Below are 144,079 nucleotides of genomic sequence, written 5' to 3'. Positions count from 1 at the left end.
TTCATATGGGAAGTTGGGGATCAAGCCAGATCAAATGCATGCAAGGCAAACACCTTATCTTCTGTACAATCATTCTAGCTCCTAGCTTTCTCACTAAATGTTATGCTTGCACTATTTGTTAAAAGCACTAAAAATGGATTTGTTTGCATTTGTTTCTTTTACAAAAGTAACTTGCTTGGACCACATTCTGTGGTGTTCAGGGCTAGTATTCTGGGCTCAGTATTCAGGGATCATTCCTGAAGGGGCTCAGGAAACCATATGTGGTACTGAAGATTGAATTTAGGTCAGCTGCATGCAAAGCAAGTACCCTACCTGCCACAGTCCGAGAAATGTCTCTTTTGGGGGAAAGCACATCTGGCTATGCTCAGGACTTACTCCTGGTTCTGTGCTCTGAATCATTCCTGACAGGCTCTGGGGACCTGACAGACTCTGGGGTGCTGAGGAATAAAACTCAGGTTGGTAGAGTGTAAGAAAGGCATCCTATCCAGTATATTAGCGCTCTGACCCCAGATGTGTTTATTTTTAAATATTTTCTGTGGGGCTGGAGTGATAGCACAGTTATAGGGACTTTGCCTTGCACGCAGCCAACCCAGGACGGACCCCAGTTTGATTCCTCGCATCCCATATGGTCCCAAGCCTGCCAGGAGTGATTTCTGAGCACAGAGCCAGAAATAACCCCTGAGCAATGCCAGGTGTGACCCAACAACAACAACAACAACAACAAAAAATCCCAAAAACATTTTCTATATGCTGTTATACACCATCTTGTCAGATCATTTGTTCCTCTCTATAGTGATTTCTATTTTTTATCCTCATTGCTTTTGGGACCAGGTGGTGCCAGAGATTGAACCAGAGATCCTTACCTCAGTCAGACCTCCATTTCTTTTTTTCTGGGGCAGGGAGTTTGGGCCACAGTCTGCAGTGCTCTCAGGTGTGCCTCTATGCTCAGGGATCATGTCTGTGGTTAGTGCTTGGAAGACTCTATGAGGTACCAGGGATAGAACTGAGCTCAGAGCTGAAGCGCTAGTACAGCAGGTAGGGTACATTCCTTGCATGGGCCTGATCCAAGTTCAGATCCCTGGCATTCCATAAGGTCCTCCAAGAACCACCAGAAGTGATTTGTAATGCAGAGCCAGGAATAACCCCTGTGTATCTCTAGGGTGTGACTTCCCCCTCCCAACCCCCCCAAAACTGGACTCAGTCACTTGCAAGGCAAGCACCTTACCCTCTATGCTATATCTTCAGCTCTATGATTTCTTTTAGATAAATTATCAGAGATGAGATAGTTTGATCAAAGGGCATACACTGACCACTGATGTGGCCCCAGTTGATAAAGCACATACCATGGAGGGTGGAGGGAAGGCAACTAGGAACATTGATGGCAGGAAATGTGCAACGGTGAAGGGATGGGTGTTGGAACTTTACATGACTGAAACTCCATCATGAACAACTTTGTATCTGTATTTCTCAGGGTGATTCAATAACAATAATAAAAAAATATGATCGTTCTAACTGCTTTCTTCTGCTTGGAGCACTTCATAACCACCTCCAGAACAATTGCTTTTCCTGCCTTGCCTGCAAACACTGATGCTCCCTGGTTCCCATCTGCAGTCCTGTCTTCCCTCTGAGTCTTTCGGCAATGCCGAACTCACCCACCAGTGAGTTCACCCATCAGTGCCAGGGAAGGTCACCTTTGTCCCCCAGAGCAGTCCCTCTCCTGGAGGCAAGCACCTTATAGCCAATGGCTGATGGATATGGTCCATTGATTCTACCTAATGACACTTCTAAGAGAGGAAGGAGGTCACTTAAGTGGTGCAGGACAGGCCTGGCAATGGTGAGGTACTGAATTTGTTCCCTGCCCTAACCCTACCCTGATAGCCCTGGCAGTTCCTGGTACCCACTCCAGCTGTGATGTCCTCTAGAATAAAAATAAATAAAATGAATACAAACTAAAATAAAATAATCAAAGAAGAAAGCAAGCCAAATCACTTCGTGACTCTTGTCACGAATTCCCAATTTCTCAGCTCAGTGCTTCCTGAAGTTTCTCTCCCCTGATGCTGCCCCCATCCAGACTACGGCTTCCTCCTTGTCCCCTCCTGTTCCACCGTTTCTCTATCTTTCCTTCCCACTTTTTGCTGCGTCTAGAACTTTGAATTAAAAATATGTTCTTGGGGCCAGAGCAATAGGGCATTTGCCTTGCATACAACGACATGGATTTGATCTCCAGCATCCCATCTGGTCCTTTGATCCTGTCAGAAATGATTTCTGAGCACAGAGCCAGCAGTAACCCTTAGCATCATGGGGTATGGCCTTCCCCTTAAAAATCTGCTCTCTCAAGGCTGGAGCCATGGCGCAGCAGTAGGCGTTTGCCTTGCACGCAGCTGACCCAGGACCAACTGTGGTTCAAATCCTGCATCCCATATGATCCCCCAAGCCAGGAGCAATTTGTGAGCGCATATCCAGGAGTAACCCCTGAGCATCACCAGGTGAGGCCCAAAAATAAAAATAAAATAAAATAAATAAATAAAAGCTGCTCTCTCAAACTGTTACAGCCAAATCACTCACACAAGGCTTCTTCCATCAAGGAATTTGGGGAAGACCGCCACCTTGGGGAGCCTAATGCATTTGGCATTAAGAGCTGAGATGCCTGTAGTGAGACACCAGCTTATGTGGTATTCCAGGTGTGTTAGACCAGGATTTGGAGGGTCAATCACTGTGTGTTTGAATGCCAGTGCCTGAGCACCTGGACATCTGGCCTCTCTTTCTGTCTCTCTCTGTCTCTCTGTCTCTCTGTCTCTCTCTCTCTCTCTCTCTCACACACACACACATACACACACACACACACACACACACACACACACACACACGTGAGAATTCCAGGTCACTCCTCCAGCAGCCAATTCTTTTTTTTTTTTTTTTTTTTTTTTTTTGGTTTTTGGGCCACACCCGGCGGTGCTCAGGGGTTACTCCTGGCTGTCTGCTCAGAAATAGCTTCTGGCAGGCACTGGGAACCTTATGGGACACCGGGATTTGAACCAACCACCTTAGGTCCTGGATCGGCTGCTTGCAAGGCAAACACCGCTGTGCTATCTCTCCGGGCCTCAGCTGCCAATTCTTACCTCAATTTACCTTCAGAGCCCAGCACCCAGCTCTTAGTTGGAATTTCATAAGCATTTCCGGAAGGCACTAGTGTTTGAAAATGGAGCAGTTTCTAATCTTGGAGAATCCTGTTCTCAAGAGCCATTACCATCATTCAGATGTGAAGGAACGATACAGAGCTTCCTAGGCAGGCAACAGTATAAGGAATTCATAGCCTTGAAACCAGTTTTGCAAGAAGCATTAAAAGAGCTTCTTTAAAGGACAGGAAAACTTCTCAACATGTGGCATTAGTATGGCACTTACAAATGGTGCATATGGTTGTCCTCTACTAGATTAAGAAAGGTTAAAAACATAGCAGTCAATCATCACAAATTGACTCTTATTGATTTATTTTCTGGTAATTGCATTTGACATTCCTTTCAGTTTTGTTGGAGCAATGAAATAAAGTTGTTATATGCCTTTCCCTTTGGGAGGGAACCAGGGGATTTTAGTGGAGGAAAGAGAACACTAGTGGGGGGGGGATTGGTTTTGGCACATTGTATGAATGAAACAACTCCATTATGAACAACTTTGTAAACCACTTTAATTAAATTAGAATTTAATTAAATTTAATTAAAATTTAAAGAGATGAAGAAAAAGCATTGTCCTTTGAACAGGAGGTGTGAGCAGATGCAGGCCCTGGGTCCTGGAGTGGGGGTGGGAGCCCAGCTTTTTCTCTGGCTTGAAGACCAATTCTCTCCACACCAGACTTTTGTAAACCCATGACCTTGGTCACCACAATGTGAGAGTTGCCAGGGCCAAGAACTACCTTATGGAGGACAAGAAAAATAAAAGGACGACTTAGGGGCCAGACAGGGAGTTCAACTCCCAGCACCACATGGTGCCCCGGGCACTACTAGGATTCAACCCAAACACAGAAGCAGGAGTAGCTCCTGACCACCACTAGCTGTGATCCAAAGGCAGTAGCAACAACAAAAGAGCAATTTAGAAACAAGCTCTCCACAAGATAGATCCCACAGGAGTGGAGACTATCCCAAGCCACCACACCAGCTTTGGCAGTTTGTGAGCTGGGAACTTGCTTCGTGTTCTCACGAGATCCTACCCCAAGCTCCAGCCTCAAGTCAGCGTCAGGGCTGGAGGCCACCGTGGGTCGGGCCCTATAATGCCTCATTAACACACAGCTAAGAGGCCTCCTGGGTGCCTGTCTCATCTTCTGGGCTGGTTACATCCAGGATACTGGGGAAATCCAGTTAATCATGTTCCCAAGATGTGCTTACACAGCAGGAAGAAGCAAATAAACATAACGAGATGGTCCTGTCTTCATGCGGGAGTCTCCAACCCAGGGCTTAGGTTAGTGGACTAAATGCTCCAATTAAGAATCAGAGATTGTCCAATGATGCATTAAGGGAGCAAAGAAAAGCAGGAAGAAGTGATAAGCTCACTCTACAGGATGCACTGTTAATCTTTACCTCAGGTGGAAAGGAAATGAATACTGAAAGAGGGATACAGGGGCCGGAGAAATAGCACAGCAGTAGGGTTTTTGCCGTGCAAGTGCTGACCTGAGACTCACCTGGATTCGATCTCCGGCATCCCATATGGTCCCCTGAGCCTGCCAAGAGCAATTTCTGAGCAGAGTCAAGAGTAACCCCTGAGTGCCACTGGGTGTGGCCCAAACCCCCTTCCCAAATAAAGAAAGAGGGAATGCAGATACAAGAAAGCAAGGTGGCCATTTTGATGGCGAGTAAAGGAGACAATGAGAAGGAGGTGGCAGAGATGAGAAGAGTCTGTATTTTGGTGGAGGGCTTAATCATTCCTGGCTCAGTGCTCGGGGATCTGAGCAAGGATTGGTGCAAGCACCTTACCTCTTGTGCCATCTTTCCAGCCCAAGAGAAGTGTCACATCTGACAGAAACAGGAAGATATCCTGCAACTTAAGACAGCAGGCCAAGCTTCACTCAATAGCATTGAGTATGGTCCATCCAAAGTGACTGCCAAGTTCTCAAACTCCTCTGGGACTCTCTGGAAGGCCTTCTTTGAAAATTTCCACCTCCAAGAGTGTTTCCTGAGTGTGGGCTGGATCTGGCCCCAAACAAAACAAAGTGACCAAGGTAACAGTAAAAGCAAAGACCAAAGAAAAGAATATCAATTGTACTTTACACTTCTTTTTTTGTTTGAGGGCCACACCCAGCAGCACTGAGGGGTTACTCCTGGCTCTATGCTCAAATCGCTCCTGGCAGGCTTGGGGGACCATCTGGGGTGCTGGGGATCGAACCTGGGTCAACCATGTGCAAGGCAAGCACCCTACTGCTTGTGCTATCACTCTGTCTAGCCCCTGTACTTTTCACTTCCCCCACCCGGTGACGCTCAGGAGCTCAGGAATTACTCCTAGTTATGCTCTCAGAAATCGCTCCTGGCTTGGGGAACCATATGGGATTTCGGGGGATCGAACTGAGGTCCGTCCTGGTTCAGCCGTGTGCTAGACAAACGCCTTACCGCTGCACTATCACTATGGCCCATGTACTTTTCACTTTTATAAAACTGTGAAACAAGGACCAAAGCAATAGCACAATGGGTAGGACATTCGCTTCGCACGCTGCTGACCTGAATTCAATCCCCAGCATTTCATATAGTCCCCCAAGACTGCCAGGAGTGATTTCTGAGCTTAAAGCCAGGAGTAACCCCTGAGTACCACTGAGTATGATCCAAAAACAAAACTGTGGGGGGTAGGAGTGATAGCACAGCGGGAGGGCATTTGCCTTGCACATGGCTTGGCCAACCCAGGATGGACATGGGTACTATCCCGGGCATCCCATATGGTCCCCCAAGCCTGCCAGAGGCAATTTCTGAGCGCAGAGCCAGGAGCAACCCCTGAGTGCTGCCAGGTGTGGCCCCCAAACAAATGAACAAAATAAAATGAAGTGAGGGACCAGAGAGATAGTATAGGATCTTGCATGTGGCCAACCCAAATTCAATCTGGCACTGCATATGACCCCTGAACATCTCCAAGGGTCATTCCTGAATACAGAACCAGGAGGAGGCCCTGCGGTTCTTCAAGTTCACCACAAAATCCAAAAGAAAAAAGAAAAACATTCCTACAATTCAATGGTAGTAAAACGGTCAATTTAAAAATGGTAAAAATGGTAAAGGGAGACAAAAGCAGTTCAGGAAAAATACGGAGCCTGTGTCTGAATTACTGGCTCCTCTCTGCCCTCTCGTGGACACTAGCAGCCTAGCACCCGGGAACTGACCCTGAGGAATCCAGGGATTCTAAGGGCTGGCTCCAGGGTCAGCTCTGACAAGCCTCTTCTGAGCTCCCTTCTATTTAATGTGAATGCCAATAATACCAGCCCTTTGGAAATCCGTGAAAAGATACAGAGATAACATATGAGAAGTGCTTGGACAGAGGTGAATACAGCCTGCATCTGACTTGGCAAGCCCTGGTCTGGTAAGACACTTGTGAACTGTTTTGTTTGTTTGTTTGTTTTGTTTTGTTTTTTAACTAAGTTCCAGTGCTTACTTAAACAAAAATAAGTTCCTGGTATCTGACCAAAAAAAAAAAAAAAACCTCACCCATATTGTATACTTTATTAATTCCTCTCAAAGACCTAGGAATGTGACTCATCTGTGCAGCATATGTCTTGCATATATATAGTTCTGGGTTCAATTCCTGGCACCATGAAAATCAATTAAATTTTTTTCCTTGCAAGCAAAAGCTTATCTCTATTGCTTCCTGATTTGTTTGCATTTCTTTGTTTGTTTGTGGGGGAAGGGAGTTTGGCCAAACCCTGTGGTGATCAGGGTGTCCCTGTGCTGAGGATTGAACCTAAATGGGTCATAAATCCGGCAAGCACTTTAACCATTGTTCTATCTCTTCGGCTCCCTAAAAAATTTTATTTTCATACTTTATTGAAGTATGAAATTAAACACCATAAGTTAACCTGTTTTAAGTGAATGATCTTTGGTGTAGTCACAGAGTTGTACAATCATCATCACAGGTAATTTTGGGTATTTCCTTTAGCCTGAAAAGAAGGGCCAGATAGTTGGTCCAAGGGTTGTGTGTTATTGTTAAGCTGTTTAACATTGTCTCCTGCTCACACCCAAATTTGACTAACTGGGAAAAAAAGAAAAAAGAAAAAAAAGAAAAGAAGGGCTGGAACAGTTCTTTGCAGTCAGTCCCACACACATCTCTGCACCACCAACACTTGTCCCTGGAAACCTTTCACCTATTTTCTATCTTCATTGATTTGCCTTTTTGGGACAATTCACCAAAATGGAATCATACGATAATGACCACTGTAAGTGGCTTCTTCACTCAGCAGAATGCTGCCTTTGTCTCCTTCACTCCCTGTTGTTTAGTTGGGGTGAGAAAGTGTTGAACACATACCTACTTGGGGTGCTTACATGTCTTTGACTACAGTGTCATCAGGTGCCACACTTTATTGTGACACTCACACTTTGCTGTGTGCACAGTCTGTGACTGTTTGAGACATCCACTGTTGAAGACCTAGACAGCTAAGCACTTGATGGGTGACATCAGTAGTCAAACTTGTGACCTCAAGCTCACGAGGTGGACATTTATTTTTCCTCCGCTGAGCCATTAACATGAAGGGTTTGAGATTTATCAGTGTAACAGCATGTCAATACTGTGTTCCTGGGCCCGGAGAAATAGCACAGCGGCGTTTGCCTTGCAAGCAGCCGATCCAGGACCTAAGGTGGTTGGTTCGAATCCCGGTGTCCTATATGGTCCCCCATGCCTGCCAGGAGCTATTTCTGAGCAGATAGCCAGGAGTAACCCCTGAGCACTGCCAGGTGTGGCCCAAAAACAAACAAACAAACAAAAAAAACAAAAACAAAAACAAAAAAATACTGTGTAACTCTGTATTGGCGATCCATATCTCATTGTATGGATATACCATATCTGCCGTTTGTTTATCCATTGATCAGTTGATGGACATTTGTAGTGTTTCCTTTTTGGAGTCGCTTAATTTATTTTGATTTTAATTGAGGTGTCATGGCTTATGATAACACTAATGTGGCCATTTTATGCTTCTTCTACTGTACCACACCCACCACCAGAGTCTCTCCACCATTGTCCCAGGGTTCCTTCTTCCACGTGTCCCCTCTGCAGCTTCAGTTTTCAGTTCTCTTGGCAGAATCTCAGGGCTCTTGGGAGTCGTTGTTTGTTCCCTTGCTCATTTGTTTTATACTCTGCATGAATAAGATCACATAGGATTATCTTTCTTCTTTAAATTTATTTAGCATGACACCCTCAATCTAGCCAAATTAAAACAAAATTCAAGGTTTTTTCCCCTAATCGTTGAGTAGTATTTCATTATATATCTACATCATAATTTTTTCTTTACTAGTGAAATCAATTTGTTTTTTGTTTTTTTATATTTTTTTATTATTTTTTTTTTTTTTTGGTTTTTGGGCCACACCCGATAACGCTCAGGGGTTACTCCTGGCTATGTGCTCAGAAGTTGCTCCTGGCTTGGGGGACCATATGGGACACCGGGGGATCGAACCGCGGTCAGTCCAAGGCAAGCGCAGGCAAGGCAGGCACCTTACCTTTAGCGCCACCGCCCGGCCCCTTTTGTTTTTTTATTTGTTTGTTTTTTATGGTTTTGGGGCCTGACCTGGTGACACTCAAGGCTTACTCTGGGCTATGTGCTCAGAAATCCCTCTTGGCTTGGGGAGACCATCTGGGACACCGTGATACATCCTAGGTTAGCTGCTCATGCAAGGCAGACGCCCTACTGCTCTGGCCCAATCAATTTGTTTTATTTAAAGAAATTTAGGCCTATAAGGATAGTACATCAGGTGGGGTATTTGCCTTGCACCCAGCCAGCCTGTTTGGATTTCTTTTTGTTTGTTTGTTTTGTTTTTGTTTTTTTTTTTGGTCACACCCAGCAGTGCTCAGGGGTTACTCCTGGCTCTACGCTCAGAAATCACTCCTGGCAGGCTCAGGGGACCATATGGGATGCCAGGATTTGAACAACCAACCTTCTGCATGCAAGGCAAATGCTTTACCTCCATGCTGTCTCTTTGGCCCCTATTTTGATTTCTGCCCCCCCTCCCATATCATCACTAGAGCACTGACAGGAGTGATTCCTGAGTGTAGAGCCAGGAGTAACCCCTGAGAATAGTCCTAAAAAAAAAGAAAAGAAAAGAAAGAAATTTATTTAGAGAAATGGAAGAGAGAAGACATGAGTCCCACCAGAAGAGAATAAGCCTACACTACAATTTCTTTTATTTTTATTTTATTTTTTGGTTTTTGAGTCACACCTAGCAGTGCTGAGGGGTTACTCCTGGCTCTATGCTCAGAAATTGCTCCTGCAGGCTCAGGGACCATATGGGATGCCAGGATTTGAACCACCGCCTTCTGCATGCAAGGCAAACACCTTACCTACATGCTAGCTCTCTGGCCCACACTACAATTTTTTTTATTCACACATCTATATAGGCACCACTTCAGATCTAGGCTTAGATCTTGGCATAGATAGATAGATAGATAGATAGATAGATAGATAGATAGATAGATAGATAGATAGATAGATAGATAGAGCTGCAGTAAACATAGGTGTGCATATATCCTATGAATTCATGCCAGCTCATCTGGTCAGAGAGAGATAAATACCAGAGCTCTAACTTCCCTGGGGAAAGGACCCTGGGAGATCTTCAGAAATAGTTCTATTGTGGGCACTGACTGAACATTTGGGTGTTAATAAGGAGGAACTGTGGAGGGACTGGAAGGTCCCATCATAATGACTGGAATGAAGTGTCCAGGAGATCAAGGGAAGGGTGTCCCCAGTACTGTTCAGAGTGTCTGAATTTCTGACTGGGTGGCATAGTTAAGAAAAATTTGAATTCATTCCAGTAATAGATGATTGGCTAAAGAAACTGTGGTATATATACTCAGTGGAATACTATTTAACTATAAGAAAAGAGAAAAATCGAGGCCTGAAATAATAGAGATTGTACAGTAGAAAACAAATGAGAAAGGAAAGAAGGAAGGAACGAAGGAAGGAACGAAGGAAGGAAGAGAGGGTGGGAAGAAGGGAGGGAGGAAGGGAGGGAGGAAGGAAAGAAAAGAAAGAATAAAAGGAAAGAAGGATGGAGAAAGGAGGGAAAGAAGGAAGAAAGGAAGAAAGTAAAATGAAAGGAAGGAGGGAAGAAAGGAAGAAAGAATGAAAGAATGAAAAGAAGTTATGCCAATTGCAGCTAAGTGGATGGATCCAGAGAGAATCGTGCTGAATTGAAGTCAGTCAGGGAAGGAACTGTTTCAGAATGAGATATAAAATAACATGGTAAGGGGGCCAGAGAGATAGCACAATGGTAGGGCATTTGCCTTGCAAGCGGCCGACCCAGGTTTAAATCTCAGCATCCCATAAGGTCCCCTGTGCCTGTCAGGAGCGATTTCTGAAGAGAGAGCCAGGAGTAACCTCTGAGTGCTGCTGGGTGTGACCTGGAAACCAAATAATAACAACAACAACAACAACAACAACAACAACAACAACAACAACATGGTAAGGAACACAAATGACCAAATCAACAGAGCCTGAGAATTGATCTACAGAACTGGGCTTTCCATGGTGGGGCTGGGGGATCAGGTATAGGTAGAAGAGCAACACTCTGACGGAAAGGGTGGTGTTGGGACATTGTAATATGAAACCCTATTACTAACAGCATTCTAAATTACATTACTAAAATAAAAATAGAATTCAAATTTATTTAAAAACATGCAAAAGGCTGGGGCTGGAGAGATAGCATGGTGGTAAGGCGTTTGCCTTTCATGCAGAAGGACGGTGGTTCAAATTTCAGCTTTGCACGCATTAACCTAGGACAGTCGGTGGTTCACTCCCCTGGCGTCCCATATGCTCCCCCCAAGCCATGAGCAATTTCTGAGCGTATAGCCAGGAGTAACCCCTGAGTATCACCGGGTGTGGCCCAAAAAGCAAAAATAAATAAATGAATAAATAAATAAAAACATGTAAAAAGCCAAAGAGTGAGTTCAGTGGTCAGAGAAAGATTTGAGCGCATCAAGAACTCTAGTACTGGGGCCGGAGAGATAGCATGGAGGTAAGGCCTTTTCCTTTCATGCAGGAGGTCATTGGTTCGAATCCCGGCAACTCATATGGTCCCCTGTGCCTGCCAGGAGCAATTTCTGAGCCTGGAACCAGGAATAACCCCTGAGCACTGCCGGGTGTGACCCAAAAACCAAAAAAAAAAAAAAAAAGAACTCTAGTACTGGGGTTGGAGAGATAGCACAGCGGCACTTGCCTTGCAAGCAGCCGACCCAGGACCTAAGGTGGTCCATATGGTCCCCCGTGCCTGCCAGGAGCTATTTCTGAGCAGATAACCAGGAGTAACCCCTGAGCACTGCCAGTTGTGGCCCAAAAACCAAAAAATAAAATAAAATAAAATAAAAGAACTCTAGTACCGCCACCACCCCTTCCAGTGCCTTACAATATGACCCGGGAAGCATCCTAAGTACCATGGAAGTGGGGGCCCTTGGCGGTCCCTGTACCACAGGTCTGAGCAATTCTGCATCCTTGGGCCAAAGGATCCAGTTAGCAAAATATCTCTGGAAGACCCTTAGTACTGTTTGGGAAGTCCTCCAAAATACATACATTAAAAATGTTTTTTTGGTTTTGGGGCCACACCTGACGGAACTCAGGGGTTAGTTCTGGCTCAAAAATCATTCCTAGAAGGCTCAGGGGACCACATGGGATACCTGGAATCAAACCCGGCTTCATACCGGGTGGGCCAATTGCAAGGCAAAAGACTTACCACTGTGCTATCTCTATGGACCTCATACATCAAAATTTAAAAATGTAAACAGGTAGGAGGCTGGAGCTATAGGTCAGAAGTAGAATTTTGCTGTGCTTGTGTGAGGTCCTGAGTTTGCTCCCCAGCATCCCACAGGTAACAAGAGGGAATCTGGGAGAGACTCAGTGGTAGTGGCCTGATTTGCAAGCCCAAGGCTTCGAGTACAATCCCTGGTGCTATAGCACATGCTCCCCAAGATCTGACCTGTTTGCTCTCTCCTATCCCAATGACTCAATTTCCATCTGCAACCCATCTATGTGTACCACCCCCAACACACATACATACACACACACACACACACACACACACACACACACACACGCACGCACACATACACACACACACCTCAGTCACAGCAACAAGGAAAGGGACAACAGTGGAGGGCTCAGTGGTACCTCCATGGCACAGTACCTGCCTCAAAAGCACCAGGCCTCAGATTCGATCCCCAGAACCACCCACATGCCACAGGCAACCCAACTAACATGGCTGTTTGTGATCCCAGTGCCACAATAGAAGTGCTCAAAAGGGGGCCGGAAAGATAGCACAGCGCTATGCATTTGCCTTGCATGCAGCTGACCCGGGAGGGACCCAGTTCGACTCCTGGCATCCCATATGGTCCCCCAGCCTGCCAAGGGCAATTTCTGAGTGCAGAGTGATGAGTAACCCCTGAATGCTGCTGTGTGTGGCCCAACAACCAACCAATCAACATATAAAGTTTATTATTATTATTTTTTTTTTGGTTTTTGGGTCACATCCAACAACGCTCAGGGGCCACTCAGAAATCGCCCCCCGTGGGCCGGGCGGTGGCGCTAAAGGTAAGGTGCCTGCCTTGCCTGCGCTAGCCTTGGACGGACCTCGGTTCGATCCCCCGGTGTCCCATATGGTCCCCCAAGCCAGGAGCAACTTCTGAGCGCATAGCCAGGAGTAACCCCTGAGCGTTACCGGGTGTGGCCCAAAAACCAAAAAATAAAAAAAAAAAAAAAAAAAAAAAAAAAAAAGAAATCGCCCCCCGGCAGACTTAGGGGACCATATGTGATGTCAGGATTCGAACCATCATCCTTCTGCTTGCAAGGCAAGTACCTTACCTCCATGCTATCTCTCCGGCCCCAAAGTTGTTGTTGTTGTTGTTGTTTTTAAAAAGAGGGGCCAAAGCTGTAAGGTGTCTGCCTTGTGGGCGATAGCTTAGGACAGATCGCTGTCGATTCCCCAGTGTTCCATAATGTCCTCCAAGCCAGGAGCGATTTCTGAGCACATAGCCAGGAGTAACCCCTGAGTGTCACCGGGTGTGGCTCAAAAAAAAAAAAAAAAAAGAAAGAAAAAGAAATGGTCAAAAGCAGTACCCAGTGTGTGTGACCCCTTGTCATAACAAGAAGAAGGAAAGGGAGGGTAGGAAAGTGATAAGCAACCTTTCAAAAACAAAAATAAAGGATTGAGGCAGTGACTCAAAGGGTTAGAATACTGGATTTGCACGTAGAAGGACCAGGTACAATCCCTGCACTACCTGGCCAGAGAATCACCCTTGAGCATAGATCTGGGAACAGCTCCCAAACACTGCTGGGCATGGCCCTTCGCCCTTAGCTGGTAAAAGCTTACACATGGTGTTCCTGGAAACTGGGGCATGAGTCTGGCCCAGCTGGCTCTGCCTTGGGGTCACGGGGATCCGGCAGGCTACTGGGGACAGGCTCCCACACCTTGTACACCAATCCCAGAGATGTCTGAGAGATGAGAACCCAGAAGCTGCTTCTCCCAGGCTGAGTAATCCAGGAGCTCCAGCAAGAAAAAGATTGCAAGATCCTCAGCCTCCCAGCCAGCCTGCACCAGTTCTGCTTTATTCACTCCATCAGGTTGAAGACAGGGCCCGGCCTACACCAGCCTCTTCATGATAGAAACAATCTGAGTTCCCGGATGTGCTTTCAGCCTGTCACAGGTGAGAATCAGAATGACCGTCGTAGTTTCTATCATTCCTGGCTTTAACACATTATTACCGTACGTTTTAATTGAGGTTTGTTTTGCTTGGGAGTGGTGAGAGCTGGAAAGATATTTGCCTTTGGGTATTTGCCTTTGCTCGCAGCAAATCTGGGTTCAATCCGTGGCATCCTATCTGGACCCCTGCCGGGAGTAATTCTTGAGTACAGAGCCAGGAGCAACCCCTGAGCACTGATGGGTATGACCACCAAAAAAAAGAGGGTTTTTTTTTTTTTAGGGGCCAGAGAGTTAATTCAGTAGGTAATGTGCTTGCCTTGCACATTAAAGTGTGAAGCCTGGATTCCATGCCCAGCATCCCTATGCATTGCCAGGAGAATTTCCTGAGTGGAGAGCCAGAAGTAAGCCCTAAGCACTGTTGGGTGTGCCCCAAACCAAAAATAAACAAACCAAAAAAAAGAAATACATTGCCATTACATTGGTGTACATTGTTATCATTGTTATGTGTTTTGGAAATGGGGTTACTGTGGAATCTACATGATGGCTGCTGCCAGCTCAGGCAGCCAACCACCTGGGGAGACCTATTCTGCACAGTCCTCGGAGCTGCCCCAGACCATGCACATCCACTGCTCCATCCAGAAACACAGATTATTTGTTTTGCTTTGTTCAGACTCTTGCACAAGAATTGTCTTGATTTGGGAATAGTCTCTTGGACAGAGATAGGACAGCAGATAGGGTACTTGCCTTGCATGCAGCCAAACCAGAGCCAGGAGTAATACTGGGTTACTGCTGGGTGTGGCCCCCCAAAAACAAACAAAAAAGTCTTATAAATCTTAAATTTAGAAATATCAAAGGATTACATTCATCCTACTTAACATAAATTAAAATGAACCACTAAAAGCTCTATAAAAACCTCAACAATTTACAAGTGAGTGCAACGGGATAATTAAAGGCTAGTGATAAACTGATTCTCCTGAAATCCAGCATGTCTGACAAGTGCTGGGCACAGCCAGAGGTGGAGACTGAGGCCCAGTAGCCCAAACTGCCCTCTGCAGGGCCTGGCCCAGGCAGCTCTATGAGGCAACATCCTCCACCACAGCCTGACTCCACTTCTTGAAGTCCTTTATTGTTTCAGGCCCCAGGAAAGCATCACACACCTTCTTGGCTCCAGCCAAGAATTCTAGAAAATTCTAGAAAACAACAGAAACACTCTGACCCCCCTACTCTTCCCTCAGCCCAGTCCCTCATAACCCCGCCCAAAGCATTTCCCTACTGTAATAAGTAAGACAATGCTTTTGACTCAGAGTGTCATCGCCAGGCTGTGGTGTACGAAGTGGTTGGCCCTGTTGGTGACAGCAAAGGTCTGCCCAACAATCTGCGAAGAGCCCAAGGTCCAGCAATATAAGGAAGAAGCATAAAGAGCATAAAGCACAGGGCTGGAGCGATAGCACCGTAGTAAGGTGTTTGCCTTGCAAGCGACCAGTACAGGACAGACCCCAGTTCGAATCCCGGCATCCCATGTGGTCCTTCGAGCCAGCCAGCTGGGAGTGACTACTGAGCACAGAGCCAGGAGTAACCCCCTGAGCGCCGCCAGGTGTGACCCAAAAACAACAAAACAAAACAAAGCAAAAGAGCATAAAGCACAACTGAAGGAAATTGTCCTCAAAGAGTAAGTGTGAACTGGTGAAGGTGCCAGACTGATGAATAAGAAATGTTAAGACATGGGGCCGCAGAGATAGCATGGAGGTAAGGCGTTTGCCTTTCATGTAGAAGGTCATTGGTTCGAATCCTGACAAATCATATGGTCCCCTAAGCCTGCCAGGAGTGATTTCTCAGCGTGGAGCCAGGATTAACCCCTGAGTGCTGCCGGTGTGAACCAAAAAAAAAAAAAAAAAAAAGGCATGGCCTTACTTGACTGAAGGGGGTGGGCCGAGCATGGGTGCAGATCCATCCCATCCCGGGTTATTTTGATTTTCACAAGGAGACACCAGCAAGAACAGAGCTGGCGGCCTGTAGGAACCAGACTAGGCATGAAGGAATGCAGGGCCAGCAGGGAGATTCTTAACCTGTGTCCTTCTCCCTTGATAGAACTTCTTAGATGTCATAAAAATATCACTCGAGCAAGACATAAAATAGAATTAAAAGGTTCCCAGGTAATGAATGCTCTCTTTTGTGCTACGGAGCATATTTTTCTCTCTGTGACCTCAGTTTCTTAGTCACTAGAAGACTAGAAGTCTGCCCCCCTTTTGTCCCTCTATTTTCTGTACAAACTCTAGAATTTTGGGTCAGGGAAGGATCCAAGACAGTAGCCAGGACCTTGCTGTGAATTCCTGAGGCAGTAGGGCCAGAGCAAAGCAACGGGGAGGAAGCAGGTGTGGCCAGATTTCAGGGAACAGAAGGGTGCAGGGGTACCAATGGAAGAGGCGTGAGGCGTGTTGGGTCCCAGAAAAGGACTCTAGTCCAGAAGGGGCAGCTCTAGTCCAGAGCGCCTTCAGGCAGATACAGGAGTGATGGGGAAGGGGTTAAAGCTGTGGGAGGAATCAGGAAATGCTGAAATTGGTCTGGGGAATTCAGGAGAGTCCATGGGGCTTGATGACTGATATCTGTGAAGGTGAAAAAGGGGTGATGATTGGCATTTACTGTGCATATTTTGGTTTATACTTGTTATCCTTCTCACATTCTTTCTTTCATGCTTTTATTTCCCACAAGATCCTGAAGACATTGACATTTCATTAGCAGAGGGGTTGGGACTTGGGGATCCAAGAGGTGGGAGCCGTGGCAAAGTCCCAAAGATAGTTTCAGGTCAAGGGAAGACCCCTTGAGCCCTTGTTTCTGTCAGTTCCCGGGTGCTGAGCTGCTAGTGTCCACCAGAGGGCAGAGAGGAGCCAGGAATTCAGGCACAGGCTCCATGTTTTCTTTTTTTTTTTTTTTTTTTTTTTTTTTTTTTTGGTTTTTGGTTTTTGGGCCACACCCAGTGATGCTCAGGGGTTACTCCTGGCTATGCGCTCAGAAGTCGCTCCTGGCTTGGGGGACCATATGGGACACCGGGGGATCGAACTGCGGTCCGTCCAAGGCTAGCGCTGGCAAGGCAGGCACCTTACCTCTAGCGCCACCGCCCGGCCCTCCATGTTTTCTTGAACTGCCTTAGTGCTCTTTGTGATCAGAGCTGGTTGGTGCTCAAGGAATCTGACCCGCTTCTCACTTTACCACAATAAACAGTCCAGATAGGGCCAGCGACCGACCCAGAACCTCAAGTCTGAGTCATAGACCTCCCAGAAGCCTGGATGGGGGTCCTGCCTAAAGGACTCTCAGTGCCTGGGTCTGCACTGAGGTCAGGCCATAGTCAGCTGTGACCCCCACTGCCCAACTCCACCTGCCCTTCACAGGAAGAAGCCGTTTCCAGGGGGCTGCTACCCTTGAGTTGACACTGAGTTCCCTGAGCCTGGGAGCCTCCCTCACTGCTGGGGGGACCCTGCAAAGCATGTAGGGGGTGTTTCAAGGAGGACCAGGAAGGCATTGTTGTTGCCACTCTTGACACCAGGAATGGGCAATTTGATGCCCAGAAGGCAGGTATCCCTTCTGCCCTCTGCAGAGGAGGAAGTGAATCTTGGGGAGTCTGCAGGCACCATGGAGGGACTAGACATGGAGGGGCAGAGAGTAGGGGACAGAGGCATGGGGGCGGGAGATCCAGGGACTCAGTCTCTTCTTGAGAAACTCTTCATTCCTCTCACCAAGTGTGGATGGAAGAGCTCTGAGCAGCTGCAGTGATCATGAGGTGCCATATAGGGAACTGAGATGGAAGGATGGGAAACAAGAAGAGGAACAAGTAAAAAATGAGGTCTACCATGTCTGAAATCCACAGGCAACCTGGTGTGGACAAGGAATGTGGCAGACTCAGGTCTCCTCAGCCTGACAAGGGCCTGTTCTGTCTTTATTTATTTACTTTTGTTTTGGGGTCACACCTGCAGCACTCAGGGGTTATTCCTGGCTCTGCGCTCAGAAATCACTCCTGGCAGGTACGGGGGACCATATGGGATACGGAATTTGAACTACCGTCGGTCCTGGATTGGCTGCATACAAGACAAATGCCACTGTGGTATTTCTCTGGCCCCAGCCTGTTCTGTCTTTTCCACGGTCACTGGATACCCACTAGACTGGGAGCTCCCTCTGGGCTACTCAGGGCCTGGGCTTTTCTCTCTAAGGAAAGTTCCCTCTAATGGTACTGGGGACCACTATGGGGGACCTTACTTTGCCGACTAAAGTCGGTCGGGCCAGGTCCCTGGAAAGAGTTCCTTTGTCCAGCTGAGGAGGATCCAGGTTAGGGGACAGTGGGCCTGGGACATAGGGATCCCGACCACAGCGTGAATAATCTGACAGGGTACAGAAGCTGGTTCAGGCAGGTTGGGAAGTACCGCTGCAGGCCCAGCTCCTATCAACACCAGGGAGGCTTCTGCATAGGGCTGGGGTCACTGAAGGAAACAGCTTCTTTGCCAGAATCATCACTAGCACCAAAAGGGCAGGCAGATGTTGGAGAAGGCTGTGGCTGATCTGAGACTGCAACTCTGTCAAGTGTCCAGGGGTCGAGCCCATGTGGACAAAACAGCATGTGGAAGAAGCCGCTCGCTCAGCGCACAGCCCTGCAGGTTGGCGTCTAAGATGATGGGAAGGAAGAAGGATGAAGTCGAATCCCTGAGCCTTCTCAGGAGGCTCCTCAAGTTCTCAGAGGAGGTGAAAGCCACACTACAGGGGCATCCAGAATCTTCTCCGCTTTGCTGCTCCCAGTGTCCTATCTTGGTGATGTTCCTCCCAATGCCCATTCCCAGCTGCATCCACATTCCCTTTCCAAAGACTGATCACACTCATGCTTCAGCCCTGCCTCACCTCTAACAAGCCCCTGCTAGAGGCAGGATCTTCAACTGTGAAGCCACCAGTCTGGGGTCCCCTGGGGAGTAAGGGTGATTGTGTTAGAGAGACATGATGGGTTCAGGTAACCAGCAGAGCCCAGGGTGGATTTGAGTCTAGATGAGATGAGGGGCCCTGGGACAGTGTTTCCAGCTGGACCTGGAGGCCTCAACGGGGCTCCTTGAGCCGTGAACGGTGGAGGAGGCCCAGCCTGGCCTGGCACGGAGGGTGGATTCCTCAGTGGAGGTGCTGCGGGGCCAGAGGCGGCCAGTCATGGCGGGAGACTCCTTTGTTGCAGGTATTTTCTCAACGGCGGCGGGCCCGGGCTGCCTGCCAGGTGCCAGGGCGCGGCTCTGGCCTCCCGCCGCACAGGCAGCTTTGCCGCCAAGCCCTGTGCCTGGCTAGGCAGCTCCTTCCCGCGCTTCTTCAGCAGGACCCAGTCAAGGCACAGGGCCCACAGCCAACCCCGGGCCCATGTCCCACTGACAGGGCATACTTGGGGCTCCTCACTCAGCAGCATTGACAAAGAGTCTTGCAGAAGAACGGGGTCACACTTGCCAGAGTAGGAAGTTGAGCTCAACAGTCTGAAACGTTGCTGTGTGAGACTTGGGCTCTGTCCCCTTTGGAACCCCAGTTCACCTCACAGCCACAGGCAGTCTCTCGGGGGGCCTCAGTTTCTTCTTCTGAAGCAAGGATAGTTGTGCCTCCCACAGAGGAGCATTCAGAGGAGCCAACAAGTTCTTACGAGTGGCACTCTCAGCACAAACTCTCGGATGTGGTCAGGGCAGTGGAGGTCGCTCGAGTTGAAAGGTGTCTTTGGGGAGGACAGACGCTGTTAGTCCAGGCTCTAGACTGTACTGAACAGGAAGCAGTCAGGCGAGCTTCAGGAAAAAATGAGGGTGAATTTAATACTTATCTTGAGAGGTGTCACTTGAAACCCAAAGGAAGGGGACAACTAGAGCTGAAAAAGAGTAAGAATTGGGATCTTAAAAGCCAGACAACTGTGGCAATCCTTTCTCTGTAAATTCAACCAGATGCTGTAGGTCTGATACAGTGATGCATGTTTTTTTTTTTCTTTCGTGAAATGAATTAAAAAAAAAAAAGGTTGGGGGTGGGGTGGGCGGAGAGATAGCACAGCAGTATTTGCTTTGCAAGCAGCCGATCCAGGACCTAAGGTGACTGGTTCGAATCCCACCGTCTCATATGGTCCCCTGTGCCTGCCAGGGGCTATTTCTGAGCAGATAGCCAGGAGTAACCCCTGAGCACCGCCAAGTGTGGCCCAAAAAACAAAAAACAAAAGAAAGAAAAAAAAGGTTCAGGGCATTGAAAAAAACGTATGCGTGGGTGGCAGGGGGTGGGAGGTGGCTTTGAACAGCTCAGATGTTTTCTCTCCCATCTAGGGTTCAATGTCCCCCAATTCTCTGACCAGGTATGGCCTGCTCGCATTCCTCAACCAGATAGGCTGTGGATTGATCTCAGTGCCACCCTGATGGAGGGATATCTCTGAGCCCCAACAACAAAGTTAGGAAGAATAAGGCCAAGAGAGCCAGCACAGGGGTTAAGGCATTTGCTTGCTTTGCACATGGAAGACCTGGGTTTCATCCTGGCATGGCTGAGGGGAGCTCCAGGAGGGCACAGGGATTTGGGGGTTTTGAGACGGGTAAGTGGGCCAGGCCCTATTTCAGAGAGTGTCATCGCCCACATGCTCTGCAGGAAGTTGACATTGCTTGTGTCCTGAAGTGGCTTCAGAAGTCCCTAATGCTGCTACCGTGTCTGTTTGTTCCCTCAGAGCCTCTACAGCCCTTCATCGCTGCTCCGCTGTCAGCCCCACTGTGGAGATCTGCTCACGCATCTGTCTTCCTCACTAGATTGTGACAGTCCTTTCTTCTTTCATGGAAACAGGAGTCTCCTGTGCACCAGTAACATGTCTGGACACTGAAGGGCCCATCAAAGTGGTGGCTGCCCTCACGGGGGCCTTGATGTTGTTATTGGACATGTGGAAGAGGAGGCTCACTTCTGCCCTGGTGCAGATACTGAGAACTTTCTTTCCCACTGATACTCAGGGCCAAGAGCTTACCTTTTGATTTCTGAATTACTGAATTATCATAAAAAGCAGGTGCCTGGGGCCGGAGAGATAGCACAGCTCCGTTGGCCTTGCAAGCAGCCAAATCAGGACCTAAGGTGGTTGGTTTGAATTGGTGTCCCATATGGTCCCCTGTGCCTGCCAGGAGCTATTTCTGAGCAGATAGCCAGGAGTAACCCCTGAGCAAAGCTGGGTTTGCCCCCCCCCAAAAAAAAAAGCAGGTGCCTGGGGCCAGAGAGATAGTGCAGTGGGTAGGTAGGGTATTTGCCTAGCACACCGGCTGAGGGCTAAGAGTTCAATCGGGAGCATTCTGTGTAGTCCCTTGAGCACGTCCAGGAGCAATTCCTGAGTGCAGAGCCTGGAGTAGTTACCCCAGAACACCTAAAAATAAAAAAAATTTCTCGACCCTCACTGCACCTCTCCCTTTGTGTTCGGTGCTGTGATGACAGGGACTGAACTTGTGAACAGCTGTGGCACCCACATATCTTGACTTGGTGTTCATTGGGGATTACACAGAGGCCATGATGCTCAGAGTGTCACCAAGCTGATTCGTGTGCTCCCTGGAGCTTGCCCTTAGTCAAAGAACACACGTATGGCAGCAGAGCTTGTCAGGGGTCACTGCAGTGCGCACATGTGCGCCAGGGTCAAACCTCCTGGCCATGGTGCTCGCCTGTCTTTTAGAGGTGGTGCTTGCTTGCTGTTGGTTGGATCTTTGCAGTGCTAATATGCACTAGGCTGCCCTGCAGTCGACATCATTTTGCAGCCCTGGGAATGCCAGATGGCAGAGCAGCCAGGCTCAAACAGCAGAGTTGGCAGATTCTCAGTGCATGTGGCAGTGCTGGGGGTCAAACTTATGATCATGTGCTTGCAGGGAAGGCACAATAGTCACTGACTGAATCATTCCCAAAGGCTCCATAAACCCATTTTATTTTTCTGGTCATACTTGGTGGTGTTCAGGGACCACATCAAGATATGCTCAGGGAAACATGCTGGGACTAAAGCAGGGCTCTCATAGCAAAGCATATGTTCTAGCTCTTTGAGTCATCTCAGTAGCCCCATAAATACTAATTTGGAGGTGGGGGTTAAGCTACAACTTAGGGGTGGTTCTCAGTGGCTACACCCAGCTCTGTGCTTAGAGGCTGATCTTAGTGCTTGAGAAACTACGTGGTATTGGGGGTCTAAAAACGGGTTAACCGTGTGTAGTATCTTAAGTGTCTTAACCCTTGTACTAAGAGTTCAAACCCCATAAATACTAATTGTTTAAGGTAATGTGAATGCCTTTATCTGTCAGTGGGAGGGTCACATACAAGGAAGTGTGGAGAAGAAATACACACATATTAATTAGTGTTTCAAAATATTTTCCTTTTGGGGCACTTGTTTTGCACACTGCTGACCTGGGTTTGATCCCTAGCATCCCATTTAGTTCCCTGACATAGGAGTGATCCTTGAGTGCAGAGTCAGGAGTAACCACAGACACTGCTGCTGTGTCCCCTCCCACACAGACAAAATTTTTTTTCTTCTACCACATAAACAAATCATTGGAGAGACAATGTGCCAGAGTCTTGTTTCAGGTCTTTAGTGTCCCCAAACAGCAATATGGTGAGAGAAGATATCAGGAGGCCTGCAAAAAGGAGGTAGCACCGAGCTAGCTTTGGAGGGAGGAACAGGAACCACCATGAATCAGGGTCTAGGGAAGGGTACTCCAGGGAGCATCAACAAGATTGGAAGAATATGACAGAAAAAAAGCTGTGTGTCAGCTGACTGTTTCCGTGCTTTAAAATTATTAACTCGAATCATTGCAACAAGCTTCTGGGTGTCACACTGCTATAAAACTAAAAACAGGTCGGGTAGTTAAATTGCTGGCCCACGAGTTCACACTTGGAAGTAATGGAACTAGGATCTAAGCCAGAGAAGTTTGGCCTCAAAACGCTGTAACTCACCGTTTCTCTGCCTTGAAAAATAGTAGCTTCAGGACGGCTGGGGTTAGAGAGAAGGACTCAGTGGAAGGAGTGAACAGGGGATACAAAAGACTGATCACCATCAGACAGGCAGAGTTCAAGCTTTTAATGGAGAGACACAAAGATGCAATTAAGCTAATGGGATGTGGGGGGGACAGAAGCCCAGCAGAGACCTTCTGAGTAGCGACAGTGGAGCAGGCAGGCTCCAGGAATGCTGTGTGGATAGATGTGATGAATATCCAGCCATCATGGCTGGGCCTTGGGAAAATCACCTTATATGAAAAAAAAAAAAAAAAAAAAAGGAGGGACTTTCCAGATGGAATTAAGGACCTGGCTATGAGGAGTTTATTTTGGGTTATCTGGGTGGGCCTGAATAATTCGGAAGAGCCTTCTAAGAGAAAAACAGGAGATCACTGCCCCAGGAAGGAATTGTGAGACCAAGACTGAGACGTGAAGCAGCTACAAGCCAAGAAATGTAGGCAGCCTTCGCAAAGAGGGAAGAAATGATTTTCTTCTAGACCCTCCAAAAAGAAACCCATCCTGCTAACACCTTGTTTTTTGGTGGGGGTTGGAGAGTCCATACCCATCAGTGCTCAGGACTGACTTCTCTCTCTGGCCCCTGCCTTCCAAATTCTAATAACTGAAACATCCCTAAACTCACCACTAACTGAAATCTATTGCCTCTTGCTTCTACTGTCCCTCTGTGCTGCACCATTTCCCTCACCTCTGTGAAATTGTGCTCCTGGCTTCTTCTCTCCCCCACCACCTACATTTCAATGCAATCTTGTTCTGTAGCTGTCCATGGGCCTTAAGGTTCTGTTCTGCTATGTTTCCTCACTACACCCCTGCTCCAGTGACCTCATCTTCCCCAGCTCCAAATACCATCAATGCTGATGACTTTGAGATCCCTATCTTTGGCCCAGAATCCTCTCTGGGTTCAACTTGAATATCCAGTTCTTTTTCTATAGACAGACTTGCAGCACATTTGGGTCTCATCCTTTCCTTCAGTATCCCTCCAACATGCCCAAAAGAACTATGATCCAATTAGGTAAAACAAAACTTTAATCTTTTTGGGCTACACCTGCTAGTGCCAGGGGGGAGATGGGCACGGGATCCTGAGGAACAGATCAGGGGCTTCAGTATACAGCACATAGATTCTGAGCCTTATTCCTGACCTCTTCCCTCCTGAGAAGAAGTCGCCACCAGTGTGAACTAGCTCCTATAAATTCAACCTGCTACCCATTGACCCCTGCTCTCAGGTCCATCTCCCGCTAATTCAGTTTCCTTCCATGTTGCATCAGAGTGATCTCTCTATTATAAACACATCTGAGGTGGTTGTCTTTGGATTAATGGTTTACAGGGCCCTCTATGACCTTTTTCCTGCAGCTCTCTTCAGGACTCAGCCACTTGTTTTCATTCCTGTTACATTTCTCTGGCATTTTCTTACATGGTTTCTCAGAAAGCCTTCCAAGACTAGGTCAGTACAACAGTACTGGTTCTCTGAACATATCTATTAGAACATTATCACATTTATAAGCATGAAGACCTGAGCTCTTTGAAGACATGAACTGTCTTGTTCACTAATGTGTCTCTAGCATCTAATGTGATGAATAGCAAGCACTTATTAAGTCTGTTGAATAAATTAACAAACAGACGTTCCTAATTATAAAGTTCTTATCTGGCTCCCAAAGTTCTCTACTGGCCTTCATGGTTGTCCAAGTCGTTATGTACTTGAGGCAAAATAGAGCTTCAGCCACAAGATACAGTAGAAAGTTCTAAGCCAAGAGACCAGAGTGCCTGGCACAACCCTGTTCTTTGTGCTGTCCTGGGTAAGTGGCTTGAGGTCTCTGACTCAATTCCTCCACCTTGCTAACCTCGCTGAGTGATTCTCAAAGCATTCTCAAAGGAACCTGCCCAGATCCCAAATCACTCTGCTTCTCCATATATTATAAAGAGCGGAGTTCAGGGGCTGGAGTGATAGTACAGCGGTAGGGTGTTTGCCTTAACCCAGGACCAATGGTGGTTTGAATCCCGGCATCCCATATGGTCCCCACCCCCCACCCCCGCCCTGTGCCTGCCAGGAGCGATTTCTGAGCAGAGAGCCAGGAGTAACCCCTGAACACAGTAATCGGGTGTGACTCAAAACCCAAACCAAATAAAAAAGCGTGGAGTTCAGCTGTAGATTTAAAGGGAGAACAAGAAACCTACAGCTAGAATCTAAGTGTGAAACAAGCAATGCTTGCTAAACTCTCTGTGCCACTGATAGGCTGACACTGAAAGCCGTGCACTATCCATCAGGAAGGGTAGGACAGAAAAGCACCTGAAGATTCTGACTCAAAGCTTGAAGAGCGTGGACTGACACTTCCATCAAAAGCCAAGAACACCATTGATTGTTCTCATATCTGGGCCATCCCAGTGGTGCTCAGAACCCATGTGGTGCCGGGGATGGAGCCAGGTTCAGCTTCATGCAAGGCAAGTACATTACCCACTATACTATCTCTCTGGTCTTTATGCAGCTCTATATTATTATGCAGGTCCAGCGGGACAAACATTTCTGAATCCACAATTAACAATGACAGAGAGGTATTTTATAAATATCATCCCCTTGATAAACAGATGAGTCTTTATTTTTGTCAGACCTTCTAACTATTCAAGCTCAAGGACTAATCACAGCTCTGTGTTTCCTGGGTAGCCAGGATTCAAATTAGTGAGACAAAGGAACACGAGGATTCAAAAGTGTAAAGGGATTTAAAACATGTAAGCTAAGTGCCTTCAGTTGGTTCATCACCCTGCATTTGATGACATAGTGAACCAGTTTCATAGCAAATGCATTGACACAGAGATCTTTCCTGGAATAGAAATGATTTGAGTGGCTGGAGTGATAGTACAGCAGGTAGGGTGTTTGCCTTGCATAAGACCAGGTTAGATCCCCAGTATCCCACGTAGACCCCAAATACTGTCAGGAATAATTCTTGAGTGTAGAGCCAAGAATAATCCCTGAGCATTGCCAGGTGTTGTCTCCAAATCAAAACAAAACAATTTTTCCAGGTTGGAGCAATAGTACAGCAGGTAGGGCACTTGTCTTCCACACAGCTTACCGGGCTAAAGCCTCAACACCCCATATGGTTCTCTGAGTCCTGTCAGGAGCAATCCCTGAGCCAGATGTGGCCAAAAAAACTAAAGTAAAAATTTATTTATTTGCTTTTTGGGCCACACCAGGTGATCCTCAGGGGTTACTCCTGGCTAAGTGCTCAGAAATTGCTCCTGACTTATGGGACACGAGGAGGATTGAACCATGGTCCATCCTAGGCTAGTGCATGCAAAGCAAATGCCCTACCGCTTGTGCCACCTCTCTGGCCCCCCAAAATAAAATTTTGTGTCCCACAAGGAGTATCCCTGTAGAAGCCGTAAGAGTGGTGAGAGCGTGCTCGCTTCGGCAGCACATATACTAAAATTGGAACGATACAGAGAAGATTAGCATGGCCCCTGCGCAAGGATGACACGCAAATTCGTGAAGCGTTCCATATTTAAAAAAAAAAAAAAAAAAAAAAAGAGTGGTGAGAGCATGGGTGTGCAATGAGCTGAATCCAGCTCCAAAATGGAGATGTTCCAGCGATAAAGCAGTTAATACTGGACAAAAATTCCTGCCCTCAATGAGTTTTTCAGTACTCTGCAGTCTCTTCTGTGCTGATTACCATCGAGGCTATATATGCCTGATTCTGAAAGGGGAATTATAAATCACTAGGTCCCTTTGTTCATCTTAAGTTGTGCTTAACACAGAATGCCTGAAGCCTGAAGACACAGCAGGCACTCATTGAGCAGGCTCACCATGCAGTCAGTCTGAGGGAAGGAGCTTCAGATGCTGCCAACTCCCTGGCCTGCATCAGTCTGAAGACCTCAAATCATGGCAGAATTTATTCTCCAGTGGAAGCAAAGGATAGTTAGAGATGATTTGTGCTGTAGCAGTGTAATGAGGAGCGGGACATGGGGGATAAGAACACAGACTCTGGGAAGGGATGTGGCTGAGAGACAGTTTATGTCTCTACGTGTGTGAGGTCCAAGGTTCAATCCTTGGTATAACCAAAAAACCAAACAAAACAGACCGTGGAGCCACCCACTTAGTTTCAAACCCCAGCTTGCCCTCAGGAAAATCACTTCACTGTTTTACTTGGTTCCCTCAACTGTAAACCAGCTAATAATAACAATGACGGTGCTACCTCAGAGGAAGGCTGAGTGTCTCCATACTGAGAGCACAATCAGCTTTAGGCAGCTAGCTAGCACTGTATGGGTACCTGCTGGTATCATAGTAAACTGCTTGTAGGAGCATATACGGGCAAAACAAATACTCCCTTGAACACATAAGATCTGGGCCATGATGGGCCAGCAGCTCCCTGGACAAAGAGGAGGAAAATGGCGTTTTATTTATTTTTGATTGTGGAGTCACAACTGGCTATCCTCAGGCCTTACTCCTGGCTCAGGAATCACTCCTGGCAGGCTCAGGGGGATCATATGGAGTACCAGGGATTGAACCAACGTCAGCTGCATCTAAGGCATATGAGAGAGCACATTTTAAAAGAAAACCATTTAAGGAAATGAGTTAACCCACAAAGAAATCATATGCACTAAAAATAAATGAATAATGGGGATTGGAGAGCTAGCACAGCGGTGAGAGCACTTGCCTTGCAATCTGAGTTTGATTCTCAGCATCCCATATGGTCCTCTGAGGCCATCAGAAGTGATACCTGAGCGCAAAGCCAGGAGAGGAGTAACTCCTGAGCACTGCTGAGTGTGCCTTCCTAAAAAAGTCATAAAAGGGCTGAAGCGATAGTACAGTGGGTAGGGTGGCATCACATATGGCCATATTCTGAGCCTGTCAGTAGAATTTCTTTCTTTTTTTTTGTTTTTTTTGGTTTTTTGGTCACACCCGACGGTGCTCAGGGGTTACTCCTGGCTGTCTGCTCAGAAATAGCTCCTGGCAGGCACGGGGGACCATATGGGACACCGGGATTCGAACCAACCACCTTTGGTCCTGGATCGGCTGCTTGCAAGGCAAAGGCCACTGTGCCATCTCTCCGGGCCCTGTCAGTAGAATTTCTAAGCACAGATCCAGTTAGTAACCTCTGAGCGCCACAGGTGTTGCCCCAAAACAAAAACAAACAAAAGGTAAAAAACTTAAAAGCTAAGGTCTGGGGCCGGTGAGGTGGCGCTAGACGTAAGGTGTCTACCTTGCAAGGAAGGACCGCAGTTCGATCCCCCGGCGTCCCATACAGGACCCCCAAGCCAGGAGCAATTTCTGAGTGCTTAGCCAGGAGTAACACCTGAGCATCAAACGGTGTGGCCCAAAAAACCAAAAAAAAAAAAAAAAAAAAGCTAAGGTCTAGTTGAGTGGCAGATAAAGGCTGAGGTACTGCTTCTGGCTATTAGCACAGTGAACCAACAAGCTACCTTTTGTAAAGTGGCACCAAAACATAAACCAACATTTCGTAGTCCTAGTAATTTTCTCTAGTGGAACAAATAATTCCAATTTATTCATACTATTTAGAAATATTTCAGTGCCAAGGGCTATGCTCTTCCAAAATCTTCCCACGGATCCTTCTGATGTTGTGATGTCATTAGTCCATTTTATACATGGAATGTAGGCTTCTTGGTGATCTCTGGAGTTCCCAGAGCCTATAAGGCAGGGAAGGAAGGGTCCAGCTCCAAGTCCTAACCTTCATTTCATTTTTTATTTCACCACATAAAATAAAGCCTGGAGACAGGTTGTCATTAGTTCAGTTATTACACAGTCATCAAAATCTCTCTGATCTTTCCAGCATGCCACATTTAGTGTTACCCCACTGGCCCTCAGGCCATACCATCCTTCCAGTCTCACGCTCTCTGCAAAGCTTGCACTCTTATCTTAAAATCTCCCCCAGCCAAGATTTGGTCCAACTAAACTTTTAGAAATATTTAAGAGGTCAGTCAGGGATTTCACAGATGGGGGAAAAAGATCTGCCTCTAGCAAGCTATCAGAGCTAATTAAACCCGCCAGGAAGTCAGTCTTCTTCCCATGATCGGAATTCAGTGGAGCCTGCACGTTGTCCACCAAAATCTGTTCTCCCATTCTTTCTTGGCTCAGGGCTTAACTCCATTTCTCAGCCTCCTCTGCAGGTAGGTGTGGCTGCATGACTAAGTTCTTGCCAAGGGAAAGTGAGCAGCGCCTTGCATGTCACTGCAAGGCCTACGACTTAAGCCCAAGGGTATGCCGCCTCAGATTTTGCCTTTGCACTGGCTGGAGTCAGTGATGACCTGGCTTCAACCATGAAGCGGGCAGAGGGCAGAGAGGCAGCACTATCTAAGGAAACTGTGCCCCTCAGTGACTATCTGGAACAGAGCTGTTGCAAAGTTAACTCCCAACAGAGTTACTAAGTGAGATAGAAACAAGTCTTTGTTCTTTTTTAGTTTTTGTTTTTGGGTCACACCAGGCAGCGCTCAGGGGTTACTCCTGGCTCTATGCTCAGAAATCGCTCCTGGCAGGCTCGGGGGACTATATGGGATGCGAGGATTCAAACCACCGTTCTCTGCATGCAAGGCAAACACCCCACCTCCATGCTATCTCTCCGGCCCAAGTCTTTGTTCTTTAAGCCACCACTCTGAATCTGTCACAGCAGTTTACCCCTTTTCCTAACCATTACAACAATGGCCCAGCTTGACAATTAGCCACTTAGCCATCTCTGTAGAAAACAGTCCTAATTGCCCAAATCAGTGATGACCAAATAAAAATTCCTTTCCAGGACTACCCTCACCAGAGTGCCTCATTCTAGTTAAAGGCTAAACTAAATCAGATTCATAGATTTAGTGGTATGCTTTCATAAATTAATTCAACCAATATTTGACTTTTAATTTTTTTGGTTTTTGGGCCACACTGGTGATGCTCAGGGGTTACTCCTGGCTATGTGCTCAAAAATTACTCCTGGTTTGGGAGATCATATGGGATGCCAGGGGATCGAACCGCAGTCCTCCTAGGCTAGTGCGTGCCAGGCAGACACCCTACCTCTTGCGCCACTGCTCCGGCCTCTGCCTTTATATTAAAAAAAAAATTGACACCTAGTATGCTCAGGGCTTAATCTACCTGCATATAGGGTTCACTCCTGGTTTAGGGGGCCATATGAGGTACTTGAAATCAAACCCAGGTCAGGCACGTACAAAGCAAACACCCAGCCTGATGCACTATGGTTTCGGCCCCAAATATTTGACTTTCTAGGTGCTGGAATCTGTAGATATATTATTAGTCACAAAAGCTTGCTTTACAGTGCCTTTTTTTTTGTTTGTTTGTTTGTTTTTGGGCCACACCCGGCAGTGCTCAGGGGTTACTCCTGGCTGTCTGCTCAGAAATAGCTCCTGGCAGGCACAGGGGACCATAAGGGACACCGGGATTCGAACCAACCACCTTAGGTCCTGGATCGGCTGCTTGCAAGGCAAACACCGCTGTGCTATCTCTTCGGGCCCTTTACAGTGCCTTTTAAAAATATGTGCTATATGTTTTAAGCAGAAAAATCCTGGTCAATGTGGAACAGAAGCTAAGAATACAAATTACTGAGTTACTAAGGATCAAACTATGTAAGATCTCAGAACTGTGCTCTTGCTTTGCCTGAAAAATTAGCCAAAATAATTTTTTTTTTTTTTTTAGTTTTTGGGTCACACCCAGCGGTGCTCAGGGGTTACTCCTGGCTGTCTGCTCAGAAATAGCTCCTGGCAGGCACGGGGGACCATATAGGACACCGGGATTCGAACCAACCACCTTTGGTCCTGGATCGGCTGCTTGCAAGGCAAATGCCGCTGTGCTATCTCTCCGGGCCCTAGCCAAAATAATTTAAACACTAAGAATCTACCTTTCTTTTCAAAATATTCCTATCCATTTGAATCAGTATTTTCTGGGAGCTAAATATAGATATAATAATCTAGATATAAAACAGCAGGGAGGGTCCCTGCCTTGTACAAAACCAACCCATGTTTGATTGCCTGCATCCCAAAGGGTCCCTTGAGCACCACTCATTCTAAGTGTAGAGCTGAATATTGCTGGGTGTGACCCAAAAAAGTTTGACCTTCTCAAAGTACTTAAAAACCTCGTTGCTTTTTTTTTAAATCCCATGTGTCCAGTTTAGCTCCATAAAACAGAAAACTTGTCAAAGGTAGGTAATCCTAACCATTCACTAAGCCCCAGACCCCTTAAAAGTACAGCTATGAAGACACCGCGGACCTGCAACAAAGAGCTCTTGCGAACTGAGCCATCAGCTGAGGCCACATGGTCCAAATCTCATCCTCATCCTCTTCCCAGGAAAGAAAATAGCCTATAGTCTCTCTGGTCTTTCCCCACTCTCAAATGAGGTTAATTTATGAGGTTTAATAGTTAGGTAAGGGAGAAAAATCTTGTATTGTCCTGGTTTTGCCACACTATGTTCACTGCAGAACACCCAGGTTAGTACTTTAGCTTCTCTGCTGTACAAGGTGTTAAGAATCCTTTCATTTTGGCCAGGGATGTGGCTTGGTGGCAGAGAACTTGCCTGTATATGTGAGGTGCTGAGCTTAATCCCCAGCACCAGAAAAAAAAGAATTTTCATCTCTACATGCCATTTGGGAGAACCACTTTCTTCCGTGTGGCTCAACTTAACACCCAAATCAGAAGGCAAAGAAAGAGAAGGGGCTTTTTGGAGCAGACTCCCAGCATTCTGCTGCCTCTTGGCTCTGTCTTCAGTGGGTGAAAGAATTCCTGTTGCTCTCTATTTCCCACTTCTAAGAGTAAGAAACCTAGTACAGTGCCTTAAACTTTGGAGGTGCTTCTTATGGATCAGGCACTTTGAATTTCTTCTTCCAAGACATTCCCGATCTCTGTGCCCAAATCGCAAGGTGTGCATGAGAAGTTGTTGCTGCAGGAATTTCAGATGGAGGGATTAGAAGCTTCAGGGGGGTTAGGATTAGGAAAACTAGTTTTTCTTGCTTGGCCACTCAAACTATTTTTTAAGCTTTAAAACATATTTAGCAACCTGAGTCAAGAGCATTTTAGACTCAGATTCCTCCTTAAAACCAGCCAGCTTAGCACTATGCCCTAATTTGTACTCTTAATTCTGCCTACCTCACCTCCATTCCCCCAGAACCCCTTCCTAGCTATAACCCCCTTCTGGCTCAGTTTCCCCACTAACTGGAATAGAAGGAGCACCTCCCTGCCATAGCTGAGAGAAGACAATGTCTATAAAATGCTTGAGCCAGTTTGACGCACAGAAGTATTCATCTCCAGGGACTGGAGATAGCACAGCGGCAAGGCATGTGCCTTGCATGCATGCAGCCGACCCGGGACGAACCCAGTTCGATTCCTGGCATCCCATATGGTCCCGAGCTTTCTAGAATTGATTTCTGAGCACAGAGGCAGAAGTAACCCCTGACCATCGCTGCGTGTGGCTCAAAAACCAATAAATTAATAAACTACTTTAAAAGTGTTCAACTCAGGGCCGGAGAGATAGCATGGAGGTATCAGGAAACCCTGAGCGCTGCCGGGTGTGACACAAAAACAAACAAAAAAAAAACCTGTTCATCTCCAATTCCTGTGGGAAGTTAAGTCTTTCTACAAGCTCCTGAGGTAATTTAATGGAAAATGATATCATGGTTATCATGAAGAACAGGGTAGAAACAATAATGAAACTCTCTTCTTTAACCAGAGAGGAAAATGTATTCTTTTTTTTTTTTATTTTTCGGGCCACACCCGTTTGATGCTCAGGGGTTACTCCTGGCTGAGCGCTCAGAAATTGCCCCTGGCTTGGGGGGACCATATGGGACGCCGGGGGATCGAACCACGGTCCTTCCTTGGCTAGCACTTGCAAGGCAGACACCTTACCTCTAGTGCCACCTCGACAGCCCCAATTTTTTTTGGTGGGAAATGTATTCTTGCAAACCAAGTCAGTAAGATATGAAAGGTGCAACCAAACAAGAACCAAGGACCCAGAACATCTACAGACTGGAGGAGGGGGACCAGGATGCTGGGAGTCAAGGGAGAAAGTCAACTTTACTGGCCCCAAATCTGCCAACAATGCTCTAGCAAGGTAGGCATGTATTCAGATCCTTAAAGTGACCTCTCCAGCTCTTAGTTCTTTTTTTTTTTTTTTTGGTTTTTGGTTTTTGGGTCATACCCGGCAGCGCTCAGAGGCCACTCCTGGCTCTACACTCAGAAATCGCTCCTGGCAGGCTCAGAGGACCATTTGGGATGCTGGGATTCAAACCACCGTCCTTCTCCATGCAAGGCCAGTGCCCTACCTCCATGCTATCTCTCAGGCCCCTCTTAGTTCTTTTACTTTAACCTTTCCATATCTGCATAACCAATAAACATTTACTATGATTTATAAAAGTTGATTTTGGGCTACATCTCTGTGTACCATCTCTCCAGTCACCAAGATTTCTTTATGGTATTCATGGTCTTTGACATTCTATTACTTTTTTTTTGGGTTTTTGGGCCACACCCGGCAGTGCTCAGGGGATACTCCTGGCTGTCTGCTCAGAAATAGCTCCTGGCAGGCATGGGGGACCATATGGGACACCGGGATTCGAACCAACCACTTTTGGTCCTGGATTGGCTGCTTGCAAGGCAAACGCCACTGTGCTATCTCTCCGGACATTCTATTACTTTTTTCGGGGGGAGGCACACTTGGTGATGCTCACGGGTGCGCTCAGAAATTGCTCCTAGCTTGGGGGACCATATGGGACACCAGGGGAATCGAACTGTGGTCTGTCCCTGATAAGCCACGTGCAAGGCAAATGCCCTTCTACTGCGCCACCACCTGGCTCCTCTATTATAATTTTTTGTTTTTGTTTTTGGGCTACACCTGGTGAATGAAGCTCGGGTTACTCCTAGCTAGGTGCTAAGAAATCGCTCCTGGTTTAGAGGACCATATGGGACGTAGGGGATCAAACTGAGGTTTGCCCTGGGTCAGCCGCATGAAAGACAAACATCTTCCCTACTGCTGTGCTATCGCTCCGGCCCCTCTATGATGTACTCTTTTTTGGTTTTTGGGTCATACCCAGCAGCGCTCAGGGGTTACTCCTGGCTCTATGCTTAGAAATTGCGCTGGGCAGGCACAGGGGACCATATGGGTTGCTGGGATTCGAACACCGTCCTTCTGTATGGAAGGCAAACGCCTTACCTCCATGCTATCTTGCAGGCCCCTATGACATAATTTTTTTTTTTTTTTTTTTTTGGGTTTTGGGCCACACCTAGCAGTGCTCAGGGGTTACTCCTGGCTATCTGCTCAGAAATAGCTCCTGGCAGGCACAGGGGACCATATGGGACGCCAGGATTCGAACCAACCACCTTAGGTCCTGGGTTGGCTGTTTGCAAGGCAAACGCCGCTGTGCTCCGGCCCTATGACATACTCTTATGTTGAGAGCATATGAGCATTATTTACAAACTCCTTAAAAGCAAACATTTTATCTTAGTATCCCTCTACTTTAGTCTAGGGCTCCTATGTAGTAGATTGTAAAAATATTATTGAGTGAAAACTGTTATTTAAATGGATGAAAATTTTTAGAATTAGCAGGTATGGTTATACAACATTGTTCTACAAATACTGCTGAACTGTAAACCTAACAAAAACGCTTACACCTGGGGCCAGAGTGATAGTATAGCAGGTAGGGTATTTGCCGTGTATGTGGCAGACCCAGGTTTGTCCCCCTTCCAGTGAGCCTGAGCACTGTCAAGAGTAAGCCATGAGCACTGTCAGATGAGGTCAAAATCTCTCCCTTCAAAAATGCTTAAATTTATGTTAGATATATACAAACATATTTGCAAGCAGCTCAAGTCACTCCAGAAAGAGGTGCCAATGGGAAATAATTTGAATCTCATGAAAAAGGCCATCACTAAATGTCTTCCAGAAATAAAATAGGTGTTTAATAAGAATTTTTTGGAAAATGGGGCTGGAGCGATAGTACAGCAAGTAGCATGTTTGCCTTGAATATGATTGACTAGAGTTTGATCCCCAGCATTCCATATAGTCCCTTGAGCACTGCCATGAGAAAATCCTGAGTGTGGAACCAGGAGTAATCCTGAGCATTCCCAAATGTGGCCCAAAACCAAAACAAACAAAAAAAGAATCTGGGAAAAATAAATGTATAAAGAGCATAATCATATGAAGAATGTCAAATCTAAAATAAAGCTATCATAGGGCCCGGAGAAATAGCACAGCGGCGTTTGCCTTGCAAGCAGCCAATCCAGGACCAAAAGTGGTTGGTTCGAATCCCGGTGTCCCATATGGTCTCCCGTGCCTGCCAGGAGCTATTTCTGAGCAGACAGCCAGGAGTAACCCCTGAGCACCGCTGGGTGTGCCCCCCCCCCCAAAAAAAAAAGCTATCATATTGAAACAGAGCATATTATGTGTTTTTTGTTTTGTTTTGGTTTTTTGGTTTTTGGGTCACACCGGCAGTGCTCAGGGGTTACTCCTGGCTCTATGCTCAGAAATCGCTCCTGGCAGGCTCGAGGGACCATATGGGATGCCAGGATTCGAACCACCGTCCTTCTGCGTGAAGGCAAACACGCCTTACCTCCATGCTATCTCTCTGGCCCCCAACAGAGCATATTATATATGAGACAAGAAAGATGATCTTTTCAAGGACTAACGAGGCTCTTAAAAACTTCTTTATTTGACTTTCAATAAAAATTATTTCTTAGGTGAACAGAAAGGCAGCAGTAATCATCACACAGAAGAAGCCCAACTAATGTCAAAGGCTTTACTTTTCAGTTCCACGTCACAACCACTGTAGAATTCTCCTTCCCTGTGGAATTCCACCACTGTTGTTTGGTTCACTTATCTCACTGGAATCGGTCTTTTCTGGCCACTTTGCAAATCCAAAATTCCCAGTTGTAACAGTAGTCAATATGTCAGCCATCTATAAACGGTTGTACTTTCTAGGGGAAGTCCTGACTTTAGACTAAGGGACCCACAAGGTGCTGGGGCTCATACCTGGGTCTCTAATAAGCAAAGCATGGGATCCAGTGATTTGAGCTATGTCACCAGCCCTAAGATTAATTTTTTGGGGGAGTGGGCACATGCCCATATACCTAGTTATGCTCAGGATTTCCACCTGACTGTGCTCACAAGTCGCTCCAAGCAGGCTTGGGGGACCATATGGGATACAGAAGCCCAATGTAGAATGCTCTACCCACTGTACCATCACTCTGCCCCAACCTAAGGCTTATTTTTTATTAAGGACCTTTTAAGGGGCTACAGTAATTATGGTATTCATCCCCCCCCCCCCCAAAAAAGATAGATCCTTAAGTGTAAAAAAGTGCTATGTGCTTATTTTAGGCCCAACAGATAGTTTAAGGGGCTGAGTCAAATTTTAGGTACTGTACGGGTCCCCAGAGGGATGTGGGAGCACAGAGTTTGGAAAAGTTTCAAGCACCGACAGGGTATGGGCCTAAAGACCAAAACCAAACCAAGCATCTTTAAGATAAAAAAAAAAATAAAAAAATCCATTCCTAAACTCATTATTGGTCAGCAACGTAAGGAGTTGATCACGCTTGCTATCTCCAAGTCGGAGAACACAAACTTCAGCAGCACAGCATTTCTTCTGGGCAGCTCTCCTCAGCTCAGAATGAGAAACATCCCTTGCCTGAACTGGATCCTGCACCATGGCCTGCACTTGTCTCTTACACAGTGGCTTTCAGTTCTTCATTATTCAGCCCTGGGGATCTCTTCTCCTGAAGCTCTTTGTCAGAGTTTGGGGAAATCGTTTTTATGGCATGAACAACATCTGAGTCCAGTTTTCTTCTTTTCTTCTGTTGGTACAAGTGGGATTTGGACTTTATATGTGCTAAGACAAGATAAACAAACGAACAAAACAAAAGAAAAAACAAATATCTCATTAAAATTTCTATAATTAATCCTAGAAACAATTAACTTTATAATTTATAATCTTTCTCTTTTAGGAGAAGGTGATGAGAAGGAAAGAACTCCTGAGAGGTGCTCAGGGGGCCTGGGAGCTACTTCCAGTGATACAAGCTCTATGATGCTTGGGGCTATAGTGCTAGGGACTGAAACAAGGTCTGTTGCATTGACATGTGCCCTGACCTCTGTACTATGTCCTGGCTCCCACATCCTTTAACAATAATAGGATCAACTCATGAACTGATATAGCAGCTTAACGTTCTTTTATTCTGTTTATTCGGGGGCCATGACTGGCTATGCTCAGGGCTAACTTCTGGTTGTGCTTGAGGAGGACCATAAGAGATGGCAGGGATAGAACCCAGGTGGCTGCAAGCAAGGCAAATGCCCTCCCCATTGTATTGTTGCTCCAGCCCATGAATAATCTTTTTTTTATTTTTGGGCCATACCCAACTCAGATATCCCTCCTGCAAGGCAAATGCTCTGCCCACTGTAGTTTATGCCCCCACCCTTAAGTAACCTTTTTTCCGTTTTTGTTTTTGGGCCATACCAGGTGATGCTCAGGGGTTAGTTACTCTTGGCTATGTGTTCCTGGCTTGGGGGGATCAAACTGTGGTCTGCACTCAAGGCAAACGCCCTACTGCTTGCACCACCGCTCTGGCCCCCTAAATAACCTTTTAAACTGCAGGGGTCTCGTTTCGGCCCTCCATACAACATTTTGTGGCCCTGCCCTAGAGGAATCTTTTGTTTTGTTTTAGTTGTTTGGGTCACACCCCCAATGTTCAAGGCTTACTACTGACTTTGCACTCAAGGATCACCCCGACTTTGCCTCCTGCGGCCCCCAGGTAAATTGAGTTTGAGACCCCTGTAAGGGAAGAATTACACTATCTTGCTAGCAATCTAGAGTGGGTGTACACTTAACGAATACAGTGTGTTGGGGGCTTTAGATCAGTAATCCTAATAGTCTTGCAGGGCAGTACTTTTCAGGTTCTTGTACACAGGCAAAAACTGAAGAGATCTTACATGTTTGTCCAAGGACACAAAGGAGATAAACTCTATGACTTAACCTTGCTCCAGAAAAAAAAAAGCAACATTTCCCAGTCAAGAACCTATACCCAATTTCCCAGTATGGGACTTCCTGTTACAGATACATTACAAATCACACAGCTAAAAAGCCACAAGTTGGGGGCCGGAGAGATAGCACAGTGGCATTTGCCTTGCAAGCAGCTGACCCAGGACCTAAGGTGGTTGGTTTGAATCCTGGCGTCCCTCCATGCCTGCCAGATAGCCTGAGCAGATAGCCAGGAATAACCCCTGAGCATAGCCGGATGTGGCCCAAAATAAAAATAAATAAATAAATAGCCACAAGTCCCAACCCCCATCTGAATTATAGACCAGACGTCCTGCTTTGATGCAGGCAAACTGTACCCAAAGCTGCCTTTCCAAACTTGTTCCCTGTCCATACAGGGACATCCATATGTCCAACAGACACACCATTTGAAAAACTAGCTGGCAAGAGTCACCCTCTTCAACCATGTGATGAAAATCTTATTTGGGAACACCTAAAGAGACAATTACTAAAAGAAAGTCTCTCGTATACATAAAAAACAATTTTTTAAAGCTTTGAAGCAGTAATATATAAGGAAGAGGTTAGAAGTCAGAGAAAAGTTTACTTGGGTGGAAAAGTCAGCTTTGTTCTATAACTAGAGCCTAAGGAGAAAAAGAGGCTCTGGCCTGGCGCTCCCCAGCAGCAGGAGATGGGAGCAAGGAGCTGACAGATGGCACTATAGAAGGCCTCTCACAAGCCCAGTTCACAAAAGCTCACAAATGTTGCTTCTCTAAGGCTAGCCCGAAGGACATTCGACAAATCGAACCACTAAGTTTCCTTTAGAAAAAACAATCAGACACTCTCTTTCTATTCCCCTTTCATCATTATAAACCAGCAACAATCGAGGCTTCTTCTGCTGCTTGGGCAATCACAGCCATCCCCAGTCTCTGACAATGAACTTCATTTTACTAGAGTTACCAACTAATAGAATTCATCATATTATTAATTGGTATAGGGAGAAAAATCTACTTCTAAGAGAATCCCGTGCACAGCAGTCCTCTGAACAGAAGGATTCCAGGCACTGAGTAAACTACTGAGTCCTAAAACGAATGAGTTTGTAATTTGATAGGAAGTCGTGCCTTCAAGGTAAGGCCCTTTGGGCTTTAGTTGAGTGACACAGAGACAACAGGACTGCAGTGTGATCTGGCAGAGAAAACTGGCCAGAGTCAAAAGGCCTGGGCAAAGCCTGAAAAAGAAGTTATTCCCCTGTCTACCTTCTTTACGTAAGTCTGACCATCTTTCACAGCTTCCCTTAAACACTTAATATCAGACAGTTTCTGTATCTCTGCAAGGCTTTACCTCAGAGGTAAAAGGAGACCCTCCTTTTGAAAACTGCTAACGAGGAAGAACTGCACTTCCTGTCCCCTTTCCAGCTGTTTCTGCTACTTTAGCACCTGTGTGAGCTGCCTGATTCCTGTACAATCCTCTCACTCTCACTGATTTCTAAACATAAAAGACCAAGAAACTCCTATACGGCAGGATCTCAGAAGTCAAAGGAACTCAAGAAAGTTAACCTCCAAGTACAAAGCACACCTGGCTGTATAAAATATCCACTGAAGCTAAAGCTAGAAGGTAGATGGATTTTTCTTTGAAGTAATTGTGCAAAGATAGTTCTCCAGTTTGGGAGAGTCCATGAAACGACCATGGGGTGTAGGACAAATGGAGCCATCCCTTTACGCAGAAGCAGATTAGCATTCAACTCTCACAGACCTGATGTTTTTTCATGTAGTCAAGGTGACCCACCCTCACAGCTTTTTCCCATGCCCCCACGCTGCAGTCTACCTGCCCATTCTCGGTCCCCAATGATGATCCGATCGCACAGCTCACACACATGGCGATTTCTCTTGTTCTCTGTTTCAGTACATGATACTTTCACTGGTGTGACTTCAGGCTTGCGGCCCTAAAATGAACAAGGGAATGGAGAAGCAGCATTCAGAGAAGAGACTGAACAGCATTCTCTGATACTAAAGGGAATGGTATCTTCTCCAGATTCATCATCTCACCCCAGAGAGCAGATGGGCTCTAACGACCCTTTAGCAACAACCTTCTTCTTTTTTTTGGTCAAAATAAAAATTATTATTTTTTTAATCTTTATTTAAACACCGTGATTACAAATATGATTGTAGTTGTATGATTTCAGTCATGTAAAGAACATCCCCCTTCACCAGTGCAACATTCCCACCACCAATGTCCCAAATCTCCCTCCTCCCCACCCCACTCCTGCCTGTACTCGAGACAGGCTTTCTATTTCCCTCATTCATTCATATTGTTAGGATAGTTCTCAATGTAGTTATTTCTCTAACAGCACTCATCACTTTGTGGTGAGCTTCATGTCATGAGATGCACCTTCCAGTCCTCACCTCTTTTGTCTCTGAAAATTACAGCAACAATCTTCTTAAATTTAAAAGCAATAATGAAGGCTTTGGGGCTCCAAAGTAAAAGCAGTCAACCCTTCTACTCTCTCCCATGGGGTTACGAAAGGCTTGATTACTAAGCAAAGGAATTCTCCAAAAGAATAAAAACGGTCATGTGCCAAATAATCACCTGGATAAAACTTTGCACGATTTCAAGAGCAGGTTCAAGAACAGTCTCCTCCCATTTCGAAGCATCAGATACTTCTAAGCCATATACCGGGGGAACATTGGGACCAGGTCCTGATGGTGACAAAGAAAAGTTGTAAGAAATCTAATCAAAAACTCAATACATGGAACTAAAGAGATAGCATGGAGGTAGGGCATTAGCCTTGCATGCAGAAGGTCGGTGGTTCGAATCCCGGCATCCCATGTGGTCCCCCAAGCCTGCCAGGAGCAATTTCTGAGCATAGAGCCAAGAATAACTTGAGTGCTGCTGGTGTGACCCCAAAACCAAACCAAACCAAACCAAACTCAATACATTTCCCAGGCCTCCAAAATTCTCAAGGAAAAACAACTCAAAGGACTAATAATTCTGCCCATGCCATTCAACCTAACCAAAAACATGAACCAAATAACAACATACAACCCCCACCCCCACCCCAATCTAGAAAGTTAAACTGGCCTAACAAATCTAGTAGTAGAATCTTGACATAGTGGTACAAGATGTTCCAGGTTAGTTGGAAAAACAGAACAGACATGGCTCTGGGGACTACTGTAAAGGCTATAATGAAAAGAGAACACAGGAGGAAGAAAAAACTGACAGCCACAGAGTGTCTGTACAAAGTTCTGTACTATCTTAGAGTGATTTTGCTCTGTGGTAAGAGTTCAGAGCTCTTCTGAGGAGCAGACCTGGGTCTCAGACAATCATTCATGAAACTAACAGATCCTACCAGCATGGGCAGGGACGTAACAGTCAAGTCACTGATTCTGAGAACTAGAAGAAAATCTTGGGGATTAATTAGTTGAGTCCCTTCTTTTAGGAAACAGTCCTATAGTGCTATTCAAGAAAACACCCCTAATTAATACTTCTGGAAATGAGACTACTGGTAGCCAGGAATATAGTTCTAAGTATTTCATCCACTAGAGCTGACTATGGCATTTCCTCAGTCTGTGCACATACCACATTGTCATCTACAGTTAAAGTCAGTTGCCTAAAGGCAAAGAGCATCACCTCATGGGCAAAAACATCAAAGTCTTTGGGATGCCAACAGCTAGCAGGTGCTGGCCTTTTGAATGTGCCAACCACAAATAAGATTCTTCATAAACTGGACTGGGCTGCACCTGCCACCACACGGAAAGGTGAGACCAGGAAGGTGCAGGCAGCATCCACAGCACACCTGGCCGTGGCTAAGCTCTGCACCTGTTTCCAGGCCACTCTATATTTTCCTCCCCCCCGCCCCTAAGTCCTTTGTTGGGCTTCTGTGCCCTGTCTAAGCACCTTTCAACAAGTTCTCGGCTCCCAGCTGCTATTTCTGGCTTGGGTCCAAGACCAAGATGGGGTGGGTAAGTCCCTCTGGCGACTCGCCAGAACCATATTCAAGCAGACCAACTCTGGCCAATCACACATGGCTCCTGATTTCCAGGGCAGCTGTGCCTTTCACTCTAGCACCAGGACTGTGCCGGCATACAAGGAATAAGGAATGGACATATGATGTGCTGTGTCACTCACTCCCCCATCTCAGAGATGAGATGAGGGAGTCTCACATCATCACAAAAAAACTTCTTTTGTTTCGGACTGATTGTTAGTCCTGGGGAGAGAGAAGCAATATTAGAAGTATGTAGTATGGAGGATCAGCAGACATAAGGACTGCTCTCTAACAGGCCATCCAAAGGCAACAGGCTAAGGCGAAGTGTTATTTTGGCACCAAAAATGCACTATAGAGTTCTGGCAGAGGACAAGGACTAGGAAAAAACTTCAGCAAAACAGAGTGGGTGGTCAAGGCCCAGACCCAGGAGTAGGTCTGTCTGTGCTAATGTTATAGAAATGCCACATGTATGGAACCTTGGACATAATTCCCATCCCCAGAAAACAATAAGCAAAGTAAGACTGAAAGACCCCCAAGATAAAACTAGGGCTTAATCCCCTTTAATTTAATCTCTTTTCAGCTCATAACTACACAATTTCTAATGTAATGCCCCAAACTAATGCTGTCTAACTAAAGTTATAATGTAAAGTATAGTCAAAAGACAATATGCTGGGCCCGGGGAGATAGCACAGCGGTGTTTGCCTTGCAAGCAGCCAATCCAGGACCAAAGGTGGTTGGTTCGAATCCCGGTGTCCCATATGGTCCCCCGTGCCTGCCAGGAGCTATTTCTGAGCAGACAGCCAGGAGTAACCCCTGAGCACCGCAGGGTGTGGCCCAAAAACCAAAAAAAAAAAAAAAAAAAAGACAAAATGCTAGGGCGGAACAGTAATATAGCAGGTATGGCATTTGCCTCGCAAGCAGCCAATCTGGGTTCAAAATCCAGGATCCCATATGGTTCTCCAAGCCCCGCCAGGATTAATTCCTGAGTGCAGAGCCAGGAGTGACCCCTGAGAATCGCCTGGTATGGTTAAAAAACTAAATTAACAACAACCTAACCCAAAAAAGTAAAAGGAGGGTGGAAACAGAGTATAGAAGCCAGAGTGGGTACGGTGGATAGGGAATTTGCCTCCCATGCAGTCGACCTGGGCTTGATCCCTTCCATCTTATAAAGCCCCCATCGCCCTGACGGGTGTGATCTCTGAGTGGAAAGCCATGTGTGCATCACTAGGTGTAGCTTCAAAACAGGAAATACAAACAAAAACAAAAAAAAAAAAAACAGAGTAGAAGAGATAGCACAAAGGATGGGAGCTTGCTTTGCATGCAACTGACCTGGGTTTGATTCCTGGTATCCCATAGGATGCCCTAAGCACCACCAAGAATGATTCCTAAGTGTTGAGCCAGGAGTAACCCCTGAGTATCACTGGATTTTGCCCCAAAACATTAAAACACAAACAAAACCCACAAACTATTGGACATGGGGCTTGTACACCTTTTAACTGTGGTGTTCACAGGGAATTGCATGCCTTGAGTTGCCACTATCACAACAACCTGGATGATATGTGGGTGGAAGCTAATGGGAGAGATGCTAGGATTGTACTTGACACAGCAGCAGCACCTCGTAGTAGCAAGGAGTACTGGATTTTCAGTCTCATATTTGCAATGTAGGTACTCTAACCCACTGAGCTACCATGGGATCTCCCAAGAACCATCTGAATTAGGAAAACCTTCCTATAGAAAAACTAGGCTACTCTCTGGTCAAATCAAAAGTAAAATCAATCCTAAGCATAAAATCTGCAGATTTTCTTATTCTGCTGACTGTTTGCAATCAGCATCACATATTCAAGACTTATAAGATTCCTGACTAGAGATTTATTTTTAGAGAAATCACAAGAAAACATGTCTGGACAATCATTTATGCAACAGAGACCCTCCCTTTGGTCAATTTCCAAATCTCAGAAAAGCACCAGAAACTCAAGTTCATTATCCAGCAGAGCTAAGGATATCTATATTCTCTTTAAAAAAGCAAACACACACACACACACACACACACAAAACTAGGGGTCAGAGAGATAGCACTGTGGCAGGGCGTTTGCCTGGCAACCAAGCGGCCAACCTGGGAAGGATCTGGTTCGATTCCCATATGGGTCCCCAGCCTGACAGGGGTGATTTCTGAGTGCAGAGCCAGGAGTAACCCCTGAGCTTCTCTGGGTGTGGTCCAAAAACCAACCAATCAATCAATCAATAAAGTTAAAAAAACAAAAAACAAAACAAAACAAAAAAAACTAAGAAATATGGAGAGCATGAGACTTACTGGCCAAAAACCGGTTTTTCACCCACTGGTTCTGTTTCCTGGCATATCTCTTAGTCACTTGTTTGAGAGTTTCAATGCCTAAAAGATACAGAAGATAAAAGAACCTGTAAGTACGTACTTCTTACCCTGCTCAAAGGCAGGTCCTCCCAGCCCCACAGACTGAAAAACCAGTGACCAAAGCACACTGTGGACACTGAGTAGATGAAAAGCTCAATTCGGAGCTGAAGGTCCTCTGGGGCTCTTCTAGTCTCAGATCATACCAGCAGGGTGCTGCCTGTCGCCAACGAATAGATAGAAATTCACACCTTTCTTTAGGAGCTGGTTACTAGTCTCTGGTGTGCACTTTCCCTCAGTGATCAGGTACTCGTGAAATTCCTTGAAGCCAATTGATTGGAAGATACCATGTTGATAGTCCTGGCTGGGAACAGGAGAGCATCAACAGATGAGCCATTGCATCTGAGAGCTAGCAGGGGCCTTGGGGTGATCTCGCTGAGGCATTTCCTCTCAGATAAAGATATTAAAATCCTTAGCAGTCACTACCTCTTTAAAATCCCTATTTCACCACCCACCAGGAGCCAGGTTACTTCCTTAGAAAATCAAATCCTGGGGCCGGGCGCGGTGGCACTAGAGGTAAGGTGTCTGCCTTGCCCACACTAGCCTAGGACAGACTGCGGTTCGATTCCCCGGTGTCCCATATGGTCCCTCAAGCCAGAAGCGACTTCTGAGCTCATAGCCAGGAGTAATCCCTGAGCATTACTGGGTGTGGCCCAAAAAAAAAAAAGAAACAAAAAAAAAAAAAAAAAAAAAAAAAAGAAAATCAAATCCTAGGGGCCGGCGAGGTGGCGCTAGGGTAAGGTGTCTGCCTTGCAAGTGCTAGCCAAGGAAAGATCACTACCGTGGTTCGATCCCCCGGCGTCCCATATGGTCCCCCCCAAGCCAGGGGCAATTTCTGAGCGCTTAGCCAGGAGTAAGCCTTGAGCATCAAACAGGTGTGGCCCGAAAAACCAAAAAAGAAAAAAAAAAAAAAAAAAAAGAAGAAAGAAAATCAAATCCTGGGCCAGAGAGAAGCATGAAGGTAAGGCATTTGCCTTGCATGCAGAAGGATGGTGGTTTGAATCCTGGCATCCCATATGGTCCCCCAAACCTGCCAGGTGTGACACCTGAGCATAGAGCCAGGAGTAACCCCTGAGCGCCGCCGGGTGTTACCCAAAAACCAAAACCAAACAAACAAAAAAAATCAAATCCTGGGTGGCCAGGGAGATAGCTGCTAACTAAGTAGCACTGAACCCTAAGTTAGGGCTTTTTAAAATTGATTTATTAATCTGGACAACACACAGCAGTGCTCAGAGGTCATTCCTGGTGGTGCTCAGAAGTAATATGTGGTGCTGAAGACAAAACTGGGAGTGGCCACGTTCAAATCAAGCACCTTAACCCCTCTACTTATCTCTTGGCCAGGACCTGAGTTTGAACCCCAGCATCACATGACCCCAGAGCACCACTGGGGTAACTCTGCATTGTAGGGCCCAAGCAATTCTGCATTGTCAGGCCCTAGCATTTAAGCATCTAACCCAAGCAGTCAGATTAACAGCAGGAATGGCCCCTAGTCCTATGAACACCACCTGAGAGGAAAAAATAATATTAACTCCTGGACAATAATCCATCTTATTAGCAAACTTCAACTAAAACAAGTATACAAACCTTTTTCAAAAAAAAAAAACTTGCCAAAGGACAAAGGCAAATAATAAACAAGTAATTCCAAAGTTAATACTATGTTATTTTGACCATAAGCAAGAGATGGAGAGTACGTCAGAGTCAAAACTAAAAATCTCACCTATTTTCTGAAACTCTCTTCTGATTATACCGTCTGTGGAAATCTCTGAGTTCATCCAAAAGCCCAGCAGCCACCATTTCATCCACCCTTTTATCCAGGCGCTCATCTAGAACTTGAATCACATTAGCTCATCAGTGAGCAAGACTGACCTCGGTGCCACAAAGAGGATTTGTTTAATTATTCAGAGATCAAAACTGTATTTCACATTATCACTTAAGACTCTGCATTTTGGGGCTGGAGCAGTGGCACAAGCGGTAAGGCGTCTGCCTTGCGCGCTAGCCTAGGACGGATCGAGGTTCGATCCCCCAGCATCCCATATGGTCCCTCAAGCCAGGTGTAATCCCTGAGCATCACCGGATGTGGCCGAAACCCACCCCCCCAAAAAAGACTCTGCATCTCTAATATAATGTCAAACTGAAGCTTATTATTTTTAGTGCCTAAGGAGATGCATAAAATTATACAATTATATACATACATGAAGCTAGTGCTCAGATACACCTCACAGTGCACAATTCCCGCGTTGTGTAGTGGTAGGAAAGACCCAGAGAGCTATAGGGAGCACTCTTGGCTCATGTGAACAATACCAGGAACTGAACTCATAACCCCATGCTTACGAAGCAGGCTTTCACCCAATTCTCAATGAAACTATAAGATTTGTACTAGTATCATGATCTAAACTTTATAGAAGAGAAAAATTGAAGTTACATTAATCTCCCTTAAAACTCACATAGAGGGCATGAAGAGATAGAACAAGGGTAAGGCACTTGCCTTGTACAGGACCAACCCCAGGTACAATCTAGGTCCCCCCACCCCGTTTGACTCCAGGAGCACAGAACTAGGAGTAACTTTGAGAATAGCAGGTATAGCTCCTAAATTCAACCACCTCCCCACCCCCACACCAAAACCCTTCACATAGATTGAGGCCAGAGAGACAGTTCAAAGGGCTGAAGCACAGGCCTTACATGCTGAGACATCTCTCCCGCACCTGTACCTCATGATCCCTCAAGGTGCCAAGCTGCTCTGGTGGCTCCCAGAACTCTGCAGCTAGTGCAGCACACCTATCACTGGAACCAAATATTCAACCATTCAGCTGAAACACCTGGAGTGCCCCAGACTCCCCAGCACTGTTTGGGGAAGACCCCTCTAAAACAAAAGCATCTCACAGAACACAGTAGAGCAGGAATCTAAGTCCAGAGGTCTGACTCAGAGATCATGCTCTTAACCTGGGACACTGTAACTGCCCAATCACATGAAAACCTCATCTTAGCCAGTTAGAGAACTCAATGGGCTGGAACATACACTTTGCATGCAGGAGTCCTAGGTTCCATCTCTAGCATGAAATGGTCACCTGAGCAGTCAAATGTGGCACCAAAACAATAATCAATCAAAAATCCTTCCACATCTAACCTGACCTGATGACTCCTAGGCTACTTTACTAATGGGCTCCTGAGTCCCTAGAGAATGCACGTCATCCCTCTTCTCAGACCCAAAGCAATTTCTATTCCTGCATTTAACTTTTTTTTTTTTTTTTAACTCCTTAAATCTGGCACTGTTGGGGAAAGGCTTTGACTCAAGTAGAAGAATATATGCCTAGTATGTGAGACTTCCCAGTCATGGCTAAGTACAGTCTGGTTGCCTCCAGGTACCACCAAGAGTGTTATCCCCTATGCCCAAAAATGAAACAAAGAGGATGGAGAAGAGAGAAATCTCATATCCATCCCTAAAAACCCACGTACGGCACGAAATATGTGGGAATCCATTGAATCTTATTAATCTACTGAATGAAGTTATTACCATCACCTGGCATTACTGTAAATTAGCAAAAAGAGACCATCAGGTTAGTTACTACTTCTCAGACTTACTGCTTCTAAAATAATCAGTAGCACAGTCTCCAGCCAACACTTCCCAGCACTGACCTTTCCCTTTCTCCTTTGGTCCCTCCCTGGAAGGCAACCTTTTTCTTATCCCACCCATCCCATCTCATCCCAGCCAAGGTATTTCAGCCCAGTAAAACATCTTTAGATTTACTCCATCTCTAGGATGGTCTATGGCAGGGGTCCTCAAACTTTTTAAGCAGGGGCCAGTTCACTGTCCCTCAGACCATTGGAGGGTCTGACTATAGTAAAAACAAAACTTATGAACGAATTCTTTTTTTTTTTATTTTTTTTTTTATGAACGAATTCTTATGCACACTGCATATATCTTATTTTGCAATGAAGAAACAAAACAGATACAAATAAAATATGTGGCCCACGGGCCATAGTTTGAGGACCACTGGTCTATGGAAATGGTACTGACCCTTAATAAATAAGTGAATAATAACAACAGTGTTAAAAAGGCAAATACTTGTTCAGTACTTATTATGAGCTGCTCATGGTTCTAAGATTTATATATAGCAATCTATTACTATGAGCTGTATCTCTAATGGACTCAAGAGCAGAGCAAAGGGCTTTTACCTTTCTGGTCAGTATGAAGCCAGAGGATGCAAGGGTTAGGAAACTTCAGAGGACCTCCAAGAGGACCACCACCTTCCTCTGCATGTTGGCGATGAAGAAACTCACTATGAGAGATTCCTGTTTCTTCAAACACTTGTAAACTCCTAAGTCATTTAAAAGAGGAGGGAGAACACTCATAAAACCATTATTAAATGTTAATTCTCAAATGAAATAAGGAGGAATGTTATTGCAGAATGCCTCGATCCCATTTTCACTAAAGATATGAGGACCCAGGATTATTCTAACCCTAGTTAATCAAAGAGTCCTAAAGAAAACATTATAGAGTTCGAGGGGTAGACAGTGGATAGGGTGCTTGCCTTGCATATAGCCAAACCAGTTTTGATTCTCAGCACCACATATGGACCTCTAAGCCTTGCCAAGAGCACAGAGCCAGGAGTAAGACCTGAGTATGGGAAGGGAAGAGAGTAGAAGAGGAAAAAGGAGAGGAAAAGAGCAGAAAGAGAGGAAAAGAAAGAAAAAGAAAGAAAGAAAGAAAGAAAGAAAGAAAGAAAGAAAGAAAGAAAGAAAGAAAGAAAGAAAGAAAGAAAGAAAGAAAGAAAGAAAGAAAGAGAGGAAAGAAGAAAGAGAGAAGAAAGAGAGGAAAGAAAGAAGAAGAAAGAAAGGAAAGAAGAAAGAAAGAAAGAAGAAAGAAAGAGAAGAAAGAAAGAAAGAAAGGAAAGAAAGGAAAGAAAAGAAAGAAGAGAAGAGAGAAAGAAAGAAAGAAAGAAAGGAAAGAAAGAAAGAAAGAAAGAAAGAAGAGAAAGAAAGAAAGAAAGACAGAGAGAGAGAAAGAGATAGAGAAAGAAAGAAAGAAAGAAAGAAAGAAAGAAAAGAAAGAAAGAAAGAAAGAAAGAAAGAAAGAAAGAAAGAAAGAAAGAAAGAAAGAAAGAAAGAAAGAAAGAAAGATTCTTCTACACAAATAGAAAGGGATTGACTCACTTTCAGGTAAGCAGTGAAGAGTTTGTTTGAAACACTATTACAAGCCAACATGTCTAGTCTCGCTGGAATGCCTTTCCCACAGTACAAAAGTATGCTGTCTATCCAGCTCACCAACTTTCTTTTTAAATACATCTAAAATTAATAAAGAATGCTCTGACTAATTTGGGACTCTAGCAGTACAAAGATCACTGAAGGAAAAACTTACATACTTATTCTGTCCGAATCTATTATATTATACAGCACCAGGTAATTTAACTCCCAAATCTATACTCTACCACTCTGAGTGATTGCAACTTATCAGCTTGAAAGTGATCTTTCCCTTCCTGACCCAATTCCACTTCCTGAAACTCTAACACAAGAGTAGATAGCTTGTTATATCTTTCTCTATCACTGGCCACTCAGATAAGACTATGAGTGAAAAATGTAGCAACAGATAGCTCACTCATCTGAAAGTTAGAATATAGCCTCAAAATAAAAGGAAATTTAAAAAAAGAAACTGCACAATTCTAAGACTATAATTGTTTTACTTAGAATCTACTGACCTATTAAGACTGTTCACAGCTCATTTCTTAGAAGTAGCAAAATGAGGTGATAAGAAATGAGATATAGGGGCTGGGGAGGTGGCGCTAGAGATAAGGTGTCTGCCTTGCAAGCGCTAGCCAAGGAAAGACCAGGGTTCAATCCCCCCGGCATCCCATATGGTCCCTACAAGCCAGGGGCAATTTCTGAGCGCTTAGCCAGGATTAACCCCTAAGCATAAAATGGGTGGCCGAAAAACAAAAAAAAAAAAAAAAAAGAAGAAGAAATGAGATATAATAGGGCTGGAGAAAGTACAATGGGTAAGGTATTGTCTGGGACACAGCTGAACTGGATTTGATACTGTATGGATCCAGAGTATGCCAGGAGTGATCCCTGAAGTGTGGCCAACACAAAAATATTAAAAATTGACCACGGTCGGGGCCGGAGAGATAGCATGGAGGTAAGGTGTTTACCTTTCATGCAGAAGGTCATCAGTTCGAATCCCGGCGTCCCATATGGTCTCCCGTGCATGCCAGGAGCAATTTCTGAGCGTGGAGCCAGGAGTAATCCCGAGCACTGCCGGGTGTGACCCAAAAACCAAAAAAAAAAAAAAAAAAAAAAATTGACCACGGTAGGGACCAGAGGAATAGCAGAGCAGGGAGATGTTTTTCTCGTACGTGGCTGATCTGGGTTTAATCCCTGGCATCACATATGGTTCCCCAAGCCTGCCAGGAGTGATTCCTGAATCCAGCTAGGAGTAACCCAAGCACTGCTGAGTATGGGCTAAACCTCCACCCAAAGATGATCATGATATTCCTTCATTTAAAAATAAAATAAAATTGGGGAATGAGGAGTGTGGGGGATATACATAGCAGTGCTCAAGACTTACTCCTTGTTCTGCATTCAGAATACTCCTGAGGGTTTTGGGGGGCCACATGGGTGCTTGGGATTGAACACTAGTTGGTAATGTGTTAGGAAGTGCCCGAACCATTATATTATCTCCCCAGCCCCTCATAAAAATCTTTCGAAAGATTTCTATTAAAATATTTTAGGGGGGAGCAGAGAAATAACATGGAGGTAAGGCCTTGCATGCTGAAGGATGGTGGTTCAACCCCAGCATCCTATATGGTCCCCTGAGTCTGCCAGGAGCGATTTCTGAGTGTAGAGCCAGGAGTAACCACTGAGTGATGTGGTGTGACCAAAAACAAAAACCAAAAACACAAAAGCCAAAAAAAAAAATTTAGGGAACCGGAGATAGCATAAAGGTAAGGCATTTGCCTTGCATGCACAAGGTCGGTGGTTTGAATCCTGGCATCCCATATGGTCCCCTGAGCCTGCCAGGAGCGAAATCTGAGTATAAAGCCAGGAGTCACACAATGAATGCTGTTATGCTGACCCAAACAAATAAATATGGAGCTGGAGAGATAGTATAGTAGATAGGTGCTTGTCTTGCACATGGTCATGTCAAACCATCCCATATAGTTCTCCAAGCACTGCCAATAGTGATTTCTGAGTGCAAGTCCAGGAGTAACCCCTTAAGTACCACTGGGTATGGCTAAAACAAGGAAACAAACAAAAATAAAATATTCAAAATATTTTAAACGGACATCTGAATACTTTAGTATAAAATTTACTTATCTAGACTATGCTTGCATCTTCACTATCCTACTAGAATTGTGTGTGGGAAATTGTAATTTTTTTTAACGTTTTAACGTTTACTATTAAATTTCTTTAAGGGCAAGGTGTAGAAATGTGTAGGATTTCTACAAATTTAGGAAAGATTTCTAAAAAAAATTGTAGCTAAGGGGAAATAATGGTGAAAAAAGGGTTAATACAAATTAATCCACAAGAGTCACTGACTGAAGTGGAATATTCCACAATCTCTATCAATGCCAGATGTAGTATCAACATTAGTAGAGCAGGTTCTTCATTAGATCTTCCTGCCAGAGAATGTCAGTCCCAACACTGCAGAAAATAAAGCTACCACACGAGGCAGAAATTCAAAAAGAAGTGAAGACAGTAAGACTTTAAGAGTTCGTTCACCATCTTTCTCCTCCCTTCAAGGAAGTCTCCATCGTAAAGGTGAACCGATCTATGAGACAGTTTATAAAATCTGCCTCCTACTGGGAAAGCTGCTGGGGCGGAACTCTGTATTGCATAATCAATTATGAAACCCAAATCACAATGTAAAACTACCTGCATGCCAGAAAAAATTCAGATGAAAACTGTTATACAAGCAAAGATCAAATACAAAATGAAGCAAGATAACACAGGCCCTAGGGAAAAACTATTGTATTATGCATTTTAAATGTAACAACAAAGTAGGGTGCGACTATTTACTAAGGGAGTTGGTCTGAGGCAAGAACTCAGGAACTACCAACCTGCTGAACTAGAACATATAAATCTCCACTAATTGCTATTCTCAAACCTCTCTCATCCAAGCGAACTGACAAAATGACTACCCCTGACCCCAAAGAACTCAGGGCTGACAGGCTCAGGTTCTCTCCTCTCCTCTCCTCCCCTCCCCCCTCCTCTCCCCTCCCTTCCTTCCTTCCTTTCTTTCTCTCTTCTTTCTTCCTTCCTTCCTCCTCTCTTCCTCCCTCCCTCCTTTCTTTTTCTTATTTATGTTTTTGGGTCACACCCAGCAATGCTGACACTACTCCTGGCTGAGTTCAGAAATTACTCCTGGGGGCCAGAGAGATAGCATGGAGGTAAGGCATTTATTTGCCTTGCATGAAGAAGGATGGTGATTTGAATCCTGGCATCCCATATGGTCCCAAGCCTGCCAGGAGCGATTTCTGATCATAGAGCCAGGAGTAACCCCTGAGCACTGCCCGGTGTGACCAAAAACCAAAACCAAAAACAAACAAACAAAAAAAGAAATTACTCCTGGGAGGCACAAGTGACCATATGAAATGCCAGGGACCAAACCAGGGTTGGCCACATGGAAGGTAAACACACCCTACCCACTGTGCATCTCCCTGGCCCTGGCCTCAGGCTTTCTTACCGAGCTACTTTGCGCTTATCATGGGGGTGCAGCTTTGCAGCCATTTCTGGATCCACCTGACTTAGGCGTTTGTGGAGTAGGTCACCATCTTCCTTTTCAAGCTCTACTTTCCGATCAATCATTTTCTTGGTGTCCATCTCCTGGGGCTATTAAGTGAAGATTTAGAACTCGTTTTAACAATTCCACATTGACAGAGTATATATGCTGGTACTTTGCTAAGTGATGCTAATACAGAAGAGACTATTTCAGGTCCTGTTATATAGGGAGACAGATCATAAACGGAAAATCCCAATATACCATGTTAAGTACCATGAGGCCATAACAAAGAATGAGGACTTACTCTGAGGGACGTAGTCTGGTACTCTGTTTTTTGTTAGAAGTACACATGTACCAAAGTGAACATATCTACTAGATTAATTTACCTAGAAGCAATAGTAACTAGGGTGGACCAGAATTGCTACATTACAAAGTCCCACCTTATGCAGTAGCATAAGGTTGTGTTGGGCATTCCCTTAACATATAGATTGTTTAGCCAGGAAATGCTGAATCAGACTATTATACTGTTAACTTACATGAAGATACTAATTAATTCACTGAGAACATCTTTCCCACGCACAGCCCCTGCCCTGAGGCCAACTTAGACAGCAACCTTTACATATAGACATGGCATATGCTTCAGAATATTAAGCAGGAAAATTACAGTTGCTGAGTATAAGAAATACACAAGCGTCAACCTTCCTCCTTCTCAAGTTAGTTGACAAGAAAGAGGAACCACATTTCCTCAGTGAATTATAAGAGAACCAAACATACCTTAGTATCAACAAGGACTTTCCAGAGCAGAGACTCAATGTAATAATTGGTTCCACCCACAACAATAGGAATTTTGTCTCGGGAAAATATATCTTCAATGTGAACATTAAGAAATTTAACTCTTGGGGCCGGGAAGGTGGCGCTAGAGTTAAGGTGTCTGCCTTGCAAGCGCTAGCGTAGGATGGACTGTGGTTCGATCCCCCGGCATCCCATATGGTCCCCCCAAGCCAGGAGCGACTTCTGAGATCATAGCCAGGAGTAACCCCTGAGCATCAAATGGGTGTGGCCCAAAAACAAAACAAAACAAAACAAAACAAAAAAAAAAAAAAAAGAAAGAAAAGAAATTTAACTCGGGGCCTGGAAAGATAGCACAGCGGTGTTTGCCTTGCAAGCAGCCGATCCAGGACCAAAGGTGGTTGGTTCGAATCCTGGTGTCCCATATGGTCCCCCGTGCCTGCCAGGAGCTATTTCTGAGCAAACAGCCAGGAGTAACCCCTAAGCCGGGTGTGACCCAAAAACCAAAAAAAAAAAAAAAAAAAAGACAATATTGGGGCCAGAGCAGTGGTGCAAGCGGTAAGGGCCTCAGAAATGCAAGGCATGTGCTGTTGAGCATCTTGGCCCAAGAATACTTCATTTATTAAGCAGATTAATCATTTTCATTTCCTAGGTTACTAATGGTTTCCACCTAGATTAGTCTTTATAAGTTTTATAATGGGCTATTTTCTCTTAATTTCTGGGTCACACCTGTGATATCCAGAGGTCACCGACAATAGTTGGTATTTGGGGGATAGTGTGCTGCCATGTAGAAAAACTGGCACTTCAGCCCCTTGAATAATCTTCCTAGCGCCTGGTTTTTGTTTTGTTTTTCTTTTTTGTTTTTTTTTCACTTTTTTTTAGGAGGTCTCAACAAGTATTCTGGAGGCTGGAAGGTTCCTCCCAGAAAATCTTGGCCAATAGGATCACTGCACAACTAATAGGTGCAATTCACACCTATTAGTACTCAGTTGTCTCCAAGATTTGCACCTGAGTGTAGGAATCTCCTGTCAGGGAGTGATAATGTCACCTATAAAACATGCCACCACCACCCCAATTGTCAACAGACTGGGATGTATAAAGCCTAATGGTTGGAGAAGGGGGCCCAGAAAGACTCAGGAGAGAGACCATATAGGATGCTGGGGATTGAACTCAAGTCAGTCTCAGGTCCGCCGTGTGCAAGGCAAACACCCTTCCGCTGTGCTATTGTTCCAGCCCCATCGTGGCTTTAATATTGATACCAGTTCCCTTTCCCCTTTCTCTGAGAATATCCATCTTTAGGTGGCTTTTTGGGGAGATTATCCTTCTGAGTTACACACAGAGGTGTAATTCATTCAATGTCACTGCTAAGTACTTAAAAGAACAAAGCAACTGGTATACCTTCTTTCCTAGTAAGAATTTGGATGAGCCGGGTGGTGGCGCTGGAGGTAAGGTGCCTGCCTTGCCTGCGCTAGCCTAGGACAGACCTCGGTTCGATCCCCCGGCGTCCCATATGGTCCCCCAAGAAGCCAGGAGCAACTTCTGAGCGCATAGCCAGGAGTAACCCCTGAGCATCACAGGGTGTGGCCCAAAAACCAAAAAAAAAAAAAAAAAAAAAAAAGAATTTGGATGTTTTAAGCTTTTGCTGTTAAAAATAATGATGGAGAGGCTGGAGAGATAGCATGGAGGTAGGGTGTTTGCCTTGCATGCAGAAGAACAGTGGTTCAAATCCTGGCATCCCATATGGTCCCCCGAGCCTGCCAGGAGCAATTTCTGAGCGTAGAGCCAGGAGTAACCCGAGTGTAGCCAGGTGTGACCCAAAAAATAAACAAACAAACAAAAAGGATGGGAGGGTCAACGCAATAGCACAGCAGTATGTCTTACAAGTGGCTAACACAGGACAGACCCTGGTTCGAATCCTGGCATCCCATATGGTCCCCCAGACTGCCAGGGATAATTTCTGAAAATAGAGCCAGGGGTAAAACCTTGAGTACCACCAGGTGTGGCACAAAAATAAAAAAAGATATTTAACAATGACATCAACAGTACAGCATGCCTCACATGTAGTCACTATCCCTAACACCACCAAAAGGACTGGAATTTTTCTGCTTTCTTAAGGCTAGGCATAGAATTTTTTGTTTGTTTGTTTGTTTTTTGGTTTTTCGGGCCACACCCATTTGATGCTCAGGGGTTACTCCTGGCTAAGTGCTCAGAAATCGCCCCTGGCGTGGGAGGACCATATGGGACGTCGGGGGATTGAACCACGGTCCTTCCTTGGCCAGCACATGCAAGGCAGACACCTTACCTCTAGCGCCACCTCACCAGCCCCTAGGCATAGGATTTTGATAAAAAGTTATTAAGTTAAAATTTGTTCCCTAAACATTGTTTCATTTCTTCCTATACCTGCTTCTTCACTTGGAGCTTTTAAATGAACTGTCAAGAAGAGAAATGCAGTTGACAGCCACCATGGCTTTTACATGGCTTTTACCATCATCTGACTAAACTCCACTGACCACTGAGGATAACTTCATATTATAATAATAGGAGGGGAAAAAAAGGTGGAAATGTTGATGCAATGGCAGTTGGACTTAGACACACACCCCTCGGATAACCTCACTATAATGACGTTGGATCTAGACATGCCCCAGGACATAGGTACCTTGGATGCGGCCCCTGTCATGTGGGTATAAAAAGAAAAACTTGAGCTGGAAGGGGAGCCCAAGACAGTGACCAGAGCAACACCCACAGGTCCAGTGGGGGGCAGAAATAAAGCATCGGTATTTATTCCTCTTTTTCTTTCTTTTTTTTTTTTTTTTTTTTTTGGTTTTTGGGCCACACCTGCCGGTGCTCAGGGGTTACTCCTGGCTGTGTGCTCAGAAATAGCTCCTGGCAGGCACGGGGGACCATATGGGACACCGGGATTCGAACCAACCACCTTGGGTCCTGCATCGGCTGCTTGCAAGGCAACGCCACTGTGCTATCTCTCCGGCCCCCCTCTATTTCTTTCTTGACTAAGGGTGTATGGGCCTCCTCCGGCCAGGTGGCTGGTGAATTTCTATCTCTTTCTCTCCCAGAAAACTTTCCAGGGGTGGCAGCAGAAGACTTCAGGAAGGAATAAAACGGATACTTAGTTCCTCTCTTCTCCTCCCCCTCCAACTCAAGGCAGCAGCTACAAATTGGTGTCCCTGGGTGGGCACAAGGCCCCACCCAGCAGCTGGGCCCCACCCCCCCACCCCTGAGCCTTGCAGCTCCGCAGCTAACTGCAGCCTGGCAGGACCTGCAGATAACTGAGGTAATTCTACACTTCCCTATTTTAAAATCACATTTGTTTGAAAGTTTTATTAAACTTTAACTATAAAATTATCTAGAATTTATTGTGTATAACACGAACCTGGTTTTATTTTATTCCTGGACAATTAACTGTCCCAAGAATAATTAACTACACTGTTCTGAAATGCCATCTTGGTCATGAGCTCTGTGTGTGTATGTACACATGTGAATTTTCTATTTTGTGCCATAAATCTGTCTAGTATTAAGTAAGTTCTATTCTATTATAATTATTTTCCAAAGATTTGAGGGTGGAGCCCCACATCTGGCAGTGCTCAAGGATCACTCATGGTATTACTATATGCAGTGCTAGGACTGAATCAAGATTGGCCAGGCACAAGCAAGTGCCTTACAGCTGCGTGTGTATCTCTCTGGCCCTCAACAGATTTCAGTATCTGCTAGTCTGGATATTAAATGAAGTACAAATAGTAAAATAAATGGCAGCATTCTTTATATTATTTTTTCAAGAACTCCTTTATATTACCCAGAACTAATTTTTCCAGTCTTTTCTTACCTAACAATACCTGGGAAATATACTTGTAAATATTATATATAATATATATATATATAGTTTTTGGGTCACACCCAACAGCACTCAGAGGTTTACTCCTGGCTCTGTGCTCAGAAATCGCTCCTGGGAGGCTTGGGGAACCATATGGGATGCCGGGATTCGAACCACAGACCTTCTACATGCAGGGCAAATGCCCCACCTTCATGCTATCTCTCCAGCCCCACTTGTAAATAATTTTATATCTCCACTTAAAGCATGACAAGCTGAAGTTCTCGCTAAAATTTATATGTTCAAAACAGGCTGCACTAGCTGCAGATGTAGCTCAGCCAGAGAATTAAGTCTCTGCAAAAGGGTCACTAAAAAGAAAAATTTTCAAGCTTGGGCTACCACAAATCCCCCAAACCTAGTTGTTGTCTTTCCTAAGGATATCAAAGCAGCTGCCTTGTTCCTGAAGTCCACCACAGTGTAATTTGTCACAAGAGGATCCACAAAGCTGATCATGTGGTGCTGGCACAGACTCTGCTCTTGGGCTGAAACCTTGTTAGTGATGATGTCTAGCCCTTCATAAACCTAGGAAAAAAGAAAGACATCATGAGTTATCTGCTTCCCAAAAAAGCTCACTCATTGAGTACAATGATCTACTATTCTTCTTCCCAGCCAACGCCCCTGAATAACCAAAGCACCAGTGTCAAGGTATTCTTACCAATGCATAGTGAAAGCCACAAATCACAAGACAAAATAAGTAAAATAGAACATAGATGCCCTGGAAGTAAACCTATAGTACAGTGGGTAGGACACTTGTCTTGCACATAGAGAACCTGGGTTCAATTCCTAGTATGCCATATGATCCCCTAAACCTTCTAAGAGTGATCCCTGAGCACAGAGTCAGGAGTAAGCCAGAGCATTGCCAGGACTGGCCCAAGAAACAAAAGAGAGAGAGAGAAAAAAAGAACATAGACATACTTATGAAATTGTGGCTATTGGCTCAGACTTAACAACAAAATGGAATTAAATGTGCCAGAAAACTAATCATGCAAGAATAACTGAAGATTCTTTAGGCTTGAACTTTAAGCTTATTTTTACAATCGGCAAGTTGTTTTGCTTATTCTACTTATCACAAATCCAGAAAGGAAACATTCTTAATTGCTCATAATTCTACTTCAAATATTTAAATATTTCTTGGATTTAAATGGCTCTGGACAATTTTAAAATTTGACTAAGATTGGCTCCATTTGTGGAGAAGCGGAGTATCTATAAAGATATATTATAAAACACCAATACACTTTGAAGTCAGAACCTTTAATACGACTGTGTTCTGGCAAAAAAACACTGTGATCTATCCAAATTACTGCTTCAGGGGCTCAGCACATACAGCCTAAATACTCAAAGGAAATATCCTGTCTGTGAGCTCTTGATCTGCCAATGTGACTAAAAAGTTCAAGTGAACTTTTTCTAAATGCGAGGTAGGTCTCTGATGGAGAACAGATCTGAAAATACTAGTTTGAAAATAGGGATGAATGCTTTGAGATTAAATGTTCTCTCTGTAATCACTGATTCTACAGGGAACATTGAATGAACAAATAATAAGTTCCATAGAGCCCACAAAGATGTTAAAAGCATTTTTTATCTCACGTTTCCCTTTACTTATATGGGTGTCAAATAAGTATAGTACAGTATAATGGATAGGAGAAAAGACCCTGGCGCCAGGCTGCCTCCGATCAATTCCATGCCCTGCCACTTACTCATTTTTTATACTTGAGAACAGGCAGTCACTAACCGCTCTGTACCTCAATCCCTCATCAGTATAAATGAGAACAAAAATAACTATCTCCTAGCATTGCTGAGTATATTAAATGAGTTAATACATGTAAAGCATGGAGGTTTTTTGCAAGGAGTGGGGTGGTGATGGTTGGCCACACTTGGTAGTGCCACTCCTGGTAGTGGCCTGGGGAATCATATGTGATGCAGGGATGGAACCAGGGTCCGCAGCATGTAAGTCAAGCACCTATCCCCTGTGCTCTCCCACCCCCTTAGTTTTACTCCAAAACACTGTGAATGTTCTAGAAGGGTCATTTTATCACTACCTATAAAATAACCATTTAACTGCTATCACAAATACAAGGAGGATGGAAAATTCTGTACTCTCAGCTACTTATATCCTAAAGGATGCAAGCTATCTTCAGGCAAAATAAAACTTTTATTTTATAAGTACAGCTACAGGGGAAAGAAATGGCTCTGCCTTTAACTCATTTAATCTGTGCTTAATCATAAACATATATCCTTACAACTGAGTATTTTTGTTTTCTTTTGAGCCACAATGGCAGTCCTAGAGGGCTGCTCCTAGCTTGGTATTTCAGGGTCGTTCTGCAGCAATGCCAGGGAAACCTCCTGCATATGTTCCAGTCCTTTGACCCATCTCCCGGGCCCTTATACCTAAATACTGATGGAATTCTTAGATTATGTTATTTTCTCCATATTTTGAACAAAATTTCCTTTAGGAATTATAAGGTGCATAAGATACTGTAGTGTTCTGTGCAAATTAAGAAAAACAAGAAGAGGTAAGGGGTGAGGAGAGATATTACAATGGATAGTATACTTGCTGATCCCCAGCACCCCATATGTTCCGCCAACCATGCTGGGAATGATTCCAGAGCAGAAAGCCAGTAGTAAGCCCTAAGCATTATTGGGTATGGGCCAAAAATAAACAAGAAAGAAGAGGGAAAGGAAAGGGAGGTGTGTCCTAAGGGGAGGGGGCAGAAGGGAAAGAAGGGGGGGAAGGAAGGAAGGAAGGAAGGAAGGAAGGAAGGAAGGAAGGAAGGAAGGAAGGAAGGAAGGAAGGAAGGAAGGAAGGAAGGAAGGAAGGAAGGAAGGAAGGAAGGAAGGAAGGGCTAAAAGGGCATGGGGGGGTGGGGGTGGGGGTGGGGGTGCTGGATAGCTCAAGAGGCTGAGCATACACTTTGCTTGCAGGAGGGCAGGGTTCAGTCTCCAGTACCTCCGGGTCCCTTGACACTACCAGACTCATCTGAGAGTAGCCCCCAGACACTATTGTGGTTCATAAACAAAACTTTTAAAAAATAAAAGATATGCGGGGCCAGCGAGGTGGCGCTTAGAGGTAAAGTGTCAGCCTTGCAAGCGCTAGCTAAGGAAGGACCTCGGTTCGATCCCCCGGCAACCCATATGGTCCCCCCAAGCCAGGGGCAATTTCTGAGCACTTAGCCAGGAGTAACCCCTGAGCATCAAATGGGCATGGCCCGAAAAAAAAAATTCCCAATGTTTTAAGACCTCTCTCTTCTTCCTTCCCTCCCTTTCTTTTATAGCTTTCTTCTTCCCTCCCCTCTTGTCACATCCAGCTGTGTTCAGGGCTTACTCCTGGCTCTGTGTTCAGGGGTACTCAAGGGATTCCTAGCAGTGCTCTGGGACTGAACCAGGATTGGCTACATGTTAGGCAACTGTCTACCTGCTGTGCTAGCTCTCCAACCCCAATTCCCCTCTTCAATAGAAACTAGCATTAAGGGGCAGGCGCGGTGGCACTAGAGGTAAGGTGTCTGCCTTGCCAGCAGTAGCCTAGGACGGACCGGACCGCAGTTCCCCCAAGCCAGGAGAGACTTCTGACATAGCCAGGCGTATCCCTGAGCGTTACCAGGTATGGCCCAAAAACCAAAAAGAAAAAAAAAAAAAAACTAGCATTAAGGTGTAAGCTAGAATTATCACTCCCAACTCCAATAAAAGTCAAAATGTGGGGCTGGAGAGATAGCACAGTGGTAGGGAGTTTGCCTTGCACACAGCTGATCCAGGACTGACTGTGGTTCAAATCCCGGCATCCCATATGGTCACACGAACCTGCCAGGAGCAATTTCTGAGCACAGAGCCAGGAGTAACCCCCTGAGTGCCACCAGGTGCGACCCAAACCCTCCCTCCAAAATTTAATGGAACCAGAGAAATAGTAGAGCAGGTAAGGTGTTTGCCTTCCATATGATTTAATCCCAGCATCCATATGATCCAAACATTCAGGAATAATTCCTAAATGCAGAAGTGGGAGTAACCCCTGAGCATAATTGGGTGTTGCAAGAAAAAAAAAGGAAAAATTTAGAAGAAATAAATTAATGGTGGGTGTGTGTGTGACAGTAATAGTAATAAGTTGGATAAGACATCTGTCTGGTATGCAGCTGACCCAAGTCTGATCTTCAGCAATCCATCTGATCCTAAGCCCACCAAGAATGACCCCAAAGGGGCTGAAACGATAGCATAGGGGTAAGGCGTTTGCCTTGCATGCTGCCGAACCAGGACTTGGGTTTGATCCCTGGCATCCCGAATGGTCCCCCGAACTTGCCAGGAGCAATTTCTGAGCACAGAGCCAGTAGTAACCCCTGAGCGCAGCAGGGTGTGTCCCCAAAAACAAACAAAAAGAATGACACCCCAAATTTTAATTTAAAACTTCAAAATAAAATTAGTGGAGGTGGAAAGATGAGGCTGATCTGGGGGTTAGATCCCTGGCAACGCACATGGTCTTCCAGGCACTGAAGACATGGATCATGGGCTGGAGGTCCAGTGCTCAATTCCCAGCACCAAATGGCACAGCTCACTCCTAACATCACCTTTCGCCCTGTGGCCCTAGTACAGTACTGCTGGGTGCTCCAAAAAATAAATATTTTAAAAATATAAAGAAATTGAGGCTGATAAAAGGCTACATCTATAACGATGATGTTTCATACTCTTGTATTTTATTTTATTTGGTTTTGGTTTGTTTTATAGGCTAGAGGCTAAATACGGAGCCTCACACACGCAAAGCACGCACTCTACCACTAGCCATACTGCTGGCCCTCTTTTCTCTTTTACTGGCCACACCCAACTGTGTTTGGGGGACCAGATGGTGGCAGATCACATCACATCCAAGACTCCATATGCTAAGTATATATTCCAGCTCTTTGTGTCATGTCCCTGACCCGTAGGTGTCTCGCTTTCATTGTAGTATGACTTCTTTTGATAGCCATAAATATACATTATAGTGTTTACAGATAACCGTGCAATTTGTGGTCACATCTATTTGTGTATTTTTTCATTTACCCATGTATTTTTTTTAAAAGAAAGCAAGAACAGATAAAGGGCACATAAGTACATCTACATCTGCATTGCATGGCGGCAAGAATGATGTTGAAAATGGGTGTTTATAACGTAAGGGATATTTTAATTTAGGGTTTTGAGCACACACAGTGAGGGTCAAGGGTCACTTCTGGCTCTACATTCAGGAAATAATTCTGGCAGTTCTCAGGGGGCCCTGTGGGATGCGAGGGATCAAACCCAAGTCAATACGCAGAATGCAAACACCTTACCTGCTGTACTATATCTCTGGACCCAACACAAGGGCTATTTTAGCCATTTTCGTTTGGAACAGGGGAAATTACCCAGCAGTGCTAGTGAACCACTTAGTTCCAGGGTTGGAACTTGGGGCTTCCATGTAGAAAACATGTTCCAATCCTTTGAGTGACTTCCCCAATCCTTCACAAAATTATGAATCAAAGAATGAATTAAAGACTGGGCAATGGTGCAAGGAAACTTCACATTAAACTTGTATTTTATTTCCTGTTTTAACAATAGAAAAGAAAGCCCTATAGGATGACTGGGATTTGCATCCTCATAGTGAGGGAGTGGGAACAGACTATATAATGACCACGAGATTGGAAAACCTTGTTTTGTTTTGTTTTGTTTTGTTGGTTTTTGGGCTACACCAGGCGATGCTCAGGGGTTACTCCTGGCTCTATGCTCAGAAATAGCTCCTGGCAGGTACGGGGGACCATATGGGACACCAGGATTCGAACCAACCACCTTTGGTCCTGGATCGGCTGCTTGCAAGGAACACGTCGCTGTGCTATCTTTCCGGGGGCTGGAAAACCTTGTTTTTAATTTGTTTTTGGCCACACCCAGCAATGCTTAGGAATTACTCCTGGCTATGCTCAGGGATCGATCACTCTTGGCAGGGCTTGGGGACCACAGATAGTGCCAAGGATTGAAAGTGAATCCAAGGCATGCAAGGCAAGTGCCTAAAGCCAACAAAAATTTTTATAAATCAGGGGCCGGAGAGATATCATGGAGGCAGGGCATTTGCCTTGCATGCAAAAGGACGCTGGTTCAAATCCTGGCATCCCATATGCCCCCCCCAGCCTGCCAGGAGCGATTTCTGAGGAAAGAAAGAAAAGAAAAGAAAAGAAAAGAAAAGAAAGAAAGAAAGAAAGAAAGAAAGAAAGAAAGAAAGAAAGAAAGAAAGAAAGAAAGAAAGAAAGAAAGAAAGAAAGAAAGAAAGAAAGAAAGAAAGAAAGAAAGAGAAAGAAAGAAAAGAAAAAAATAAATAAAACAGTATTAAAAATATACATAAACTCACAAAGAAAAATATATAAAAACATGGGGCAAAAGCCCCACAACGGGCCCGGAGAAATAGCACAGCAGCGTTTGCCTTCAGGACCAAAGGTGGTTGGTTCGAATCCCGGTGTCCCATATGGTCTCTTTCCCCCCCCCCCCCTCACGCTCGCGCCCCCCCCCCCCCCCCCCCCGCCTGCCAGGAGCTATTTCTGAGCAGACAGCCAGGAGTAACCCCTGAGCAATGCCAGGTGTGGCCCAAAAACAAAACAAAAAAACAAAAACAAAAAAACAAAAAGCCCCATCAACTACACTATCCCTCCAGTCTCTCTCTTTTTGGGAGGTGGGGAGTTTGGGTCCCACCCAGTGGCGCTCAGGGGTTACTCCTTGCTCTGTGCTCGGAAATAGCTCTTGGTAGGCTCGGGGGACCATACAGAATGCAGAGGAGCCACATGCAAGGTAAACTCCCAACCACTGTGCTATCGCTCCAGCCCCTCTCCAATATCTTAATAACTACTACATTAGGTAACAGACATATGGGAGTTTGATTACTATTCACTTTTTTTTTTTTGGGGGGGGTCACACCTGGCGTTGCTCAGGGGTTACTCCTGGCTGTCTGCTCAGAAATATCTCCTGGCAGGCACGGGGGACCATATAGGACACCGGGATTCGAACCAACCACCTTTGGTCCTGGATCGGCTGCTTGCAAGGCAAATGCCGCTGTGCTATCTCTCCGGGCCCTCACTTTCTTTTTTTAATGTTGAGAAATTTCTTAGTATTTTTTTTTATCCCTCCCTCCTTCCACCATTCCTTCGCCTCCAACTTCCTATTTTAGTTTAATTTTGGGTTTTTTTGTTTTTGTTTTTGTTTTTGTTTTTGGCCACACCTGGTGACGCTCAGGAGTTACTCCTGGCTATACGCTCAGAAATCGCTCCTTGCTCGGGGTAACCATATGGGACGCTAGGGATTGAAGGATGTAACACAGGTCCATCCTGGGTCAGCCACGAGCAAGGCAAATGCCCTACCGCTGCACTATCGCTCTAGGGCTGCCTCCTCCAACTTAACTTCTTTCTCCTCTTCCCCATCCTACCCTCCCTGTCCTCTAGCGCCTAACCCCAAGGCCATACAAATAGAAAGCACTAGCTGTCCTCAGCCATATATATACCCAGCCCCAACAAAGTTTCTTTAGAGATCTGGATATCAGGACTAGAGTCATATAATACAGCAGGTAGGACATTTGCTTTGCATACAGGTAACCCAGGTTCCATTCCTGACATTCCATATGGTATCCCCAGACTCATCAGGAGTGATCTCTAAGAGCAAGGCCAGGTGTAACAGCTTCTACATGCACAGAGCTGAGGCCAGCAGGTAGGTATTTGAGTTTGGCAGCTCGGTTCCCAGTGCCACAAGTGAATTCCTGCTACACCATCTCCAGTGTGTATAAATAAGCACTGAAACTAAAAGGGATGCAACCCCACTGTGCACCACTAAAACCTCCAGGACCATGACTGAGCAGAATGACCTGGTCAGGGAAATAAATAGAGATTAGGGGCATGCACAAGGATGTTAGTTCAAACCCCTGCACTCCAGATGCATTGAAGAACCCCAAGACTGTTTACTGCTGGTATGTAGACCTGGTGTGTTTGAAGCACCTTCAGGCTGGCTCTAGTGGTGCTATAGCACCAGGCCTTAGCACTGAATGGTACAGTCCAAATGATCCAGTGTGACCAAAAGAGACTTTTCAGGCCCAAGGCACTGCTTAAAAGCCCTCTGAAGAGCACATGTATAAGCACCATGGCGACTCCAGAGGACAGTAATACCATAATGTACATACAGTCAATTCAAGAATGTAACCTCCTGATGCCTACCCTGATAATATGTTAATTTGACAAAATATATACACACTTATATTCACTGGAGTGCTTGGTACAATAGCCAGGATATGAAAACAATCAAGTGTCCAAAGACAGGACATGGGATATATTATATACAATGGAGACCATGCAGCCACAGAAAAAAAATTAAAACATGCAGTTTTCTGCAACTTGGCTGGACCCAGTGTGGAGTGAAATAAGCCAGAGGGAGGACCAATAACCAAGATGATCTCCTTCAAATGTGTCATGTAGAGAAATAAATCAAGCAAAAAAAAAAAAAAGCTATCCCTAGGTAGCCAAACCTAGGGATGCCTTCCAAGGAACCAAACTTCATCTGGGGATGCCATCTCCTTTCTAATCCAAGTAAGAGTCAATAGTCCTGCAATAATTTTCTTGCCTCATGCCATGGGATATAGCTGACTTGAAAGACCACTATCTGAGATCAATCAAGAGAACCAGATACCTTTCTGCTAGCAGCCCCCTACTTCTCCATGAATATCTCATTCATAAGATCATTAATGAATCCTGACTGCCAAATACAAAAAGTTTGTATTTTTAACTCTCAAAGCATGTGTGTGTATATATATATATATATATATATATATATATATATATTATATATATATATATATATATATATATATATATATATATATATGTATAAAGCATAACTCTAATACTCCTAAATTCTCTCTCCTCTCCATAAATCATTCTCCTTAGGGTTTTAAGGCAACATTCTCTGAATTTGTGATTTTTCCCTCTTGCTGGTCTTTCATCAGTTTTCTTTACTAAAGCCAGCAACTGATCTATTGGTAATATCTGCTGGTACCTGTTACTGATAAATGGTAGTCTTAACAGCATCTACCTGCCATGACAGTTTTATAAAGTTTCTGGTGCTATTCATGATGCTACAAAGTGTTTTTTGCTACAACCTTTTGTTTTTTTGGGTTTTTTTTTTTTGGGGGGGTCACACCCAGCAGCGCTCAGGGGTTACTCCTGGCTCTATGCTCAGAAATTGCTCTTGGCAGGCTCAGAGGACTCCAGGATTTGAACCACCATTCTTCTGCATGCAAGGCAAATGCCCCACCTCCAAGCTATCTCTCCGGCCCTGCTACAACCATTTTTATACTGGCAATTCCAAATCTATACCTGCATCACATTTTTTAGTAATGCAAAGTAGCCTCCTTTTTTTTTTTTTTTTTTTTTCCTTTTATAACTTTAAAGCAGGAGTCACTAAATTGTGACCTGCCAGGGACATTCATCCAGCCCAGCCCGCCACATGTTTTTGCTGCTGCTACCTATCTTTAGCAGTCGACTCATCTGGAACCTGCAGTGCACATTTGTGGGATGTGCACTGCACTCTCCGACTTCTGTCCTACTCTCAATTCCTCTTCTCAATGTTAGACAGGGGTCTTCAAACTATGGCCTGCGGGCCACATGCTGCCCAGTAAGGACACATATCTGGCCTGCCAAGTGTTTTTGCCACTGCTGCCTGTCTGCTTAGCAACCTGACTCTTCCTAGGCCTGCAGAGTGTGCATGTGTGTATGTGCTGCACCGCACTCTTCGACTCCCTTCCTTTTCTCTGACTCTTGACTCCTCCTTTCAGTCTTGGGCAGTGGTCCTCAAACTATGGGCAGCCAAAAGTAGGCCCATAGTTCCCATTAAAATACTAGTAAGTATGTTGATTTAACTTTACTTTTTCCTCATTTTAAATATTGTACTTGTTCTTAATTTTTTTTGACATCAAAATAAGATAGTGCAGTGTGCATAGAAATTTGTTCGGGCCCGGAGAGATAGCACAGCGGCGTTTGCCTTGCAAGCAGCCGATCCAGGGCCAAAGGTGGTTGGTTCGAATCCCGGTGTCCCATATGGTCCCCCGTGCCTGCCAGGAGCTATTTCTGAGCAAACAGCCAGGAGTAACCCCTGAGCACTCCCGGGTATGGCCCAAAAACCAAAAAAAAAAAAAAAAAAAGAAATTTGTTCATAGTTGTTTTTGTTTTTAACTAGCCTGGCCCTAAAATGATATGAGGGTCTGAACTGGCCCCATTTAAAAAGTTTGATGATCTCCTGCTTTAAAGAAAAATAAAGGATGAGAAAGAGAGGTAGGTGGTAAAGAGAGAACATGGGCTTCCCAAAGTGGAAAAAGCCCATATCCAAAAAAAAAAACAAAAAAAAACAAAAAAAAAAACCCATACCTGTATTCTAGATCTCTATCCTGATACCAGACAAAAGACATGTAAAAAGTGAAATGATAAATAATAAGGACCATGAGGTCAGAATGTCTGGCTCAATCTACCACATAGTCAATGTTTAACCTTGGAACACTAATTTAACTTCTCTTTGCCTCAGCTTCCTTTAACCTTTTTTTTTTTTTTGGGGGGGGGGGGTCACACCCGGCAGTGCTCAGGGGTTACTCCTGGCTGTCTGCTCAGAAATAGCTCCTGGCAGGCACGGGGGACCATATGGAACACCGGGATTCGAACCAACCACCTTTGGTCCTGGATCGGCTGCTTGCAAGGCAAAAGCCGCTGTGCTATCTCTCCGGGCCCCTCCTTTAACTTTTTAAGGATAATAATAAAAAACAGGTCACTATGAAAATTGAAAGAGAGTGAGAGAAGCATATGGAATAGACCTGCGCGCGCGTGTGTGTGTGTGTGTGTGTGCGCGCGAGCGCATGAGAGACATATGGAATAGACCTGCTCTATAGGAAGCAGCCAATAGTTAACAAGTCATTTTCTTTACTTTAGTATCATCATCCTCAATTGAACACTGGAAACCTGATACAGTGAAAACTGAACCTCTTACTTCTGCAATCTATACTTACATGTACCTCCTAGATCAGTCTTTCCCAATGTAGATTAATACTGAGGAGAGAAGGGTGGTGCAACTCATGAAGCTTATTATTGGTCTACTTAAAGGAGACAGATTTAAGTACTTTCTGAAAAATGGGAGGGTAGGTCAAATAAATTTAGGAACATCTGACCTACATCATTCTAACTTACCACATATACTTGAGTATAAGCCAACCCAAGTATAAGCCGACACCCTTAATTTTACCCTAAAACCTGAGAAAACTTAGTGACGAGTGTAAGCTGAGGTGAAAAATACAACAGCCACTGGTAAATTTCAAAAATAAAAATATATAACCAAAACAATTATAATAATTGAGGAATCAGGTTAAATATTTTTCAATATTTATTGCTAAAGAAAAACTGTAAACTAGCAACAATTACTTTAAAACTTTAAAGTACAGAAGGGGCCAGAGAGAGCATGGAGGTAGGGTGTTTGTTTGCCTTGCATGCAGAAGAATGGTGGTTCAAATCCCGGCATCCCATACGGTCCCCTGAGCCTGCGAGGAGCGATTTCTGAGAGTAAAGCCAGGAGGAATCCCTGAGCATTGCCAGGTGTGACCCAAAAACTGAAGTCCAATAAATAAATAAAGTGCAGAAAACCGTAGCTTAACAGGTAATCAAGCTAAATCACAAAGTAAAATCCTTCAAAACTGGATTCCTCCTCCTCCTCATATGTATGTGCAAACAGCTTCAGCTGTATCTGATGTGAGGGTATCAGCATAGACACTGTCATCACCATTGACTTCACAGATATCATCACTGCTGTCAGTCTCATACAAAGGACAGAATATTGTGGGTTAAATAGTTCAGGGGCATAAAGTTCATTTTAGACGGCCTACCTCTTCAGCTCAATGCAACTTGTGGACTGAACTGAAGCATCGCTCCCTCCAGCAGACTGCAGAATATGACTGGAGAGTGCATTTGATTCGGTGGTGAATCAAATAACCTGTATGACCCAAGTATATATGGTAAGTAATTTTAGAGTGTCTGGTTTCTGATTTTTGCAAAATATCTACCCTCTTTTTTAATTACTCCTAAATGTATCTCAGAGCTCACCACCATTTCCACATTTACCACTGCCATTACATCAAGTGAAAGTTCTATGATGATTCTCAACTACTAACTTATTCCACCAACATCCTCATTGATCTTCCCATCCTGATACAACTGTTTCAATTTTTAGTCATACTAAGCCAGTGATCTTTCTAAAATGTAAGCCTCAAACCCTGAGAATAGCCTCTAAATGAAAGCCGGTTTTGAAATCTCCCCTAGCCTCCCCTATCTGTGCTCGAACAATACATCACCAAACTTACTATATATTGATTTAAAATATCTTATAGAGGGGTTAAAGTGATAGTACAATGGGTAAGGGCACTCACCATTTCAAGGGTTTAATGCTTGGCACCCCTGAGCCAAGGTCTCAAGTGATCCCTGAGTGCAGAGTCAGGAGTAAACACTGAGCACTTCCAAGTGTGGCCCAAAAACAAACCAAAAAACAAGTCCTAAAAAAGAAACTGTCTACTTCCCCCCCTCCCCCAGCCCTGTGCTCAGGGATCATTTCTAGGGAACCATCTGGGGTACCTGGTATGAAACCAATATTTGGTACATGCAAAGCCATGCTGTATCATTCACACAGTCCAAGAAACTGTTTTCTAACTAGTTCCAGAATCTGGCACAGTGTTTTACTACATGGAATATACTCAAAGAATACTCTGTGCTTGAGGTAGAGTGCTAAATCCAGTGTTGTATTGTCCTCAATTTACCATTGAGGAAACAATAAATGAGACATATAAGGTATCCTGCCCAAAACCATAAAGCTAGTTAGTTGCAGAGACATACATTGAATCCATGTCTTCTTTGGTTTTGGTGTTTTGGTGGTTTTTTTTTTTTTTTTTTTTGGGGGGGGGGTCCACACCTGGCAGCTCTCAGGGGTTATTCCTGGCTCTGCACTCAGAAATCGCCCCTGGCAGGCACAGGGGACCATATGGGATGCCAGGATTCAAACCACCGTCCTTTAGCATGCAAGGCAAATGCCCTATACCTCCATGCTATCTCTCCGGTCCCAAATCCATGTCTTCTTTTCCCACTTTGACTAATTTAGATAAATTATTCCTGAGAATACCTCTAAGATAGACTATAATAGCGGAAGTGTTCCAATGTCTGGATGTTAAGAGTGGACAGGTGGACAGTATAGTGAGAGGGAGGACAGCCAGAATACCTTACTTCAAATTCTGACTCCTCTAACCTTAGTTTGGCAGATTATTCTTTTCCTCAAGTTTCCTTATCAACAAAACAGGGATAACAATAACAGTCATAGGAGCCGGAATGGTGGCGCAAGTGGTAAGGTGTCTGCCTTGCCCGTACTAACCTAGAACAGATCACAGTTCGATCCCCCGGCGCCTCATATGGTCCCCCAAGCCAGGAGCGACTTTCTGAGCAAACCCTGAGCATCACCAAGTGGGCCCCAAAACAAACAAACAAACAAAAAAAACAAAACATAGCAGTCACAGAGCCAAATAGATTGTACAGCAGGTGAGGTGGCTTGCCTAGTACACAGCCGACCCAGGTTTCATCCCCAGCATCCCATATGGTCCCAAGCCCCCTATCCAGCATTAAAAAGTTATATTCTTTGCAGGACTAAGTCTGAGGGTTAGAGTTAATATAATTAAAATGTTTAGGCTAGTGTACAAGGCAGACCATAAACACATAAACACTACCACTGAAGGTCTAATTGTATGTGTATTTAATCAGTGATAGCTAAACAAGATATTCCTTAGCTCTTTGAGGTGAGGTTAAAATTCAAATCCCTGGTTAAAATTTGAAAGAGAACCACAAAACACCAGAGTTGAAAGGGCCTCTAGGCACAGTCTGACACTGCCAATCACTGATGAGATCCAGTTTCTCCTTTCTAACATACCCAAAGAGGAAATGAAAGCCTACAGAGGTAGTAATTTGTCAAGGAACTTAGTGGCAAAGGTGGCACTACATGATAACCTAGATTCTTAGGAAACAGAACTGTTTATGTACCATGCTAAAAAGGCTAAATAGGGGCCGGGCGGTGGCGCTGGAGGTAAGGTGCCTGCCTTACCTGCGCTAGCCTAGGAGACGGACCGCGGTTCGATCCCCCGGCGTCCCATATGGTCCCCCAAGCCAGGAGCGACTTCTGAGCGCATAGCCAGGAGTAACCCCTGAGCGTTACCGGGTGTGGCCCAAAAACCAAAAAAAAAAAAAAAATAAAATAAAATAAAATAAAATAAAATAAAATAAAAAGGCTAAATAAACATCTTAAAGACTGACTACGAATCAGGAAAGTAGGACTAGGAAAGTGGAGTGTTGAGGTGATGGCTGCATTCCAAGTGCCCAGGCCTGATCCCCAGCATCACAGAATCTCCTAGGCACTGCTAGGAGCAACTCGTCCCCCATTGCCCGAAGTACCACCAAGTAGGATCCCAAAGCCAAAACCAAACAAATTAGGAGACAATATTGGCACCTGATGAGTTCTAAGCACATCATCTAATTCTAATAAAGATATTTACTGGATACTTTAAAAGGATAAAAATAAGTTGTGTGGTTTTTCCTTTTTTCGTTTTTTTTTTTTCCCTTTCTGGTTTTTGGGCCACACCTGATGGTCTGGTGTTACTCCAAAAAGAAATGTGTACAATACATGAAATGGTACAAAATACCAATTGTAAAAACCCAGAAAATGAGAAGATGGAGAGAAAGTATCAGTGGATAGGGCATTTGCCTTGTACATGGGTTGATCACTGGTAGCCCATATGGTCCCAGAGTCATAATAGGCCAGGAGTAATGCCTGACATCACTGGGCATGGCAAAATGAAACAAAACAAAATCCATAAAAACACACGCACACACACATAAAAATTAGCAGGAGAGGGGCCAGAGAGATAGCATGGAGGTAAGGCATTTGCCTTGTACGCAGAAGGACGGTGGTTCGAATCCCGGCATTCCATATGGTCCCCGAGCCTGCTGGGAGCGATTTCTGAGCACTGCCAGGTGTGACCCAAAAACAAACAAACAAACAAACAAAAAATTGGCAGGAGGGATAGTTCAATGGGTACAGAGTTTGCCTTGCATGTGGTTGGCCACAGTTCTTCCATTCCTCTCAGTCCCTCCTGGAGTAATCCCATAATTCTGAGCCAGGAACAAGCCTTGAACACGCACTGCATGTGGCCCAAAGACCAAAACAAAATAAAAAAAAAAAATCACAGAAGGGGTCGGGAAGGTGGCGCTAGAGGTAAGGTGTCTGCCTTGCAAGCACTAGCGTAGGGATGGACCACGGTTAGATCCCCCAAGCCAGGGGCGATTTCTGAGCGCATAGCCAGGAGTAACCCCTGAGCGTCAAATGGGTGTGGCCCAAAAATAAAAAAAAATCACATAAAAATTGAAATTAGTGGGGCCGGAGAGATAGCATTGAGGTAGGGTGTTTGCCTTGCATGCAGAAGGCCAGTGGTTCCAATTTAGGCATCCCATATGGTTCCCTGAGCCTGCCAGGAGCGATTTCTGAGCGTAGAGCCAAGGAGTAACCCCTGAGCGCTGCAGGGTGTGACCCAAAAAACAAACAAAAACAAAATTGAAACTATTTTATTCCTAAGTAGCACAACCCAGGTATGGATAGGAAATTCAAAACTGAAAAACACAAAGGCACGTAAATAAACTCTGGAAACAATAACCTTCCAAAATGAAATCAGCATGAAATGCATTTCTTATTTACTAGAAAAATAATGAAAAGGATGCATAATACAGTATTTCAAGGGTTAAGTGAAACAGACATACAACTGATACACATCTGTGAAAGCAGTATGGCAAATTAGTAGCAATGTATTGTTGTTGTTCAGTAAAAATAAAATCAATAAAGCAGAGAACTTATTAGGTGCTTCTTTCAAATATTTAAAATTGGCCAACAAACATAATTGTATTGTTGTTGTTCAGTAAAAATAAAATCAATAAAGCAGAGGACTTATTAGGTGCTTCTTTCAAATATTTAAAATTGGCCAACAAACATAAATTCTATTAGTTTTTATGGAAGTATAACCAAAAACACAAGAATACTTGGCATTAATTTTTCAAAAGGAAGGAGCAACCCCCTAGCAGAGAAGGCAGGGTTTGACCACATTGGGAAAAGGAACAAAAACTTACAAAGCAGAAATTCACAAGCTTAAGAGATGTGGAGAAATTAGTACCCTCACATACTTTTCAGTAGAAATGTAAAAGGGAAGATACTATTTAAAAGTCTGAAAATTCTTCAAAAATTAAACATGAAGCTAGGTCAGAGCAATAGTAAGGTGGGTAAAGTCATGGCATCTGCCTTGCACACAGCTAACCTAGGTATGACCTCCGGCACCCCATAAGGTCCTGAGCCCACCAGAAATGATGAAACATGAGTAAGTCCTGAGCACAATGAGATGTGGCCACCCACCAAAAAAATTTAAGCACTAAGGGCTGGAGATGTGAGTCAGTAGTAGAATATAACCTTGCTTGTAAGAGGTTCTGGGTTCAAGCTCAGCAACACATATACACATGAAAGTTAAACATGAACATGGGGCCAGAATGACAACACAGCCTTGCACAAAGCCAAGCCAGGTTCAATTCCCAGCACCTTCATAGGGTTCCCAGAGCGTCACCAAAAGTAATTTCTGAGTGCAGAGTCAGGAGTAACCACTGAGTATTGCCAAGTATAGCCCAAAAACCAATAGGTGGGAAAAAAAGAAAAGCACATGAGCAAGAGAGTGAGAGCTTAAAGTTTGGAATGAATACTTGTTTTGCATGAAGCTGAAGATGGGGTTGAATCACCTGCACTGCATGGTTTACCAGAGTATGCAAGGAGCAACCATGAAGCACAGAGTTGTAAATAGCTCCGAAACATCACTAGATGTGCCCCCCCCCAAAAAAAGTTAAACGTAGGGCCAGAGTGATAGGATAGTGGGTGGAGCTCTGACATGTGCCTGAGATTCAATCCCAAGCACCCCACATGGTTCCCTAAACCCCACCAGGAATAATCCCTAAGTAGAGTCAGGAATAAGACTTTTTTCTTTTTTTTTTTTTTTTGGTTCTTGGGCCACACCTGGCGGTGCTCAGGGGTTACTCCTGGCTGTCTGCTCAGAAATAGCTCCTGGTAGGCACGGGGGACCATATGGGACACCGGGATTCCATATGGGACACCGGGATTCGAACCAACCACTTTTGGTCCTGGATCAGCTGCTTGCAAGGCAAACACCGCTGTGCTATCTCTCCAGGCCCAAATAAGTCTTGAGCACTGCCAGGTATAGCCTAAAAATCAAAAAAATAAAATTAAAAATATAAATGTAAAAAAAGAAAAAAGAAAAAAAAAACAAAAATGTATAAGATTTTATTTGGAAGTGATATAAATATTTGGAAGACAGAAGTGATAAAACAAATTAACAGATGGGAATACATTAAACTGAGAAGCTTCTGCACCTCAAAAGAAATAGTGCCCAGGATACAAGAGTCACCCACTGAGTGGGAGAAACTATTCACCTAACACCCATCAGATAAGGGGCTAATATCCAAAATACACAGGGCACTGACAGAACTTTACAAGAAAAAAACATCTAATCCCATCCAAAAAACGGGGAGAAGAAATGAACAGAAGCTTTGATAAAAGAAATACAAATGGCCAAAAGGCACATGAAAAAATGCTCCTTGTCACTAATCATCAGGGAGATGCAAATCAAAATAACAATGAAATACCACCTCACACCACAGAGATAGGTGCACATCACAAAGAATGAGAACAATCAGTGCTGGCGGGGATGTGGAGAGAAAGGAACTCTTATCCACTGCTGGTGGGAATGCCCTATGGAAAGCGATATGGAGATTCCTCCAAAATCTGGAAATTGAGCTCCCATTGGGACCCAGCTATTCCACTCCTAGGGATATATACCCTAAGAACACAAAAACACAATACAAAAACCCTTCTTCACACCTATATTTATTGCAGCACTATTCACAATAGCCAGGCTCTGGAAACAACCAAGATGCCCTTCAGGGCCCGGAGATAGCAGCCGATCCAGGACCAAAGGTGGTTGGTTCGAATCCCGGTGTCCCATATGGTCCCCCATGCCTGCCAGGAGCTATTTCTGAGCAGACAGCCAGGAGTATCCCCTGAGCACTGCCGGGTGTGACCCAAAAACCAAAAAAAAAAAAAAAAAAAAAGATGCCCTTCAACAGACCAATGGCTAAAGAAACTATGGTACATATACACAATGGAATATTATGCAGCCATCAGGAGAGATGAAATCATGAAATTTTCCTATACATGGATGTACATGGAATCTATCATGCTGAGTGAAATGTCAGAGAGAGAGAGAGAGAGAGAGAGAGAGAGAGAGAGAGAGAGAGAGAGAGAGAGAGAGACGCAGAATAGTCTCACTCATCTATGGGTTTTAAGAAAAATAAAAGTCATTTTTTGCAACAATCCTCAGAGACAATGAGAGGAGGGCTGGAACTTCCAGCTCACTTCATGAAGCTCACCAAAGAGTGGTGAGTGCAGTTAGAGAAATAACTACACAGAGAACTACCATAATCATGTGAATGAATGAGGGAACTGGAAAGCCTATCTAGAGTACAGGTGGGGGTAGGGTGGGATGGAAGGAGATTTGGGACATTGGTGGTGGGAATGTTGCACTGGTGAAGGGGGTGTTCTTTACATGACTGAAAACTAATCACAATCATATATGTAATCAAGATGTTTAAATAAAGAAAAAAAGTTTAAAAAACACACACATGTAAAGAGGCAGGCCCTGAAATAAAGCGCAAAAAAAATTAATTAACAAATAAAATTAAATGGCTAGCTAGTGTTTAAATTCTCTAGCCATATAATAAAATATACCCTCCAATTAAAAAAACAGCTCTTTAAAAACCGGAAAAGGGCCAGAGAGATAGTACAGCAAGTAAGGCACTTGCTTTGCTTTGACCTGAGTTTGATCCCCAGCAACCCATATGGCTCTCTCCCCCCAGCTCACCAAGAGTAAAGTTCTAAAGAAATAAATATACTAAAGAAAATGAAAAGAGGCCACAGAGTAGAAGAAAATATTTGCAAATAACAAATCTGATAAAGGACTTGTATACAGAATATATAAAGAATTCTTAACATTCAACAATAAGATAAACACCCTTCTTCCCATGACAAAAGCTCTGACAGACATTTCACCAAAAGATGCACAGATGGCAAATAAGCATATGAAAAGAGGCTGCACATCATTAGCCTTTAGGGAAATGTAAATTCACAACTCTGAGATACCAGTACACACCTATTAGAAATGCTAAAATTAAAAAAAAAAAAAAAAAAGACAGTGACAATACAGAATAGAATGCCAGAGAGAATACTGAACAGACATTCTCATTCACTGTTGCCAGGAATGAAAACTTAAACAGCCATTTAATAAAAATAGTTTTGAGGCCTCAAGTAGACAAACCAATCCACTAAGAAAAAAAAAATTAGGACCAGGGAGGGACAGCACAGCAGTTAGGGCACCTTGCCTTACACAGGACGGGCCTGTGTTCATTCAATCCCCGGAATATCCAAGTTTGCACAGAGTAATTCCTGAGTACAGAGATAGGAGTAACCCCTCACCGAGTGTGGTCCAATGCTTAATTAATTAAAAACCCTAAATTTACCTCACCACCCAATAATCATCCGAGAGAAATTACAAGCTAAAGTCATGTGAAAATGTGTACTGAATGTTTATAATAGCTCTTTTTGGTTGTTGATAAAAACTGAAAACCCAGATGTCCTTTAATGGGACAAACTATGGTACATCCAAACAACAGAGTAATACTCAGCAACAAAGAAATAATAAAAGACTCCTGTCCTGCAAAAACATGGACACACTTTAAATGAATTTAGCTTTCAGAAAAAGTCAGAAAACCAAAGGCTGCATATTTGTATGAGTATATGTATACTAACATTCTGGAAAACTACAGGAATGTGAAACAGATCAGGGATTGCTAAAGGTTGAAACAAAGAAAGGAGATTACTACAAAGAGATCACACCAGGCAATCTTTAACATGTAAACTTGGGGGGGGGGGGATAGGTGTAGGGTGGGGCGTGTGCTAGGGATAGAACCCAAAGTCTCACTATATAAAGGCCAAGTGCCCTACAGTTAAGTTACATCTTGACCCTAAGGTAATTTTAGGGTCAATTTAAGTGTGGTACTGTGGTAGTAAATCCTTTTCTAGAAGGTCACCAAAAAGCAGAGTATACTTTTCTGTGAGCAAATTCAATCAGTTCTTCTGGGACAGATTGCAACAATGGAACTAATTGCAAAAATATGAGATATGGGCCCAGAGATAGCACAGCGGTGCTTGCCTTGCAAGCAGCCGATCCAGAACCTAAGGTGGTTGGTTAGAATCCCGGTGTCCCATATGGTCCCTCGTGCTGGCCAGGAGCTATTTCTGAGCAGACAGCCAGGAGTAACCCCTGAGCACTGCCAGGTGACCCAAAAACCAAAAACCAAAAAAAAAAAAAAAAAAAAAAGAAAGAGAGAGATATGGTGTTGTAGGGATAGTACAGCAGGTAGGATGTTTGCCATGATTCCTGAGTGCTGAGCTAGGCATTAGGCCCTGAGTAGCACTGAGTATGGCACAAATCCAAAATTTAGAAACTATACTGAAAAGATGGGGCAGGGATGGTTCCCTATTCTGGGGAGTGGCCCACGACTCCATCTGAGATGTGTACTTTTCTTGGCTCTCCCTTCTGGGGAAGCCCACATTTAATGTGTTACTAGTTCTTTTCTTCCTTATGTACTCTAAATAAAACCGCTTTACTTGAAAAACCACCAAGGGGCCAGGGCAGACCTAAAATCTTTTTCAAAATACTATTAAAACTGTATATTACCAAGCTAAAACCAACAGAAAGAAGTACACACAAATACTGTGTTAATTACTGCAACTACTCAAGTCTGTGAAAGAATAGATACACTGTAGACATGAGAGCTGGATTTCTTACTCACAAATAAACAAGGAGACCCAATCTATTGTAACCTGTGGCTCGAAGTCCAGTCAGATACTTATGTAACCATTTATTGTAATACATATACAAAGAATGGGGCCGGAAGATAGCATGGAGGTAAGGCGTTTGCCTTGCATGCAGAAGGACGGCGTCCCAGATGGTCTCCCAAGCCTGCAGGAGCGATTTCTGGGCATTAGAGCCAGGAGGAACCCCTGAGCGCTGCGGGGTGTGACCCAAAAAGAAAACAAAAAAAAAAACATAGAAATAAATGTAGCCATTAATATAGTATGTAGAAGAGAAAGTACAGGAGTCTTGCACGTGCTATTTTGGTAGACCCTGGCTCCATTTCTGGCACCACTTAAGGTTCCCTGAACACTGCCAGGTATGATTCCCTCCCCCCCATAAATGAATAGTATTTCTATACAGCTATGTATTATAAAAAATTTCAGTGAAGAGCATACTACCTTTAAAATGGTGGCTTTATTACAAAGAACAAAAACAATCAATGTTGGTGTGGATTGGGGGGTGGGGTAGTGGCAGGATACATTGGGGCTGGAAAGTGTGTACAGCTGGTAGGGAGCTTGGCCCGGGTTCAATCCCCAGGCACCCCATATGGTCCCCCAAACACTGCCAGGTGTGTACAAAAAAAAAAAAAAAAAGGTGGGGCCAGAGCGGTGGCACTAGTGGTGAGGAGTTTGCCCTGCAAGCGCTAACCTAGGATGGAACCTGGTGTCCCATATGGTCCCCAAGCCAGGAGCGATTTCTGAGTGCATAGCCAAGAGTAACTCCTGAGCGTCACCGACTGTGGCCCAAAAACAAAAAAGGTAAGATGCTTGTTTTGCACGTGGCCAACCTGGGCTTGATCCCGAGTACTACTTAAAGTCCTCCAAAAACCGCCATATTTGGTCCCTGCGCACAGTCTGTTGTACCCCTTCTAGGATATACCCCCCAAAGAATGAGGGCTGGAGAGTGAATGATCCAGATTTGATCTGTGGCAATCCACGTGCTCACCCCCCCAATCATCAAGAGTGATCTCTGGGGGCCGGGCGGTGGCGCTGGAGGTAAGGTGTCTGCCTTGCCTGCGCTAGCCTAGGACGGACCGCGGTTCGATCCCCCGGCGTCCCATATGGTCCCCCAAGAAGCCAGGAGCAACTTCTGAGTGCATAGCCAGGAGTAACCCCTGAGCGTCACAGGGTGTGGCCCAAAAAACCAAAAAAAAAAAAAAAAAAAAAAAAAGAGTGATCTCTGAGCACAGAGTCAGAAGTAATCCCTGAGCACTGCCAGGTGTGGGCCACACACAAAAATTAACAGAATAATGATAATAGTTACATATTATGAATGTATTTACTATCACTGACTATATACTGAAAATGATTAAGGTACTAAATTTTGGGACCAGAGCAGTAGCATAAGGGTTGTCTTACCCACACTAGCCTAGGACAGAACGTGGCTTGATCCCCGGCATCCCATATGGTCCCCCAAGCCAGGAGTGATTTCTGAGTGCATAGTCAGAAATAACCCCTGAGCATCACTGGGTGTGGCCCAAAAATAAAAAACAAAAACAAACCAAAATAAAGGTGCTAAATTTTATGCTGTCTTATTTTCCACACATAAAAGTGAGGGTTAGATAGAATGAGCATATGTACGACATGCAGGAGATGTAATCCTGGCACCACAGGATTCCCCAGAACATCAACAGAAGTAATCCCCAGCCAGGAGCCAGGAATAAATTCTGAGTATCCATGGGCCGGAGAGATAGCATGGAGGTAAGGTGTTTGCCTTGCATGCAGAAGGACGGTGGTTGGAATCCCAGCATCCCATATGGTCCCCAAGCCTGCCAGGAGCAATTTCTGAGAGTAGAGCCAGGAGTAACTCCTGAGGGCTGCCGGGTGTGACTCAAAAACATAACAAAACAAAACAAAAAAAAAAAAAAACAAATTCTGAGTATCCTGTGGCCCAAAATCTATCCCGAAAGGTGAAAAAATATATACACATGTGCATAAATATGTAGACATCTGTCTGGAAGAATATGCATCAAACATCAAAAAGATTTTGGATGCTGGGTCCGGAGAGATAGCACAGCGGCGTTTGCCTTGCAAGCAGCCGATCCAGGACCTAAGGTGGTTGGTTCGAATCCCGGTGTCCCATATGGTCTCCCGTGCCTGCCAGGAGGTATTTCTGAGCAGACAGCCAGGAGTAACCCCTGAGCACTGCCGGGTGTGGGCCCCCCCCAAAAAAAAAATATATATATATATTTTTTTTTGGATGCTAAAATTATAGTGGTACTTCCTTTGTTTTTATTTTTTTTTTTTGATTGTTGGATTTTTTTCAGTAAGCATGCCTAGAGCCCAGGGATAGCTAGTTCAGTGGTAGTGAGCAACCCTGGCCTTTCATGCGTAAGACAATTAATTCAACCCTCAGCAAAGGGATTCCAGCAGTACTGTGGCCAATGATCCCCAGCACTTCAATAATGAGTGCAATTACCAGCCTATCACTGTCACGTGGGAGAGCACTACAACCACCTGTGTGAGGCCTCTGTTCACTAAAACAATGAGGAAATAATTTTTTTAAATAAGCATATGTGAGGCCCTGGGTTTATTCCTGGAACCATAAAATAAAATTTAAAAATTAGCATGTCTTTTCTTTTTTCTAACACATAAAGCTGTGTTCTCATCATTTCTACTCATCATGCTTCCTATTCAATAACCAAAAGTTTATCTGATTCTATCACCAATATGTGAACTTTCCTCTTCTCCCCACAACAGCTCTAGTCTCTCTCATAAAAACTAAAGAAACAGAACCTACAAAACATTTATTCCCTTCTACCCCCACTCTCCACCAAACATGAGAAGTAGATTCACTATCACTTTCTAGTTTAAAACCCCAAACCTCACAGCACGCCTTCACAGGTCACTACAATTTCTTACGAAAGTCTCTATTTTTAGTTTACCCTCTAAGCACTGTCCCTCCTATTCTCTGTGCCAGAGAAGTGCCAGTCACTTATTCAAAACATACCATGCATTTCATTGCTCTTGCTTTAATTTGCCCTATGTTCTTATTAGGAATATTCTTCTTTCTATGCCTGATACAATGTACATGGCAAGGATAAAAAGAAATGAAGAATGAATGGGAAATAGGAAAAGGTAGAAGAAAAAGCAGAATAAGTGGAATATGAGGATTCAAGAAGTAATTTGGGGTATATATAGTACCGAGAGCAGGGCACTTGCTTTGCATGTGGCCAACCCAAGTTCAATCCCCAAGACCCCATATGCCCCTTGAGCCTGCCAAAAGTAATTCCTGAGTGCAGAGTCAGGAGTAAGCCCTGAGCACTGACTGCTGAGTGTGCCCCCAACCCAAAAAGAAGTAATTTTGATAGATGCAACAAAATAATATTGTCTACTTTATAAGGTTGTGATGAGGATAACAAATGAGAAAAGATGTCAACCTTTTTTTTGTTTTTTTTTTTGGAGGGGTCACACACCCGATGACGCTCAGGGATTACTCCTGGCTCTGCACTCAGAAATCACTCCTGGCAGGCTTAGGAGACCATATGGAATGCTAGGAATGCTCGGTCTGTCCTGGGTTGGCTGAATGCAAGGCAAACGCCATACCACCGCTATGCTATCACTCTGGCTCCAGATGTCAAACTCTTGGGAAAGGGATTTGGATCCAAACACACCTGGAATTGCTCAGGAGACCAAATCCTAAAGATTGAACTGGAGTCGACCACATTCAAGACAAATTTAAAGCTTAGTTTAGTCACTGTAGTAGCCTACCGGCCACTATTATTAAAAATATATCTACTGAATTTTACACATAAGAAACCAAAAACTGGGCCCGGAGAGATAGCACAGCGGCATTTGCCTTGCAAGCAGCCAATCCAGGACCAAAGGTAGTTGGTTCAAATCCCGGTGTCCCATATGGTCCCCCGTGGCTGCCAGGAGCTATTTCTGAGCAGACAGCCAGGAGTAACCCCTGAGCACCGCAGGGTGTGGCCCAAAAACCAAAAAAAAAAAAAAAAAAAAAAAAGAAACCAAAAACCACTTAAATCAATTTAGAGGAGTTATTTCTCAACGTAGGCCATATAGCCCTTTGTAGGCCCCCAGAATATTCCAAGACTAGGGGGCAGGACAAGGAGATAAACAAGAAAGAAACAAGATTGGGAGAGTTCTACAGTCAGAGAAAAGGTCGCAAACACTACTTTAGAGTACATACAGATCAGTTAGACACAGCAAGTAACAACTTTTGTGAAGTACAATTATTTGTTTTGGTTTTTCTTTTGTGCCACAACTGGTGATGCTCAAGGGTTACTCCTGGCTCTGCAGGTCAGCCACATGCAAGACAAGCACCTTATGTACATACTGCACTATTTCACCAGCCCTGAAATGCAGTTGTTCCTATACCTGCCCCCCAGCCACAGGATGATCAAGGTAGTAGTGTCTCCTCAGTACCTGTACTAGCCTATGGTTCCCATTCAGCCAGTTATCACTTCTCCTTTCTTACATAACATGAGAAGTTTGACTCTAAAGTTCACTCCATAACTGCACACAAAGTGAACATGTAAACATAACCCAATCAAGCTTTATACTGAAGCGAAAGAGGAATTAAATTCACTCAGAAGGGAGATGAATCAAGGAACCTAGAAAATTAAAATATTTGCGATTTCAGGGTCAGAGTGATAGTACAGTGGGTAGTAGTGCTTGCTTTGCACACAGCCAGGCAGGGCTTAATCCCTGATATTCCATATGGTCCCCCTGAGTACCACAAATGTAGTATTAAAAAAATTTTTTTGAGGGGCCCGGAGAGATAGCACAGCGGTGTTTGCCTTGCAAGTAGCTGATCCAGGACCAAAGGTGGTTGGTTCGAATCCCGGTGTCCCATATGGTCCCCTGTGCCTGCCAGGAGCTATTTCTGAGCAGACAGCCAGGAGTAACCCCTGAGCACCGCTGGGTGTGGCCCAAAAACCAGAAACCAAAAAAAAAAAAAAAAAAAAAAAAATTTTTTGAGATCTCTTTCTTAACACTGAATTCTTTTTTTTATATTTTTATTTAAACACCGTGACACTGTGATTACAAATATGACTGTAGTTGGGTTTCAGTCATGTAAAGAACAAACCCCTTCACCAGTGCAACAATGTCCCAAATCTCCCTCCTCCCCACCCCACCCCCGCCTGTACTTGAGATAGGCTTTCTACTTCCCTCATTCATTCACATTGTTATAGTTCTCAAAGTACAGGTAGTTATTTCTCTAACAGCACTCATCACTCTTTGTGGTGAGCTTCATGAAGTGAACTGGACCTTCCAGCCCTCTTCTCTTTTGTCTCTGAGAATTATTGCAAAAATGTCTTTTATTTTTCTTAATCGTCTGTCTCTATCAAATGGAGCCAAGAGCCTCCAAACAGACCCTACCCTATCTCCAGTTAGCAGCCCACAGTGATGCATTTTATGCCCTTGTAAGGTACTTGTGCTCTATTATCCCAACTTTCCTTTCATATTCCTCTCCCATACACCCCAGATTTCCCCTGAGCACTACCGGGCAGTCTTTTAGCCAAAAAATACTACTTCTAAGTCATGTTTGAGAACAAACAAAAAGAATGCAGAACACCACATCTATCAGATGACATACACAGCCTTGCTTATGAGTCAGACTGCCAAGTCATTCGCTTCTTTTGTAGGCTCAATCAGACACAAAAGGAACTGTGCTCCAATGCATGACTACTGCTTCCCCGCAGGACTTGAAGAATTAAGGCTAGAGATACTTCCTCTCTATAAGCCCAAATAGAACACTTTGTGTATTTTCTCTTGGCATATAGTTGGTAGTTTGTATTTCCAGGCAGTCATTGTACATCTTTTGGCAAGTGCCTTCAAGTTTCTCAGTACAATGTTTCATCCAGTCACTGAAGGCAATGCATTGTACCTTGAATTTACATGCCAAGAAATAAACTCAGTCTGAAAATAAGACTGTCAGTATCATCTTCCTGCAATATATCAGACACTATGTAAGAGTCAGAAGACCCAGATCCAATTCCCAGGTGTCCAAGTGTCTTGCAGTGTGATCTCTAACCTGTTTTTTAATCTTTCTGTACCTCAGTTTTTCCATCCTGGAGAACAGAGATTGTATTACCTGTCCCTCACTGTAGGTGGTTATACTGACTACTATGTGTATATTTGTCACTGTAATATTGGGGGTATAACTCCTCACAAAATTAAAAGTGTCAGGGCTGGAATGATAACAGTGGTAGTATGGTTGCCTTGCACACAGCCAGCCCGGGACAAAACTAGGTTCAGTCCCCAGCATCCCATATGGTCCCCCACCCCAGGCTGCCAGGAGCAACTTCTGAGCACAGAGCCAGGAGTAACCCCTGAGCAGCACTGGCTGTGGCCCAAAAACAAACAAATAAGAAAAGAGTAAATGTCACTCACCTTTGTCAGATCTGCCATGCAAAACTCCATGGTAGAGTTCCCGAATGGCCCTTAACAAGAACTGACTTCTGGGGCCAGGGTGGAAAAAAAAAAAAGAATTGACTTCCCACTCAACAAATCATGTATGTATGTAAAAGTGAGAAGCAATGGTGGAAGAGATACTACAGCAGGGAGGGCACTTTCCATGCATGCAGCCAAACTGGATTCTATTTCTAGCACCACATAAGGTCCTCTGATCTGCCAAGATTGATTCCTGAGCAGAGCCAGGGGCTACCGAAATAAATAAATAAATAGGGCCACAACTATATCATGGCAGGTAAGGTGTTTACATCGTACACAGCCGACCCAGATTCAATACCCAGCATCCCATATGGTCCCTCGAACCGACATCAAGCTATTTCTGAGTGCAGAGCCAGAAGTAACCCCTGAACGCAGCCAGATGTTGCACAAAAAAAAATAAAATAAAATAAATAAATAAATATAAATTTAAAATAAATAAATAAGAGAAAGAGAAAAGAATAGGCAGATCCTTTCTGTACCACAGATTGCAGAAACAAGTCATAAGAACAAGAGCCACTGGATATGGCCCAAAACTCCCATCCCCCCCAAAAATAGAATATTTGGTGGCTGGAGAATATTATGGGGCTGTATGTGCCCCAAAATGAGTAAGCCCTGAGCACTGCTGGTATTACACACACCCCAAAAAAGTCATTTTGTTTACTTGCTTACAAAATTATTTTTGTTTTTCTTGTTTATTGTTTTCCGTTTTGAGGCCACACCCGGTGGTGGTCAAGGGTTACTCTGGCTATGCACTCAGAAATCACTCCTGGTTCGGGAGACCATATGAGGTGCCGAGGATAGAACCAATATCCACCCTACATTAGCACATGCAAGGCAAATGCCCTACCGCTTGCACCATGGCTCCGGCCCCTGCTTAAAAAAATATTGAGTCAACTCACATCACTGAAAAGCAACCTCTCCTACTGACTTTAAAAAATCAAACAGGGCGGAGAGATAGCATGGAGGTAGGTATTTGCCTTGCATGCAGCAGGTCGGTGATTCAAATCCTGGCATCCCATAAGGTCCCCCGAGTCGGAGCGATTTCTGAGCAAAGAGACAGGAGTAACCCCTGAGCGCTGCTAGGTGTGACCCAAAAACAAAAACAAACAAACAAAACAGGGGTCTGAGAGATAGCATGGAGGTAGAGCATTTGCCTTGCATGCAGAAGGACAGTGGTTTGAATCCCGGCATCCCAGATGGTCCCCCGGGGGCCGCCAGGAGCAATTTCTGAGCCTAGAGCCAGGAGTAACCTGAGTGCTGCCAGGTGTGACCCAAAAACAAAACAAAAAAACAAAAAACAAAAAAACAAACAAAAAAAGCAGGGGCCAGAGCAAAGGCACAAAGGTAAGGCGTTTGCCTTGCAAGCAGCCAATCCAGGACAGACCTGGGTTCGATTCCTGGCATCCATATGGGCCCCCAAGCCTGCCAGGAGCAATTTCTGAGCAGAGAACCAGGAGTAACCCCTGAGCCCCGCTGGATGTGGCCACAAACAAACAAACAAACAACACTACCTTAATAGGTGTAGAGTGTGTGAAGATAGGTATGTAGATATGTACCCAGTGAATGAGGCACTTTATTTTTCACTTTATTAAGACTGAAAAGAAAAAGTAAAGGTCAAGTTTTCCAATGGGGACCAAGAAGAAATGCTATTAATATCTCAGATGTACTCCAAATTAAATACAACCTATAATCAATAAGTACAGAGCACTCAATAATCAGCGCTTTTCATACATTAACCCTCATGTTATCCTCATATTTAGTTAATTTATGACTGAAGAGTCATTTATAACTGAAGGATCTTGATTGCTCAAGATAATCCTACTAACCAACCAGGTAAAAAATATTTGGAATAGGAGCTGGACAGACAGTACAGCAGCTAATTCATCTGTTTACAATCAAGGTTCAACCAAAAAAAAAAAAAATCTAGGTTCAACCCCAAGAATTCTAGTCCCCAAGTCCTGTCATTAGTGATCCTTGAACATAGGCTGGTGGGATCCAAAAGCAAAGCAAAAATTTCAACATGGGCACGGAGCGGTGGCACAAGTGGTAGGGATTTGCCTTGCATGCGCTAACCTAGGACGAACCATGGTTTGATCCCCCAGCATCCCATATGGTCCCCCAAGCCAGGAGCAATTTCTGAGTGCATAGCCAGGAGTAACCCCTGAGCGTCACCCAGTGTGGCCCAAAAACCAAAAACAAACAAAAAAATTTCAACATCTATTAAGGACATATATCATAATCACTATCTGAGGCATCAAATATCCCTTTCACATGGCCATGGCCTTTCTTTTTATAATTTTTTTTAATTATGAGAACAATGATGCAAAGGAAAAGGACAAGGTAAAGTTACTGTGGAAGGACAATCACCAATAAAGAGTTCTCAGAAGAAATCCTGTTGCTGACACCTTAATTTTGAACATACAGTCAAGGAACATTAAGAAGAAATAAAACAGAACCCATGTACAATTACTTTGTCCCTCAAGCCTCCAGATGTACATTATAACATTTCTTAGTGGTACACAAAGCAATTTAAAGCCATGATATTTGTGTAACTCCTTAAACATTGAAGGCATAGTATTTTTTACATTTCCATACATATGCATATTAGTTTATGTTAACCTCAAAAGTTTTTTGTGTTTTTTTTTTGTGTGTGTTTTTTTTTGGGGGTCACACCCGGCAGTGCTCAGGGGTTACTCCTGGCTTCATGCTCAGAAATTGCTCCTGGCAGGCACGGGGGACCATATGGGACGCCGGGATTCAAACCGATGACCTTCTGCATGAAAGGCAAATGCCTTACCTCCATGCTATCTCTCCGGCCCCAACCTCAAAAGTTTAAGTAGGTTTTTTTTTTTTAAGGTTTAGAGCAGGGGTCCTCAAACTTTTTAAACAGGGGGCCAGTTCACTGTCCTTCAGACTGTTGGAGGGCCAGATTATAGTAAAAACAAAAATTATGAACAAATATCTATGCACACTGCATATATCTTATTTAGAAGTGAAGAAACAAATTGGGAATAAATGCAATATGTGGCCCGTGGGCCATAGTTTGAAGACCCCTGGTTCAGAGTTAAAGGAGCAAAGTAAAAACGGTGTTAAAGTGGCAATTATTGTTTGCATAAGCCCACCAAAATATGAGTGACATGGAAAGGTAAAGCCTTGGCCTAAATACAAGGAGACCCTAACCCTGAAGTTTCCTGGCATAAGACCTCCTCTAGACTCTGGCAAAATAGTTTGTCTGATCCATGTCCTTGTCTGTAGTGCCAATACAGTTTTATTTTTCAAACAGTTACTGTTGTTGGCAAAAGATCCTGGAATCTGCATATCCTACATTGAAGACAGGCTGGTGTCGAGCGTCCACTAGTTTTGTTTTTGTTTGTTTTTGTTTTTTGGGCCACACCCGGCGGTGCTCAGGGGTTACTCCTGGCTGTCTGCTCAGAAATAGCTCCTGGCAGGCACGGGGGACCATATGGGACACCGGGATTTGAACCAACCACCTTTGGTCCTGGATTGGCTGCTTGCAAAGCAAACACCGCTGTGCTATCTCTCCGGGCCCACATCCTCTAGTTTCACCTCACAACTAAAGAGCAATGCAGAGAGCCCTGTCCAGTAAGCAGGGCATTATTGTTGTTAAGTCTTCTCAGTGTTAAGGAAAGTCTCTTTTTTTTTTTTTTTTGGTTTTTTGGGCCACACCCGGTGACGCTCAGGGGTTACTCCTGGCTATGCGCTCAGAAGTCGCTCCTGGCTTGGGGGACCATATGGGACGCCAGGGGATCGAACCGCGGTCCGTCTCCTAGGCTAGCGCAGGTAAGGCAGGCACCTTACCTCGAGCGCCACCGCCCGGCCCCAGGAAAGTCTCTTTTGAGTAAGTCGATGGCAGAGCAGCGGTAGGGTCTTCCCTGGTAGAGAATTGCTTCCAGGTGATGTTATAGACAATATTGGATGTTTCGTAGGTGGCTTCCCTAGTTCAGGGGTGAATGGAGAATGCCCATTCTTCTGAGGCCTGCGCCACGTCATTATGTCAATGTTCAGGGTGTAAGGTCCAATTGCACTACAAGTTTTGTGTGTTCCCATCTCTATTAGATAAGAACTTATTTGTATGTATAGAATTTCACCATTTTAATGTGCTTATGCAAACAAGGAATAATGCCATGTGGCATTATTGGTACATATGGGGGCTGCAAGAACAGGTCCAACAATCCCCATGACTTGGTTCATACAGAAGCGATAAACTGAGGGAATCTTTCACCAAATTTCTTATTGATCAGTTCATAAAGAGAAGAAAAGATAAAAAGTAGGGGAAATCGTCACTATATAAGAGAATATTTAGTAAGAGATATAACTGTCAAAGAAAATAGATATAAAATATTCAAAGGGCATACTTGTCTGTTTTATAATAGTTTTGAAATAGTTGGGTGGGTGTTAAATCCAGTGCACCACGTTGGTCTGTGATTTTGGATGGTGCAGTACTGAAGTTAAAAAGAGTAAATGTGGGCCCGGAGAGATAGCACAGCAGTGTTTGCCTTGCAAGCAGCCGATACAGGACCAAAGGTGGTTGGTTCGAATCCCGGTGTCCCATATGGTCCCCCGTGCCTGCCAGGAGCTATTTCTGAGCAGACAGCCAGGAGTAACCCCTGAGCACTGCCGGGTGTGACCCAAAAACTAAAAAAAAAAAAAAAAAAAAAGTAAATGTGGGGTAATGATGGTTCGGGGTGAGAGAGTTAAAGAGTAAAAATGAGTTTTGTAGGGGTGTGATAAAGAGCAGAATACAAAATGGAAATTCTGCATACATAAAAACATATCTTAAGGATATGAAGTACTATTAATATATATTGTGCACAATTTGAAACATGTAGACTGGTATGAAATTACCAGTGACTGCCTTAGTACAGCCGAAGCAACTATCAGCCACCCCCAGTTAAGCTCCTCCAAGTGTAAAAAAGGCCTTTGGCACAACGGAGGTCTGGGCCATGGCCTTTTTTATAGTCAGCGATCAGAATCTTTATGCTACACAGCTATGAAAAACATTTCTTGTAAGGGGGGGGGGGGTTTGGATCACACCTGACGGCACTCAGGGATTACCCCTGGCTCTGCGCTCAGAAATTGCTCCTGGCAGATGGGGGACCATATGGTATTGTGGAAATAGAACCACCATCAGTCCTGGGTCAGCCATATGCAAGGCAAACACCCTACCGCTGTGTTATCTCTTTTCTAATAAATAATAGCTATATCCAATCTTTACTACCAGATACACTTACTTAACTTACTAAAACACAGTGGCTGGAACGACAACTTATCGGGAAGGCAATTGCTTTGCATGCAGCTGACAAGGATTCAATCCCAATACAGTTTTGATGATCCAGATTCAACCCCCAGCATCACATATGATTTCCAGAGTATTGCCAAGAATGATTTGAGTGCAGAGTGAGGAGTAACCCTAGAGCACTGCCAGGTATGGGCCCCAAATGAACAAAATGACAAAAAAATGATGAGGGTTGGAGCTGGAAAGATAGTACAGAGGTTAAGGTGCTATGGTGCATGCCCTGCATGCTCCCAAACTAAGTTCATTCTCCATTATTCCATATGGTTACCAGAACCCCCGTCAGAACTAATTTCTGAGTTCAGAGCCATGAGCAATCCCTGGGCATCACTGGGTATGAACCAAAAGCCCCAGGACCACCAAAAAAAAAAAAAAAAGTAGAGCTGAAATGATAGTATAGGAGATAATTTGGTTGTCTTGCATGCAGATGACGCCAGTTCAGTTCCCAACATTATATGATCAATCTATATATGGTCAGTCCCCCAAGCATTGCCAGCAGTGACCTTAGAGCACTGAGCCAGCAGTAGCCCCAAGCTTAAGAGGATGTGGCACGAATGCAGAAAAGAAAGAAAATAAAATTAAGATGATTAAGATGATGTATTAGAAACACTTTTTGGCCATAAAGACAGCATGGGAGGGCCCGAAGAGATAGCACAGCGGCGTTTGCCTTGCAAGCAGCCGATCCAAGACCAAAGGTGGTTGGTTCAAATCCCGGTGTCCCATATGGTCCCCCGTGCCTGCCAGGAGCTATTTCTGAGCAGACAGCCAGGAGTAACCCCTGAGCATCGCCGGGTGTGGCCCAAAAACCAAAAAAAAAAAAAAAAGACAGCATGGGAAAGGCACTTGCACTTCATGCAGCTAATACATATTCAATCCCAGATACCCCATATTGTCCTCCATGCCCTGCCAGGAGTGATTCCTGAGCACAGAGCCCAAGCACAGGAGGGATTCCTGAGCACAGAGCCCAAGCACAGGAGGATAGGCCTAAAATTTATATAAACAAAAAAAAACACTGCTAAAGGAAAGGGGGAAAATAGGGAGCAATGGTATCTGATTCTGAAGAGGAGAGTTAAGATTTAAAAGGGGAAGTCTTCTTCGAACCAGAGTGCGAATAGAGCGAATAGGGTTTTGCCCTACACACAGCCAGCCCAGGTTTTTATTTTTGGGCCACACCCGTTTGACGCTCAGGGGTTACTCCTGGCTATGTGCTCAGAAGTCGCCCCTGGCTTGGGGGGGGACCATATGGGACGCCGGGGGATCGAACCGCGGTCCTTCCTTGGCTAGAGCTTGCAAGGCAGACACCTTACCTCCAGCGCCACCTACCCGGCCCCCAGCCCAGGTTTGACCCCCAGCAACCCATAAGGTTCCCCAAGTCTGCCAGGAGTGATCCCTGAGCACAGCAGGGTATGTGCCCTCCTCCCTCACCCCCTTGGAAAAAAGGTGGAATCTGAGCAAAGACCTGTAAGAAACCTCTCCAGGAGAGGTTCTATCAGGCAGAGAGAGTCCTGCAATGAACTCCTGCTATGTTCTTCACTCATCTACCACCATGTTCTGGTAAATTCTCTATTGCCCTGACTCCCAGGCACATAATCCAGAATCCTGAGCAAATTTCATTAATACCACTGATTTCAAAATATTCAATCTTTCAGGGACTGCAGCAAGAGTGCAGTAGGTAGGGCATTTGCCTCGCATGCAACTGACCCCTACATTTGATCCCCAACATCCCATATTGTCCCCAGAGTCCTTTGGGAAAAATTCCTGTGAGCAGAGCCAGTAGCCTTCCTGAATACACAAAAAGAAAAGACCCTTAAGCACCACAGGGTGTGCCTCCCTCCAAAAAAAGTTACATCTTTGGGGGGCCAGAAAGACAGTACAACAGGGTGCTTGCCTGTGAGCAGCCAACCCAGATTCAATCCCTGGCACCCCATATGATCTCCAGAGCACACCAGCTAAGAGTAAGTCCCAAATACATAACAAGGAAAGACACCTGAGAATCACTGGGTAAGGCCTAAAAACAAACAAACAAAAAAGTTTCTCTTCCCCTCCAAACTCAACAACCCAGAATTATAGAAATCCAAGCACAGTAAGCCTGGAATGGACCCTAGATGTGAATTGTGTCACTCCATATTACTCAGTTTTCAGGAAGTACCTAGCCAGATTTACTATCATGCTATACTCGATTTTTTTGGTATGCCTTCCTACTCCACTCCCAAATCAATTCAGGAATACTCACAAACGAACGGCCTTACAGCCCCTTCCCACGACTCATCACCATATCCACTAACTATCACTGTCCTCCCCATACGCCATGTCCATCAAACCTTCTAAATCTTCATTCAATCTACCTTCTACCTTCTATCTAAATAATCACATCTTTCAAGATTTTATTTAGAGCTTTCTATAATTATCCCAAGCACTATTTCTCCCTTCTCAGAAAGTACTCTTTAACAAAAACCTACCACATATAGTTTCTCTCCTTTCCATCTTGTCTACTTTGCAAATAATATCTCAGTTCAAATAGTTATTAAAAAGTTGAAGTGAGGAGCCAAAAAGATAGCATGGAAAGATAAGGCGTTTGCCTTGCATGCAGAAGAACAATGGTTCAATCCCAGCATCCTATTTGGTCCCTAGAGCCTGCCAGGAGTGATTTCTGAACGTAGAGCCAGGAGTAACCCCTGAGCACTGCCTGGTGTGACCCAAAACAAACAAACAAACAAAAAAAATTGGGAGTAATAGTTCAGTGGGTAGAGTGCTTGCTTGCATGCAGCCAACGGAAATTCAATCCCCAGCATATCAAGTGGTCCCACAAGCACCACCTAACCCCTGGGCATCACTGGATGTGGCCCAAAAGAAAAACAAAACAAAAAACCACTTCATTCTACTTTGGTTCACATTTATTTTGGTTTTTGGGCCACACCCGGCGGTGCTCAGGGGTTACTACTGGCTGTCTGCTCAGAAATAGCTCCTGGCAGGCACAGGGGACCATATGGGACACCGGGATTCCAACCAACCACCTTTGGTCCTGGATCGGCTGCTTGCAAGGCAAACACCGCTGTGCTATCTCTCCGGACCCTTTGGTTCACATTTTGATGGTGTCACTCCTAAACTTCAGGATTATACCATAGCTTTGTCCTTCAATTTAGGGCCTTGCAAAAAAGCAGCACTTACTATGCCTGTGGTGGTCCTTCCTCTTTATGTGCCAAGTATAATACAAGTGCTTTACATCCTTCATCTCACCTAATTATCACAATATTAGAGTAATATTTTTGCAATTTTACAGAAGAAATAAAGGGTAAAGAGGTTAGGTGGAAGTCAAAACTTCTCAGAAAACAACAACAACAACAACAACAAAAGAGCAAAAGTACAGAGTAGGGCATTTGCTTTGCATGTGGCACAGGGCTTGATTCCCGCATCATCCATATCAGGGGACCATATGGACAACACCACTAGGAGCTATTCAAGAGCAGCACCAGGTGGAGAAAGAAGGAAGAGGGGAGTAAGGGAGGGAGTTGGGGTAAGATTAGAAGAGATTTCAACTATAGTTTGTGTGTAGCGGGGCTGGAGAGAGTGCAATAGCTAATGTACTTGCCTTGCATGTGATTTAACCAGTTCAAACTAGAACTTGCACCACACAGGATGAATCCTCCGCGCAGCCTGCCAGGAGTGAACCCAGATGGCAGAGCCAGGAGTGTGGGCTTTTCCAAAACAGTTCTTGTGGGTTGATGGTGATGTAAATTTTAGCCAGAGCTTTGTAGGTGCGGTGGGGAGGGCTACCCTTCCCTGTAGTGCATCCATCAGGCACTAGATTCAGAAGCAGGTATTAAGCATCTCATTGACTCGGTGAAAACGGAATTGGGAGTGGGGTGGAGAGAGTACAGCAGGTAAGGCTTGCTTGCCTTGCACATGACTCAACTGAGTTAAATATTCGGCATCCTATGGTTGCCCCCCAACACAGCTAAGAGTGATCCCTGAGTACAAAGCCGAGTTTCCCCCTGACCATCGTTCCAGGTTTGACGCCCCTCGATCTCTTTTAATAAAGAGCCCTAAAAAATGTCTATCGGAGATCCATCCCAAATATCAGCCACTAGGAATCCCAGCACCAACGCTCAGTGTCCAAGTACCACAGGCCCCCCCCCCACTTAAAAATCTAGGACCAATCCTCTCCAATTCGCATCATCCAGCCAGATGAACATCATTTTCGACAGCGTGTGTCTACATTCAAGCACAGCAGCCAGGCCCTGCTCCTTCCTCACTGTGACATCGACGAGCGCTGCCAAGGAGCTGTCGTTTTCTTTACCGAATGAGCCGCCATGAAGGTCACATGAAAAGGGCAAATTGGGGGGTGGAATCCATCCAGGCTCCCTTCTCTCCGCAGTCCCAAATTAAGGGGTGCCCGAAGTACTCTGGTTTTCGCTGGGCCACTCAACTCCAAAGAGCCGTGGGATCAGTTTCCCTCAAAAGCTACTGACAGGTCTGTATCTGACCACCCTGCAGACTCAATCACCACTTTCTCGAAAGCTCGGTGACCCGGGGAAAAAGTCCTTGCACCCCGCTCGGTCCCCAATAAATGATGGCCTACAAAACAGAGGGCCTACAAGAGAGAGCTAGCAACTGGGGTCGGCTTCAAGGGCGGACGCTAGAGAGAACCACGACTAGAGCATAATAGGGTGAGCATTTAGTTAAGTCAAGGCCACATTCACTTACCCTGAACTCACCCCACAAATCTCGGGGTTCGTCCACTCCCACCCCCCATGCAAAGGGTCTCCCCTAGGCCAAAGGTCTGAGGGTCTCAGAGGCCGGCGATCAGCAGCAGCCCTACCTGCATGGAGTCAGCGCTGACGATCTCGCCACCGAGCCGCTGGCCCAGCTGCAATGCCAGAGTAGATTTGCCGGTGCCCGTAGCCCCAAGAACCACGACCAAGGGCAATGTCCGCGGCAGGGTCCGGAGCCCCGAGCCCACCGTCACCGCGCGTGCTGCCGCTGCCGCCGCCATCTTTGAGCCGTCTGCGCATGCGCCGGAGCAGCTGTCCCCATAGCAACCGTCAGCGCGCCTGCGCCGAGCATGGACCGAGGCGGCTATGGCGGGAGCGTGATCAGGATGCTGGAGAGGCTCCCAGCGTGACTTGCTCTAATCTAGTCTAGTCGAAATCGCCATTGCCCCTTTCTTCAATCCCGACTAGATTAAATCCCAATAAATCCAACCCAATTCTTCTTTCCTTTATGGCTCCCTAGTTTTTTCTTTCTTCAGAGCACTCATTTTTTTTTAATAGATTAACCGCTTATCTTTTGTCTGATTTCTCACCTTGGCCTGTTCTGTTCAAGGAAGAAAGAAATTCTGCTCAGATTTATAGTTGTTAGCTCCCGTGCTTTTTGCACTGGACCGAATAACAAATAGACATTGATGGTTGTTGAACAAAGAGAATGCAATGGCTCTAGGGATAGGGCAGTAAATTCAGAGGTGTGGCTTTCTCCAGGTTCAGATCAGCCCTGACCTGTTCCAGGTGTTTCTATGTCACAACACAATTTAAGATATACAATCTAAGGTGCGGTAGAACTTTCCCTCTCCTGGGTGAAAGAAACTAGAGATAGGATAAGAACAGAGAAACTAAGCCGGAGAGATAGCATAAAGGTAAGGCATTTGCCTTGCATGCAGAAGGACGGTGGTTCGAATCCCGGCATCCCATATGGTCCCCGTGTCTTCCAGGAGTGATTTTGAGTGCAGAGCCAGGAGGAACACCTGAGCGCTGCCGGGTGTGACCCCAAAACAAAACAGAAAAATAAGCAAGTCAACAATCCACTAAATATGATGGGGGGGAATGAGAAGACAGAAAGGGTAACATAACATTCCTTAGATTAAAGAGGAGTGGGAAAAGTTAGCATGAGAAACAGAACCAAAAATCAAGAGAATCCACAACCTTTAAGAAAGAGATTTGATTGCCAGAGCGGTAGCAAAAGTGATAGGACAAACTGCTTGCTGTTCAATCCCCCAGTGTCCCATATGGTCCCCCAAGCCAGGAGCACATAGTCAGGAGAAACTCATGACATCACTGGGTCTGGCCCAAAAGAAAGAAAGAAAGAGATTTGAGGGCCAGGGAAATAGCTCAAAGGGCTAGTACATATAACTTCCACAAGTAACCTCCTAGAAGAATGACAGACTACAGAAATTTGGAAAGCAGCAATGAGTTTTAAAGATTCAGAGCATTCCTTAAAATGAGATTTGGGTTCCTTTCCTAGTACCACAATAAAAAAAAAAAAAGGGGGGGTGGGGACAAGAAATTAGATGAATCTGGGTTCAAATATCAGTTCTGCCACTATCAGCTACATGACCTCACAATTAACTTTACCTCTTAGTCTTGATTTTCTTATCTTTAAATACCTCTCAAGATCACCGTGAAGAAAAAAATGAAGTAATGTCTGAAAAGTACCAGCTGCAGTGTCATGCACATTGGTTGAGCACTTTGTATAATTATAATAATAACACCCCATCCACCTCACTAAGGACGTAAGAGCAGCAACTAAGGACAGAGACATTTCCAGTAATGTGTAAAAGTGCCTAAATACCTCCTCTACTAACCCCTTGTTAGCCAGCCTATCAGTTCTGATTGCTTTCTCCAGAGACTACTTGATTCTGCCTAAGTCTACGGACATACCACTAGGAGCCCTTAGGGAGAAGAGTCACACCTGGTTGTTGAGAACATATGATAGTCCTCCCTGAATGGCTGCCAAAACATTTCTCAATCACTTGGATCACCATCAGCATAAGGACCACTCTTGCAGACCCAGCTTAAATCTTAGAGCCACAGTATTGTTTAGAGAACAGTGGGTCCCAGATCTGGGCCCCCTGTACCTTCTTTTCTCAATTCAGCCTGCTTTGATCAAAAGCCTTGTTCACTCCAATTTGTGGTACCCGCCTGAGGCTGGGTTTTAAACCGAGATGTGTGGCCACATATTGGCAGACACACTCACATGATGGTTGTTAACTGTAGAGCCTTTGCCTGGAGACTTTCAGAGGGTACGGTTACCATGACAACCCCCAGAAAGATGGCAGGCCAGAGAAATGATGCAAATAAAGCCAAAGGGAGGATAATTTCACGATGACAATCTGACCATGACAGAGTATGTGCACTCACAGATGGGAAAGCACTGTCCAAGTCATGACCAGGTGACTGTTACTAGAGAGAGAAAAGAAGAGGGGGCTTGGAATTTACCACTAAGAGACCAAAAAAGGGAGAGGCTGGTTACCAAGGCAACTGGAGAGAAAGGAATGAAAAAATGGAGCTTCACCACAGCAGCAGAAAATTGCTCCTAGCCAAGCAACACGGGGCTGTTGCTATAGAAACAAAGAGAACAGGGATCCTATAGACCATGGGGAGAATTATCACTGAAATGCTGAGCAGGAAAGACTCTTAAATCAGAATGAAGGCTATGGTCCAAAACAATTGAGGAGTAGTGAGAAAAATATGGTACCATTTCCATTCATTGCAATTATACCATCCAACCGAAAAAGAATGAAACGTATTTTTTAAGTGCTTAAAGCCATTTGTTTGTTCCCCAAAATAATCTTCTGAACTCTAAATTATACTGAGAATTGTTTCTAATTGTTTTCATTAGATCATGAAATTCTAATTGGAGAGATTAAGTTCAAAGTTCAGCAGGTAGAGTGCTTGCATTGCATGCAATCAAATCAGGTTCAATCCCTGGCATCCTATATAGTCCCCAGAGCACTACCAGGAGTGACCCCCTGAATACCACTAGGTATGACTCTAAAACAAATAATAAGCAAACAAAATAGAATATGTGTCTAGAAATTGAAGAATGCGGGCCCGGAGAGATAGCACAGCGGCGTTTGCCTTGCAAGCAGCCGATCCAGGACCAAAGGTGGTTGGTTCGAATCCCGGTGTCCCATATGGTCCCCCGTGCCTGCCAGGAGCTATTTCTGAGCAGACAGCCAGGAGTATCCCCTGAGCATCGCCGGGTGTGGACCAAAAACCAAAAAAAAAAAAAAAAAAAAAAAAAAAAAAGAAATTGAAGAATGCAGAAGTTCACCCCTAACATTCTCTATTTCTGACAGAGTATTTTGGGTTGGGCCAGGGAAGAGAGTCTGTGGCAAACTACATGGCATGCAAGAGACATGGTTTTGATTCCCAGCACTGAAAAAATAAATTTATATATACACATACATACACAGAATTATTAAGGGTAAACTCTGGGGACATTTGGGGAGCAGGGAATAAATTCAGGGTTTTTGCATGTAAGGCATACACTGTGATCTATATCCTTGATCCCAAGAAATTTTATTGGGGGTAGAGAAATAATATAGCAGGAAACATGCTTGCTTTGCAAACGCCAATCCAGGTTTGATCTTCAGCATCTAATATCCCTAAGTCTGCCAGGAGTGATTCTTGAGTGCAGAGCCAAGAGCAACCCCTGAGCAACAACCCCCCAAAATAAATTTTACTTATGTATTTATTTTAGTTTAAGGGTCGTACCTGGAGGTACTCAGGGATTAATTTGCTTAAAAGTCACCCTTTAGCACCTTTTAGGTGCTTGAGGAACCATTGATGCCAGGGATAAAACCAGGCCTCCTGAATGTGAATGCAAAGCATGTGCTCAATCTGTTGAGCAATTACAGCCTGCTTCCAAAAAATTCTAGTTTAAAAGCAAACTTGCTGAGATAGGTTCAATCTAGAACAGCATGTTTTTCTTTTTGTTTTGGAGGTCATACCTGGTAGTGTTCAGGAGTTACTCTTAGCTCAGTGCTTGCTCAGTGCAGTGTTTGGGGACCGTGTTCTATTGCAGATCAAGTCCGGGGAACCAGAATGTAAAACATGAACTGGTCCTTTGAGCTATCTCCCAGGACTGAAACAACATATTTTTGGGAGTGGGGTTTGATAGACCACTCAGCAGAGCTCAAGGGCTCATGGGTTTAGGGGTCGCTCCTAGTGGTGCTGGGAATTGAACTAGAGATGCAAGACAAGCATGTTACCCACTGATTTTTCTCTGTGACCTTATGCACATTTTTTATAGTGCACAGAGGGTTTGGGGGCCACTCCTGCCATTTCTCTTCCAACAGATTGGAAGGCTTGATGTGAATCCAAGGATGTGTTAATGCTTGAATTATGCAATACTGGGAATTATCCAGGTACCCCAGTGGTACTCAAGGGCCACCAGAATCATACCTAACAGTGCTTGGGGGACCATGTGGGGCTTGGGACCAAATAGAGCTAGACACATCATGCTCCTTTGTACTATTCACCCAGCCCAACATTGACTTCTTGTTGTTTTGTACCACTCCTGTTAGTGCTCAGGCATCAATCCTGATAGGGTTCAAGGGATCATATGAGGGGTGGGGATTAAACCCAAGACTTCTCTATCCATTGTACTATTGTGAAGACAAGTGCCCTACCCACTGTACAGTTGTGCAAGACAAGTGCCCTACCTATCCATTATATTGTTGCTCCGACCTCCAGTGTTTCAGGGGATGGAGAAAGAGCAGGGTGCACTCTGCCATATGTTCCTTGGACTGGATCCAGCTTAATCCAGTGTGCCCTCATTTTAACTTTATTGAGTCTGATATAAGTTCATATCCACAGATTTTAGACTTATATGAAATTTGGAGAGACAATATGCAACCCAGTACAGTGCCTAGGAGTAAATCAAAAGACCTTTATAAGCTTTTTATTTGTGTTTTTTTTGGGGGGAACCACACCCTGTGACGCTCAGAGGTCACTCCTGGCTTTGCACTTAAAACTCACTCCTGGATTGGAGGACCATCTAGAATGCCAGGAATAGAGCCCAAGTCTGTCCTGGGTCAGCCACATGCAAGGAAAACGCCCTCACACTGTGCATTAGTTCTGGCCCTCCTGTATATGCTTTTTTTTACCCTTAACATCACTATTTTCCTTGATGAGTGGCCAATCAAATTTGAGAGCATCAGAATTATTCAAATTATGGGGCCAGAATGATAGCACAGTGGTAGGGCATTTGCCTTGCACGTGACTGACCCGGGACAGACCTGGGTTCGATTCCCAGCATCCCTTATGATCCCCTGAGCCTGCCAGAGTGATTTCCGAGTTCAGAGCCAGAAGTAACCCCTGAGTGCCACCAGGTGTGGCCCCCCAAAAAATATTCAAACTATGGAAGTAAGAGAATCAAGTTCACCTGATAGGGTCTATGATAGGGTCTACTTTACACACACAGTTAATTTAGAGGGTTTGCTCCACAATGTCACTGGGTCCTCATTTCCATCTAGCCTTCTTGACAATCTAAGAGAAACTGAGTCCCTACCCCCTACTGGGGTCCCTGAAACCTGCAAAATCAGAAGTAGGAAAGATACAGTGAAGAAAAAAGATGTGGAACCTTTAGAGGTCCTTTCCAGCTCTAATCTCTGGCAATTTCAAATCCTCTAGTCTATTGTCCCCTACCTCCATCTCTTTCTCTTAGCTTGGCATTTGGGCCTTCATCACGTTTATACCCCAATGATTCTCTTTTTTTTTTTTTTTTTTTTTTTGGTTTTTGGGTCACACCTGGCAGTGCTCAGGGGTTACTCCTGGCTGTCTGCTCAGAAATAGCTCCTGGCAGGCACGGGGGACCATATGGGACACCGGGATTTGAACCAACCACCTTTGGTCCTGGATCGGCTGCTTGCAAGGCAAGCGCCACTGTGCTATCTCTCCGGGCCCCCAATGATTCTCAAACCAGTATCTTCATTCCCAACTCCCCACACACCCACAAACACAAGAAAACCAGTGTGACACTTTTAACTTCCTGTTAGTTGCTCTATTTTGGATGACCCCATTACCTCAATAGCACTGTGTCCCACACCACAATTAGCTTCTTTCCCTGACTTCTCTATTTCAAAGAATCACAGAGGATGTTTGCTATCTAAAGGATACTCTTTGAAATCTAGTGCAACCCTTCTTGTTTTGTAAAATTGAGATCACTCAGCCAGCAAATCAGACAAGATTCCTCCCTCTCCCCAAATTCCACAGACTTCCAAATCTCCTCTTCTCCATATTTAATACTCTAACCTAACTAACATACCATCTACCTCCCCCTCTACTTGGCCAAATGCTTTTAGTACTTCTAGTTCCAGTTAAAGTGATGATATCCCCAATAAGAACTTTTTTGATGACTCCAAACAAAGTGCTCTCTTCCCCTTCTGAGGCTTGGAATCCTCTTGTGAGACACATATTACTTAATTTTGTGATCCTGTTTGCATGCCAATAAACTTCCAAAAAAAAAAAAAAAAAAAAAAAGAAAACCTTGTGTTGTATGAAAGGAGAGAAGGTTAAAAAAAGAAAACCTGGGCCTGGAGAGATAGCACAGCGGCGTTTGCCTTGCAAGCAGCTGATCCAGGACCAAAGGTGGTTGGTTCGAATCCCGGTGTCCCATATGGTCCCCCGTGCCTGCCAGGAGCTATTTCTGAGCAGACAGCCAGGAGTAACCCCTGAGCACTGCCAGGTGTGGCCCAAAAACCAAAAGAAAAAAAAAAAAAAAACCTTAGCTTCTCTATCAATCTTCCTATGTGGCAATCATTATTCTAAGTGCTTTACATACAAGAACTCATTCAATCTTCACTACAATCCTTTAAGGAGATATTGTTACTTTCCATTTAAAAAAAATATTTAGGGGCCGGGAAGGTGGCGCTAGAGGTAAGGTGTCTGCCTTACAAGCGCTAGCCAAGGAACGGACCGCGGTTCGATCCCCCGGTGTCCCATATGGTCCCCCCAAGCCAGGGGCAATTTCTGAGCACATAGCCAGGAGTAACCCCTGAGCGTCAAACGGGTGTGGCCCAAAATCCAAAAAAAAAAAAAAAAAACCAAAAACAAACAAACAAAAAAAAAAATATTTACTTATTATTTGGGTGGGGATAAGGATTTATTCCTGGTGGTCAAGAGTTATTCCTGGCAGTGCTCAAGAGACCACCTGTAATGTTGGGTGGTCTTCAGCTTCATGCAATGCAATATAGACTTACTGCCTGTATTCTCTCTGGTTTTGTATCAAATCGATTTTTTTTCTTTATCTGGCAGTACTTGGAATCTATTCACAGTTTTGTGCTTGGGGTTGCTCCAATCTTGATCAAGAAACTGTGTGGTGCTAGGAATCAAACCAGGCTTCCTGCATGCAAAGCATGTACTCAGGCTGTTGAGCCTCTCTCTAGCTTCTATTCTGTTTCAGGGAAGGAGACTTCTAGGACTCAGGGATGTTGAGTGATTTGCAATTAATTCCAAGTTCCTGTTCTTTTTTTTCTTGTTAGCTTACTTGCTTTTCATGCTGCCAGGATCAAACTCAGGACTTCATGCAAGGCATGTGTTCTATCAGTCCTTGTTCTTTTACTTTTATTTTGGTGGTGTTGTGTATGGGGGCTTTGGAGGTAGAATGGTTTGGGCCACACCCCATAGTGCTTGGGATACTCCTAACTCAGTGCTTGGGCCTCAATCCTGGTAGTGCTAGGGAGACCATGTGGTACCAAGATGAAACCTGGACCTCCCACATGCAAAACATGCGCTCAAGCCCTTTGAGCTATCTCCCGGGCCAACCCCCAAGTCCTTGTCCCTTAATCATTATTTTATGCCATCTGTAACACCATCTGTGAATATTTTTATTTCTCTGCAGGCCCTGGCTCCAACCCCTTTTTTCAATACTTTTCTAAATGTGTGGTCTCAGGATTCTATTCCCTGCTTGCTTGTTAGCAATGTAGATTACTTGTCCTGAATAGTAGATCTCTGGGCCCTGGGGATTGGTAGATTCCATTTTGTTGTTGTTTGGAGCACTCTCATTGATCTCAGGACTTACTTAAACTCTATGCTTATGGGTCACTTCTGGAGCCAGCGCTCAAACAGCCATATATTAAGCATGTTCAATCTCCAATTGTTGGGTAGATTCTTCAGACACCTTCCAATTTGAAACATATGCTTAAAAACAAAAACAAGCATTTGAAGGTTGAAGGAAAGAATGTTGTTGCTTAACTCCAGCTCAGTTTGAGGGTACTGCCAGTGAGGACAAAGAGCCCAAAGAGACTTTACCACCCCAGGTACACAACTCCTGTCTGCCACCATTCAGTGTGACTGAGGTTAGTCTCTTTGCTCTTTTCCTCTTAGGTAGGCCTCCATCTCCCAAAAAACCTGCATGCTCTTCCCCTATGATTTACTGCATGGTTATGTGAAAACAGACTACTTAAGTAGTCTTAAAAGAAGAGTCCTCTTTCAAATATGAGCTGAAGTATAGCAGGTAAGGAATTTTCCTTGCATGCAGCAGACCTGGGTTTGATTCCCTACAACCCAAATGGTCCCTCAAGAACTGTTAGGAGTAGTTCCTGAGAGCAGAGCCAGGAGTAAACCCTGAGTAGCACCAGGTGTGACCCACCTCTCAACAAAAATAAGATGAAGCACCTGATTACAGGTGGTATGGCTTGTTCTCTGGTTTAAAGAACAGGAATCAAAGGACAGTAGATAGGGGTGTTTTTCTTGCACGTGGCCAACCTGGGTTTAATCTCTGGCACTGCATAACACTCCTCTGAGATCACCAGGAGTGATACTTGAGCATCGAGCAATTGAGAACTGCCAGGTGTGGCCCCAAAACCAAAAATTTAAGAAACAGAAATCATTTACTGAGCATTTACTATTTCTTACAATAACGCAATGCAGCAGTTGCTCCTATTTGAACAGTTTTACAGTTGAGGAAACGGGGCAGGGAAAGGTGAATGCCTTGGCCCGAGGTCAAGCAGCTAGAAATGTAGGGCCAAGATTTGAAACTGAGACTGGGTGTGGGAGACCACTTAACCACATCACTGCCCACAAGTATAAAGGCAACCCACCATTTCCTGGGAATGGATTGGATTCCTGGCACTGAGTCTGATTATTGAATAACTCACCTGATTATAGACTTTCAGAACATATTTACATTTCCTCACCAAAAGAATTTTAATGCAAATACAGTTGATACCATTAGCGAGAGTTGTTTTAAATAAAGACTTTAGCAAGAGCTGCCCTCTTCAAAGTGGAAATGCCTACACCCCAACACCCCATCAGAACTGTAATTGACATTCAGACACCTCCCTGCATCCCCCCCTTTGCCCCACACTGCCCTAATCAGCGAGCAGTCCTTTATTCCCCCAACTGCTTTTCTCATCCTTATAAAGGAACCTCCTTCTTCCTCCCATTAACTTCCAGATCAGTAAAACCTTTCCCAGATATCCCTCCTTCTAAAGTGCATATTCTAGAATGCCCCAACCAGGAGGCACTTTAGGCAAATGTAACACATTTGAGAGTTCAATCTGTCTGTGACCCCAAAGCAGGCTGCCCAGCAGGAGTCAGCATGCACTTTAGTTGTGTGATGGAGTTTCCACACCGTGTAGTACCACACTGTCTGTATCACCGTCTGTATCCTCAACCGAGACTTGGCTCACAGTCTCTTAGGTGTGCTATTCAGAGGCAGACCTAATTTGTAAAAATTGTGCACTGAGATCCAGGAATAAACCCCTGGCTATTTTCAGACAAAGATAGAGGTAGGGAGTCTGTGGAAACAGCTAGGAAGGAGCTTAAAATGTTTCACATTCCAGAAACACCCTCCCTTCCCCCTAGGAGATGGCTTTATTCCCACTCCTTTCTCAGCAGTCGACTCCAAGGAGTCAGGCAGCTGATACCAGCTTCGTGGGCTTAAACAAATGACTTCTTCAATGGATCCAGCTTCCGTTTGTTCATCTGTGCAATGGGGCAGACATCACCCTGTACCCCAGGTTATTATTATTTTTTTAAATTGAATCACCATGAGACACACAGTTACAAAGTTGTTCATGATTGAATTTCAGTTGTCGGACAAAGTTGTTCATGATTGAATTTCAGTTGTCGGAGAACTCCTATCCCTTCACCAGTGTCCAGTTCCTGCCACCAATGCCCCAGTTTCCTCCCATCCCCAGCCTGCCTTTATGGTAGAAAGAACTTTTCTTTCTTTTTTTTTTCCTTTTAGGTACTGTGGTCTGCAATAGTGTTACTGAAAGGGTATCATGCATATCACTTTACCTCCTTTCAGCACCCAGTTCTTGCACAGTGATCATTTCCCACTGTCACTGTTATAGTGGTCCCTTCTCTGTTCTGACTATCCTCTCCCCCTTCTGGCAAGCTTCATTTTAAGAACCAGTTCTGTCCTTTGTTTTTATTCTTTGGATATTATTTTCATTCTTTTCTTTTTTTGCGGGGGAGGTCATACCGGGCAGTGCTCAGGGGTTACTCCTGGCTCTACACTGAGAAATCACTCCTGGCAGGCTCGGGGGACCACATGGGATGCCGGGATTCGAATCACCATCCTTCTGCAAGGCAAATGCCTTACCTCCATGCTATCTCTCTAGCCCCCATTCATTTCTTTTTAATTTAATTTAATTTTATTTGGGGGTGGGGTGGGGCCACATCCAGCAGTGCTCAGGGTAACCCCTGGCTGTGCGCTCAGAAATAGTACCTGGCAGGCTCAGGGGACCATATGGGATGCCAGGGATCAAACCCGGGCCTGTCCCGGGTCAGCTGTGTGCAAGGCAAATGCCCTACCGCTCTGCTATCACTCAGGCCCTTCTCTGTTCCTTTTATATCCCATAAATGAGTGCGATCATTCTATGTCTGTATCTCACTCTCTGACTCAGCATGACTCACTCAGCATGATACTTCCAGGTTCATTCATGTATCAGTATATTTCATTATTTTATTTTTTTCTAACATTCAATCCCATTAAAAACTGGGGAGAAGAAATAAATGCGAAGTTTCTGAGAGAAGAAATCCAAATGGGGGGCCCGGAGAGATAGTACAGCGGTGTTTGCCTTGCAAGCAGCCGATCCAGGACCAAAGGTGGTTGGTTCGAATCCCGGTGTCCCATATGGTCCCCCGTGCCTTCCAGGAGCTATTTCTGAGCAGACAGCCAGGAGTAACCCCTGAGCAACGCTGGGTGTGGCCCAAAAACCAAAAAAAAAAAAAAAAAGAAAGAAATTCAAATGGCCAAAAAAAGCTATAGAGAAATGCTCTATATCACTAATCATCAGAAAAGTGTAAATCAAAACAATGAGATATCACCTCACACCAGAGAGTCACCACAAAGAACAATAACAACCAGTGTTGGTGTGGATTTGGGGAAAAGGGACACTACTTCACTGCTGGTGGGAATGTCAACTGGAATAGCACTTTGGAAAACAAGATGATCATTTCTCCAAAAACTAAGAATTGAGCTTCCATAGGACACAGCAATTTTGCTCCTGGTAATATACTCAAAAGCACAATGCAGAAAAGACACTTTCACTCTTATGTTCTTTGCAACACTATTTACAGTAGCCAGAATCTGGAAAGAGCCCAAGTGCCCAAGAACTGATAAGTGGCTAAAGAAGCTATGGTTAAACCAGAGCAATAGTATAGCAATAGAGCTTTGCCTTGCATGTGGCTGACCCAGGTTAGAACCCTGTTCAATTCCCAGTACCCCATATGATCCCCCATGCCTGCCAGGAGCAATTTCTGAGCTCAGAGTCAGGAATAACCCCTGAGTGGTGCTGGGTGTGACCCAAAAACAAAACAAAACAAACAAAAAAAAAAAAAAAAGAAAGAAAAATTGCTTTAGGGTCCAGAGCTATATAGTACAGCAGGCACTTACTTGCTTTGCAAGTAGTGAACATGGGTTTCTTCCTTTTTGCTTCTTTTCTTTTTTGTTTTTGGGCCATACTGGTGGTGCTCAGTTCTTCTTCCTGGCTCAGCACTCAGATATTACTCCTTGCAGGGCATGGGATACCAAAGATCATACTTAGGCTAGCTGTGAGCAAGGCAAGTGCCCTACCTGGGTTCCATCCCCAGAACCTCATATGGTCCCCTGAAGTCCACCAGGAGTGATTTTTTTTCTTTTTTTGTGTTTTGATTTTGGGGCCACACCTGGTGACGCTCAAGGATTACTCTTGGCTATGTGCTCAGAAAAAGCTCCTGAGGGACCACATGGGATGCCAAGGGATCGAACGGCAGTCTATCCTAGGTCAGCTGTGTGCAAGGCAAACACCTTACTGTTGTGCTACCTCTCGAGCCCATGGAGGAGAAATGATTCTTGAACTCAGAGTCAGGAGTAAGCCCTGAGCACTACAGGATGTGGAGAGAGAGGGAGAGGGAGAGAGAGAGAGAGAGAGAGAGAGAGAGAGAGAGAGAGAGAGAGAGAGAGAGAGAGAGAGAGAGAGAGAGAGAGAGAGAGAGAGAAAGAAAGAGAAAGAGAGAGAGAGAATACGCAGCTTAAGTGCTTATGAATTATTTTAAGGTCTGGTAAAGGGAGAGAAGTCTATTGTCAACTTTATCTTGAGAATTTATTTCATAAATGGATGAAGGGGCTGGAGAGAGACCTCAAAGGACTGAGTGTAGGCTTTGCATGCAGGGCAGGGGGTCTGGGTTTGATTTCTTGACACCACATGCTCCCTGAGCATATATATATATATATATATATATATGCATATACAAATATATATCTATATACAAATATATAGGTATATATTATTTATAATATATAAATATATAGATATATTTGTATATGCATATATATATACACATACATACACACTGCTTAGGTTCAATCTATGACACCAAAACATAAAAAAATGAAAACCAGGCCTGGAGAGATAGCACAGTGGCGTTTGCCTTTCAAGCAGCCGATCCAGGACCAAAGGTGGTTGGTTCGAATCCCGGTGTCCCATATGGTCCCCCATGCCTGCCATGAGCTATTTCTGAGCGGACAGCCAGGAGTAACCCCTGAGCACCGCTGGGTGTGACCCAAAAACAAAACAAAACAAAACAAAACAAAACAAAAAAAGATGAAAACCAGGACAGAGCGATAGCAAGGCAGGCAGGGCATTTGCCTTGCACATGCCTGACCTAGGTTTGATTCCTAAAATCCTATTTGGTCCCTGAGCCTGACAGGAGTAATTTCTGAACACAAAACCAGAAGTAACCTCTGAGTGCTGCCGGGCGTGGGGACCCCCTAAATAAAAGATGAATCCTAGTAACAGAGTGACTCTAAAATAGGAAATGGGGCCTGGAGAGTTAGTACAGCAGATAGGACACTTGCCTTACATGTGGTTCACTTGCTTTGTTTTCCACATCCCATAGTGCAGCCAAAAGTATTTCCAGAGTGCAGAGCCAGGACTACACCCTGAGTATCCTTAGGTGTGCCCCCCCAAAACTAACTAAATAAATAAGGGAAACGGAGTTTCAGGAGAAACCTGTTCCGTTTGTTGTTTTAGGGTCATGTGCAGCAGTGCTCAGGAGGGGTTATTCCTGGCTTTAGTCTGGGGTCACTCCTAGTGGTGATCAGAGGGATCATGCAATCCTTGGAATTGACTGAATTTGTGCAATAAATAATTTGTGAATTATTCTGCATGCAAAACAAATGCTGAGCCCCTTAAACTAAGTTGTTTTTTCATTTTTTTTTGTGGGTCACATCCATAGGTGCTTAGAGGCTATTCTTTGGGGGCCATATTCAGAGGACACTGTGGGGATTGAATCCAGAGGCTGTTTAGTACTTTTTTGTTGTTTGTTTAGTACTTTTTTCTTTTTTTAAAAAAATAATTGGGGTGGGGCCAGAGCAGTGGCACTAGAGATAAGGCATCTGCCTTGCAAGTACTAGCCTAGGATGGACCATGGTTAGATCCCCAGCGTCCCATATGGTCCCCCCAACCCAGAGTGATTTCTGAGTGCATAGCCAGGAGTAACTCCTGAGCTGACGTCAACAGGTGTGGCCCAAAAACTAAAACAAAAAAATTGGGAGCCAGGTCTGTCAGTGCTTGGGCTTCTCTGGGCTTTGTGTTCAGAGGTCACTCATAGTGGTGCTTGGAAGCCCATATACAATGCAGGGATTAGACCAGGGTCAGTTATTTGCAAGGCAGGCACCTTCACATTTTTACCATCTTTCTGGCTCCAAGCAAGCCTATTTTATCGGCTATTTCTCAACTGGGTTTAGTGCCTGAGTTGGGGGAGGTTGAGTGGAAAGTTTGCTGATAGGAGGCTTGCAACTGGAAGTCTGAGCTTGTTATGGGACCTCAGTAAGAAGCTGTTTGGACTGCAGAGCAAACGGTTGAAATGGCTTACTTCCCAGGATAGGATCAGGATACTTTGTAAATGTGAGGAATCTTTTTTGTAAAGGGAACAATAGAAGCCACACCTGGTGGAGGGGGCCATGGAGTGTTGGGGGTGGGTGCAAATGGTAGATGTGTGAGGCTCAGAGTTCCAAGAAGGTAATGAAGCTCATGCTGTCCCAACCTACACACTTTCCTGTCCCCTGCCAGCAGTCTATCATACACACAGTGCACTGCTGGGTAATGGTGAAGACTGGCTTTGATGCCCAGCAAATGCTAACTCATTTATTTACTCATGTGACTAGGCAGTTTTCATTCTTAGCACCCCTAGAAAGTGATTAGTGGGGGCACAGCAGGAGAGGGCAAGCAGGGTGCTCTACCAGAAACAGTTTAGTGAGTCCTCTCTTCTTTCATTTATGACGTTTGTGAGAACTATGGTGAGCGAGGAAGCTTCATTTTCTTTTATTAACTGAGAAACAAAAATTATATGTCCTATAACATACATACACATTCTTAAGAGGATTTTTTGAAGACTGATTTTTTTTGGACCATATCCTACAGCGCTGGTGGGAAGTGGAGGTTATACTCACAGCTTTCTGCTCACAATTTGCTCCCTGGATGTGCTGGAGGAACAGAAAATGAACCAGGGCTGGCCATGAGTATGGTGCCTTAACCCTAATACTATCTCTTCAGTCCTTTCAGATGACTTGTTTTTGGGTCACAGCTAGCAGGCTCAGTCCTTAATCCTAGCTTTGAGGTCAGGGATCACTCCTGGCAGTGCTCAGAGGATCATATGTGGCGCCAGGGGATAAACAAGGGTTAGGCACGTGCAAGGCACATGGAAGGCGTGTTTGCCTTGTGTGCGCTAGCATAGGACAGACCATGGTTTGATCCCCTGGTGTCCCATATGGTCCCCCAAGCCAGGAGTGATTTGTGAGAGCATAGCCAGGAGTAACCCGAGTGTCAACCGGTATGGCCCAAAAAACAAACAAACAAAACTCTTTGGGGCCAGAGTGATAGAGGGTAGGGTGTTTGCTTTGGACACAACTGATCTAGATTCAATCCCTGAGCCCAGAACCAGAAATAGTCCCTGAGCACTGCCTGGTATGGCCTCTAAAACAAAAATAAATAAAAATTCTGCACAGGGTCAACATACCACTACAAGAATGATATAACTCTAAAGAAATCGAGGCAAGGGCTAGAGAAATAATATAGCAGATAAGGTCCTTGCCTTGCACGCAGCTGATCAGGGATTCTCAGCAACCCATAATTCCCCTAGCCTGCCATGAGTAATTCCTGAGTGCAGAGCTAGGAGTTGGCCTAATGCACAGTTGGCTATGGCTTCAAAGCAAAACAAATACAAGAGGAAATCAAGGCTGGTGAGACAGGAGAAAGTACTGCAGTTAATGCATTAAGACTGGCATGTACTCACTAGGGTTCAATTCCTGGCACCAGATGTCCTGTGAGCAAAGCTCTGGAGGCACCCAAGTATTGCTAGCTGCAGCACTGGGATCTCCAGCACTTCAAGGCCCAAGTCATATCCTTGGATCCTACCCTGAAACCCATGGCCCATTGACCGACAATTGCTGGTGAGGTCCCTGGGCCTCTGGAGCACTGTTTGGGAGGCCTAACCTCCCCCACAAAGTACAAGACTTGTTCAGGAATATAGCTCAATAGCAGAACATTTGCCTTGCATATATAAGATCCTGTAGCCACATACAAAAACTATAATGTTTTATAGTTGATTTTTGGGTTTTGGGCCACTCCGTGATGCTCAGGGGTTAGTTCCTCTGGCAGTGCTCAGGGGACCAGATAAGATGTTGGAGTTTGAATCCAGGTCAGCTGCTTGCATGGTAAACATCCTATCTGATAATACTGTCTCTACATATGAGGATATGTAAACTATCCTTGGTTTAATAGTTTAGAAAGTGAATTAAAGTAACCTCCTTCATGTAGTTCCTGCCAAACCCCTGTGAATGAATAATTATCCCCATTTTACAGATAATGAAACCAGGGCTCAGAAAGGTAAAGCTAAAAGACACAGCAAGTTAAGTGGTAGAACCGGGTTTTAAGTCTTCTAAAGGACAAATTCAGCACTCTTTGCAATTCACAAGAGAATTTCAAGTTCACCAAGTACTGAGCCTACATTGTTTAGACATGTCTGAAATGGTATTTCAGTAACCCAAAGTGGAATGACCAGGTTAGCAACACAGTTAGATAAATGCAACCCTCTGCAGTGCCTGTGGCTGCCCTTAAATAGCTGTCCCTGGTTCAGGGGGGGGCTCAGTTGACATAAGCTGTCCCCACTCAGACATGTTTAAGAAATCTTTTATTGGAAGATGTCCCAGAAGGCAACATCTTAAAATCAGGCAATCAATAATCACAACTAAATACAAAATTTCAGGTAAACTTGCCTTTTAAAATAAATCAAACTCTTGTAACAGGCAATCACCCAAGAGTTTTTTTCTTGTACAAAAAACAATTAACACCACTTTGCAAAAGGCATACAAAAATACAGTATAAAAAAACCAAAAAGACTGCTCCCAGCATTATCCCCCAACAGCAGCTTATAAAACACAAGCTATTCGGGCGAGGCAGCAGAAACTACATCGTCCCTCTAGTTCTCTGAAGATAGTTTCAGAAGTCCTGAAAACCATGCTCTAGAAAAGGTAGGGAGTCTCTTTCCAAACTTCCTCTGGGGTTCACCGAGTCCAAAAAGCAACCTCAGTAACAGGTCACTGTTCGTAAAAGTGGCAGCTCACTGTCCTGAGCCACATAGGACTACTACTGATGAGCCCTACTTCCAACTTCCTGCTGGCAGACACCTGCCTCCCCACACAAGACTTCTGAGCAATTGATCCTTCTTCCAGGCCAGGTTAGGGTCTCCTAAGGTGGCCCACATGACACCTGTTGGGTTGGATGGCTTTTCTGAATTAGAGGCTATGCCTGAAATCCATTTGGAGGTGCCAAGCCCAGCTGGGGCAAAATCCATCACGGTCCACTAAGCAGAGCTACTGGAAGACCCTTCCAATCCCATCAGGAAGCAAGGCCACCTTCTGGATTCCTGGATGAGCCCCAGCATCTCTCCTAGGAAGCACTTCAAGGAGGTCCAGATTTTGTCAACAGGGTTGGACACCTGTTGGGCTGGCAGCACTTCGGGGCCAGCAAGCTCCTTGGTGTTGCAGGGAGCTGGGTTTGCGAGGTTCTGGTAAAACTTCGGAATTATCAAACTGACCAGTCAGGAATGCAGATGTGGAGGGAGAAGGAGGATGTGGCACGTTCCTCTCTCCTAAGGTGCCTGGCACCTGCCTGCCTTGAGAAAAAGATTCAAAGTTGGGTTCTGAGGGCCCTTCAGGAAAAAAAAAAAAAAAAAACAACCTGAGCAGAAAACAAGATCATCAACCAGGATGGAAAGCCTTCCCCCGGGGCCACAGGCTGGGACCCAGTTTCCAGGGCCACGGGGGATTCTTTTTGACCTGTAGGGAAGGGGTGCTGTGTCGAGTCCACTGCAGAACAAAGACAGAAGGAAACAAAACGGTCCCTTGTGGGGACAGAAATGATCTCAGAGGAAAGAGCCCAAAGAATGGAGAGGCCCGGCTGGCTCTCTGTGTTTTCAAGGTCGCAGCATTGAAAAGGGAGGAAGGGCGGCCAAACATCACTATATGTATATATTAAAGGTTTCCAACTCCTCATCTACTGTAAAGTGTCCGACAGTGAGGTAAGGGTCCATGTTGATCAAGTTTGTGAGCTTTTCTTCACCTAAGACAGCTCGTATGTCTCTTGGAAAAAGGAGCCTCGGGGAGAGGATCCAGGCCCAGCTGTCCCAGCATCACCCCAGAGACACCAAGGGGAGCCTCCTTCTCCAGCCCACAGCTTCTCTGGAGTGTGCGATTTCACAGGCGGGCTGCGGCCCCCCGAACAACGTCCACCACCTGTTGCATAGCATCTGTCAAGCTTGTCTTCGGGGTGCAAGGACGTGCGGGGAGGCTGGGCTGGGGGTGGGGAAGGGGCAGACCCCAAGGCTCCTCAGTCAGCTGCCCCCTGGAAGAGCAGGCGCCTGAGAAGACACTGCACTGCATCGCAGGCCTCCAGGGTTTTGGGTGTGCAGACACCCTCACGATGTCGTGATGTGCGCTCGATCCGGCTGCCACGTATCCCCTGGGGGCTGCAGTCCAGACACCGTGAACCAAAATGTGCAAATTACTAAGGGGACAGGGAAGGTCAACAAAATAAACCCGGGTCTTTGTGAGACGGAGCAGCCTGGCTTCAGGTCAGTCAGTAGCCACTGAGGTACGCGATTCTTTTCTGCAGTTGCTGCTGCCGGCATCGGAGCTGCCTCTTTTCTGACGCCATCCTCTTCTCAGCCCCTACCAAGGCCTGCAGGTACTCCAAGGCCTTGCTCAGGATCACAACTTTGGGAGCCTTGGAGCAGCTCGCCAGCGTGGGAACCTGGTCCCTCAGGGCCAAGAAGCGGGAGCGGAGGTCATTCCGCCGTTTGCGCTCCAAAAAGTTGTGATTCTTTCTTTTGGTCACATCCTCCGTGTCGGAGCTGACAGGCTTGGGGTGGTAGGTGGGGGTGGCCTCATTTTCTACAGGCGGGGGACTCACAATTTCTTCACTGGGCTCCTCTTCCTTTTCTTGGGGGGCTTCTCTCTCCAGAGCCTCCTCCTCCTCCTCTGGGGCAGCCCTCTCTGGAGCTGGGATCTGGGGGGACGAGCTTTCAGGGGGGAAGCGGGCGGCATAGTTGTGCTGCTGCTGGTGGATGGAGATGTGGAAGTGTTTCATGCAGGGGTCCAACGGGTCGGCGCGCACGGTGATAGTCACAGGCTTGCGGACACCCAGGGACTGTCTCTTCTCCACGGTCACCACGTCGATTTCTTCCCCTTCTGGCCAAGGAGAGAGCAAAAGAAGCACACCTATGAGAAACACATACTCAACCCGACGCTGCAGGGGGAGTGGGGGGAGAGCTGGGGGGGGGGCGTGGGAAAGGAGGTGATATTTTCCCAATTTAGAGACAAATAAATCGAAGAGTCGGGCAGCGGGTGCATTTGTAACAAGGCTAGGGGCAGGATGAAGGAAAGGAGGGGGAAATAAGCAAGGAGGAAAAGATATTCTCCAATTTCCTTTTGTACAGCCAGGCTTAGATAAGAACAAAAGGCAGACCCAAGCCAACAGCCCCCAGACTGCACAGGCTCTCCCCTCCCCCACCAAAGGGATGGAGAGAAAGAGCTATTGGCCTGGGACAAAGTTTAGCTATAAAGATCTTCTCCAGTCGGGCTCTTTCATGCCCCATCAGAATTGTAAATGAGGGGTCCGTGGGCAGAGCTGCCCTTTGTTCCGGCCCAGCACAGCCTGCACTTGGGGAATTGTTACTTTTCACAAGTTATAAATCCTATTATTCCCCCACCTCTCTATTCTGCCACTCCTTTCAGTTGAAGATTCAGAAGAGGCTACAACCCATCCCTCCTGACCCCCAGAGGGGAGGGAAAGGGCTTCTCTTAGGAGCATTTTGCTCCTGGGTTCAATGGGTTTCTAAAGTCATCCATCATTTATAGGTCACCCGCGCTCCACCCCCTTCCCTGGACCAGACGAGGGTGGATCGGGATTTTCTGGTTGACAAAATGCAGCAACTTCACAAAGGTACCAGCGAGCTGTTTCCAAGCTACCTGTGTTGGGGGCAGTACGACTGGATGTCCCCGGCCAAGGGTCAAAACACCAGCCAGGGTTTAGAGACACCTGGATGTGTCCCTATCCTTTCCTGGGTAGAAGGTCTCTTAGGTTACCTCAGCAGGAGAGGGGGCATTTTGGGGAAAATCTTCCAGCTCCATACAATTCACAGCATCCTCCCTCTCACCAAATAAAAGCCACCTTTATGCTTTTCAGTCTGACAACAGAGGAGCTCAGTTCTTTGGCCTCCTTTGCATATCAGGATGCTTGAGCCCCTTTGTCAGGAAGCCTTCCATTGTGTGGACAATCGTATTATTTCTCCATTAATAAAACCTGACCATTCAGCCCTCCTGGCCCCAAAGCCTGCGATTGGCTGGCTATACTGTGTTTGGAATGCAGCTTTACCCAGCCCCCAGCTTCTATTGGCTGAATCTCGCTGTCAGTCACTCTCCCCACCCCCCTCATTGTTTGCAATCTGTTGCATTTTGTTCTGGGCCATGTGGCCTGTGAGTGAACCAGGAGCTTGCAAACAGGTTGAGGTTAAAGGGCAGGTCAGAAAATGAAGGGACGCTTCCCCACATCTTAAAACTTTAATATTTGTGTTGAACTGGGAAGTCTTTGCCGAAGAAAGAAATAACAGAAGACACTATTCTCCTTTTCAGAGAGTAACAGAGGAACTCTCCCCCCACAAGGAACTCTGTTGACAATCAAGTCCAAGCCTCCCTGTACAAAAGAAGAAATTGTGACCTACACCTGGCAAACCAACACACTTCATCTTTAGGATGTTCTGGGTCTCAAATGAAGCTTACTACACTGCTAAAACAATGCTCTTTCCTCTCTACCACTCCTTCAGCCTCGGTAGAGATACACCTGTATGGGTTTCTTGATCTCAAACGTCCCATTCCAGCCATTAAACAAATTATTGGTGTAAAAAAAGCAGGCAGGTTAGAGAATTGACCTTAACACAGTGAACAACAAGAAGTCATTTTTAATTTTCTTATTATCCTTTCTTCTTCCCTCAAGCATATGACCACATCCATACTCTACCCCAAGTTTCTTCTCAGTCATGTAAGTTATTTTTTTAGAGTTACAGTGAGGGGTTGGAGTTGATAATACAGCGGGCAGGGATCTTGACTTGTATACAGCCAACCAGGTTCAATTCCTGGCATCCCATATTGTCCCCCAAGTCTGCCAGGAGTGACTCCTGAGTGCAGAGCCCCTAATCACCACCAGTGTGGCCAAACACACACACACACACACCACCGCCCATCTACAGCGAGTTTCCTCTGTTTTGCTTAGCCTCAGCTCTGTCCAATAAAAGCACCCTCTCCAGTGCCTCTAGGAGAGTAGCTCAAGAGGTGAAGCTGAGAACCACAATCTATGGCAAGGATGCTGAAGTTTACTCTTAGGTTGACCTGCATTCAAGGACAGCCAGGGGAGCCAGAGCTCCGTAGCCCTGCCACCAGCACCCAGCCCAGAAACTGGCACCAAACAGGGACCAATGAATATTTATTGACTACCAGGAAGAACCTAAAGGTCTTGGATAAATTAGGAGGAAGCTAGAGGGTCACCTTTGTACCTCGGGTCAAAGCAGCAAGGTCTGGTGTTCCCCTTCTCAGATAAGTTACCATGAAGACTCGTTAGAGACCCAGAAAGAAGTGCCTGGTACTAGGAGGGCTGGGAAAAAGACTGACTAGGTGGCAGGAAGCTGGGGCTAATTTCTGGTGAACTATTATTTCCAAGCCTCAATTTGTCCATCTGTGAATAGGGACTGTTGGCTCATTCACCTCCCTCCCATCTCCTGGAGATGGATACAGAAGTGGGAAGGGACTTGAAGTGCAAAAGCAGGAATTACTGGCATCCTCAGGAAACCAGGTTTTAGAAAGGATGGCAGCTTTGGGTGGTGCACACACAAAAAAGACTCCTTGTCTTCTCCCAGGGAAAGACAGGGAGATGAACCATTTAAGACGGGAGGTGACCTTTAAGGGACCCCCCCTCCGATCTCCTTTGGAAGAAACCAGCACTCCGAAGCAAGACCAGCCTCTCCCGGTCTCCCTAGTCCCCTGGGGCTCCAATCACCATCCAAGGGACGCAGGCTCCCACGCCACTTCTCCGAATTGTTTACTAACACACCCACGTGCCAGACAGACTCCGCTGGGGGCTACCCAAGCAGCGACGGCCCCGGGAAAGGGGGGGGGCCGAAAGGCTTAAGAAGACCCAGTGCCCGACCTCAAGACAGTAGCCAGGCTCAAGCCACCCACCGGGTGCCCCCCACCCCAGAAGCCCCGGGGGGTGGCGCTCCTTACCCGAGTCGCTGGGGCTCTCGGACCCGGAGCATGCCTGGGTCTTGGGCTCGGTCAGAGGACACGGGGCGGCGGGGGCCGGGGTGCTACTGGCTTCCAGGCTGGAAGCACAGTCCGGGGAGGCGGCGGGCGCTTTGGGGGGGTTCCCCCGGGGCGCGCCGTTGGCGAGCCGGTCGCTCACGGCTCTCTCCAACCGTTCCCGGGCGGAGAAGCCGCTCCACATGCAGTCACGACGGATGATGGAGGCGTAGTTCCGACCCCAAGCTTTGGAGTGGCCGCGGGTGTCCGCTTCGTCCCCGGCACCCCCTCCTCCAGGCCACGGGTCCAGGGGACCGATGGCCAGGGCTGGGTCTCCGGCGTCGGGACCTGCGCCCCAGGGAGGCGACGTGGGGGGCGACGGCACCAGCTCGAATTTCTTCCAGATGTCCTCGCTGGGCGCCGTGGAGCGGTAGAAATCCTCCCCGCATTCATAGTCGTAGAAATAGTGCTGGTACGAAGAGTCGAAGTCCATGTCCGTTCCCTGCGGGAGAAACGGGCAGAGTCGGGGAGGCGCCTCGGGCGGCCCCGGAGGGTCTCCCCCACCGCGATCAGAGCCGGGAACGGGGCTTTTTTCAGTCCCTCTCCAACCTTTTGGGGGATTCGGAGCCCGGGGAGAGCCGGATCCAGGCTTGGGTCCAGCGTACCCAGGGGAAGCGGCTCGCAGAGCGAGCGAGTTCAAAGCAAACTTTGCCAAGCACCGCCCGGAGCGCAAGCTGCAAGCTTGCAAGCTCCCGGGGCTGTGGGCCGGGCCTGGCGGGGTTGAGGGGGCGCGCGGGGTGCTGAAGGTAGCTTGCAGTCCGTCGCTCCCCCCACCGGGACCCCGTGCCCGTCTTCCCCCCCCACCTAGCCGGCTGCAGCAGCCTCACCTCCTGGCCGCCCGCCACCTGGAGCGGTCCGGCTCCCCGCGGGCTCGGGGCAGCCCGGCAGCTTGCACACTTGCACATGCGCGCCCCTGAGCGCGCGCCCCGAAATCAGGAGCGCGCGCGCCTCCCGCCACCCCCCCCAGCTCGTGCACGGCGGCCCGGGAGCGCGAGATGCTGGCGCATTGTTTCCCGGCTGCCTTATATCTATCTCGTCCCCGCGCCCGGGGAGGGGGGTCGGGGTGCTGGGGGGCGGGCCCCGAGGAACAAGCCCCGCCTCGCCCCCCATTGGCCGCCGACAGGTTGAGGGGGGCGATGGAGTCTCGGCCTCACCTCTCTGCACCGCTCTCGGGTTCGGTTTTATTCCTGATGTTTCCACACACCCCCCCCCCCCAAAAAAAAAAACCAAAACAAACCACCCCGCCCCAAATCTATTTATTGCACTCTGGGGAGGTCGCGAGACGTTTGCTGCAGCCCGGCGGTTGTTTGCCTGGTGTGGGGGGGGCGTGACTTCTAGCGAGGCCCCCCCTGCGGACCAAAGCAAAGCCGCGCCCCAAAACCTTCTCGGCTGGGAATTCGGGCTACTCTCGGACCCGCCCCCCAAAAGCCTACTACTTCCTTGGGGTTTGCCTCGCCGAGTTCAGGTGCGCCGTCGGCCCCGGGTGCCGGAGCAATTTGGGGGACAGGCTCACCTCCGACGCGCCACCTGGCGGCACTGAACCCCTGAAGGCGTGATGGGGCTGGTTCAGACCTTCCTCTTCTGCACCGTTGTTAGCTCGCTGCGCGGTGGGCCGATCCTGGGTGGCCGAGGGGGCAGCATTGGGAAATCCGAGGTTGGAAATGAACCGTGACGAGCCTCATGTACAAAAAAAAAAAAAAAAAAAAAGTGAGGGAAGTCAATAGCTCACGGAATTAAGCGAATGGAGAGAGGTCTGGAAGAAAAGTGAGAGGGGCACAGCAGCCCCCAGGTTTGGGTGTTAGGGAGCACATCTCTTATTCGGGTCTACATTTCCCCCCTCGCATCGTGCACAAAATACTCTATGATTTTTAGGTCTAGGAAAGTTTATTATTTTTGTTTTGTTTTGGGGGCATACCTGGTGGTGTGCTTACTCCTGTCTCTGTGCACAAAGATCACACCTGACAAGGCTCAGGGGACCTTAGATGGGCCTTAATTGTATACTCACTCTTTATCACTGTGTGTATGTCTGTTTTGAGTCACATCTAACGGTGCATAGGGCTTACTCCTGGCTCTGAGCTCAGGAATCACTCTTTGAGGTCGTTTAGGGGATCATAGGTAGTGTACTCTCTCTCTCTCTCTCTCTCTCTCTCTCTCTCTCTCTCTCTCTCTCTCTCTCTCTCTCTCTCTCCCCCATGGGGGTCTTTCGGCGGGGGGAATGAAAATAACAGGAATTTGGAGTCCAAAAACTTTAAGTCTTTGAACTTTGCAATGCTAATGTGGGTCCAAGTCACCTGAAGCCTCTGATTGCTTATCATACAAGTGGCAACATCTATTACATCTGCAAGTCTGGCCATATACAGATGCTGTAGTCTTTGTGTTGTCTTCTCTGCAGACACCTTCTGTGGCTGAGGAAAAGCTAAACTACATAGGCATTCTGTTTAGCTCAAGGAAAGTAAATTGGGATGTCAGCAATATGTCCAGAATGTTCTCCCTAGCATTCAATGTCTGGGTCATCGGCAGTAATCTCACTGCTTGCTGTCTTTTCCTCCCATCCCTGAGGTTTAGGAACAAACCACTTGACTGTTGCCATGCAAAGAGAAGGAATTGTGATGTGGTAGCAGCTGGGTGTGGCTGGAGCACTGGACACAGGTGTGAGTTTATGATAGATAGGACAGGAGAACAAGTGAAGAAGATGACTCCCTCAATTTTGAGTATGCTGTGTCCACAGTGCCTGTGGGGCATCTTTTTTGTTTGTTTTGTTTTTGGGCCACACCCAGTGGTGCTCAGAACTTAATCTCTGCACTATTTTCAGGAATCACTTCTGGTGATTCTTAGAGGACTAGGAATTGAATTCTGGTCAACTGTATGTAAGGCAAACACACCTAGATTTACTCCTTCGGAACATATTTTTGTGTGTGTGTGTGGGGGGGGGGTTGGGCCAAACCCAGTGACGCTTAGGGGTTACTCATAACTATGGGCTCAGAAATTGCTCCTGGCTTGGGGGACCATATGGGACACCGGGGGATCGAACCACGGTTCGTCCTGCTCTGGCGCGTGCAAGGCAGACATGCCTTAGGCCCTGTGCCACTGCTCCAGCCCCGTCCTGTGGAACATTGTTGAAGATGGCGCTTACTAGCTTGGTACCCCTAGAAACTTCTGGCAGGTTTCTTGAGATAGCTTTGTACCACACTGTGTGCTAAGGATGTGGCACATACCTCACACATGTGAAAATCTGGGTTCAATCGTTGGCATCACAAAGAGAAAAAAAAGAAAAAAGAAAAACAAAAGAAAGATCCCACGGGGCCAGAGAAATAGTAGAAGGGTTAAGGTGTATGTCTAGCCTATGCCCAACCCCAATTAGGTTCCTGGCACCCCATGGTCAAGACTGCTCAAACACTGCCTGATCCTTTGAACACTGCCAAGGTTAGTCCTGAAGGTCCACCAGCATCACTGGCATGATCCAGTTAACCTCTGATGCTGTAGGGCCTGATAGGATCTTTATTCTCAAACCCTTGAGTTGAACAGCTCTTCTGAGACTTCTGAGCACTGCTTGGGAGGCAAAAAAAAAAAGTGGGGGGGGAGGGGAGAACTAAGATAAAGATTAAGTTGTCCTAAGGGCCAGAGAGATAGTTACTCCTGACACAGAGCCAAGAATGCATTTGAGCATCTCCTTATGTGGCTTCAACTCCTGCCCTCAAATAGATTAAGTAGTTTGATCTTCAGAGTTAGGCCCTTCACAGTTTTGGTTTTGGTTTTTGACACCCAGTGTGCTCAAGGCTTACTTCTAGCATGGTGGTCAAGGATCCTCTTGGCAGTGAAAGGGGTAGGGGGAGCATTCAGTGCTGGGCATCAAATCTGACTTCCTCAACAGGAGCTGCCTTGTAACTTCAGAATCTCAGGGAGTTGCCCCCAGGGCCTCACTTAGCATGTCTTAGGAGATCCCCACAGAAAGAACTAATTCAGAACTCCAGCATGAAAATTTGCCACAATAAAATTATCTCCCTGGGCCAGAGAGATAGCATGGAGGTAAGGCATTTGCCTTGCATGCAGAAGGATGGTAGTTCGAATCCCGGCATCCCATATGGTCCTCGATCCTGCCAGGAGTGATTTCTGAGAGTAGAGTCAGGAGTAACCCCTGAGCGCTGCCACGTGTGACCCAAAAACCTAAATAAATAAATAAATAAATAAATAAATAAATAAATAAATAAATAAATAAATAAAATTATATCCCCAGGGACCAGAGTGATATCATGCAGTAGGGCTTGCAACTGACTCAGAAGTTACTTGGGTTCGATCCCCAGCATTCCATACGATCTGCTAAGCCTGCCAGGAGCCATTTCTGAGCACATAGCCAGGAGTAACCCCTGAGCATCATAGGGTATGGCTGCCCCCCCAAAACACCAACCCAAACACACACAGAAAAACCTCCCCAGCACTATGTTGCACATTTCTATTTAAAATTGTTTGTTAAGGGGACTGAGAGATAGTACAGTGGGTAAGGCGATTGCCTTGCATGTGGCCGACCTGGGTTCAATTCCCAGCATCCCACATTGTCCCCTGAGTACCACCAGGAGTGATTTCTGAGTGTAGAGCAAGGCGTAAGCACTGAACACTGGGGGATGTGGCCAAAAATAAACAAAAAAATTTGTTTGCTACTTGTCTTCCTCATCAGACTGAAAGCTCCATCTAGCCAGGAACAAATGTCAGTCTTGATCAAATGTCAGTTGATCGCTAGGATGTCAGAGGTGGAAACATCACGCTGCTTTGTAAGAGTGTTACCTATTTGACTAGACACAAACCCCACTGTTGTTTTTGCAAGACAAGGATTGAACCCATAATAGCCTCACATATGTAAAATGCACTACTACTAAGCTACATCCCAGACCCACAGTTTGATTGTTGTATGCTTTATTTTGTTTTTGAGATATACCCAGCAGTACTCAGAGGTTACTTCAGTTATTTTCTGGGGTCATTCTCAGCAGTGTCCCAAGGGGCATACCATGCTGGTGATGGATCCTGGAGCTACTGCCTGTGATGTATGTGCTTCATTCCTTTTTTTTTTTTTTGGATTTTGGGCCACACCCGGCAGTGCTCAGGGGTTACTCCCAGCTGTCTGCTCAGAAATAGCTCCTGGCAGGCACGGGGGACCATATGGGACGCCGGGATTCGAACCAACCACCTTTGGTCCTGGATCGGCTGCTTGCAAGGCAAACGCCGTTGTGCTATCTCTCCTGGCCCGTGCTTCATTCCTTTAAGTTATTTCCCTAGCCCCTATTCTACTCTGTTCCAGTAGAAGTGGGCCAACCTCCCTATAATTTACTTTGTCTAAAATGAAAGTTGAACTAGAGTATTAATACACTATAGAAAAAAAGGTGCCAGTCAGCAGGGGTTTGGACAGTCCAAATGAAGCCATAGTCTAGGAGAATTGTCAAGTCAGCCATCCTAGCATTGTCTTCAGACAAAGATGCTGGTTCAGAAAGAGACATGGAAGAGACATCTTTGTGAAACCTCCCCTCCAGCCTCCACCTGAGCCATGCACGGCTCATCAAGCAGCCTGTTGAGTACCACTTTGTTCCTGATGCAGTCCCGCCCACAGAAAGTGCACTCATTGGCAAACAAGACTATCCAGTCTGCTTGAAAGCCTTGCTTCCCCTTATAAATTAATAAATTGGCATCTGATTTGAAATATCGGTCTCAGGAGCCTGCTTAATGAGTAGCTGTTCCACAGAGTTGCTGCTGCATTTAGGGCTAACAACTCTGGTTTCTGAGATGGTGTCTGGACCATGATGGTGATGAATTCACCAAGGTAAGTAATACTACCCTAGGGACGTTCAATATTCCTGCAGGTTTTTATGTCTTCTTTTTCTATTTTGCTTTCTCTCTCTCTCTCTCTCTCTCTCTCTCTCTCTCTCTCTCTCTCTCTCTCTCTCTCTCCCTTCCTTCCTTCCTTCCTTCCTTCCTTCCTTCCTTCCTTCCTTCCGTCCTTCCTTCCTTCTTCCTTCCTTCCCACCTTCCCTCCCTCTCTCCCTCCCTTACTTCCTTTCGTTCTTTCTTTTTCTTTCATCTGGACCACACTTGATACTACTCAGGGCTTATGCTCAGGAATCACTCCTAGTTATCCTCAGGGGACCATATGGGGTGCTGGGAATTGAATCTAGGTCAGCTTCATGCATGACAATTGTCCTATCCATTGTACACTCTCTAGCCCCCAATATTGGGGGGGGCACACCAGTTTGATGCTCAGGGGTTACTCCTGGCTAAACGCTCAGAAATTGCCCCTGGCTTGGGGGGACCATATGGGAGCCGGGGGATCGAACCTCGGTCCTTCCTTGACTAGCACTTGCAAGGCTGACACATTACCTCTAGCGCCACCTCTCGGGCCCTAAGCCCCAAATTTTTTTAATTTTTTAATTTTTTTTAAGGTCCCAAATTTTTAAAGGCTGTCATGGGCCCCAAAGAACTATTGTGTATGCCTTGTCCAAATTTGGTCCATAGTATCACATGGTCTTCTAGGACCTCCATTACTAACTCCTGAGTACCATGCTGACATTAGCCCCTGAGCACCTCAGGATGTGGCCATAAACCAAAAATAAATAAAAATATCTTTATTTCAGGGCCCGGAGAGATAGCACAGCGGTGTTTGCCTTGCAATCAGCCAATCCAGAACCAAAGGTGGTTGGTTCAAATCCAGGTGTCCTATATGGTCCCCATGCCTGCCAGGAGCTATTTCTGAGCAGACAGCCAGGAGTAACCCCTGAGCATCGCTGGGTATGGCCCAAAAACAAAAACAAAAACCAAAAAAAATATCTTTATTTCTTTTGTTTTGTTTTATTTTTGGGTCATACCCAGCTGCGCTCAGGAGTTACTCCTGGCTCTGCACTCAGAAATTGCTTCTGGCAGGCTTGGGGAACCATTTGGGATGCTGGGAATCAAACTGGGGTCTGTCTGGGGTTGGCCATGTGCAAGGCAAATGCCCTATCGCTATGCTATCGCTCTGGCCCCCCAATTTATTTTATTTATTATTATTTTTTTTATTTTTAAATTATTATTATTTTGTTTTTGTTTTAGGGGGGCACATGGAAATGCTCAGGGGTTATTCCTGGCTCTGCACTCAGGATCATTTGCAGTCCTAAAAATAAATACAATTTAAAGACTGTCAGGCCAGAGAAAGTATAGGAGATAAGATGCTCCCTTGCACACAGCCTAGAGTGGTTTCTTCCTTGGCATTTGGTCTCAGCATTAGTAGGAGTCACTCACAGGTAAAAAGTCCGGAACAGGGGACCAGAGAGGTGGATCAAGGGGTAAGGTGTCTGCCTTGCCAGCGCTAGCCTACGACAGATTGCAGTTCAATCCCCTGGTGTTCCATATGGTCCCCCAACCCAGGAACGATTCCTGAGCGCATAGCCAGGAGTAACCCCTGAGCATCACCAGGTGGGGCTCAAACCTCCCCCAAAAAGTCAGGAACAGCCACTGAGCACTGCAGCCTTGGCCCCAAAGACTCCAAAAATTAAAACATTATAGAACTATTCTCTGCCATGCCCTTGCCATCCTTGATTCCCACTCTCCAAACTGAAATTACTTAAATTTATTTTTTATTTGAGGCATCATGATTTACAATATTGTTAATGAAAGGGGGTTGTGGGTGTAATGTTCCTGCAGCACGTCTTTCACCAGAGTTTCTGCTTCCCTCCACCGTTGTTAGTTTTCCCCTTTCCACCCACCTGGGCCCCATGCCCCACCGTGGTTCTACTTCTAGTCCTGACCAATGAAGATAATCTATTTTTTTCCTAATCAAGTTTTTATTCCTTCTGCTTAAGGAGAACCTTCCCAGAATCTGAAGCTTTCCTGTACTTTGCCTCTTCTAATCTCATTAATAAAATATTTTTTCAGGGGCCGGAGAGATAGCATGGAGGTAAGGCGTTTGCCTTTCATGCAGGAGGTCATCGGTTCGAATCCCGGCGCCCCATATGGTCCCCTGTGCCTGCCAGGAGCAATTTCTGAGCCTGGAGCCAGGAATAACCCCTGAGCACTGCCAGGTGTGACCCAAAAACCAAAAAAAAAAAAAATAAAAAAAATAAAATATTTTTTCTGTATTGGGCCAATCAGTATTTTCTCCTCTTCCATATGCCTGACGATAAAAGCTTGAGTGCACCAAGACCTCCAACCTCAGCAAGGACTTCTGCACATTCCTGAGGTCCTGGGTTTGTCCCTGGCACAGACCCTAACCCAGATGGGTCAGTTTTGGAAAATTTCAATTTATAAAACCAACTTTATGAAGACAGGTAGGCATATCCTCTTCCTTGAAGTTTCACTTGCATCTTGACCTGTTATGAACTTTTTCTTTTACTTTTTACATAGTGTGGCACATTCTCTATCTTGGAGGTTCACTCCCATCTCAGTTTGAGGTGTGTACTCTTCCCCTCTGGAAAAGCCCAGGTTATCTCTTGTGTCATAGCCCCCAGCCTACAGGCATGATGGTCGAATACCAGTAGGACTGCTGGGTGCAGGCCAAGCCTCCCTCCTAAAGAAAGGGGAGCAGTCCTGGCAGACACTACTGAGAAAAGGCCAGTTGTGCCCTAGGTTAGCACTTGGCAGGATAGAGACAATGAACTTACTTAACATTAATGCCTGATGAGAATTAACAATGCCCAGGACATAAAAAAAAACAAACTGTGTGCCTTTGCCCCTTGCATTAAAACAAGAATTGCTGGAACATTCATTACTTACTCTAAGCTGATGGAATAATCTACAATAATATTTTTCTCAAGCTGGTAGAATTAACAAGAATGTTTTTTAGTCAGTTATTTAGTATTGTGTAGGCTATGAATGTGTTTGGTCTTTAATTACATCTGCCCTCTTTTCACAATAGCTCTTTGGTATAATATTAAATGGACAATGGGAGTATATTTTGTCGATAATTAGTTGATTAGCAAGAGGAAAGAATACATATATTTTTTATTTCTGTTGACTAGCAAGAATTATATACAAAAGGAAATAAGTTCTTTTCTCATGTCTACTTATGCTTAATAAAACTGATGACAAAGAATTTACAATATACACACAATGTTTAAATGATTGTCTAATGATTATGCTGACACATGATGTTTATTCTATAGCAAAAAACATGTCACACTTGATCTACCTAATATTCTATATTGATAATTGTTTGCTTGAATATGAAGCAGAACTCCCAATAAATTGTACTCAGTTCCAACTACTCTTAAGTGTGTTTGGTCTCTGACTACCCACTCTTCCCCAACTCCTAGCTCCCATCCTCTTATTAAATAACCCTGAAACCCCATTTGGTGTTGCCCAACTCAGCTGGCCTGTGACACTCTTGAATATGTTACATCACCTCCCCCCCATATTCCTCTAACTACAGTTCTCTAAAAAAAATTATTTTATGGACATGCCACAATAGTAGAAGAAGACACAGGTTTGTTTCTGATAGAGGTCACATGGGCAGAGCTAGCGGACCCCAGGGTCATGCTCATCAGTGCTGAACCAGAACTTAAGCCACACCCAATAATATCTGGTGGTGGAGGCATATGATGTTATCCAACTCAGAGCTTCACTCATGTTAGGTATGTGTCTTACCCCTTTGAGCTACATTCCTGAACCCAGAAAATGTCATATATATGTGTACATATTTTTTTTGGTACAGCTGACAATGTTTAGGGTTTATTCCTGGCTTTGTGTTCAAGGATCACTCCTGACAAAACAGAGGGTTATCGTTCTGGTGCTAGATATCAAACTGGTTTAGCCTTATGCAAGGCAAAGATCTTATTGAGCCCTTTGGTATCTCTCCAGATCCTGTTTCTCCCTTCTTATCCCCAAACACTTGATCTTTGATACTTTCCTAATAGAATTAAAGTTAAATTCTATCTGTTTTCAATTGTATTTATTTTTCTTTTTATTTAAACTTTATTTTTTGACTACACCCAGCCGTGCTCAAGGCTTACTCCTGCCTCTGTACTCAGAGATCATATATGTTCAGGGGACCATATATTGTGCTGGGGATCAAACCTGGATTGGTTGTGTACAAGGACCCTACCTACCATAATATCTCTCTAGTCCCTACACTTCAATTTTGTTTGTTTGTTTGTTTGTTTTTGGGTCACATGTAGCAGGCAGCACTCAGGGGTTACTCCTGGCTCTATGCTCAGAAATCGCTCCTGGCAAGCTCGGGGGACTATATGAGATGACGGGATTCGAACCACCATCCTTCCGCTTGCAAGGCAAAAGACCTATTTCCATGCTATTTTTCTGGGGCCCTATACTTCAATTTTAAGTGGTCAATATTGTATTTTTGCTGTATGATGATAAACAACTTTGTTTTTGTTTTTGTTTTTTATTGGTTTTTGGGTCACACCCGGCGGTGCTCGGGTTACTCCTGGCTGTCTGCTCAGAAATAGCCCCTGGCAGGCACGGGGGACCATATGGGACACCGGGATTCGAACCAATCACCTTTGGTCCTGGATTAGCTGCTTGCAAGGCAAATGCCGCTGTGCTATCTCTCTGGGCCCGGATAAACAACTTTGACTACATTTCCAACCTTATACTTTTTTTTGGGGGGGGGCCACACCCGTTTGATGCTCAGGGGTTACTCCTGGCTAAGAGCTCAGAAATTGCCCCTGGCTTGGGGGGACCATATGGGACACCGGGGAATCAAACCGCGGTCCTTCCTTGGCTAACGTTTGCAAGGCAGATACCTTACCTCTAGCGCCACTTCGCCGACCCCCAATCTTATACTTTTTGAGTTCAAAATTTTAATTTGCTTTTATTTTTGGCCATATCCCATGATGCTCAGGTGTTATCACTCTTGGCTCTGCACTCTTTTTTGTTTGTTGGCTGTTTTATTTGTCTATTTGTTTGCGGGCCATACCTGACAGTGCTCAGGGATTATTCCTGATAGCACTCTGGGTATTGTAGATTCAGTACCAGGGATTAGGGCGGTTAGATGCATGCAAGACAAACACTTTGACCACTGTGTTACCTCTCCACCCTTTTGCAATGATCTCTTTGTATCTATAATTAATTTAACCCTCTGTATTTGCCCCAGAGCTACAAAATCAATTCTTCTGGTCAAATGTCAGGTTTTCACACTATTAGTTCTCTTTTAAAATTATTTTTGTTTATTTTGTTGCTGCTGGAGCTATAGTAGAGCGGTAAGGTGTTTGCTTTGCATGCAGCCAACACAGGATGGACCCTGGTTCAAATTCCAGCATCCCATATGGTCCCCTGAGCCTGCCAGGAGTGATTTCTGAGAACATAGCTAGGAGTAACCCCTGAGTGCTGCTGGGTGTGATCCCAAAAAACAATTATTATTGTTGTTTTTGTTGTTGTGGTTTAGCTGCACCCTGTGGTACTCAGGAGTTACTTCAGCTCTGTGCTCAGAGACCAAGCCTTGGGGGAGATTGTACCTGGGTTGGCCACATCAAGGCAATAGCCTTACCCACTGTGCTTTTGCTCTGGCTCCAGTTCCTTTTTTGAAAACATCCGTTTTGGAGTCCGTTTTCTTCATGTGTTGTTCTTTATGTTGTTCTCTATGCTTCTCAATTGTTTTGCAGCTTCCCTTCACCATCCTCTTGGAAATTCCCTTTGCAAGTTTCCCTGCTTTCTGGAGGTCCCTGAAAGAAGATGCTTCTGCTTCTCCCCTCTCCCCCGTTTTTTTGGGGATTTTTGGGCCACACCCGGTGACTCTCAGGGATTACTCCTGGCTATGCACTTAGAAATCGCTCCTGGCTTGGGGGACCATATGGGACACTCCGGCACCTCCCCCTCCCCTTTTGTTCTTGGGGCATACCTGGCTGTGCTTTGTGGGCTGCTCCTGGCTTGGTACTTGGGATACTCCTGGGGTTGCTCAAGATGACTATTAGAAAATAGGGAGCCCGGATGGATAGCACAGCGGCATTTGCCTTGCAAGCAGCCGATCCAGGACCAAAGGTGGTTGGTTTGAATCCGGGTGTCCCATATGGTCGCCCGTGCCTGCCAGGAGCTATTTCTGAGCAGACAGCTAGGAGTAACCCCTGAGCACCGCCGGGTGTGGCCCAAAAACCAAAAAGAAAAAAAAAAGAAAGAAAAAGAAAAAGAAAATAGAACCCAGGACTTCACACTTTAAGGCAAATGATCTACCACTAAGCCACATCTCCATTCACTCCCTATAGCTTATTCCTGATTTAGATCCTCACGCCTGCAAAGCCTACCCTGTAGCAGATGCCTGAGAAAGGACACTACTGCACAGGATGGGGGGAGATATGGAGACTCTATATTTCCTTTTTTTTTTTACTTGTTTTTTTTTTTGGGTCACATCCAGCAGCGCTCAGGGGTTACTCCAGGCTCTATGCTCAGAAATCGCTCCTGGCAGGCTCAGGGGACCATATGGAATGCCTGGATTTGAACCACCGTCCTTCTGCATGCAAGGCAAAAAAAAAGCCCTACATCCATGCTATCTCTCCAGCCCCTATATTTCATTTTTTGGGGGGGGAGGAGTCAGATTCAGTGGTGCACAGGATTTAGCCCTGGCCCTACATTTAGGAATTAATCCTGGCAGTGCCTTTTGGGGGAGAAAAGATATGAGGTGTCAGCAGGGGTTGAGTCTTGGACAGCCGTGTGCAAGAAAAGTTCCCTATCTGCTGTACTATTTCTCCAGATCCAAGACTATTTCTGAAATTGTCTTTATTATGTTCTTTCCTTTGGTTGATAGTCTAGTTGGGTCTAGAATACTCTATCTAAAACTCTCTCAGAAATTTACTTTATTTTACTCTTTAGTTGTTGCGTCTACCTGGCAGTGCACAGGAGTAGTCTACCTGACTTACTGCTTAGGAGTCAGCCCTACAGAGTTCATCCCCTGCATGCAGCTCATGTACTCTACTCTGAGCTATATCTTGGGTCTCTCAGAATTCTAAAGGTTTTGCTTCTCTGTTTCTTAGACACCAGTCTTGCTATAGCAAAGAATTTCTTTTGGGGTTGGGGAGATAGTACAGGGGTTAAAGTGCTTGCCTTAACATGCCACTGATCCTGGTTTGATCCCTAGCACCACCTATGGTCCTTCAAGCACCACCAGCTGTGACCACAAACAAGAGGAAAACAAAAATGATATAATTTACTCTGTAATTTTGCTCTATGCATCTGACTTGTTTTTCTCTCTCTCTCAAAGATTCTAGGATGGTTTCTTTATCACTAGAATTCTTGTGTGTGTGTGTGTGTGTGTGTGTGTGTGTGTGTGTTTGGGATTTTGGGAGACCTCTGGCAATGCTCAGGGGATCAACCATATAGGATGGTGAGGATCATATCTGGGGATCATATCTGGGTGGGCCCTGTGCAAGGCAAGAACCCTACCAGTTCTACCATAGCTCGGGTGCCATTATTCTAATTTTTCTTTGTGTTGTGCATTGGTGTGGGTTTGCTGTTTAATAAAGAATTTGCTTGGCTCTTGCCTGAAGCTCCTAGGAGGCAGCCTCTAAATCCTTAGGATTTCCTGAGTAAAAAGTCTTTGTTATTTATGGGAAGCCTAGATTATTTATGTTGATGACACTGTTCACTGTGGACCCTTATATACATTTTTTTTTTGTGATGTTGGAAATCAAACCCAGAGTCTCACGTATGCAAGGGAAGTAAGCGATGCTGAGCTAAATCTCTGACTCTTGAGTCTGAGTTTAAGGTGACTCAGGATGCAGTTGACCAATCTAGAAAAAGCAAATCATGTGATTAGAGGATTAGGTAGGACTTCGAGCCTTGTGACATCAAGTTATGAAGGGGATAAGGACAGGAAAATTAATTGAATCATGTGAAAAATATCAATTGGTCATTCTTTTATTTGGCCAAGCTGGGTTTGATCCACAGCATTGCACATGATTCACTGAGAGATAGCACTGCTGATAGGGCGTTTGCCTTGCATGGGGCTGACCTGGGTTGGATTCCTGGCATCCTGTATGGTCCCCACAAACACCAATAGGAATGATCCCTGACCACAGAGCCAGGAGTAGCTACTGAGCACTGCTGAGTATGCCCCAAATATTAAAAAAAAAATTAAAATCATGTAGCTTTGCTCCTATATTTTCTTCCAATCATTTTGTAATAGTTCTTACATTAGGTATTTTATTAATTTGAATTGGTTTGGGGCTGGAGAGATAGCACAGCGGTAAGGTGTTTGCCTTGCATGAAGCCAACTCAGGACATATGGTGTTTCAATTCCCGGCATCCCATATGGTCCGCCCCCCACCAATTTCTTTTTATTCTTTTTTTTTTTTTTTTTTTTTTTTGAGTCACACCTGGCAGCACTCAGGGGTTACTCCTGGCTCTATGCTCAGAAATTGCTCCTGGCAGGCTCGGGGGACCATATGAGATGTCGGGATTCAAACCACCGACCTTCTGCATGACAGGCAAATACCTATCTCCATGCTATCTCTCCAGCCCCGGTCCCCTGATTTCTGAGCACAGAACAAGGAGTAACCCCTGAGCACTGCTGGGTGTAACCCAAAATCTAAAACAAAAAATTGAATTGGTCTAAGGTAAGAATATATAGTATGAGGTAAGTCTTCAATTCTCATTTTAATTTTGTGGGATTCATATCCAGTGATGCTCAGGAATTGCTCCTGGCTCCACACTCGGGAATTACTCCTAGCAGTGCTCAGGAGAACATATGAAATGCTGGAGATAGAGTTTGGGTTGGCAGCATACAAGGCAAGTACCCTGTCCACTGTGCTATCATTATGGCCCCTCATTTTAAATTTTTGTTTGCTTTTTGAGTCACACTTGGCAGTGCTCAGGATACTTCCCAAATGTGCTGGGGTTTACTACTTTTTTCTTTTTTTTGGTTTTTGGGTCACACCCGGCAGTGCTCAGGGGTTACTCCTGGCTCCATGCTCAGAAATTGCTCCTGGCAGGCACGGGGGACCATATGGGACGCCAGGATTCGAACCGATGACCTTCTGCATGAAAGGCAAACGCCTTACCTCCATGCTATCTCTCCGGCCCCTGAGGTTTACTTCTTGTAGTGCTCAGAAGACCATATGTGGTGCTGGGGATTTGAACTTGCATGCACCTGTTGAATTATCTCTCCAGTCTCCAATTATCATTAAATAATAATTTTATTATTATTATAGTATACAATATTATTTTATATACACATATAATTATATAGGATAAATATTTATATATAATATTTAAATTGAAATACCATTGATACCCTTACGGCTCTGAGCTCAAAAGTCACCCCTGGTAGGCTCTGGGATGCCTGGGTTTGAACCAGGGTCAGCTGCTTGCAAAACAAACACCCCATTCGTTGTGCTATCCTCTGGCCTCTTTTTTTTTTTTTTTTTTTTGATTTTTGGGCCACACCTGGTGACGCTCAGGGGTTACTCCTGGCTATGCGCTCAGAAATCGCTTCTGGCTTGGGGGACCTTATGAGATGCTGGGATTCGAACAGAGGTCTGTCCTGAGTCATTCGTGTACAAAGCAAATGCCCTACCGCCACACTACCACTCTGGCCCCATCCTCTTTCTTTTTGTGTGTGTGTGAAGCCATCACCAAAACCCCCAGAACATTTTCATTCCCTACCCCAAAGAAACCTTTTACTCTTTAAACACTCACGTGTGTGTGTGTGTGTGTGTGTGTGTGTGTGTGTGTGTGTGTGTGTGTGTTGGGAAAAAGGCAACAACTCATTTTGGGGCTAGAGAGCTAGTACAGTTGTAAGGCATTTATCTTGCTTGCACATAACCAACCTGAGTTTGAACCCTGGCACCCCATATGGTCTCTGAGCCATGTCAGGAGTGACCCATTAACACAGAGCCAGGAGTAAACTCTGCCAGGTGTGGCCCCCAAACAAAATAAAAACAAATACAAAAATCCCCTTATTCAAATTTATTTGTTCATTTTATTTTTTTCTCATCTACTTATTTTAGTGGAATTTCAGTAATGCACGGAGATGGGATCACTCTTCATGTTTAGCACGAAGTCTATTGTCTCTTTCAAACTGCAACAATTCTCACTTTCATTAGGAAGATTCCTGAGACAGGTGGTGCAGGAGGGCTTTCTGGAGGAGGGAAATTTGATCTGAGCCTTAGAGATGTCTAGGATTCCAGTGGCAGTTAAGGAGATGAAGGCTGGTGAGGATAATAAGGGAGTGTGAAGGAAAAAGAACTTCTGGTGCCTGCACCAGAAGAATTTAATCAGATTCAAACCTGGTTTCTTATCCCTCATCTCTGACTCTGTTCCTTGTGCTTGCCGTTTCACTGCAAAGCAGTCTGTTTTCTGGGAACCCGAAGGACTCAGCCTTGCCTTGAATGCAGAAGGAAAGGCATTCTAGAGATGACATGGCTCACTGCAGTCAACCCAATGATGGGGCAGGCCTTGTGAGACAAAAACAACTTTCAAGAGCAAAACTTGCCTATTTGCAAGACGTCTCAAGCTGAGTCTGCTTTACTGGCTCTCAGTTCTCTCTGAAAAGTTATTCTAATTTAGCAGCATGGGGCTGGAGAGATAGCTCAGCGGCTTGTACGCAACTGATCTAGGAGGATGGTGGTTCGAATTTTGGCATCCCATATGGTCTCCCGAGCCTGCCAGAGCCACTTCTGAGCTCGGACCCAGGAGTAACCCCTGAGTGCCACTGGGTGTGACCCAAAACAAACAAACAAAATGTTTAGCAACATATTTGGAAAACTAAATAATAGACAATCTTGCAAAATTTCATCAAAATGTCTGACCCAGAATCACTAGAAGGGCTTCACAGTGGTTTTCTGGTGATATTGGGCCTGAAAACTTAGGTGGTTCAGTGTTTTATTTCTTTCTTTTTTTTTTTTTTTGATCACACACGGCAGCACTCAGGAGTTACTCCAGGCTCTATGCTCAGAAATCACTTCTGCAGGCTCAGGGGACCATATGGGATGCCAGGATTCGAACCACTGACTTTCTGCATGAAAGGCAAATGCCTTACTTCCATGCTACCTCACCGGCCCCTTTTTTTCTTTTTGGTTGTTTCATCCTTTCTAAAAAAATGTTTGGGCCACACCCAGTGGAACTCAGGGGTTACTCCTGGTTTTGCACTCAGGAATCAGTCCTGGCAGTACTCAGGACTTGTGTAAGATAATGAAAAATGAACCAGGGTCTATCATGTGCAAACAAGTGCCTTACCTGCTATATCTTTCTGGTCCAGTGTTTCACTCCTTTGAGCAGAGAATTTTCAGTTATTAGTCTTTTTTTTCTTTATTTGGACATTTCTGGTAAGTAATATGGATGGGAATTCTATGGAAGTCTTGAATGACCTGGTGAAGTGCTAGATCGGATGCTAAAAGAAAGAGATAATTATAGGAGATTTATGAATGGAGGAACAAGAACTTTACCTGTGCTTTGGAATGATTACTTCTGGAAAAGAGTTCAGGTGTAATGGAGGACAAGGTCTGCTCCCTAGCAGTGCAGTGAGTTGACTATTTTCTTATTCATACGAGAAACAGACATGAACGATTCCCAAACATCAGTCTTTCTCCCTTGAATTGTGCAAGATGTGTGGACTTGCAAGGACTAATCGTTACTCTTAGAGAGAAAGATGATTGGGGGCATCCCCAAAAGTTGAAGAGCTGATATGGCCAGGTTGAATGGAAGAGGTAGGTGTTTTGAGTTGGAGAGCACACAATAATGGTTAAATCCCACCAGAGCCCCTCAGGGAGGTTGAATTATAGCAAGGGTTGTGTGTTTGTGGAGAGCAGTGAAAGCATACAAACCTGCCTTAAGGTAATTTCTCCCTGTGTGATGATGAATCTCCTCTACAGTCTCTTCTGGGTTCTCAGCTCTGGGCTCAGGTGGACCTGAGAATCACCTGGAATGACTCTTCTGTCCACTAGAGGGAAACCCAAGCTAGAGAGATGGGGAGGCGCAGGAAGTTTGTGACTGGAGGAAGCTAAGGATTTGAGAGCCCCAGGATTCTAAACCTAGGTCAGTGCTGTGCTGCAATCACTTTTCTTAGAAGTAAGGTCAGATGAGCTTCATGAAGCTCACCACAAAGAGTGATGAGTTTAGTTAGAGAAATAACTACATTTTGAACTATCCTAATAATGAGAATGTCTGAGGGAAATGGAAAGCCTGTCTAGAGTACAGGCGGGGGTCGGGTGGGGAGGGAGATTTGGGACATTGGTGATGGGAATGTTGCACTGGTGATGGGTGGTGGTCTTCACATGACTGAAACCCAAACACACTCATGTATGTAATCAAGGTGATTAAATAAAATATATTAAAAAAGAATTATAGAGACATAATTATGTGTATAATTAATATAAGTTCTATATTTTATATGGTTTAGAAATTATATTTTATATATAATATATGAGCAATATATGTACAATTATAATAAAATATACAAATGTCTCATTTGCACATTTATAATAAGATTGTTTGACAAAATATTATGAACATATTTTATAAACTTTATAAAATACACATATGGGCCCGGAGAGATAGCACAGCGGCGTTTGCCTTGCAAGCAGCCGATCCAGGACCAAAGGTGGTTAGTTCGAATCCCGGTGTCCCATATGGTCCCCCGTGCCTGCCAGGAGCTATTTCTGAGCAGATAGCCAGGAGTAACCCCTGAGCACCGCCAGGTGTGGCCCAAAAACCAAAAAAAAAAAAAAAATACACATATGACAATGACATATTTTACATATAATATATAACTACTCATATGTGACCATATATAATTATAATTTAATTACAACTATAATTTTGATTTAGTTATAATATAATTATAAATATATGCTTTGTATGTTATAACATGATGATATAAAACATAATGTTTAATAAATTTTAAATGATTTTATAAAATTATAAAAAAAAGAAGTAAGGTCAGAGCTGAGTGTAGCATTTTCAGGACTCAAATTGTTAAGTATGGGCCGGGCGGTGGCGCTAAAGGTAAGGTGCCTGCCTTGCCTGCGCTAGCCTTGGACGGAACGCGGTTCGATCCCCCGGTGTCCCATATGGTCCCCCAAGCCAGGAGCAACTTCTGAGCACATAGCCAGGAGTAACCCCTGAGCGTTACCGGGTGTGGCCCAAAAACCAAAAAAAAAAAAATTGTTAAGTATGATAATAAAAAATGAAATTAGGACTGGAGCAATAGTACAGCGGGTAGGGTGCTTACTTTGCATGCAGTCAACCCAGTTTTGATCCCCAAAATTCCATATTGTGCCTGAACCTGCTAGGAATATTCGATCTCTGAGGGCAGGGTCAGGAGTAAGTCCTGAGCACTTGGGTGTGACTCCAAGCAAAACAAAACAAAAACAAGAAGAAACAAGGCAATAAAGATGATACTAATTTCCTAGTTATTTAAAACAACTAGAACTTTATAGCTCTGTAGATATTCTATCTACTATCTTAAGTTATAATAGATATTATCTATTATATCTTTTTATTATTTTGTTTTGGGGCCACACCCGGTGGCTCTCAGAGGTTACTCCTGGATCTGTGCTCAGAAATTGCTTCTGGCATAGGAGCATAGGAGCAATTTCTAACGTTTTTTTTGGGTGGGGGAACCACACCCAGTGACGCTTAGGTCTTACTCCTGGTTATGTGCTCAGAAATTGCTCCTGACTTGGGGGACCACATGGGACACGAGGGGATCGAACCTCGGTCCATTCCTAGGCTAGCACAAGCAAGGCAGACGCCTTACCCCTTGCGCCACCACGCCTGCCAGCGATTTCTGAATGCAGAGCCTCAGTAATCCCTGAGTGCCACTAGGTGTGACCCCAAACCAAAACCAACCAACCAAACAAACAAAAAGAAATTGCTCCTGGAAGGCTCGGGGGACCATATATCAGGAATCAAACCAGGGTTCATCCAGGTTTGGCTGCTTGCGAGGCAAACACCCTATCGCTGTGCCCCATCTATTATATCTTCTTGTTTGTTTGGGCCACACCCAGTGACACTCAGGAGTTACTCCTGGCTATGTGCTCAGAAATCGGTCCTGACTTGGGGGACCATATGGTACGACAGGGGTGGGGGTGGGGTGGGGAATAGAACCACGGTCTATCCTAGGCTAAGCCACCGCTTCAGCCCCATCTATTATATCTTTTATGGTGAAGTACTATATAAAGGTTTGTTATCATTTAACTTCAATTTTGGTAGCTTGCAATTGACTATGGTGGAATATTTACTCCATGGAGACTTACCATTGAAACAAGGCACGGTTTCCCCATCCTGTGTGGAATTAAATATCTGCTCAGGATACTACTGCCTAGGTCTTTCTCACCCCAGTCCTTTTGGAGGGAAGAAAGGTATTTTCCCAGAATTCTTTTGTTTGTTTGTTTGTTTTGTCACACCCAGCAGCGCTCAGGGGTCACTTCTGGCTCTACGCTCAGAAATCGCTCCTGGCAGGTTCAGGGGACCATATGGGATGCTGGGATTCAAACCACCATCCTTCTGCATACAAGGCAAACGCCCTACCTCCATGCTATCTCTCCAGCCCCGTTTTTTCCAGAATTCTTATCAATATAACCATGTTCAGTTATATCTAATGTGTTCCACGGAGGAAACACTTCAGTTAGGCAAGAAAAAGTGTGTGTCTGTGGGTGGGTGTTTTATCATGTAAGTAGCATTGTTGTATTAAATAACAAAAACAAAATGTAGGGGGGCCAGAGAGATAGCACAGCTGTAAGGAATTTGCCTTGCATGCAGCCAACCCAGGATGGATGGTGGTTCGATTCCTGGCATCCCATATGGTACCCCAAGCCTGCCAGGGGCAATTTCTGAGCATAGAGCCAGGAGTAACCCCTGAGCGCTGCCAGGTGTGACCCCCCCCAAAAAATAAAAACAAATCAAATTTGAGGTCTGAGAGATAGCACAGCGGTAGAGTGTTTGCCTTGCATGTGGCCAACCTGGGAGGGACCCGGTTGGATTCTCGGCATCCCATATGGTTCCCCAGCTGGCCAGGGGCAATTTCTGAGTGCAGAAGACAGGAGTAACACCTGAGCACCACTGGGTGTGGGCCCCAAACCAACCAATCAATAAATAAATAAAGTTTAAAAAGAAACACCCAAATTTAATAAACTCAATGCCCTAATTAGCTTTTATAAATGGCTCTTGACTCAAGTAGCGTTCCACTTAGCAAATAGAATAGAACCCCAAAAAGCTGCAGAAAGGGGGCAAGGTTTTTTGTTTGTTTTTTTGTTTTTGAACCACTCTTGGTGGTACTCAGGACTTACTCTTGGCTCTGTGTTCAATGATCACTCTTAGAGGGCTTGGGGGATCATATGAGGTGCCAGGGATCAAATTCAGATCATCTATGTTCAAGGAAAATGCCTGATCTGTAACTGCCCAACCTATCTCTCCAGGACCCATAAATTTTTATTTTCCCTTTCCCTTGCCTCTGTCGATGTCATTAAGATAAACTTGGTTGTACTTGTCAGCCTCTCACATCTGGTTGGGGTGCTTGCATACACCTGACAGTAGTGAGGCAAGAGATGGCCTGTTGCACAGTGACTTTAGGGAACAGACCTAAGACCAGGATTAAACTCAAACCATTAGGCAGCCTGGGGATGGAACATGATTCCCACAGATTCATGCTTGTTAACAGGCACGTTAGCCACTGTTCCACGAACTCTTGAGAAAAGTTTTAAAAGGCAAGACAAAGGAGTCATAAATAAAAGAAACAAGATTATATCAGACTTAGGTAACCTACCTGTAGAAGGTGAAAGGGAACTGCATGGCAGAGGATCTCACTGGTGTACTAATCAGAACAAGTCTATGCTAACCAGGTAACAGTACCTTGGGGAAGGTTGAAACTACAATTAAGTAGGTATTAAGTCTAAGTTTGGTGATTTGGTTTTAGAAAACATGATTTTATTATGTCTTTATTTTTTTTTCATATTTAAAAATCATTCTTTAATCAATGGACCAGAACATAACAATTAATGTTAGAGCTCATGCCCTTTATTAACCCAAACAGGTAATCATTTATTTATCTTCTGGTTTGTTGAAGCAATAGGTCAGACAGCATTTGCCACAATAATGTCTGTCAAAGTGGCTGGCCATAAAAACTCCAGTACCACATTCATCTGAAGGGCATTCTCGGCGAAGATGACTGATTTTGCCATTTTCATCCACCTTGTAATATTTCAGGACAGCCAATTTAACCTTCTTTCTCTTATGCTTTTTCTTCTTGGGAGTGTTATAAGACTTCTTCCTTTTCTTAGCACCACCCCGAAGTCTCAAAACGAGATGAAGAGTAGACTCCTTTTGGATGTTGTAGTCAGATAGAGTACGTCCATCTTCAAGTTGTTTGCCAGCAAAGATCAATCTTTGCTGATCGGGAGGAATTCCTTCCTTGTCCTGGATCTTGGCCTTTACATTTTCTATTGTATCCGAGGGCTCAACCTCGAGAGTGATGGTCTTCCCCGTAAGGGTTTTAACAAAAATCTGCATCTTGGATGTGGGTCCACCAGCGATGGCGGACGGAAAAGGAAAAGGACCCGCCCGGCCACAGGGTTCCCGGAGCTGCAGACTTATTATGTCTTTATAAGTCCCGAGCCAAAAATATTGGTGTAGCCCAGTGATTCTCAATTATTTTCTGTCCTCCTAGGACAGAAATTATTTGCATGCCCCCCTAGGAAGAAAAAATATTTTTTGCGCCCCCCCATGCAACTGTAAATAGTATCTTTATTCAAAAAAACTTTTTATTTATTTATTTTTATTTGAACACCTTGATTACATACATGATTGTGTTTGGGTTTCAGTCATGTGAAGAACACCACCCATCACCAGTGCAACATTCCCATCACCAATGTCCCAAATCTCCCTCCTCCCCACCCGACCCCCCGCCTGTACTCTAAACAGGCTCTCCATTTCCCTCATACATTCTCAATATTAGGACAGTTCAAAATGTAGTTATTTCTCTAACTAAACTCATCACTCTTTGTGGTGAGCTTCCTGAGGTGAGCTGGAACTTCCAGCTCTTTTCTCTTTTGTGTCTGAAATTTATTATTGCAAGAATGTCTTTCATTTTTCTTAAAACCCATAGATGAGTGAGACCATTCTGCATTTTTCTCTCTCTGACTTATTTCACTCAGCATAATAGATTCCGTGTACATCCATGTATAGGAAAATTTCATGACTTCATCTCTCCTGACAGCTGCAAAATATTCCATTGTGTATATGTACCACAGTTTCTTTAGCCATTCGTCTGTTGAAGGGCATCTGGCTTGTTTCCAGAGTCTTGCTATGGTAAATAGTGCTGCAATGAATATAGGTGTAAGGAAGAGGTTTTTGTATTGTTATTCAAAAAAAAACTTTAACCTGCAAAACAAAAATATATCAAATAAATTGAGCTGATGTCTGGATTAATGGCTCCAATGAGCACGTTTTGCAATGCATAGCTTTTCGAAGCGGGGTTTGAAGCAGGACACAGCAATTCAGCTCCAGAGACATACAGAGACATAAACACGGGGCTTAGCTTCTTATGACAGTGTTTGCCGAGGTCAAATGGGCCCCCCTTTACAGAGGGGCGCGCCCCACTATTTGAGAACCACTGGTGTAGTCACACAAGAAGCAAACAATACCCTGGAGCTAAAGAGAGGAGTGTCTCTCACTACACTCCAGATGTGTGATCTAGGAATACACTTAGAACCTCTCAATTTCAGTCTCCTAATGTGGTTTTTTGTTGGTGGATGTTGAACTCCTTATTGATTGTTTCTGAGTTTCCCTTTTGGGGGAGACCTTGGTAATAATATCTGGAGTAAATAATCCACATAGACAAAAGATTAGGGGACCAAAGGTTCAGCAAAGAGAGTCTTTTGTCAGTCTTAGGCCAGCTCCAAAAAGCAAACTGAATCAGCCGTCAGCTCTGCCAAAAAGCCTCTTACGCCTCTCCAACAAGCTATTTTATTCTTTCCTTAATCGCTCCCACCTGGAAGATCCAGGTGGGACGACAGGCAAAAACAATATTAAAAAAATACACTATAGTTTTTGTTTTTGTTTTTTGGGGGGCAGGCCACACCCGGCAGCGCTTAGGGGTTATTCCTGGCTCTGCTCAGAAATCACTCCTGGCTGGCACAGGATGCCGGGGTTCGAACCACCATTGGTCCTGGGTCGGCCGTTTGCAAGGCAAACGCCCTACCACTGTGCTATCTCTTTGGCTCCTCCTAATGTGTTTTAAACAGGTATAAGAGTATAGTCATGCAGTATATAACAATACTTTGGACAATGGACCAAATAAACATAAGTGGTTTCCAAGTTCCTGTGTTTCTATGTGTTTTATGGACCATACCCAGTGGTGCTCAGAGCTTATTTCTGGTTCTGCGCTCAGGAATCATTTCTGGTGGGTTTGGGGGATTTAGGAATTGAACCTGGGTAAGTTTCGAGCAAGACACATGCCCTCTCCAAGGTACTAATGGTCCGGCCCTGCTCCTTGACATTTTAACCATCAAAATCTCAAGGGTTATACATTGATAGTTACTGCAAATGCATCTCTTGATAGCATTGGTTTTCCTTGTGCTTAATCTTGTTTCAGTCATCATGCAGCCTACGGGTACTAAGTCCACTGCTAATGTTGCTAACAAAAAAGCCATGTTGAATTACTGACCTGGAAACAAAATTAGAAGTGATTAAAGATTACAAAACTGGAAAATCAGTAGTGGTTATTGTTCGCCATGTAGGTATGTCCATTCCACTATACCACCATCCTGGGAATAAGAACAAAATGGCAGGGGCCAGAGCTGTGGCGCAAGTGGTAAGGGGCTTGCCTTGCAAGCGGCTAACGGGTCCCCCAAGCCAGGAGCGATTTCTGAGCACATAGCCAAGAGTAACCCTGAGCGTCACTGGGTGGACCCCCCCCCCCAAAGAAAAGAACAAAGTAGGGGCTGGAGAGAGAGCATGGAGGTAGGGTATTTGCTTTACATGCAGAAGGACGGTGGTTCAAATCCTGGCATCCCATATGGTCCCCTGAGCCTGCCAGGAGCAATTTCTGAGCATAGAGCCAGGAGTAACCAACCCCTGGACACTGAACACTGGTTTTTGGTGGGACCCACAAAAAAAAAAAAAAAAAAAAAAAAAGAACAAAGTGAAATAGGTTATAAGTTACTAGGGAATTTGTGCCACTGGAGTCAATCAGATTAACAAAATGTGGGAAGGGTCTATGTTAGATATTAGTTATGGCTCCCAAATCTTCTAATCTGGATTAAAGACCAACAGAAGTGTCTCCTCTAAGAACCATAGCTATCATGACCAAAGCTAAAAGTTTATTTGCAGTGTTCAAAGAAAAAAGGGAGACCAGATTATGGTGTTGAATTTATTGAAGTATCTGGGTGGTTTAAATGTTTCAGAAATTTGTGCTCACTTCAGCAGCACATATACTAAATGTTTTAAGAATTCATTATATAAGATGAAGGTAAATGGTAAGTCATTCATTGTCAGTAAAGGAAGCTGCTTTTTTTAAATTTTAATTTGGGGACTCTGGTGGTAGTGCTGAGGACCATCAGGGTACTTTTGAGACTACACAGTACTGAAGATAGAACCAAGGTGATTGTACCTTTTGGGCACACACTCTAGCCCTTTGTACTCTTCCCAACTCCTTAAAACATTATATTGTTTGTATTGGATTCTATCTTATTGTATTTCCTTTTGGCAGTAGTTGGGATCAAACCTAGGGCCTCACACATGCCAAGTAGGTGCTTTATCACAGAGTGATATCTCTGGCCCTTAATTCAAGTTTTGTTTATTTTTTATTTTTTTAAACTTTATATATTGGGCTGGAGTGGTGGCGCAAACTGTAAGGCATTTGTCTTGCAAACACTAGCCTAGGACTGACCTTGGTTCAATCCCTTGGCATCCCATATGGTTCCCCCAAGCCAGGAGTCATTTCTAAGCACATAGCCAGGAGTAAACCCTGAGCATCAATGTGTGTGGCATTCCCCAAAAAACCAACCTCCCTCCCTCCCTCCTTCCCTCCCTTCCTTCCCTCCTTCCTTCCTTCCTCCCTCCCTCCCTCCCTCCCTCCCTCCTTCCTTCCTTCCTTCCTTCCTTCCTTCCTTCCTTCCTTCCTTCCTCCCTCCCTCCCTCCCTCCTTCCTCCCTCCCTCCCTCCTTCCCTCCTTCCCTCCTTCCCTCCTTCCTTCCTTCTTTCCTTCCTTCCTTCCTTCCTTCCTTCTTTCCTTTCTTCCTTCCTTCCTTCCTTCTTTCCTTCCTTCCTTCCTTCCTTCCTTCCTTCCTTCCTTCCTTCCTCCCTCCCTCCCTCCTTCCTTCCTCCTTCCTCCCTCCCTCCTTCCCTTCTTCCTTCCTTCCTTCCTTCCCTCCTTCCTTCCTCCCTTCCTTCCTTCCTTCCTTCCCTCCTTCCTTCCTTCCTTCCTTCCCTCCTTCCTTCCTTCCTTCATTCCTTCCTTCCTTCCTTCCTTCCTTCCTTCCTTCCTTCCTTCCTTCCTTCCTTTCTTCCTTCCTTCCCTCCTTCCCTCCTTCCCTCCTTCCCTCCTTCCTTCCTTCCTTCCTTCCTTCCCTCCTTCCCTCCTTCCCTCCTTCCCTCCTTCCCTCCCTCCCTCCTTCCTTCCTTCCCTCCTTCCCTCCTTCCTTCCTTCCCTCCTTCCCTCCTTCCCTCCTTCCCTCCTTTCCTCCCTCC

The 144,079-nt window shown here is 45.0% G+C and overlaps 3 protein-coding genes and 1 non-coding gene across 4 annotated transcripts; 1 reads left to right on the top strand and 3 right to left on the bottom strand.

The window, feature by feature from the left end:
• The first annotated feature begins 26,217 nt into the window (after positions 1-26,217).
• LOC126012874 (U6 spliceosomal RNA) lies at positions 26,218-26,324 on the top strand. Its single transcript, XR_007497223.1, has one exon. It is a non-coding gene; the product is annotated as a U6 spliceosomal RNA (small nuclear RNA).
• Positions 26,325-36,273: 9,949 nt separating this feature from the next.
• Positions 36,274-95,366, bottom strand: TRIT1 (tRNA isopentenyltransferase 1). The gene is made up of 11 exons (XM_049774831.1): positions 95,193-95,366; positions 57,937-58,077; positions 53,658-53,756; positions 52,848-52,993; positions 48,344-48,486; positions 45,888-45,999; positions 44,362-44,474; positions 44,057-44,134; positions 40,350-40,459; positions 39,588-39,705; positions 36,274-36,626 (listed from the first exon to the last, which is right to left on the bottom strand). The coding sequence occupies exons 1-11, from the start codon at positions 95,364-95,366 to the stop codon at positions 36,463-36,465; spliced, it is 1,398 nt and encodes a 465-aa protein (XP_049630788.1). The 3' UTR covers positions 36,274-36,462.
• An 18,305-nt stretch (positions 95,367-113,671) lies between these two features.
• On the bottom strand, positions 113,672-119,062 carry MYCL (MYCL proto-oncogene, bHLH transcription factor). Its single transcript, XM_049774910.1, has 3 exons — positions 119,010-119,062; positions 117,422-117,938; positions 113,672-114,334 (listed from the first exon to the last, which is right to left on the bottom strand). The coding sequence occupies exons 2-3, from the start codon at positions 117,927-117,929 to the stop codon at positions 113,724-113,726; spliced, it is 1,119 nt and encodes a 372-aa protein (XP_049630867.1). The 5' UTR covers positions 117,930-117,938; positions 119,010-119,062; the 3' UTR covers positions 113,672-113,723.
• Positions 119,063-139,328: 20,266 nt separating this feature from the next.
• Positions 139,329-139,949, bottom strand: LOC126011332 (ubiquitin-40S ribosomal protein S27a-like). Its single transcript, XM_049775095.1, has one exon. The coding sequence runs from the start codon at positions 139,898-139,900 to the stop codon at positions 139,433-139,435; it is 468 nt and encodes a 155-aa protein (XP_049631052.1). The 5' UTR covers positions 139,901-139,949; the 3' UTR covers positions 139,329-139,432.
• Positions 139,950-144,079: the final 4,130 nt, after the last annotated feature.

This window comes from Suncus etruscus, chromosome 6, assembly GCF_024139225.1.
Source record: "Suncus etruscus isolate mSunEtr1 chromosome 6, mSunEtr1.pri.cur, whole genome shotgun sequence".
Lineage (NCBI taxonomy): Eukaryota > Metazoa > Chordata > Mammalia > Eulipotyphla > Soricidae > Suncus > Suncus etruscus.
The sequence above is the reverse complement of the archived record's forward strand: the minus strand, read 5'-3'. Positions and strand labels throughout refer to the sequence as shown.

Coding starts and splice junctions, on each gene's coding strand:
- LOC126011332 (XM_049775095.1), bottom strand. CDS start 139,900: ATGCAGATTTTTGTTAAAACCCTTACGGGGAAGACCATCACTCTCGAG.
- MYCL (XM_049774910.1), bottom strand. CDS start 117,929: ATGGACTTCGACTCTTCGTACCAGCACTATTTCTACGACTATGAATGC. Junction 114,335..117,421: donor CGAGAGCCCCAGCGACTCGG/GTAAGGAGCGCC, acceptor CTCCTTGGCCAG/AAGGGGAAGAAATCGACGTG.
- TRIT1 (XM_049774831.1), bottom strand. CDS start 95,366: ATGGCGGCGGCAGCGGCAGCACGCGCGGTGACGGTGGGCTCGGGGCTC. Junction 52,994..53,657: donor AAGTCCTTGTTGATACTAAG/GTATGTTTGGTT, acceptor TTCACTTAATAG/CCCCAGGAGATGGACACCAA. Junction 40,460..44,056: donor GAAAAACCGGTTTTTGGCCA/GTAAGTCTCATG, acceptor TGTCACCATCAG/GACCTGGTCCCAATGTTCCC.